The sequence below is a fragment of the Ascaphus truei genome, chromosome 19 (genome assembly GCF_040206685.1).
Source record: "Ascaphus truei isolate aAscTru1 chromosome 19, aAscTru1.hap1, whole genome shotgun sequence".
Taxonomy (NCBI): Eukaryota; Metazoa; Chordata; class Amphibia; order Anura; family Ascaphidae; genus Ascaphus; species Ascaphus truei.
This window is the reverse complement of record NC_134501.1, coordinates 18,721,843-18,866,021: the sequence shown is the minus strand read 5'-3', so window position 1 is coordinate 18,866,021 and position 144,179 is coordinate 18,721,843.

The following is a 144,179-nucleotide window of genomic DNA, read 5'->3' as shown; positions in this document are numbered from 1 at the left end:
TTCAGCAATACCCATTACTGACAAGGCGACCGCTTAATGTGTCTCCAAAATTCTGCATATTCAAAGTGCCAGTGCCAGGGTAGAGGGACTTAGCTATAAAACCTATTGGCAACAGGAAATTCAATCCTATTCCTAACACAGAAAAAGAACAAACTATTTTCTATTTTTTATTATAACACGTACAGCTGAAAACAGAATGTACTGTGGAACTTACAATGTGCATTATTCATTGCTGAACAGATCTCAGAATCATTAATGATGTAGAGCTGAATGAGATCACCATCTCAAATAAGGGTATAATACAAGACATGACACCATTATACAGCATAGGAAACTAAATTCAGTGCTTATCCAATAGGCTGCTTCCCTGTGCTGGAGAAGATTTAAGCCCCATTCATTTGAATAGAACTGATCTTTTCTCTAGCACTGGGAAGCGACTTTGCAGAATATGAAACAGCGGCTTTAGCTGCCTTATTTTATATCAGCTGCATCGGACAAAATGACCCAGTGGCATCAATGGGAAATGTTGACTTAAAACAGCGCAGTCTAGAATAAACCCCTTAGTGCAGCTATTCTCATTTCCAGTACTCAAGACCCCCCAACAGGTCAAGTTTTCAGGATATCCCTGCTTCAACACAGGTGGCTCAATCAGACCCTGCTTCAGCACAGGTGGCTCAATCAGTCCCTGCTTCCGCACAGGAAACTCAGTCAGTGGCTCAGTCTTTGACAGAGCCACTGATTGAGCCACCTATGCTGAGGTTGGGATATCCTTAAAACCTAACCTGTTGGGAGGGCTCGAGGACTAGAGCTGAGAACCCTTGCCTTAGTTTGTACACAGATAATGAGACATAACGAGACTGTTCTAGTACAGGGAAATTTTAAGCGGTGAGTTGTGAAGCAATGAATGTCCGGTTTCTTCGCCGACCTATTATTCTCGAACTGTTTGCAATGCGTCTGTAGCACACAAGCCCAGAAGCACGGTGTGCGTGCGGCCTGATTCTGCGCGTATAAACCAGCGAGATGACAAAGATGACCCTGGTAACATTGCTATTAGCTGGGTTTCTGATGTGTGTTTAAAATCTTTAGTTTCCTGAATTAAAATCACTGAGCAGATGCTTGGTTCTGATGGAGGTTAATAAAAAAGAGAAAACACAGCCTGAAACAGATGTTTGGATTTGGAAGCACAAATATAGCTGCCTTGGAAGAGATAATCTTAGATTTCACCAAGTCCCAGAAACAGAAGCCCTGCATTCTTTCCGTAATCTGATTACTTTTTCCTTGGTATTTATATGAGGTAAAGCCTTCATCATTTATTACTTTATCTTTGGAATGATTAATCAGTAGCTTTTTTTCAAAAATATATTTTCCACCTAAAAAAATGGTAGCATCTGCTTATGTATTAAAGAGATTAGATGCATTAATAGACGTTAAGGTATGGATACTGATTAAATAAATATTGCTGCGTTTTGTTCCTAATGCACAAGAGATAATGGGAACTATATATCAACATGGCATTTTTGTCAGTAAAGAAGTAACTTATGACATGCGTCTCACCGTCAATGCATCACGGGCTGGTTTGGCATCATTTATCTAGGAGAGCGAGCTGAGAAATAGATACAGTGTGTTATGTAATAGTTAGACAATGGAATAACAACACATTTTACATTTTAGAGTTGGGTGTGGGATATATCAGTTTCTTAATTTCTTGATGTAATTGATGCAGTAATCTAGTTTAAGGGTGCTGCAGCTATAGCCCCCACCACCACCCACCCCCTCAAACCCAACTCTCTGCTTTTCCAATTGGTCTTCTGACCTGCAGTGGATTCCATAGCTGCTATTCTCCACCAAGGTCCCCTATACGTGCCACGTGTGAACCGCCTCTGATGGTTCCTTAGAAAGGCTGCCAAGAGATCTCCATCTTTCCATGATAAACTGACTGGTACTGTGAGTGTGTAACTATGTCCTGTTCTCGCTTGATATAACTGGGAGCGTATGGAACTGTTGGTGTGTTCTCTTGAATCTTACGATATTAATCAATTGGCAGCACATGGATTTTGTCATTGAGCCATCCTAAAAAAAAGTTGTGCCAATGTTTCACTTAAGTTCAATAATCAGGGAAAAACATTTTTTTTCCCTTGCAAAAATAATTTGTTGAGCATTTTCTCCACATTTCTTAAAATACTGGCAAAAGAGGCAACATTCTGGGGAAATTTGGTAAATTAGCAACAGTCTGGCAACATTTTAAAGAAAACCGCAAAAATATTTGACAACGTTCAAGAAATTTTCACAATTCTAAAACTGAAAAGAAACAATTAAAAAAAAAAAACATTGCTGACGTCATACACAGGACCGTGAGACCACGCCGCCCGCCGCCTGATTCGTGCAGATGTCCAGTGAGGTCTGCAGCCAGGAGCTCGTACGCCGTATGTGAGGATTGAGGCAACTACTCCCCTGAGTCCATCGGGCGCACTGACGTCACGTACGGGACATTGAGACTGTGGCAGAGACATCAATGGTCTGGTATTGTGTCTTACTTCATCTGATCTGAGTGTGCGGAAGGGGGAGCGAGATCCCGTCGGTTCCTGGTTGCGGCTGTTGGTAACTGCCACGGTGTGGCTTTCTATGCCTGATTAAATCAATCTTGATGTACGCTTAACCTTAAAATACCTTATTTATAAACACAGTTTATTACATTTTTCACGATGAGTGTTGCGCGCTTTGTTTGTTTTGTTGTATGTTACTGATTACCTGCTGGTTCACAGGATGCTGAGCTTTCCACCATTGTCATTGGGGAAGACAGGACAGGCTTCTGGTGTAGATTACTGATCTTTATCTCACATGGTACACACCTCCATCTGCTGCAGGCTCCAGGGATGTGGATACAATCCCTGCAGGAGAACTTACTTCCACTCCCCCAGATAGATTACACACCAGGCAGGAGTATAGTTAAATAAAACACTTTATTGTCCCTCTGCATACAAAGCTACACAACTGGTATCTGCTTCAACACAGTCCAATAGGTCTCCAACCTCAGGATGGTCCCTGGACACCCACCCCAGGTCAAGGGCACCAGGGGCAGTCCTTGCTCTTCCCTGACTAGTAATAGAGTCAGAGGCATAGGTATCACTCCTTGCTCCCCCAAGGGGAGGGGGCAACAGGTGCCAGTGCTCGGTACATCTCTGTGTGACTACTAGTCTCTCTCAGGGGGAGAGACACACTCTACATTTAGGTGTGCAGCTCCTTAAGTACCCAGGAAGAAGGTCCAAGGTCTGAGCCCAGGATTAGGCAGAACACAGGCCTTAGCCCGCCTCCTCCCCTGTCACTCAAGGCAGCTGCTTACTGCGGGGAAAACACAGGCTTATTGGTCCTGACACTGCCTGCCCTATTACCAGGGCTTGCATGTCAGGGAGGCAGACTGGTAGCTAAAACCAGACATGGCTACATAATATTTCAGGAACAAATATGTAATATCAATACAGTAACAAGCTGTTGAGAATATCTTCATGGTGACCTTAACAATACACGAGTAAACACATCAACAAGTTGACATCACAGAAGGCTGTCACAAATACACTAAGAACATATCCGCTCACTTCAAATCGCTCTCTGTGGAATTGTTGCTATGCTAACGATAACATATTGTAGGCATATGGAAGAAAAAAACGGAATACCACTAAAATGTTAATAACAGCTGCATTACCTTCAAAATCCAATATGTGTGTTTTTTTTAAAAATAAATCCGTTTTATAGCATTAGATAAAACTTACTGCATTTTTGTATTTATTTTCCCACACAAATGCCCCTTTTTTATGAGTTTTAATGTATTAAGCTTCGTTGGGTTTCCATAGCAACCATTTAGAAAGGCACCGCACTTCCTCTTTTGAAATAGGCGGCCATATTGTGAACCCAGAGAAGCAGGCTCTTCATAGATCGATCACGGGAGAACAGATTGGATTGTCAGCTTAGATAATTACATTGCCTTAAAAGCAAGAAACTACTGCATTTATTAAAACTTTTTCAATAATAACATTGGCAAGGGGCAAAGCATTTTAAGGCCAATCATAAGAGCCGTTGGCATTTGCACAGCGGAAAATTCCTATTAAAACGTTTGAAACCTTTAATAGTAAATGTGTTATATTTGTTAAAATGTCCATGTAGATTATTTTTTATGTCGGACAAATATCCAGATCAGTAAGACAAAAGATTTTTTTAACATAAATTCCAAAAATTGGAATTTTAATCCAGGGACTGATAAAAAGAAACACCTGTGGGCAAACACTGTTACTTAAGTAACCCCCTGTGTATGGCAGGAAAACCATGCACACTGCCCCCTAGCAGGTTTCTCTCCTATAGACATGTGACTATGATGAGCCAGAAGGGAGGCTGGTGAAGAAGGAGGCGCTTGGAAGGAGAGGTTGTTAAAAGGGAGGTAGCCATGACAATTAGAGGCAGATCTGCGCAGGGCTGGAGGAGTCAGGCTTGATAGAGAGTAACCTGTGTGACGGGACCTGCACGCACCTCCCTTGGTGAGATTGCAGTTGCTGAGAGGACGGAGAGCATCCAAAAGAGCCGGATAGCCCAACAGCTGAGATCAGGAGCCATACGGAGGAGAGACAGCTGACGGAGGTGATCCCCCAATAGTCATAGGAAACAGTCTGTAAGAGCTATGTAGAGGAGTCCCAGAGAGAAGCGGTCTCTCTCCGTAACTCCCGAGCAGCTCTTAAAGGAGAAATTCATGTGCTTGTTATTATTATTTTCAACATAGGATTGAAGCAAGTGGACTCCGCAGCTGAACCACATTAATTTCACCTCTGGGGAACCCCTTCTTACAGAGATTCAGGCCTGTAAGAGGTGGTGGTAGCTACTCCGTAATAGTCCAATAGGAAGTTGTGACGTCATCTGGTGCGGCATCCTATTGGCCAACATGACGTGGGAGCTTTAAACTTACCGGAGATACCGGCGTCCCCTATGGAGGTAAGTATCTCTGAAAGCAGGGGGTTCCCGCAGCTGAAATTAATGGGGTTCAGATTCCAAGACTCCCTGCTTCAAACCTATGTTAAGATAATAATAACCAGCACATGAGTTGCTCCTTTAAGGGCTGCTCAGGAAGACAGGGAGAGAGACCGCTTCTCTCTGGGTCTCCTCTGTGCAGCTCTTAAAGACTGGCTGGCCCGTATGATTAATGCTGCAGTGGTCCCCCGGGGAGTTAATCGAGCAACGCAAACAATAAGTCTTGCTACATCTGTATTAGTATTTATTAAAACAATTATTAAAATATGGCTGTTTGTTGTTATTCTGATATTATTTAATGACATTATCCTCGGGTGAATAGATGCCAATTAACCGATTAGTCGTGGGCGCGGTTTAGGGTTTATACTTTTGTTTGCACACTCGCTTCGGGCACACCTGAAGAAGGCAGGGAGGCCCCTGAAACCTTGTGTCCTTTGCTCTCCACATTGTTTACCAGTAATCTGTGAATAGAAATAGCGGACAGCGCATAAAATGGCTGCCTCCTGTTGTGCGGTGTTTCCCATTCACACAGTAATTACTGCACGGGGAGTCATGGATTGTGAACACTTTGCCCCATAATAATACAATAAAACGTGCTGGAAATGTCCAATTAACAAAAAGATTAATATATTTAATTTCATATCTAGACAGCTTTTGCAAATGAGCTACACAAATTGAGAAATAAGCACACATAATTATACAAAAGACTGAAGATTGCAATGACTTCTATACTGTATAAGTACAAATAGCTGTTAAATTATGAATTACATTAAATAACTCACATGAGGGTTTTAACTCTCAATGCAGTTATAATATAAGCATTGGTAATAAAGACGACTCTCTGCATAATAGAACAAAGCAGGCACCAGATTTCACAGAGCACGGTGTTGGCACAGAGTTTGGTGAACTTTTTTTGTTAAAGACCTGCAGCTACATTTTGAAGTTTGTTAATTAATGATGCCATTAAAAAAAAAAAACTTTTCTGGAATTTTGTTTGCTTCAGCATCCACCCCATTATTTGCTAAGAGTGGAACCTTGCCGTGATAGTCAACCAATTTGGTGAATTCTAGCGGTTTCTAGTGGAAAAATCAAGCTGACAACTCTTGGCGAACTTGGACACATTTCTACTTTTTCACCAGCCGCAAATACAGTATCCCAAGTTTGCCAGAAACAAGAAGTTGAGTGAAGCTTCCGCCCATCTCTATCAGCGACTTTTATACGGTTCATCAAAACATGGATAAGGCAGAAAGGCCCGATGTACAGGAGGGATCCGATCCCCGACAAAATCCCCACATTCACCACAAACACACAAACTGTCAACTGCATAACACATCTCACTACAAACTGCTTTGTAGTCTGTTGTGTCCTCATCTGCAGTCCCTAATTATCCTTGATAAACAAACTCTTCAAGTTTTGAAAGCAAAGTAACTGTCAGTTGCAAAATGCCACTGAGTGGAGGATAACGTTTCTTAGGCTGCGAACCCGCTGCGGCCGGCGGGGCGCGCAGCCGCGAACCAACAGACCCTTGCCCGAGTGGTCCCTGCCCCCGCTGCCTCCTTCCGACAGGGCTGACTACGTACTGTGACGCATCAGCCGGCCGATGCTGCAAGAATCTTGTGAATTTCGGCGTTGACGCGTCACGTGGTACGCGAGTCAGCCAATGGGGAGATGGGGAGGGACGGAGCTAGGTGGGAGGCGCCTTGGGCGGGGAGCAGGGAAGGAGCTGCGTGTTATTAAAGTGTGTGTGTGTATGTGTGTATGTGTTTATGTGTGTGTGTGTGTATATGTGTGTGTGTGTGTGGGGGGGGGGTGGACGGCACCACGATCAGAGCCCGCCCCCCCCTCCCTCCCACAAACTTTATTGGACAAATTACAGCAGGTAACTGACAGGAATATTGAGAGGAACCTCTAACGCATTTCGCGCATACGTGCGTTTTGGCAAAGAGAATGTATCACCTTACGCCCATGTGACAGGTGAGGTGGGTAACTGAAAATAGAATATTTTACAATCTCTATGTATATAACTATTGTGAATTCATTGTCATAATGAAATATTTAGACGGGTCAGTCACCCCAGTCTGGGATTTCATTCACCTTTGGTTACTTGCTTTCTTGTGTTTATCAGAATGTGTGCGCGTTCCATGGCAACATATATTTTCTGTCCCTTTTAATTTGAGATAATAAACATAGGAAACCCGCTAAACTATGTTGTGTCCGTTCATCACGAATTTCATCTCACAAGTCTCACAACATTGGCTACAGCAGGGGTGCCCAACTCCAATCCTCAAGGGCCACTAACAGGTCAGGTTTTCAGGCTATCCCGGATTCAGCACTGGTGGATCAATCAGTGGCGCAGTCAACGACGTAGATTGTAAGCTCTCCGGGGCAGGGATTTCCTTTTCTATTGTACGACTTTGCTGCGCTTATTGTATTATTATAATTCCCTGTACTGTATTGTCTTTGTGAAGCGCTGAGTACACTGTCTGTGCTATATAAATAAAGATATACATATAATATACATACATATTAATATACATAGAGCCCCCTGTGCTGCAGCAAGGATATCCTGAAAACCTGACCTGTTGGTGGCGTTTGAAGACTGGAGTTAGCTGCCCCTGCATTGGAAAGGTTGGGAGCTTGATACATGGTATCCACTTAAACTGGGACAGACATTTATAAATATTTGCTTCATTCACTCCCAATGGAAAAAAAAACCAGCTCTAGATTTTTCCAACCAATTAATCATTTACCACCAGTGGGACATTTATACCCCCGTAAATCTGATGCAATTTTTTTCCCTGTTACAAAGCAGCAAAACAAATTGATAAATGGTTCCCAATGAAACCTAATTACTGGTATGATACTGATATAACAAGTGCACACTGTGCTATACTGATAGGCCTTCACCTGAGGTGCACTGCACATCTGGGAATGTTAAAAATGTTACAAAAAAATTGCTTTTGACATCGCTCCTTGCATTTTTCTATATTGCATTTTTACACCAGCTCTGAAGTAGGCTATTTATATTATACGTATGGGCATCAACTAATATTAGACAAACTTAACAAAGTTTACTGATCTTACAAATACATTTTTGCATAGAAATAAGAAACCTTAAAAATGTATCTGTTCTGCTCAATTACACATAGGTTCTCTGATTCCCTGAGGGTAATTTATAATCCAGAGCAAGAAGTACAACATGCATTGCATTTTACTTAATCTTATCTCATTCTTGCTGATTTTCTGTGACAATCTATTTATCATAATTATTATGAGTTGTCGAGGTTAATACAATCACAAAAACTGCCCTAGAATTCCTGTATTATTTTTTTGCCGTGGTTTGCAGTGCCATCTGTCTCCTGCTGATATGCGGAGCCTCATTTTAAACTATATATATATATTTTTTTTTATGCAGCAACAAATTACTAGCAAATTAATGGGAGCAAAGAAATCACATTTCTGGTGGAGATTGTTCAGCGTTTTCTTTTAAGACAGCTGGAAGTGTTGTTTGCCTTTTTGTGTTTTCTGAATTCAAATGTTGAAAATGAGCCGTTTTCGGGTTTTCATTGCTACTAGAGCAGGGCTAACCAACATCAGTCCTCAAAGGCAATCAAAAGATCATTTTTTTAAGGATATCCCTGCTTCAGCACAGGCGGCTCAATCAGTGGCTCAGTCGTTGACTGAGCCACTGATTGAGCCACCTGTGCCGAAGCAGGGATATCTTTAAACCTTTACCTGTGGGTTGCTCTCGAGGACTGGAGTTAGCCACTCCAACGGCTTTGGATTTTATAGTGGATATCTACGTTGGTTCTAATGATCAATTATTTTTGCAGCTCCCCAAAGAGAAGGCAGTTTTTTTTTTTTGCAAATGCTAATAAATCATTATTAACGGTCTCACGAGTTTAGCAAGTGGGAGGTCATCACCTGTGATCGAATAAAAAGAAGACACAGCGCACAACGCTCATAGTGCATTAAAATATATATAATGTGATACAAATAAAGGTGAGTATTAGGCGTACATTTAAGTAAGAAAAACAGGCATTGGAGGGTTATTGTTACCCATACACCACTCGGGACGACAGTGGAGAAGTCTTCAGTGTGCAGACACACCACTCCTGGCGTCACGGTCACTTGCACCCAGACTGGGTCTTGACTGGTAACCAGCTCCTGTTGTAGATAGCAGTTCAGCAGGGCTCACAATACACGCAATGTCCTCAGATAGGGCAATCTTTGCAGCAACACAAACCACGCTGTCCTTCACTCCGTCCGGTACTTCCGTATTGGTGACGTCACTCGGGAGCGTCAGCGCGTCGTAGCCCTTCCGGACAGCGTTATGGCCCGCAGGAGGATGTTATATAGTCCAAGAGTCCAAAAAGTTCTCAGAGCAGCTAGAGTTCTATTATCCAACGCGTTTCGAGACAGCTAGGTCTCTTCATCAGCTGCAGACGCTCTCTCCAATTTTACAAAGGTCACAATATTTACTCTAGTATATCACTTTATCACGTATATATTGTTTGTTGTTGCGCACTTTATATTCACTTCTGTTCACATCACCTGTGATCGTCTTCACGAGGATCTTGGAGGGGTGTTCATTTTCTTACTAATGAATGGACATTCCTTTATTTTTGGCCCTTACGTTTTGGAATTAATAAATGTGCCTTTAGTTGTGTCTCATCAAAATGAAAACATACAATGAGGGTGATGTACCTTGGGCCACTCTGTCACAACTTTGTGGTTTGCGAGAATATTTTTCAGCTTTAGCGGCTGCGCCAGATTTAAAGTTGCAGACCAAGCAATATCCTACATGTGTTTTTTTTTTTTTTTTTTTAATAATGTACTGTACTATGAAAAAATACTTGTAGTATTAAAAAAAAAACAACAACTCTGAAATGACATTTTAATGTATTACAATGTAATTAAGAATGTTTTGTTTCTATAGCAACCATTTACAAAGTCACATCCCCTTCCTCTTCTGAAACGGGCTCTGGCACACCCCTTTTTGAGCCCTGCCCTCTCTCAGTGCATCAATTATATCTAGTGACTGCCTGGTCACATGATCTTCCCCACAGCACTTTGCAATGACAGCCATTTAGTGAACCCCCGAGCCGAACCTTCGCCGATCGAACACAGGAGAACTGATCGATCAACAACTTAGCTAATTACTTATCATTGTGTGGATTATATTGATGCGCATATTAAAGGGGAAAATAAATCAAGTGTAAAAAAAAAACTGCCGGTTGGACTGCTGCTTTAAGAACCTTACATTTCATACAGAACTCTTAATCATACGAAGGCTTTTGCCAGCTCGGAACGGATTTTTGTCAAATGTGCATCAAGTAACTTCTTACAAATTCCTTTATTTGCTCTGAAGCATCGTTACCATAATTGCTCAGTGGTGCAGGCAGTATATACTTTCATACAGTATATGCATGTTAAGTTATGCATATTGCCAACGATTGTTCCAATGTCAATATAACCCATTCACTGTCAGAAAGCTGAAGGATGAATGTCAATCAGTTATTTCTGCAGCTAGGCAGAGGTTTTTCCTTCTTCTTCTTCTTCTTCTTCTTCTTCTTCTTCTTCTTCTTCTTCTTCTTCTTCTTCTTCTTCTTCTTCTTCTTCTTCTTCTTCTCCTTCTCCTTCTCCTTCTTCTTCTTCTTCTCCTTCTCCTTCTCCATCTTCTTTTTCTTTTTCTTCTTCTTCTTCTTCTTCTTCATTAAACTGCGATAAGTTCCAATCGGGGGACTAACGCACATAAAATCCCACGGAAGTCAGTGGGATTTTACATGTGAAATGGCATCATCGCAGTACAATGAATAAACCCCAGAGATCCCAAAGTGGTCCTTGAGAGGAAAGTGCCATTATTATTATTAATATTATTATTTATTTGTAAAGCGCCAACATATTCCGTAGCGCGGTACAATGGGATACAGAGTTATGTATATTGGAAAAACAGTTACATACAAGTGAGGACCAACACGCACAAGCAGATACAGAGAGATAATGAGGGCCCTGATCCTGGGAGCTTACAGTCTAGAGGGAATTAAAATGTTGAAACAAGAAGGTAAGGGGGCTGCTAATTGTAGGGTAAGGTGCGGCTCAGGTCAGAGTATGGCCCAGTCTGAGAGCTGAAGCCATTAGGGTTGAGCGAGGAGGGGGGGGGGGGTGTTATGTAGGGTGAAGATTGGTCCAGCTACACAGCTGGTCCCAATGGGGTTGGATGGAGGAGGTTGGATGTTAGAGACAGGGCGAGTAGGTTTCCTTGAAAATGTGAGTTTTCAGAGAGTTTTTAAATATCTGAAAGCTGGGAGAGAGTCTGGTGGGGCAAGAGAGCATGAAAGCAGAGAGAAGAATGCACTAGAAATATGTGTAGCTTCAAATGAGTTTCTAACATAGCAGAAACAATGAACTGAGGCCATGAAGCCCATACAAGGGTGCTCATATCCAGACACTCGTGGAATCCACCAGGGGATAGATTGCCAAACCCATAGATCCAGAAGGATTGGAATAATAATATTATGCCTGTGCTCAAGCAATTTCGTATGCATGTCATTTCCCAGAATCCCTTGCGGCACTGGAAGCACTGTGTGGTAGATGATAATGGTTGAAAGGCAGATTTGCAGACCTGTCTAAGACATGTGCTCAGAAGAGATATTCTTTATTATATATATATATATATATATATATATATATATATTAAAGAGATAAGGTCCCCCTCTCTCCCCCTCTCTCCCCCTCTCTCCCCCTCTCTCCCCCTCTCTCACCCTCTCTCACCCTCTCTCCCCCCCCCCCTCTCCCCCCCCCCTCTCTCTCTCTCTCTCTCTCTCTCTCTCTCTCTCTCTCTCTCTCTCTCTCTCTCTCTCTCTCTCTCTCTCTCTCTCTCTCTCTCATATAAACACACTATATTTTACTTTGTATTGCCTTTTTCAATTGGGGTCAGGTTTTGTTTCTTCCCTTGTTTTAGTGCCAAATGTAAAAAAAATATATAAAAAAACGTATTAGTCCCTTGATGAGTACGTTTCAGGACTATATTGGGCTAAATAAATTAGACCTCCTAATTCAGAAGAATACTCCCTTCAATTGACACCTTAGTATAAGACCACTATATAGAATATGTATGAACATGCACCTATGTATGAATACAACAAAACACAAGTGCTGTTTTAGGTATACACTATGTTTTAGGTTTTTATTTCCAAACACTAATGTAGCTTTAGCATAACAAATGTTCTCTTTTACCAGTTATCTTCGTGCTTATGTGCCAAAGCTTTATGGTCTGTGAAAATTGAAATCTCAATTGCATTCTCTCCAATACACTATAATCTTTACTGTGGTATATTTCAGTAAAGAAAAATAATATTCTTTTCTCTGCATTATATGAAACGTACTAGTTTAACTTGTTAAGATAATTGTCTTGCAATGATTGATTTAGACATGTCAAAGATAATAAGGTTTTTAGATCCACGAGACGCCTGTAATGTAATTTTGGGAGGAATTGTGCTCGGCTTTACGACTTAATCTCAACACTTTTATTTGAATTCTTACTGTAAAATTCAATAAACTTTTACATGACAGTTGAAGAATAAGAAGTCGTTCACTATAACTTTTCTGTGGTAATACTGTAATTTATATTGTTACAGCTATTCTGAATAAATTCGATTTCACCAAGCGGACTCTTGCTCTGTGTAACTGGTGTAGAGTTTATAGCTGAAAATAAAAATCTACTGTATGATCGAGCGCTCAAAAATATAGAAACAGTAATGCAAAAAAATCACTTAATCCTATACCCAGCGCCTCCAGCCAAATTTTTATGCCCCGAAGCAACAAACATGTAAAGTATGAGATTAATGATGAAGGCTGGGCACAGAAGAAAAATGAACTTACTTTATTCCAAAAAAGCAGGAGGCTGACGTTTCGATCCATCATCAGAGTTTAACCTCTGATACCAAATACCCCATTATATACTCTTACCAATCACACAAATGAACGTCTCCGACAAACGTATGCATCTCCATGCATGCCGAACAAGCGAGGCCTCAAATGTTGCGTCACTACCGGCGCGAGTATGCAGCCGAGCCTGGCGGTAACCATGGCATGCTAGGATAGCACAGGGCTGGCCTTGCTCTCTCACGACAGCAGGCCGCATTACCTAGCAAACACAAACAGTAACTAACAGGCTATGAAAATCCACAGAAGGCAGAGAAAAGTCACAAAATATACATGTAAGTCAAGAAATAATATCAACAAATAATATCAACATGAAATATATCAAAAGTAACACCTAAAGGTGTTATACAGTATATAAAAAGGGACATCGATCTACGCATGCTCAAGACCTGAAAAATACAGAACATGTAATATTTATAAATGTATGCACATGTAAAGCAACAATCAAAAGGATATTCATTATCTAATTGTACATTAACTATAATTAAACTAGAGAGCAATTGACATATCGAAGAAAAAGGACACGCCAAATAAAAACATAACTAAAGAGACACATTATTACTCATAATGACAATACAAAATAAGAGAAACAAGTTATCATCGAGCCCACGAGGAATCACTGTAGATAGAGCAGGTGTGAGCAAACTGGGGGGGCACGGCGTGTGAGGTTTTCCAGGGGGGGGGCGCAGCAGTTACAGAGGTCCCATGCTCTCCCCCAAGGCATTTAATTTAACTGCTGGGGTACCGCGCAAGGCCTCTGTAACTTCTCCTACCGGGTCACCGGCGACACGTCACCACGGTAACTCGGCGTCTCCCCACTATTGTAAATTCTTGATTTATGCTCCGAGAAGCGTTCTGTGGACCCATCTCTATTTTCGGAGAGCCAAAACGTTATCTTTTACAGCTCATTTGTGATGGTACTTCAACCTACAGTAATTTGCTTTATGTCAAGCAGCTTACAATTCAGGGAGTATGTGTAGGAGGACATAGGGCAGAAGTCAGCGCTATACATTTTAACAAAAGTGTTTCTGTCCATCAAGTTTTTTCCCCCTTCACCTTCCACAGCTCCAACCCCAGGGGTCAAGTTCCGGAAACTTCTCCTGTTAATGATGTACACCCAATGTAAGAATAATGGCTAATGAGTTTCTTACTGTACATGTCATGCAAACACAGAACAGAAGGTTGAGAAGATATCTAGAGCGAGGCATCGATTTCTCTGCCTTGGTAAAAACACACTTCACTTTTATTCAAGTTTCTTAAACTTTTGGCTTCCCCTAACATCAATTTGTCATAGGTTCTGACGTTCATTAACGGGGCCAAGAAAAGTTCTTCATACAGTTGATAACATAAATAGTTTATTTGTACTGCCAATATACTTCTAATAATCAAAATGTACTATTGATGATTTCCTCTGTGTGCATGCCATTCCATTCATTCTTGCACATGGTATGTGTTGTGTCAGGACATTACAAGTCTTTTGAACAGTTACAAGGGGCTTTCAATGTCATATTAAATCTATTTATGGGTTTGAGAATAAGATTACAAACCATAACCTCTGTGCCTGGAGTAGACAAAAGCACACTTTGAAAATAGCTGCCTTGTAGGAGCACTAAATTCTGTGCTAAACTTCTCAACCTTCCAATTTACTAGATGTTACATTCTAGGGGATTTTAAATCAAGAATCTGCATTACCATATGGCTGGATTTAAGATAAGATGCTGTAAAAGAGAAATGTAGGCTCTTCTTATTTTTGTTAAAGTGCATTAAGTCCAGAATTCCAAACCCATATGACAAAAATAAAAAGAAGATTATTTGAAAGAAAAGGATGACCGGCTATTCTGTAGCAATCTTTGCAGCTCGAAATGTTGCCATTCCTTCCTTCCACCCCATCAAATTCTTGTGATACACTACATTATATATTATAATATTTAAATTACAGGAGCGCCGGGCTGTAAAAACCCATAGAGAGTAATACATGAAGATTTGATTAATAAATAACACTTGGACACACTAACATCATTTTATCCCCAAGTTACAATTGAGGTTTCTGGGTTTGCATTTTTCTCTTCACATAAAGTGACACGGTGTGCTCATTTGCATGTCATTTCCCAGAATCCCTAGCTGCAGTGGACACCTCGTATGATAAGGGTGAAAAGCAAGGTGGCAGACCTGTCTGAGATGTGTGAATGTGCTCACAAGTGATATTTGCATTTGCTTTTTTACGTATTCTAAAAAGGGCATTATTATTCCTATCTATTGTTATTAATTTGATCACATACAGTATTTCTGATATTCACATACGGTAATTGTTGCCTTCATAGTCAGACGTAACTGTTTATTTCATATCCTGAATTCTCTGGGTTTCCTTATTTTTTTTGTGCTATACGGTGGGTCAGGATTCTTTCTCTCTAAGATGATTACAGATGCCCATCGAATTTCCATGCTTATGTATGTATATTTTGCAGCTGCATTACACACACATGAATCTTCTTCTCTCTCCCCGCAACCAAATTGCTCACTAATGCAAACAAAGCAGATCAGTTTATTGCATTGCTGCTAAGATTACATTTTGTGTGCATTGATGTTTGATACCTGCATGTTCTGATTGATATGTCATAAACAGGGCTATTTACAAGACTGCAATATGTTTCAGAAAGGAATAATATATCGTGTCAGCAATCTCTGATCTATAATTGACGAGGAAATTGGAAGCTGCTTTCACTGCATTTAGATGTTGATTATTGGAAAGTTGCTCTCGGATCTCCACACTAATGTTCTTTTATTATAATTTTCCTCTTCAGCGATGCTAAAATATACATTAAGAAAATAATGTTGCTGTTCTTGAGTTGTTTTTTTTTTTAGATGAAGCGTAAGCCCTAATAACCAAGGGTGATTAGGCAATTAAAGAATGAGATACGTGATTGCTGCCCGCCAGTGCCATTAAAGATCGGAGATATACCAAGTATTATTATTGGGATTCAGTGTCGCATTGGATACATTAGGACCATATTTACAAAGAGGTGCTATGCTATAAGGCAGGGGTGCGCAAACTTTTTAGTCTGCGCCCCCCCCCTGGCTGCTATCCCCCCCCTGCTCGCGCCCCCTGCCTGCTCCTCTCTGGCCTTTTTTACGGCATCATCTGATGTCATACGACGTCACGTGCTATGGCGTTACCATGGTGATGCGTTTGCCAGAAGCCACCGGAAGACAAGGTAAGTGAGGCATACAGAGGCTTCGCGCTCTCCCCCAGCATTTAATTTAAATGCTTTGGGGATGAGCGTGCAGCCTCTGTAAGTGCCGCGCCCTCCCACCCCCAGAAAATGTTGAGCACCAACATTTTGCAGCCCCCGGTTTACGCACCCCTGCCTCCGGCGGTGGAAAAATATGTTATGGCACAGCATCGCTTAGAACAGTTCCAAAGCGCGGGAAAGGGTTTCAGGCGAGCAGCGTCCCGCTCGTGCGGCCAACACAACATAGAGAAACAAACTCCTCAAAGTGCAGGTCTCCTCTAAGACAGAGGAACAAAGTAGAGCTCTACTCACACGTTCATAATGCAATTCTCCCTTTAATGTGACAGCCAAGAACAGCGGAAAGACAACGTTTCAGCTCCCACATGGACCTTTCATCAGCATCGCTTAATGTAAACTACAATACATATAAATATGCATCAAATTGGTACAATATTAATATCAAAATGCAACAATGCTCCCCACAAAATGGTAATACCAGTCTTCTAACTAAAACTGATGTATTTATTTGTATTAAACTGTGCATGTATTTCCCGCATTATAATGTAGTATTGGAGCTAATTTAGCAATAGTAATGAATGGTTTGGGGATTGCATAAAACCATTATTACTGATAATCTTATTACTTTTCAGATTTACCTTCGAAAGTAGCATATAACTCAAATCTAAAAATATTCGTTATTATATTTCACAAGGTACCGACACTTCTTCCTTTTTTTTGCCTTTGATTTGTGAGCTCTGAAATCATTTCTATTGAAAAAGTAACAAATGTGCAACATTATTGTTCTGTTCTCTAGTTATTCATAAAGTTCTTAAATAATGAATATGCATTGGAATCTCAGAATTGAAGGCTAAGAATTCCATGTAAAGCATCAATTTGGTTAGGGCAGGGATTCTTAATTCCAGTCCTCAAGACCCCTGTCCCCCAACAGGTTTAAAGGCTATCCCTGCTTCAGCACAGGTGGCTATATCAGTGGCTCATTCAAAGACTGAGCCACCCATGCTGAAGCCGGAAACTGATTGAGCTACTTGTGCCAAAGCAGGAATATCTTGAAAGTCTGGCCTGCTGGGGGGTGTTGAGCACTGGAGTTGAGAACCCCTGGGTTAAGGGTTAAGGTTGGGTTTGTGGGTTTGAAGTTATGGCTAAGAATACTAGGATTAGGGGTTAGTGATGAGGATTTTTGGGTTAAGGTTAGGATTTGGGTTTAGGGGTTAAAGATAGGGTTAGGGGTGAAGGTCTAAGGGTATTGGCATTACCCAAAATGGCCGTGTGTGTGTGTGTGTGAGAGAGAGAGAAGGAGGGAAGAGGGGGTGAGAAATAGGGAGAGGGGGAGGTGAACGTGAGGGGAGAATGGGAGATGAGGAGGTGGGGGAGAGGAATAGTGAGTGAGGGGAAAGTGTGAGGAAGAGAAGGGGAAAGGTGATTTTTTAATGTACTGATCATCCTTTTGTTGCTACAGCAACCGTTTAGAAAGTCACATCCACTTCCTCTTTTGAAACAGGCTCTGACACACACCGGAGTGAGTGCGGGCTCATTGAATTATAGCGGAGGGGTGGAATGAGGAGAGGGGGCAGGTGGGGGAGTGATAGAGGTACAGGAGGGGGTGAGGAAGAGTCAGGAGGGAGAGTGAGTGAGGAAGAGAGGGGAGAAATACATGCAAAGAGGGGAATAGAGGGGGGATGAGAGCAAGTTGGTGTGAAAAAGGTGGGATGCTTGCAAAGTCGCCAACAAAGGGGGTGGGGGTGGACAGGAGAGGAATATGTACTCTACACGCTCTAGAATTTATTGGTGCACACTTTAAGGTTAGATATTATTATATTACCGCAGGGGGACTATGGTTCTCAAGACCCCCGAACAGGTTGGGTTTTAAAGATATCCCTGCTTCAGTACAGGTGGCTCAATGAGTGGCTCAGTCATTGTCAGTCATTGACTGAGCCACTCATTGAGCCACCTGTGCTGCAGCAGGGATATACAGAAGACCTGACCTGTTGGGGGGGGTGGGGGTCTTGAGGACCGGAGTTGAGAACCCCTGTATTACAGTATATTCTTTTGACCTGCGCCCCTCTCGCACAAATCTTTTCTTGTGCAGTGACATTAGGGAAGATTTAGCATTCTTCAGTTAACTTAGTTTATTACAAATCCAGTATATAGGTCTCTAAGGCTTCGTTCACATTGAGCATGAGATGTATTCGATTGCTCAGAGCATCCCATCTGCACCTCAACACACTCTAGAGCTTTATTCAGTCTGAACCTGCTACTCCCATCACCCACTATAACCACATTACACAGCCATGAGTCCCCTCATCAAGCAGGGGGTACATCGCCTTAAGAACAGGTACTTTGCTGTCATGCTGCCACTGTAACGTTTGTAATAGGTTCCTAATATGTCTAATGGATACTTAAACAGCTTGAGCTTTCATCCCTCCAGTGTAAAAGATGAAGATCTTGTGCGAGTCTCGCTCCCAAAGAAATGTAAATGCAGTTCTCTCAGTACTGACATTTCAAAAGAGCACAGTCCCACCAGCAGACACCCTTTTATCAGGTTTCCTGCCACTCATGTTGATTAAGGCTGATAAACACTGCAAGTCTCCTGGGGTGAAGAAAAAGGAAACAAAACAACCAACATAAAAGAAAGGAGCATTTCTTCAGAAGATTTAAAACTTCATACTTACTGTATTTTTGAAAACAGAAACATTAGTGTATTGGAAATATTTGAGTGTGAACCTTCACTCCAGCTTCTGATGTGTTAGGACACTCCGGACTCGTCCTACTTTAAGCGAAGTATATAGACGCTGGTTTAGAATTTCTAGTGCAGAATATAGAATGCATACCAACTAGATACAGGCGTTTATACAGGGCTGTTTTAAGGTATTGCAGGAGGATACTATATGAATCATTGCTTTTCATGGAATATGGCAGGGGTGCGCAAACAGGGGGGAGTGGGATTTTTCAGGGGGGGCGCTGCGGTTGCAGAGGCATTAAAATTAAATGCTGGGGGATCGCGTGAGGCCTCTGCAACTCTACTTGCCGTGATTCAGATGGCTGGTGTGACACGTCACTATGGCAACGCGGTGTCAAATGACAACGCGGGTCTTGTGACGTGACATGCCCCCTCGGCGTCATTTGACGACGGCCAAAGGGGTAAGGGGGCGCGAGCAGTGCAGGGAGCAGGCAGGGGGGCGCAGATGCAAAAGTTTTAACACTCCTGGAATATGGAATAAAGCACATGGAAAATAAGATAAGCACCAGGTCACCTGCAAGCTCGGCATCACAAATATGGACACTTTGTATGAAGGTAAACTGGATTATAAAAAAAAAAAAAAGGGTGATGGGGAGATACATTGAGGTGCCTGGTTTGCAGAGTGTAAGAGTATGACACGGATAAGCAGGAGAACAGTAACCCTGTGTGTTTGCGAAGAAAAAGTAAAGAATTGTATTTCACTAGCATTACGCTCACTAATCACCTTGTATGCACAGCGTGCACCGAAAATAAGTAATTACCTTACAGTGTATACACATTGCCCAATAAGATGTGTCACTTTGTGATAAGCATTGGCAGTCACTAAGTAATTCCTCTTAATGCTTCTACTCTGCAGAATTCTTCAGTTCATTGTCTGACTATACACACTACTAGGGAAGGGAATACTCACCAACAAGAATAATGAAGACATTTCACTATGCCTGACATTCCTTCAAGCCTGTTAGACTATACGTTCATGTATTCCTCTAGTAGGAGAGATTACATTTTTGCTATTGTTGCTATTGCATACTGCAGTTTCCCCTCTTGATCAAGATGAATAAAAAACTGATATCCAGTGATATCGCCAATGTAACATGTCCTTTGCGACCCTTTCATAATTCCTCCAGTATACAGTAACAGTACTCAGCATTCTGGTTTTGGCACATAAAAAGAAACGTTTATTTTTAAGATAAATACTCACATACAAAAATAGTACAAAAAGGCAGTGACGTCAAATAAGTCATGATATCTTCAAAAAGGGTTGCATATTATTCTGTTCCCGAGTAGAATCCATCTGTTGGATCATGGTATCATGATGTTAATCCTGGTTCCTTCTTACTCCTGGTGTTAACCCTTCTCTCCTTTCTCGGTGTAAGCCCTCTCTCAACTAGCTAGCTAGATCAGTATTTATCCAGATAATATCCCTTAGTCAGCCCTTGCTGTTACTAATTATTACCAGATAAGGTCCTACAGCTTAAAACTGATGTCATATCTGGAAGGAACCCCATCCTCCATACCAGTTTATTATCAAATATGGCATGTCTTCTGGAAAGATCTTTCAACCCCTTATTTGTTTCGATTACCTCAGCATATCATCAATTGTCAATGGTCACTCAAATGTCAACCGCAGGGCCGCCCTCGCCCAGACAACCAACACAGCTGCAATCCCATTATAACTTCAAATCCTTCCCTAATGTAACTGAATCAATCAGAAGATACAAAATTCACCACCACTACATATTATATTATATAATATATGCGATATAATATGAATAAAAGAAAGAATAGTTGCAAAGCAGAACAATATCACACTGTGTGTGTGGCATCTCGGTTGTATATACCAGATTCAAACCTAACTACAATATAATAATGTAACAAAACTGGAATTCTTACATTATATAGTTTTTCCACTTGGTCAGTTTCTAGATCGATGTCAATCTTAATTCTCACTTTCCCCCCGCTCCCCAACTTAATTTTAGTTGCAGTTTTCGGCATCTAGAGATAGGCAGAGAAGAGGGGTATCCCCCGTATTTGCTGAGTGGGTCAGGTCTACAATATGACATGCTTGTCGGGAGGGAACTAAACCCACCTGGCATGGTGCACTAAATGTGGCATATACTCATTTAACTGGTAGGCCAATATTTTGGCAAATAACTTCAATATGAGACAATAGTTAACTTAAAGTTAACACTAGAACCCCAATATCTGCACTCAAAGTATGATGTAAATAGCCGTAGTAGTTGGGGTATACAATAACCCACTATATGAGTAAATGAATCTCCTCAACTCGACACATCAGGGTGAGTATTGTTCTCACTAATACACTAAAATAACAACATTTTATTTCAATCATTCACAACAACAACGTTTAAAAATATATAAATATAAATGGTTAAAAATCCCCAGGCAGGCGGTTAGTAATAGGTATAGCGATGCTGGATAAATAGTCCAGTCTATGCTATAACGCTAACTCAAATTATTACTTAACACAGTATCCCTCTGTTCTAATACTTCAATAGTGAGAAGAACCACTTAGGTCTAGATGTGATATGGAGTAATATACATATCTTGAGTAGCACACTATCAGATCAATGCTGCTGTTAATGGCAGCACGGTTCATTAATTCAGCTTGTAATACCTAAAAGCACACCAAGATATTAATAATGCTTGCTCTAAATAGCAACCTCATAGTTCAAGCCACATAAAGTGAATGGAACTACTTAAGTGTAACAGGACACAGTATTAGTTGTATAAAGCCGTATAGAGGTTAGGGAAACAGTATAAGGCATACAATTCGACAGATGTGAACACCCTTTTACCACATGCCTCAATGTAGCAAAGCATGAAACAACATAGATATAGTGTGTCCTATAGCTAGTGCCTTGTGTGGTAATAGAGGATTAGCATAACATATTAGAGTGTAGGTGACAAGGCAACAAGGTAACCATTATATCTTCTTATGCAATCGTAAACTTGCACTGTTATAGCACATATATTAGCCAGTATTAGATGTGTTCCCGTGTGGCCGTGTCATGATTGGCATCACGTGACCCAGTAGTGGTCCAAGTATATCAACTTGAGATGTAATGTGCGATCACCACATGAATTTTGCTTAACATAGACATGTACAAGTCATTGTAGCAGTTAAAGTACAAATCTAAGCTGGGTGGTGCTAGATGTAGGAATGAAAAAACGCCATGATACAACCGTATGGTAGTAGTGCTGGTTACAGGATACTTCGAAAGAGCTGAACACAGCTGATTCTGACCACCTTCTACATTGACGCCACCATTGTGACGCCGTGGGCACTACTACCATACGGTTGTATCATGGCGTTTTTTCATTCCTACATCTAGCACCACCCAGCTTAGATTTGTAGTTTAACTGCTACAATTACTTGTACATGTCTATGTTAAGCGAAATTCATCGCTTTTAGGTATTACAAGCTGAATTAATGAAAGTGGTCCTTCTCACTATTGAAGTATTAGAACAGAGTGATAGTGTGTTAAGTAATAATATGAGTTAGCGTTATAGCATAGACTGGACTATTTATCCAGCATCGCTATACCTATCACTAACCGCCTGCCTGGGGATTTTTAACCATTTATATGTATATATTTTTAAACGTTGTTGTTGTGAATGATTGAAATAACATGTTGTTATTTTAGTGTATTAGTGAGAACAATACTCACCTTGATGTGTCGATTTGAGGAGATTCATTTACTCCTATAGTGGGTTATTGTATACCCCAACCACTACGGTTGAAATCCCCTGCTATAGAATCTCTAGATTCTATCAGAAGGGAGTGATTTCTTCTTTTCTTCTGAATATCATGAAGGACTGTCCCCTAAACCACATACAGTGGGCAACTGCAGTAAGAGCCAAGAAGACAGACCGTTACGTGTAATGGGCAAGTTCAATGTACTGTACTCCAAAGGGGCCCATCGAAAAACTGTAATTCAAATCAATCATAGTGTTCAGAGAATATTAACTGAACCCTGCCCTAAAGGGGACCTAGCTCTGAAAAGAAAAGCTAAAAGTAAATGAAGTTACATTTACTGAATTAATAACTCCCTCAAATGTGCGCCTCTGATACCGAAAATAATTTACAGGCAACTTTTTGTCTCTTAAAGTTGTCACTATTCACACGTCAGTTCAACGTGACTGAGCGGTGTCCTTCACAATGAATTTCATTTGAACAAGTTTTAACAAGTTTAGCAAGTTCAAAATAACAACTTTGTAATTTCGGGGTCTGCAAATGATTCATTCAACTTGTGAAGGTTAAAAATGTCACTTTGCCAAAGTACAGGCAGATTTTATTTGAAAGAAATCTGTATGAGAGTGAAAAAGGCTGGTTAATACTTTTTCCAACTCACAAATTTTTTTTACTGTTTTAAAGCAGCAGTTAAAGCTGCCGTTTAAAAAAAAAAAGTTTTATTTTTTTTCCCATTCAATATGTTCATCAATACAACTAACACACTGACAAGTGATTAGCTAAGTTGCAGATCGATCCATTCTCCATTGATCGATCGGCGAAGATTTGTCTCGGGGTGTCACGGGAGACCAGCACTTTTAACACTTTTTACCTTCTGGGATCATTCATTAGGCTAAACAATGTAGTGAAATAAAGAGGTTTATTCAGGTGAAACCCGCGGACACACAATGAACACACAAAATACAGAAGACAAACACACTTACTGGGGGTTCTGGGGTTGAAAACTAGACTCAAATAGGTGTAGGGCGCATGCTTAGGAAGGCTTACCCTGACCGGGACCTCATCCTGAGCGTCCTGGTATTCTTTTCAGGTAGAATACCCAACCGCGACTGCTACATTCTATTCTGAGAACTTGGTCCTCGCGTCTGACTTCGCCTCAGCTAGGCAGACTTTCCAAGCTCCAAAAATGAAGCCGGTTGCTCTGCTATTCGCAACCGAGCAACTTTGAAAAGCTCGTCTTTGTATCACCGACTCATTCCACTAGATGATCTGGTTCTCTGATCGGGCAGTCTCCTTACATACCTATCTCTAGCATGGAAGTCAGGCTGGCGACCAATCAAGCGTAGGAATTTCTCACACCAGCCAATCAGAATGAGGACTCGTCTGGCTGCTGACTGCAGAGAAGGGGCGTGCCAAGCTGGCTAAAATAGCCGGGTGGGCGGGAAATATGAATCGGCCAATGGGAAACGCGCCTAATGGCAGCATCTTCTCTCAGCCAACCCATTGCCACCTGCTGGGCAGGCTCCACCAGGTCTGCCAGTCAAAAAGGTGCCCCAGCGGGGTGCCCTTTGTTCTCCGGACCTGGTACTTCACCCTTCCCCGCTCACCAAATGGTCTTCTCACCTCTTGACACCCCTTCTCTCCTTTGAACTCCAATGTCAATGCAGACATCCTGGCGCCTAATGATACCGGGCTGACTGTGTAGACATTAAAACATACAGTATAAAACATTAAAAATCTGTTTTAGTAAACTTATACTTCTTGGGGAACCTTATATATGTGTGGGAAATGGGTCTGGGATACTTGGGCTCGGAAACCAGGATTCTGGGGGACACTGTGTAGCCCCGGTGTAATTCACATTGCGCACCTGCAAAGCATGCCTGTACGTCGGGGAGAATTACGGGACTACCGGTAACTTTGTCCCCCGAACTCCTGCAAACAAGATAAACACATTTTGACCAAAATATCCCACCTAAAACTCCCACTCCCAAAGGCTCATGTTTATTGGGAAAGGGGAACATGTAAAACACCAAACAGGTCATGTTTTTGATATGCATTACATTGTACACAGCTGCCACGGTTCTCAGGGGTAACCAATAGGGCTTCACCTTTATTATGAAGACTGGCTATCCCCACCGGCACACGGGGGTTCACTAAATTGCTGTTAATGCAGCAGCAGATTACCCACGATGCAAAGTTCTGTGTGGAAGATCATGTGACCAGGCAGTCAGAAGATACAATTGGTTCACTACTAAAAAGAGGGCAGGGCTCAAAAAGAGGCGAGCCAGAGCCTGTTTCAGAAGAGGAAGGAGATGTGACTTTGAAAATGGTTGCTATAGGAACAAAAAATGCTCATTACATTATAATACAGTACATAAAAATTTTTTTTTTTTTAAATGCTACAAGTATTTTCTCATAGTACAGAACTGATTTATTTAAAAAAAAAATACACATGTAGGATATTGCTTGAACTGCAGCTTTAAAATATTTTTTCGAATGTATGAAAGGTCACTGTGTTGATGATTTCACTAGTAATATTAAGAGCATCCAAAAAGCTCATGGGAAAATTGCTATATTTGGTGATCATATATTTGTGTTGACTTTCTGGGAACGTTGTCATGTTTGTGAGTTTTGTGCAAGTGGTCAACGTTCATCATATTTCATGAACCACTTGGGTAAAGATTTTAACCATTTGTACTTTTGAGTATGGCATTAGTGTAACTTCAGTAATTAGTCGCACCCAAAACTGCTCTTATGACCTCAGTGACCGTTTGCTGTTTTTATATGATCCAGAACCAAGAGTGAAAGTAATAGCAATAATTACCGCAACAGGTGAACTCGTGTCATTCTGTGCAAAACTTATCACCACTTATTTGTCAGGTCATGAGGGTGATGATGAGGGCAGGTTAGGAATAAAATTATTCCTGCATCATTAACAACAAACAGCCATGACCAGCTGGAAGAGATCTAAGCAACATTGACCAGCTGAAACAGATCTAAGCAGCACTGACCAGCCGGAACAGATCTAAGCAGCGCTGACCAGCTGAAAGAGATCTAAGTAGCACTGACCAGTCAGAACAGATCTAAGTAGCACTGACCAGCCTTAACAGATCTAAGCAGCACTGACCAGCTGAAAGAGATCTAAGTAGCACTGACCAGTCAGAACAGATCTAAGTAGCACTGACCAGCCGGAACAGATCTAAGCAGCACTGTCCAGCCTGATCAGATCTAAGCTGCTCTGACCAGCCTGAACAGATCAAAGAAGCACTGACCAACCTCAACAGATCTACTGTAAGCAGAACTGATTTCTGGAGGCCTCTGGGCTGGTAGATGGAAAGTTTTCCAGATCTTGCCAGGACAACCAACATGTGTATAACACTATACTGTATGTCCAAAATAGAAAGCTACTGGAGGATTTTTTTACTGAAGTGGATGACCACCAATAAAGGTAATCTATGGAAGGAAGGAAGGAAAGAAAGAAAGAAAGAAAATTCCACACACATTATATTAGTATTTTTGAGAGAGATAGGGGGCAGGGGGGGGGGGCGTTGTACAGAAAAAAAAAGAAGGGGTAGAGGATTTTGGCAGTAGTATAGCAGTGTAGCAACAAAGTACAGTGGTAACAGATCATCAACAAAAAGCAATGACAGTGTTATGTTCAGAGCCGCCCTCAGTCCTTTACAGAAGTCCCTCTGAGGGTTCCTATCTGTGTGAACCAAATTCATTAGTTCGATAAAAGAATGTTTTAATGTCCAAGTGCAACTGCACCTTTAAATATTTCCCAAAGATGAAATATTGCAAGTTTGCTGTGACTGTTTTGTATATTACAGCTCCCAAGATTACTTTGTGTTTGCCTGGAGCAGGATTTAGAGTTTTTTAATATAATTTTGTTGTATTTAAAATCTCCATCTAGGCAGTCCTAGTTTTACTGATTTATTATGTGAATTTGCTGGTGAATTTTTATGTGACACTTGATCTCCCCTGGGGTGCTTCTTTATTTCTGATTGGCTAATGCAAATTTCCAATGGAGATTAAGCATAAATGAGCTTGAAATTGATTTATTATAATGAGTGAAATTGAGGTCTAAGGTCTTTCTTTTCTTTTTATTTTTAACCAAATCTGTCAAATGACTGCAATATTTTGCAGCTACTGTAGGAGCAAGGTAAGTAATGTAAATTGTCTTGTATTTGAAAAGCAAAAAGCTAATTTCACAGATCTGTCTGAAAGGAAAGGGAACAACTAAATGTACGATTTGGGAACATTTGGGAAACAGTGATCATAACATCATAACATGGTCCAATATGAAATAAGTTATCAAAAAAACATATTACAGGGGTTCAACAAATACTTAATATTTTAGAAAGACAGATTTGAATAAACTAAGGATTAATCTACAACGAATAAATTGGGGTGGTGTTTTTGCTGGGAAAGATGTGGAATAGATATGTGCAGTCCTTTAAACATTGTTAGACATTCACACTTATCAGTGTATACCCTTGGGTAATAAATATAAAAGAAATAAGTCTAAACCAATGTGGCTAAATAAACGGGTAGGGGAGGAAATGGAAAAGAAGAGGCAGGCGTTTAGATTCTTAACGTCAGTAGGGACAGAGGCATCATATCAGAATTATAAGGAATGTAACAAAAGTTGCAAAAGGGCAATCAAATTAGCAAAAATTGAAAATGAAAAAAGGATTGCAAGAGAAAGTAAGATCAACCCTAAAAGTTCTTTATCTATCTTAATAACAACAACAAAACAGAAAATAATATATAGGACCCTTTCAGTGTGAGATGGGCAGGCAGATTATTGGAAATAAAGAAAAAGCAGAGGTATTAAGCAAATTATTTGCCTATGTGTTTACCACAGAAGAATCAATTGCAATAATAGTGCAGCAGAATCAAGTACAACCTCTATATTAACGAACAATTGGTTAACTGAGGAAGAAGTTCATAGACGGCTTGATAAAATTAAAGTAAATAAGGCACCTGGCCCCGATGACATACACCTAAGAGTTATTAAGGAGTTAAGTTCAGTAATAGCCAAACCATTTCATTTAATATTCAAGGACTCCATTTCCACAGGCTCCGTACCACAAGATTGGCGTAAAGCAGGCGTGGTGCCTATATTTTAAAAAGGGAGCTAGATCATAACAGGGAATTACAGACCTGTAAGCCTGACTTCAATAGTGGGGAAGCTACTTGAAGGTTTAGTATGGGATAATATTCAGGAATACTGAATGGGAAACAGAATTGATTGTATGCATGGATATATGAAGAATAGATCATGCCAAACTAACCTTCTTAGTGTCTTTGAGTAGGTAAGTAGAAATTTATATCAGGGTATTGCGGTTCCACACAAGAGTTTAGTCTACAAAATATAGCAAATTGGACTTGGTAAAAATATTTGCACCTGGATTGAAAACTAGTTGAAGTACAGACAACAGTCTCCTTTGTATCTGCTTGTGCAGGGGTCCCCCCTGCTGCCGCGTCCGGTCACAGGGCCTGCAACTGAGCTTCTCCTCGGGAAATACGGTGGCCTTCAGTGGACAAAAACAGAGCAGCTATGCCGGCACAGGGCTACGCGTTTCGAGAGTATCTCTCGCTTCATCAGGTCCTGATGATACAAGCAGATACAAAGGAGACGGACTCCGGAAGTGTTTTACTTACATGTAAGTTCTGCATACTTACCTGTTGTTTAATAAACTTACTTCTATTCATTTGAACGTGTTTTCACTCATATTTGGAGCCATACTAGAGGGAGGGAACTTTTCACAACAAACCACCTCTGGGTACTAGCCTTTGAAGTTGATCTTTCAAGAGAATTACAAAGAAACCCTGATAAGATTGGCTCACACTTGTCCGTGTATATCTCACCACCTATTCCCTGCGTATTTATATGCTGTAGTTAGTATTTTTATTTACATATTGTTTATTTCCTTTTCTTTTTTTTCCTATGCACTCACCATCACTACAAGAATTTTGGGACTAGAACAAGTTCAGAGAAGAGCCACCACATGAATAAAGGGGATGGATAATCTGATTTATGAGGAGAGGCTAGCTAAATTAGATTTTTTACATTAGAAAAGAGGCGTCTAAGAGGGGATATGATAACTATATACAAATATATTCAGGATATTTCAAAAGAACTATTCACCTCAAGGGCAGTACAGATGACAAAGGGTTATCCCATAAGGTTGGAGGAAAGGAGATTTCACCAGCAACAAAGGGAAGGGTTCTTTAAAGTAAGGGAAGTTACAATGTGGAATTCATTACCCATGGAGACTGTGATGGCAGATACAATAGATATCTTCAAAAAAAGGTTTGACATCTTTTTAGAAAGGAAAGGTAAACAGAGGTATACAGGGAAATACCAAATAAGTAAACATGGGAAGGATGTTGATCCAGGGAGTAATCTGATTGCCAATATTTGGAGTCTGGAAGGAATGTATTTTCCCCCTTAGGAGATATCATTAGATGATATTTCCCTGGGGTTTTTTTGTTTGCCTTCCCCTGGATCAATATGCTGTAAGTAGAAATATAGGATAAAGTATCTGTCGTCTAAATTTAGCATAGGTTGAACTTGATGGATGGATGTCTTTTTTCAATGTCATCTACTGTGTAACTATGTAACTATGAAACTATGTAACTATGTTACGATGAAACGATAAAACTATGTAACTTTGTAACTATGATCATGTATTTTTTAGCCTTTCTGACTAAATACATTCTTTTTATTTCACTCTGAGGTCACTTGACTTGTAATTGCTGAACGACAGCTAATCTTCTAATTACCTTATCCCTATGGAGAGGGATGATGGGTGACCAGTGGTCAAATACACATCAACAAACAGGCTGCTAGGTGGTAACATTTCAAAATGGTCAATTTTCTATCCTGGATGCTATTCCATAAAGGCAAGTTCATTCTTAAAGTGGAAATACAGTTTGTGTTTGTTTTGTATTAACAGATGCTGCAGTTGCTTAGCTTAAAGGAAATGTTACATAGTTACATAGTTACATAGTTACATAGTAGATGAGGTTGAAAAAAGACATAGGTCCATCAAGTTCAACCTATAAACCTATGTTATTATCTAAGCTGTATAAACCTATGTATTATCTAAGCTCTATAATCGATCCGTTCTCCCTTGATTGATCGGCATAGATCCTGCTTCCCCGGGTTCACAATATGGCCGCCTATTTCAAAAGAGGAAGTGCAGTGCTTTTCTAAATGGTTGCTATAGCAACTCAAGGAAGCTTGGTTCATAAAAACGCATTAAAAAAGGATATAATAAGTAGGGGTGGGGGGTTAAAAAATTGCAGTAAGTGTTGTACAATACTACACCACTGATTTATTGAGCAATATTACATCACAAAAACATATAGGTTCTGAGGAGTTAGGTTGGTTAAATACCTCTCAGGGACAGAATTAGTGATTGGGCAACTTTCATGGTTCTATCCCTTGACTTAATTCTTTAAACCTACTGCTAAAAATCACTGTACACAATGAGTCAAAAAGCATCAGAGGTATATTGAAGTGCTAAAGAGGTTACACATATAGCAGGGTCCTCCTGGTGCCCCATGTCCCCTTGGCTCTCGGTTCGGTCGGGCCTGACAGCGGAGGCAGGGGCAGGTGCGGGCGGCACTGCGGGGGAGTATGGAGCGGCGATCGGCTCACCAGAGGCTCCCTCTGCAGGGCGCCGCCATGTTGGTGCATGTTTGTGTGTGCAGGTACATCTCGCGCATGCACAGGGATGTTCTTAGTTGCGGCGGCCATCACAGAGGTTTTGCGTATGCGTAGAGAGTGCTGCAGGGTGGCCAATATATGCGGAGCTGCTGCAAGGGAACTATAGTTCCCAGAAGGCTTTGGGAGTACTAGTCACTTGATTCACAGCAACCAATAGGGTGCGCAGAATCTCCTGCAGGGAGATTGATACAATTTGCGCGCTGGAGATCACGCTAGTCGGAGCTGGGACAAGGAGGGGGTAAGTCAGGCACACAGTGAGACGCCACACGGTGACTGCGGCCTTCTGTCCATAACCAGGCAATCAGAGACTATCATCAGTGTGGGACCCTCCAGCGGGATACCACCCACCGTGGAGGTGGACTCATCGCTGACATCGCTGGATCAGTGGATCCTATCTTCTACAGCGCGCCCGGGTGTGGCATCACCCGGCAGGTACCCAACTCCTCATGTGCACCAACAAACAGTTCAAGTGGGCAGCGCTGACCTACACTCTTTTGGGTGGGGCTACTTACTCAGGGACACTAGGGTGGTTAGGTGCCTGAGGGCCCTTATGTGTGGCACAATATAACTGACGGTGGTATATATATGGTCAAGCTTGACCTGGTGATGTATATATATACACAGTATATATATTCATAGACGTTCATGCAGTAAAACTGCTATCTTTTCACTAAGTGTGTGTTTTATTTTATGTGGGTGCTGTAACAGGGTTATTCTACATGATAGAATCCCGTACAGGTGGAGGCGCTACTTACCCCAGGTTCCAGCAGCGAAGACTCAGGCCTCCTGTGAGCCACAGGTATTGCACCGCAACACTCACACCGTAGCTACACATATCCCAGGGGGTGGGGAAAGTGAGCTACACACTAAATAGATAATATTGAGTGGTAAGAATGACTACACTTTAGTAAAGAACCTTTTGTATGTATGTGTATTAATGTACACAACTAAAAAAATGTGCACTTAAAGAGACAATCCAAGATGGGTTTTTTTCTTTCATAGTTTTCTGTCATTTTATTACATGTAGAAATTAAGCAGGGGGTCTCCGGAGCTGAACCCCATTAATTTCAGCTCCAGGGACCCCCTGTTTCCAGAGATACTTACCTCCAAAGGGGGTGTCGGTATCTCTGCAGTTTCCTGCAGTTTACAGCTTCCTCGCCACATCGGCCAATAGGAAACCGCATCTGATGACGTCACGGCTTCCTATTGGCCCGCAGATCCCGGGAGCTTTGAAAAGCCGCCATATAGTGAACCCTATGTCTACCGGAGTGTCTACCGGTACCCACTATGGAGGTTCAAAGCAGGGGGTCCTCGGAGCTAAAATTAATGGGGTTCAGCTCCGGAGACCCCCTGCTTGAATCCCATATTAAACAATGAAAAACGGCTTGGATTGCCTCTTTAATTTACACAACTAAAAGACCGCACAGCATAACAAATATTTAAGTAGAGGCGGTCTTCTGTATCCGACGTCTGCTTTCCGTCGGATGCCTTATCCGACGCCGCATAATGCAGTCTGCTGGATGCATTATCCGACGGTCACCGCTGCCGAATACTATGGTCCCTCAATCTGACTGTCCGTTATCCGACAGCGGTTTGCAGGACGCATTCCATCAGGTAAGCGAGCACCGGCTGTATATTGTGTCAGTGTATGCTTCCTTATCATATTTTAACTAAGTATAAAGAATCATGTTACAAACGGTTGTTATGCAATTAAGTTGAGGCGAAGAATATCAACTTTACTGAAGCTTTGATCGGAATGAGTGGCGATTACATTAATAGGGTATGTGGGGAGATCTTTGGGATGAAACCTCGTCGTTTTAATGAGTATTTGTCTTTTTTCATTTATTATATTCACCAGATACAATACGACAATAACATCTGGGGTCAAATGCAAAAACATTTCTGACATTTAATGCTGCCTCAAAACACAGATGTTGAGAAAATTATCGCCCCGTGCTTGGGTAAAAATCCCCTACAATTATTAACAACATGCTCTCATTGTGTTGTAAATGTATGTATGTTTTTTATTGACAGTAATCAAGAAGCATGTTATTATGTTATTACTTAGAAACTCAACAGCATAAAATGTTTTAGGTTGGACGCCTGCTTATAATTTGGATTCACTTTATACTAATCCCACAGGATGTACTGATGCATATCTACACATTCATTCAAAATGCCAAGTTGAGATGATTTGGCACAAATGACTTTGGAGGAGAACATACATAAAACTGCACAGTGTGGCAGAGATTACATTTTACTACCAATAAACATTTTACCGGCTTTAATTTTTATTTCTTTTTCTGGTTGCGTAGAACAGATTATGGGAAAGGAAGACACAGAACTGGAATGCCCGTGTTTGATTTCTATGGAAATAAGACATGTAATGGATTCAAAAACACACAGTTGGTGTAAATCATTCACAAGCAAATCTACAAAAGAGTCAGTAAGGCTGAAATCCATAAACATCACATTCATGCCAATGTGGTGACCGCCCTCCCAAGGGGACCTACCCCATCACCCACCCACACATCTCCCCATCCCAACAAACATAGCTCCTTCCCATCTGTAACAATGGTTAACCGGCCAAACTGTGTATAATAGGGCTCTAGGCCATGCTAAGAAGTATTACTAATAGTAAAAAAGTTAATGCAAATACATACAAATAATTAACATTACAATATATATGTAAGAGGGGCATCATAACCTCTTGAGTGTCAGTGAGGCTACTGAGACCTTCTTAAGGAGGGCCTAGATAGTAGAGATGAAGGAAAGGGTTGTTTCAACCTAAGGAGTTAATGTTCCCATCCATGTAGGGGAATACCACCGTCTTCAGGGTTTTGGACCATCCAAGAACTAATCCAGACAGGCCCAAAGACCAACGATAGCAAATACCCCCCCACCACCCCCAAAAAAAACCAATGTTTAAATAAATATATATATATATATATATATATAGTAATGTTAATTAAATGTATGTCATATTTTATACTATTAGTAGTATTTATTTTGACCAATAGGACTGTTAATCATACTTACTGATGGATTAGGGATTTTGGGATGGGGAGGATAGTCCGGTGCCTCCTGCCATTTGGGTTTAAAAGGCATTGCCAAGCAGTGCCTTACTCACCTCTTTGTGTAGTTAGTGTAGTGAGGTTTATATTCACCCATTTGTAGCTCTCTGTTATCAGCTAGTCATGAGTTACCCACGGCTAGCTGGCCTCTTGGGCTACCTAGGTGTTAATCCATTACAATATGCATTAAAGTTAATGACATGAACTTTCATCGTGTAGCGATAGGCGTAATGTTATGTTATTTTAAGATAACATAGCGTTGTAATGAAAAGCCCCATGCTTCTCTAAAGCCACCAAATGTAATAACGTCGTTATTTTTACATATTATTAGCTCTGTGGATGCCACTGTAAGTTAGGGGAAATAGCGTCCATTCCTAGTTTAGGTCACGTCACCTTATGCTCCCTGATTTCATGGAGTTTAGTGGTCCCCAGCCGAAGAAAGCTCTTTTCTCAGTACTGAGAGAATTAATTTACACTCGGATTCAGGGACAGCTTTTCAGAACACAATTAACCTCTTCACAACCGCAGTCCGCCAGCTGCATTGGCATTAAAAGGCTTCTGTCAAACGAGCAAATGGCATATATGTGATGATTGAAAGGAGAGAGCAAAGATATACCTCGCGAGCATTCTCCAGAGGCTAGAACCAATTTCTCTTTCAGTGGATGAGGATTGTTAAGCGATATGCTCTTCCCATGGCAGCAGGCCTGAATATTGACATTAAGAATCTTTTAACACCTTTTCAGAATTTCTTCTTCGGACAACGTTTTTCTTCAAGGGATCAACCCTTATGGATAGGAGGGGGAGGGGGAGTCTCTTAACTGTTAATGCTGCAGAAGTCTATTTACAGGGGTGGCCAAATCCAGTCCTCGATGGCTACCAACAGGTTAGGTTTTCAGGATACCCTGCTTAAGCACAGGTGGCTCAATCAGTGCTGTGCTCAATCACCTGTGCTGAAGCAGGGGTATCCTTAAAACCTGAACTGTTGGTGGCCCTTGTTGACTGGAGTTGCCCATCCCTGGTCTAGTAACCTAAATGTAAATGTCTCTAGTAGAGGAATTTAATGATTTCATTTCTCTCTTCCCTATCTCTTATAACACCGACCAGAATACACAGCTACAGAGGAATATAGTGATGGGAACTTATCTTTTCAGCACTCGTAAAGATTACGGATAGGACGATCCACCCCTTAGAAATAAAAGTGCAGACTGGTGATGCTTGAATCTCTATAGTGCAGAAAATGCAATTTGATTACAGTCTGTTTTATGACGGCAGGTCCTTATATTGGTTTTTACATGGATTATGGTAGATGACCAACATAAAAGATGCAATTTTCTGACTCAGGGAAAAGCCACGCTTCATCCTATATACAGTGCAATTCCTTGGGTATTTGCCCTAATTTTTGTGGTGAAATATAATTTATAATATCTCATAACACAGCAGATCTACACCTCAGAGTTTGCATACACTGTAGTTGATCCTTTTCTGGAGGAGACTTGACAAGTTATGTGTATACACGATGATAATCAATATTGCAAAAAAGGATGTTTTTAGGGTCCCGGCTTCGTTAGGATTCTGCGATTCCTGTCTGCCCATAATTCGAAGAGGTCCCTTGTCCTTCTACAAACAGCCAGCAGGGGCACTCTTTATCCTGGATGCTGCAAGTTACCTTAAAGCAGGGGTTCTCAACCCAAGTCCTTAAGATCCGCCCCATCAAGGTTGTGAGCCTGTCTGAGACATGTTAATGTGCGCACAAGGGTTTTTTTTATTTGCTACATTCATAAAGAAATAGAAGTGTATTTTCCACCCGATCTACCTTCCATGTTATATGTACTTCAGTGTATTGCTAAACATTGCTTTCCACTTTCCACTTTAATACTGCCAAACTCAGGGGTATGACATAAAATAGGCTATTTCGTCTGAGATGGTTTAAGCTTGCCTGAGGAGTGACAAGAGAATATAGCAAGCAGTCAGTGCTAATGACAGCATACCTTTTTTATAGACTAAAGGTCGAGCAATGAATTTCAATTATAGTGTGTCAGGATGCCCAAGTGTAGGTACCTGATAACAAGCCTGGAGCTTCAAGCTTCTGCAGATTTGGTCTTTAGAATTTCAATAAAGCTGTTGGCCTGTGGCACAGATCTTTATATAAACCAATGGCAAAAGTGGCAATACTTTACAGATCTCTCTCTCTCTATCCCTCTCCCCCTCCCCCTCTCCCTTCTCTCACCCTCTTCCCTTCTCTCTCTCCCTCTCCCCTTCTCCCTCTCCTTCTCCCACTCTCTACTTTATGATATGGTGGCTTAATTTCCTCTGCTCCTTCAATCTTTCAGGAATCACGGCGACCCATTGAATCCAATTGCATAAATATCAGGAAACATAGACAAATAAGTTTACCATTGTAAATGGATGCTATGAAGAGCTTGTGCCCGCTGCCTTAACTGCATTCCTCCACGAACACGGACTTCTCCTGCTGCCGCCACAGCACACTTAATTTCTCCTGCTGCCGCCACAGCACACGTCATTCCTCCTCTGACGGGCCTCTCCTGCTACCGCCAACTTATTTCCTCTGCTGACAGACCTGTCCTGCTGCCGCCTGTAAACTTGGTAAGTGAGATGGAGGGGGTCAAATAACAATTTTCTTTTTTTTTTTAACACATCGATTCTAAGACGCACCCCGATTTCAGTCATGTGAAATCGGAAAAAAGGTGCATCTTAAAATCGAGGAAATACGGTATTATAATTTATAATGCACCAACATATTCAGCAGCGCAGTACAAAGGGGTTGGAAGACAATAACTAAAACCTATCAACATTAACATACAGTACTACAGTAGATAATGAGGGTTCTGAACCCAGGAGCTGGGAAAGTGGAATCTTAAGGTACAAGGGGAGAAGGTGGTTGGCGTGTTTCTGAGGAGCTGGGGTAAGAAATACATAGTACAACCTCTCACTGCCACCCCTACACCCACACTCTCCCTCACTGTCACTGTTACACCCAAACTCTCCCTCACTGTTACCCCTACACTCAAACTCTCCCTCACTGCCACCCCTACACTCAAACTCTCCCTCACAGTCACCACTACACCCAAACTCTCCCTCACTGTCAATTAAACCACAATCTCATCAACACCCCAAGCCCATTGCCTAGGGGTCATCTTTGACTCCACCCTCTCCTTCTTTCCTCATATTCATTCCCTCGCTAAGTTCTGCCATCCCCACCTCCAATATATCGCTAAGAAACGCCCTCTTCTCACTGATGAAGCAACTAAAATCATAATTCACTCACTCATCTTGTCCTGCCTAGACTACTGCAACCTTCTCCTAGTTGGTATTCCCCTTGTCCATCTGTCCCAACTCCAATCCATCCAAAATGCTGCTGCCAGACTCGTATATCTCACTCACTGCTCCATTATGCATAGCCCTACACTGGCTTCCCACATCCTCTAGAATTAAATGTAAAACCCTAGTAAATGTAAAGCTCACAACAACGCACCCCCCCAGATCTCAGTCCTCATCCGTAAATGCTCCATACATTCTACTCATGACATCCACCTCTCCTCCTTGCCTTGTTACCTCCTCTCACTCCCACCTAAAAGATGTCTCCCATGCTGTCCCCTCTCTCTGGAATTCCCTACCACGCACCATCAGAGTCTCCCCCAGCTTTCAGACTTTTAAAAACTTCCTGAAATGTCACCTTTTCCTGGAAGCCTATATGGCATACCCGTAATAGCCACTAACCAACCTTATTGGGACCAGCTGTGCGGCTGGACCAAACTCCACCCTAACACCCCCTAACAGCCTCACCCCCAAACCTTAATGGGATCAGCTGTGAAGCTGGACCATACTAAACCCTGAGTCATAATCTGTTCCACAATGAGCAGCCACTTCACATTTTCTTCCAAAATTGCACCTTATTCCTTCTAGATTGCAAGCTCCCACGAGCGGGGCCATCATTACTATTTGTATCTGTTTGCACTTTTTTGTCCTTATTCTGTATGTGAGTCTGTTTATGTAATATACATAACTCTTTACCCCCATTGTACTGCGCTGCAGAATTATTACTTTACAGATAAACGATAATAATATTTAGATAGAGCAGTGAAAGCCCTTTATACTTTCCAGCAACTCAGGATACAGAACATCAATTTTCTATTCCAGAAAAGTAGGAGAGAAAATCACATGGTATAGTAATGTAAGAAATAGAAATATAGAATAAAAGCTTATTTATTGCGCTCATAATACCCACAAAATCACTCAGGCCTCGTGACATCACTCCCAGTCCCACGCGTTTCACTTGACTTCCGCTGACTTCCAATGCGTTCCCGGGACCTGAGTGAGAGCGCCTGTCATCTTTGCTGCAACGCTGGTGTCCTGAGTCTGAGGTGAAGTAAAAATAATGTAGCTGATAAGCAGACACCCAGAGCGGGGAGGAGATAGGAATTCTCTGGTCTTTAATGCTGTATCTGTCTTTTTCTGATGTTAACCCTTTCCACGCTGGCTTGGTGGACAGAAGCTGTGTGAAACATGATGGGGGAGGCACACTTAGGCCGCGGTCCCAGTGTGCACTGTAGAGTTTGTGATGGGGGGGAGTGGCTGGGATTTTTCAGGGGCATGGCCATGACCTCACACAGCTTGTTTGCCCTCATTGGCTGAACCGCCGGGGGAGGGGGGGCGTGGCCACGCCTCAGTTGCAAGTTGCAAATACAATTTCTTTGTATTTGCAAAAACTTGCAGTACAGCGTGGCTGCACCTTCCGCGCGAAGGTGCTTACTGGGCCTGGTCCGATTGGGGGGTGGTGCTTGTACGCACAGGCGTGCGCTGTAGAAGGCACTGGGGCCACGGCCTTAGGGTGCCATCTTTGCTGCAACGCTGGTGTTCTTTTTAAGAAAGTGTCCGGTGAAATTAAGATGGCTGCCATTCTCCCCACAGAAGTCGATGGGGTGAAGTTTGAATGATAATTGCCTGTTTTAATGATTGAAAAAAAGTGGATGTTGTTTAGCTTCAATGTTACGTGTTGATTGGACCTGCTACATTGGACTAACACTTTACTAAGTAGGGTTAAGAAAAGTTGTAGAAATTTTTCACCTTCATTTTGCCCTACATGCATTAGTAAGCAAAAAAAGAAAAGATTGTGTATGTGGAACAAGAGGAGGCACCAGCAAGGTATTATTTGATACAGATTTTGACATAGTAAACTTTCTTCTTTCTGTGCCTCAGGCACCAAAAACATAGATTGTAAGCTCCACGGGGCAGGGCCCCGTAAAACTAGCAGCGCTATACAAGAACATGCTATTATTATCATTATTATTATTATTATGTGCAACAATGAAATAATCAGGCCTTGGTTGACTCTTAGCACTTCTGTCTCAGAAATATTTAAAATATTTCAAACTTCATAAAGAAGCACATTGCATTGGATATTGTTACGAAAGGCGCGACACGGCGATGACAGAACCTGCTTGATACAAAGTGTGTTCTAGTTTGTTATTAAGTATCAAGGTAACATTTGTTTAGCAGAAATTCCGCAGCCTTTACATAACAATGCAACACAGTGAGAAATCCATGTTATTACATGAATAAATAATACTGTGAGGGCAGAAAAGGGGGAATTTGAATAACAAACAGGAGATGCATGGGCATTTCAATGATTTATTTATAATGGCAACATTCTAAATTAGATACTTGAATATTCATAATTATGGCAGGAAACCTGGCACAGTACTTATGGTTCTGTCTCTTAAAACTGTACATTTTAAATGTAACATCATTTGTTTTGTGAAAGTTGAAAACCCTACCAGCTCAAATAAACAGATTTTAAAAGACTGTAATCTAGAGACATTAGAAGAGCAGCAATCATGCCCTGCTGTTTGCCGAGCTCACAATCTCCAGCATGTTAAAACACTCAGCAATTCACCAGCTACCAAACAGCTCTAAAATAATACTCAAATGCTTCCTTTCTTCCATTTATTAAGCTCACTTGGATATTAAATTCAAAAGAATACATTGTTTTAATTTGCATGTTCTGCTTCCATCAAAGATTAAAATTAAAATTGCTGCGAGACTGGTAGAATGAGCCTCTTTAGTGGATGGCAGGAAGTCCATTTATAGCTGATAAGGATTTAAACTCTTTCTTGCCTAAGGAGCCAAATGATTGAAATGCATAAAAAGTAGCTGTACTGTCGAAATGCTGGGGAATAAACAATACTGTTCCACACAATGTCAAAGTTATCGTGCTAAAGAGAACAGTTGGAGAGATTATTCCCAAATGATTCATTTTATTCTCTAAATAACACAAACGCCAACATTTGCATAAAATGCTATATTCCCCTTTTCAGTTTGTGCTTAAATGAATCCCCCTGCCCCCCCCCCCCCCCCCACACACATAATCACTTTATATTCTTTTACTCTAACCAAGCCTTTAACAATGTGACAACCACAGGTTTTTAAAGGTATCTTTCCTTAAACACGTTTTATTATGTATGGTAAAACAAAAATGGGGACTTTTTAAAGGGGCAGTCCCTCCTACGACCAAAGTAAACTCATTCTAGTGACATATTTAAGGTGTCCCATCTGGGTAATTGATACCTCTTTTACCCAAATCTGACACCTATAAGTATTTATTATTTATTTTTTAAAGTGAGACTTGGGAAGGGTTTGATTTCCTCTGGCTGCTCCCTTGTGTGTGATGTCACTGTGATGCAACTGTGTGATGTCACTGTGAGATCAGCGAGTGCTTGTACAGCCAGAGTCCCCCCTCCCCTTATCTGTATTGCTTCTCTGATAAGGACAGGGTGAAATAAGGGGAAAGAAAACACTTGGACTGACAAACACTTCCCCGTTCAGAGACTTGTAAGAAATTCAACTGTCTGACTTTGTGAGATTGCACCTTTACTGGTTCACAGAGACTTTGGAGAAGTGTGTCAGGATTCAGTACACAATTGCACAAATTCTCATCCAGCCGTAGGAAAGCATAGAACACTTGGCATTGGTGTACATTCAAAGCTACATCCTCCATCTGCAGACGAGGAGGACCAGTTTGCTGTTGGATTGCATTCTCTGAACTGAATGGGTCGAAGAAAATAATAACTACAGTATCTTGTATTCTCCCAACACTTTGGTTTTTTTTTTCTTTGTATGTTGCCAGCTCAGTGTTGAAGCAAGTCACTGGCAGAGACCTGAAAACTGTTACCTTGCGAGTTTACAGACAACGGGCCTAATATATGCTGGTGGAAGTGGAAGTTTATTATTGACTTCAAACTGCAGCATGGTGAGGATTGGAATGAGTGCTAATGGGACTTTAACTTGTTAGAGCACCATTCACAAAGTAGGCACTCAACGAAAAGTATGTAATCAATATACCTAAAGTGAAAAGGTACAGTGTACATTAGGAACCAGGGATGATGAATGCTTTGCTGTGGTCAGCCACACAGATTGCATACACTGATGCATGCTAAGAAGCGTTTTACTAAAGTGTGTTTTCTGATTCCATCAGGGTACGTGAGGACCACATACTGTAAGCTGGAAAAATAAATCTCTCACTATTAGAATATTGTGCTCTCATTATCATCACTCTACACATGTACCATTTTAAATCCTTCGCTGCTAAAAGGGCAGACCCGGAGATACTTACCAGTAAAAGGGAGCGTGGGCACTTCCTGGAGTTTTTTAATCTCCCGTGTCACGTTGGATGATAGGAATTGACTTGCGTCATGCTGGAGGTCAAAACTGCTATTATGTTTCCCCTGGAGGGGATGGTAACTGTGTTACCTTTAGCAGGATCGTTACTGGGAACCAATTGGGTCACCGGAGTTGAAATTAAAGTGGTTCAGGTCAGGAGGAACTGTTGTTACATCATGGGGAATGCTTTGCGCATTCATTTCCTAGGGGAGATCGCATCCTGTGGCAGGCACGTCTGTAGTTCAGGACCTCCTCCTCTTAAGGGGTGCAGCGATCAAGTGATCGCTCTGAAAAACGGTCAATTGATCGCAGTTTGCTGGAGGGTTTAAATTTCGCGTTATCACCATTGTTCAGAATGTCACCAATTTCATCAATATTTTACTAGTGTTTCACCTGAATTTTGGCAATTTCATTGATACTGCCAGACTATCGCAAAAAACGGTAGAATATAACGGGTGACCCCTCACGTAGATTTGTAATGCTTGGCATAAAAAAAAAGTTAATTGTGGAAAATCACTAGAAATTCACCAGGTATGAGAAATATGTGATGGATATATTTGGTTATATCTGTGTGTTTGATAAAAAAAAGTTGACAGATATTTGTGAAATATTTCACAAATAAAGAAAAATGTCACCTGGTGACCCCTCACATTCAAAACATATCTAAAGCCTGTCGCTTTTCCCTCCGCAATATAACAAATATACGCCCTTTCCTCTGTTGCTCGACTGCTAAAACTCTGACTCAGGCCCTAATTCTCTACCGTCTTGATTACTGTAACCTCCTGCTGTCCGGCCTTCCTGCCTCTCACCTGTCTCCCCTACAATCTATCCTAAATGCTGCTGCCAGAATCACTCTACTCTTTCCTAGATCTGTCTCAGCATCTCCCCTCATGAAAAACCTCTCCTGGCTTCCGATCAAATCCCGCATCTGACACTCCATTCTTCTACTCACTTTTAAAGCTTTACACTCTTCTGCCCCTTCTTACATCTCAGCCCTAATTTCACGTTAGGAACCATCCAGACTCTTGCGTTCTTCTCAAGGATGTCTTCTTTCTACCTCCTTTATATCTAAAGCCCTCTCCCGCCTTGAACCTTTTTCACTGACTGCCCCACACCTCTGGAATGCCCTTCCCCTCAGTACCCGACTAGCACCCTCTCTATCCACCTTTAAGACCCACCTTAAGACACACTTGCTTAAAGAAGCGTATGAATAGCACTGGGGATAATACTGAACACATGTTACATAAAGCTTGGCCCCCTGCAGACGCACTTACCAGAACTCCCTCCTACTGTCTCTGTACGTTCTCCTACCTACCAATTAGACTGTAAGCTCCTCGGAGCAGGGACTCTTCTTCCTTAATGTTACTTTTATGCCTGTAGCACTTATTCCCATGACCTGTTATTTATACTATCTGTTATTTATTTGATTACCACATGTATTACCACTGTGAAGCGCTATGTACATTAATGGCGCTATATAAATAAAGACATACAATATACAATACAATACTTGGTTCATGAATGTTTATGCTTATTTAAATATAATACAAATTTTAACCTATGTCATTGATATGAATTATTCATTGTCTTAGGGGGAAAAGCACTATGGTAGTGATAACATCATCATATGGTGGCTGGTGAACAAAATCTGGCTTGTGCTCTTTTGATTTAGAGTTAAAATAGCAGTGACCAGTGCTATCAGTACAAATAACACAAAGTGATCCTCATAAAAAACCTTCTTAGACACTTACTGCTGGATTGCTTTGTTCCTCCAAACAGATTTCAAACTACAAAACATCACACAGCCTTTCTACTTCTGCGCTTCATAGAACCTGAAATGAAGCTCGTGTAATGAGTTCAACTTGTACATTGCAACTGGGCTTTTCTTTCACTGTCTTTTAACCTTGTCTAGCTACAGTACTTCACACTCTTTTTGTGAAAATTGCAGAAAATCCAAATACTAGTACTGTATTAAAGAATCTTTTTTTTTTTTTTATATACACCATATTGCCCCGGTCACTAGGCAGCACAACGACATCTGAGAATAACCCCAAAATAGTGATTTTTCTACATACATTCCACAAAAACTTTGAAGATGCAGACAAACGTCTTCAAAGTAGTAATCGCCAAACAATATCCATGAAACTATCAGTTCTCTGATACCAATTTCATTTTTTTTTTAAAGTGGGAAATCACTAGAAATTTACCAGGTATGAGAATTATGTCATGGATATATTTGGTTATATCTGAGCTTCTGATTTCGAACAAATACGTGGTAATGGGAAGAGATTCTTCACAATACAAAATATTGATGACATATTGTAACAGATTCTCAGAGCTCTCTAATGTTTTGTGATGCTTTTAAAGGGGTTTGGAAATACTTTATGCTAACAAGTGTTATACAAATTAGTCGAGGAAATGAAGAGTTAAACCAACAATGTATCCAATCATAGATGCAGAGTTCAAAATTCAGACAAAAATGTTTAGGAAAGAGAACTCTAGGAATTCCTTGCTTAGGGCCAATAGTGCACATCCACAATCTCTGATTAGAGGTTTCCCGAAGGGACAATTTTCCAGACTCCGTAGACTTTGCTCAACAGATGAGACATTTAGGTTACAAGCAGCTGAATTATCAGAGAGGTTCAAACACAGGGGCTACAAAGAGGAAGATATAACAAATGCATATACACTTGCACTTAATGAGGATAGAACAACACTTCTCAAACAGAATAAATCAAATAGACGAAATAAAACATTTTGAGACTCTAGAACCACTGAAGATGTACCTTTATTCATCACCACCTTCTCCAGGCAGGCACAACATATTAGAGCAATCCTGACAAAACACTGGGATGTATTAAAAATAGACAAAGACCTAGAAAAATACATACAAGACCGACCAAAGATGGTCTTTAGAAAAGCCCAAACCATTGGCAACAGAGTTTCCCCCAGTTTTTTTGATCCTGAAAGAAGAAAAATAAATCCAAGATGAAAGGCGTCTTCAAATGTGGCTATTGCAAAATATGCAAATATGCTTCCCCTGTGAAACACGTCAAAAATATACACACAAAGAAAAAATACAATTTATCATCTTTCATGACGTGCAACACCAAGTTTGTAGTGTACACACTTAGATGCATATGTGGCAGCTCCTATGTGGGTAGGACGATTCGCCCACTTAAAGAGAGAATCACAGAACATGTGAGAACCATTCTGAAAAAAGATGACAAATATCCTGTAGCACGTCACTTTCTAACATGTCAATCTGGTTCCATAGATAATTTTAGTTTCAGTGCAATTGAACATATATACCCAAATGCTAGAGGAGGAGATAGGGAATATCTCTTGAATCAACGAGAAATGTTCTGGATTTATGCCCTTGGGGCTATGGCACCCAGGGGCATGAATCTAGACTGGGAACTCAAACATTTCCTGCGATAATGCACATAGATTTCCCTACTATAGATTTCCCTACATAATTAACATGGATTTTCCTAGTATACCCATCTATCTCTTTACATATGAATATAACAATATAATAAAACATAATTGTCTTAGACATGTGCCCATTTTATCATTCATTATTAGAATGATATACGGATTGAATTTTATTTTATAGCCATGATTGCACATTTCATTTTATTTTATAGCTATGATTGTACATTTCATTAGTTGTTTGATAAATATTTCCAAATGGATGTATTATTGTTATTTTTCAACCTCTATATGGGAATCCATGTATTTTCTTTACTAAGTTCTCATGGAATATCTATTTAAGCAGGATATGCTCTATCTTCATGCAGTAGGTCTTTATGGAAGGATGGTTTAGTCAGTTAATACAATTAATTCTATGTTACTTTGTCTGTTTATCTATTTGCACATTGCACTATGTTTTTATGTCCCTACTGTGCTGCTCTGTCCGTTTATCCCTTTGCATATTACACTATGTTCTCCATGTCCATTATCTGCCATTTCCTTGTTATAACAGACAGTTCCACCATTTCCATTTTGGTTTTATATTCGTGCTTTTAATTTTGAAGATGAATGATCTAGAATATACTTGTTTTTTAACTTATCACATTGTGTTTTGTAATATCACTGCTTGTTATCGTTTCGTGGGCATCTCTCGCTCCCACGGCTCACAGAGAGTGAGTCTGTGGTAGGGCATCTCATTGGTAGCCATGTCAGCCAATGGACGGCTCTCCCAGACTGAGTCTCGCGAGTTTTCGAGCTCGGGGACGTCATCGCCGGGGGGCGGAGATTGCACTATGTAATGGAGTAGCAGGCAGACTTGAATTTACTTTTTGATAAAGGGACGCTATGTCCTGAAACGCGTCAAAGTTACCATGTACTTCGCTCTGACCACTTAATAAATTACTGTTTTTACTTCAACTGGCTGCAGCCCCCATTGTTTGTTTGGCAGTGCACCGCTATTGGACCCCTGGGACCACCTTTCTTCGATATCCAATCATAATGTAGCCTTCTAATGACACTATTCATAGTTCATACTTCAACCAATTCCTTAAAGAAGCACTTCACGCAGAACTTAAAAAAAAAAATATATATATATATATATATATGCAACCCTTAATTACCTTTTTTGAAAACTAATTACCTAAGCTGCCAATCGATTTTGTTATCCCGTGATTGATCAGCAAAGATCCTGCTTCCCTGGGTTCATGTAATGGCCACCTGCCTCTTTCAATCAATTCTTCAGTCAGTGTAACTCAGCAGCTACAATGCATCCTTATACATTGGTAACATTATCTATTGCTACAGTTTACTGCAAATACTGCTGGGAACATTGGCAACAATTTAACACAAACAGGAAAGTGTTGCACAGGTCTGGCACTGATGGGGAGGTGTGCTAAAATCTGAAATTAGAGGGCGCTTTAAAACTAATTAAAAATGGCATTAAGAATTTATTTTTTTCAAGCAGTAAATATTATCTAATACCACAAAACTTATTTATGAGGAAAAAACACACATATAGGATAATGAATGTGTCGCTCCTCTCTTGAGTATATTATGTAGCAAGTGCTTTTACAATTATTCCTGAAGAACTGAAACATCTATTTACTGTATGGGTGGTTCCAATTCTTAGAGCAGTGTTTTTTATCCTTTTTTTTTTAACCCTAAAATTAGATTAGGAAATTCTGGGAAGCCCTAACCCTCTCTCCCCTCTTCTCCCCCTCTCCCCTACCCGTCCTTCTCTCCCCATCCCTCTCTCCCCCTCCCTGTCCCTCTCTCCTCCTCCCTGTCTCTCTCTAGCCCCATCCCTCTCCCACCTCCCCATCCCTCTTTCCCCCCTGTCCCCCTCTCCCCAATCCCTCTCTCTGTTCCCCCTCTCACTCCCCCCTCTCTCTCTCTCTGTTCCCCCTTACACTCCCTTCCTCCTCTCTTATGCTCTCCCCCCTTACGATCTCCCCACCTCTTCCTCCTTTCAGTCTCTCCCTCTCTTCTCCCCCACACTCCCCCTCTCTCGTCTCCCCTTTCTTACAATCTCCCCCCTTGTCCCGCCTCATACTCTCCCCCTCTCTCCCTCCTCACACTTTCCCCCCGTAAGAGATGTGTGCAGATGTACATATAATGGAGACCGATTTGGTTGAAATTATATCTTGGCTTTATTGAGCCTGTTCCTTTATCCAGGTAAAACATACAAAAACAACAAAATAACAAACCCCTATCCCTTTGTAAGGGCTAACTGACTTCCCCAGACCCAATCTGCAGGACTGGAGGGATATTCCCATATCACTCCAAAGTCTCAGGAAGTACCTTAACCAGGTGGCCCTCCATGTCAGTCTCTGGCAGGTTCCTGAGTCCTCTGTGTCCAGGAAATATAGGTTTCTGGATGTCTTGATCTCAGCACAACTTTGTGCTCAAGACAGTGTCTGTGTGCAGGCTTCTCTGCTTTCCTGTGTCAGCCCAATTGTGAGCTAAGGAATCCCTCTCCTGTGTCTCACATGCGGCTTTTTACAGAGCTCTCATTAGTCTTGGTGGAGACTAGTTAATTGAGTGGCTGCAATCAACTATCTCTCTGCTGGATTCTCAGAGCTTTGATGCTTCTTTATTTAAACAGTGATAAGTCCCTGTTACACCCCCCTTGTACTCTCCCCCTCTCTCTTCTCCCATTCTGATCTCCTACTCCTCCCTAAGCTCTCTCCCCCCTCAATTACACTTTATTCCTCTCTTCCCCCTCACACTCTCCTCCTCTCTTCTCCCCTTACTCTCCCCTCTTTCTTCTCCCCCTTCACACTCTCCCACTTTCTTTCCCCCTTACACTCCCCCCTTTTTCTTCCCCCTCACACTCTCACCCTCTCTCTTCCCCCCTCTGTCTTACACAAACACTGGGTCCCACCTTTCTCTTACACACTTACACACACACACACTCTCTCTCCTCCTCTCTCTTACAGGTACACTCGCACAAACACACTCCTCTCTCTTACACATACCCACTCTTTCCCCTCTTTTACACACACACACACACACTCTCTCTCCCCCTCTCTCTTGCCCACACACTCTCTCCCCCCCCCCCCACCTGGGACCTGCGGTGCTGCGCCAGTCTGCGCAGCTTCTTCCTCCTATCAGCAGGAAGTTGAATGCGACTTACGGTGCAGACAGGAAGAAGAATTGCAGTGACTGGGTGACTGCTGCTGCTGAGCTCCGGGGCCACCGGGTCACTGCTACATGAGGTGTCGCTGCTGCTCCGCTGGTCCTGGGAAAGCTGATAGAGTTGTTCCAGCTCTCCCCCCTTGGTGGCTCCGGAATCCCTGAGGGGTGCTCGCGGAACCCCTGAAAGTGACTGTCCTAGAGCCTAAAAACCCAATTTGCAGCTCCACAGGATCATTTGTAAACATTATCCCTGATAAAAATCACACTGCTCATAATTACACCAATTTACCTAGAATTTTTTAAGTCCCTTTGGCATTTTACATTTATAGTATTAAGATTTTCTTTATTTTGGTCATATGCAAAATCTCACCTAGACATTAAACATATTAATGTGACAATGTAGCACTTATTTACACCTTGCTTGTGTACCTGAAGGTCATTATCACCAAAGGGAAATTTGGTATGTTAATTTACACCACGCTAAAAATAAACCTCCAGGCGTATTATAAGAAAGTCTGTGAGTCCTCTGCCTGCTATTATACCTAGATCAGGAAGAGGCATTTTCCAATACAGTACATAGAGAATTGTAGGCAAGTGTAAATTAGATGTTGCCAATAACACGGAGAGGTTTGGAGGACCTCATTATAACTAAGCTATAATATGAAATCATACAATATGACATGATTACCTAAAGTCTGCATGATACTGTCCAATGGCAAGAGACCTGTGATGTTTAAAAAAGCTCTCTACGTATTACTGTATCTAACATTAATAGGTATTACTGTTGACACAAATCTATTCCTTTAATAACTTCGGCACACCTGTCTACTATAGCTACACAGTGTTATAGTGATCCATTGCGTATTCCCATTTGCTAGTCTATTTGCAAATTTGTTACAATAGAGTGCCATCTGAAGAGAGATTGACCTGGATCTTTATCTCACTGTTGACCTTGAGTAACGTGGCAGATATGTTAGAGGTCATGCAACTTCTCTCCATACCAAATTAGCAAGAAAACATCAACAGCAACGCAAATGACACCGAAACTATTGGAAACATTTCCTCGAATCTGAGCCAAAATCTTCCCAATCTTTTTAATATATGCTTTCTTCATGTCTCCGACTACATTGTGAAATACTGTATGAACAACATTACTTAGATTATAAGATTTGGGGGAAATGAAGAGAAATGACCAATAATCTTGATTTTGATTTTTGCTTTTTTCCCCCCATAGTATGCTATTATTAGTCAAATGTGGGGTCATTTAGAATGGTTCACTCTCTTTCACTTGCAATTCCTATATACTGTAGACATCCCGACCCTGAAATGTCAGCTCACTTAGCTATAACGGTTGATTTTAAAGAAGGACTCAATTACAATGTGTCAGAATGATCCTTAATGTTTCAACTCCCTCCTACGGTGAATAAGACTCAGAACAATACATTACATAATGGGAACTTCCTTTTATCCACTCTTTTTGCTGCTTGCATTATAATGTTTAAATAATGAATTACAGTTTAATTTCAAAGTTGAAGGACTAAAATTATTTGGGTGCTTTTAATTTCATTAATTGAAGCAAAGCACCGGGAAAACAGCAACACTAATAAAGTCTTAATTTAACATTTCAATTTAGTGTTTTAAAAAGATTGAATTCCTTGAATTATTTAGCAGGCTACATTGATTAATAATGCAAGGAAGTAATTCATGAGTACCAAGTAAATATAGTATGTCTATGGCTAAATTGTTTTCACGTAGAAATACCTTATTAACTATAACTGTTCGTGAGTTTTTAAGAGTTATGAGTGTTTATTTAAGTTTGATAAGAAATGCTGTGGTTTCAGAGCACAAAAATCCCAACTCCTAAATGGGGCACTTTACAATGCACAGAGAAAATGGCAGTTTCAAATCATAAGAAATAGCAATCCCCTTTCATTTCTCACCATGGGGCACAGGCCTCAGGTACTGGTACTGGTACTGTTATGAGTTGTAACACCTGTTCCAGCACTAACTCCATTCAAGTGAAAGAGAGTTAACATCAGAATGGGTGCGATAACCCGTACCGGCACTCGATGCATGAGCCTTTATATATTATACATGTAGCCCAGTGCCCCTGGCTATGTGTTTCCTGTCCCTAGCATTGTAAATCCTGGTAAGGCACAGGCAGTGTTAAGGTTAAATCCCTCTCACATGGGCCAGCATGTGAGTTCCCCTATCAAGGTGTTCATTTGTATCGGTTTCCAGGTGCATTTTGGAAACCGTTGGAGCATGTGCCAGGGGGTGGGGTCACTGGAGGAGTGCTGCCCATTTTACCGGAGCTTAGGTGTGGGACCCTCCCCTGGTATAACAGATGGCTCCCTATAAAATTCAGAGTGTTCCAGTTCAGCCTGCTCTTTAGGGAGTGGGTAATATTTCTACCTTGCCCCATCAGGGGGTAAGGGGGTTGAGACTAGCCCAAGGGGCTCAAGGTCCTGGGACCTAATCAAGATCATGACTGCAAGCTGTGAGGGAAATAGTCTATGCTGTGTGATAACTAACTCTCTTGCACGAGAAGGAAGGATCAGGACTGGCCTGCCAATAAATGGTTGAACTGTTTCCTTGCCTGGGTGTGAGTTATGGAAAGGTTCCTGTAGGGAAGACTCCCTGCCTTTGGCAGAGAAAAATAGAAAACCAAATGTATGCTCAAGGAGGGCAACAAAACATGGAATATGCCAATAAAAATAAATACTTTAGTAATATGTCGGAGTATAAACGGGTTGGGGAGGTAGTACTTAAAGGAAATGGAGGATCAAAATAGGAAGAGACACAGCACAAGGGCATATTAAATGAGGTAATATTACCTGCGTGGGCTGTGAAGCCTCACCAAAGTGTTTACCTCTATTAGTAGCCCTGTGTCTCTAGTATGCCAGGTGTGGAGTGACCATACACTCACGATAGTGCACCGCCCTGTTCCTCCGGCTTACTTGTATGCATGCGTCAGCTGTTAGAGGCGATTTTTTAATGGCTGAAGATAGCGTCCTGCTCAACTGGCTGAGATATCTCTCTGTGGGAATCAGCTGTTGAGTAAATCCTCCATAGCGCCCGAGGCGTCTGATCGATCGTAGGAGTAGATAGAAAAGGTGTGTGGATCGTGAAGACTGCCACTCCAATGGAAACAAGGGAAAAACTCACCAGCAAAGAGAATCAAAACCAATTTATTGGTCTACATAAAAAAACATGGACAAAACAGAAAGACTTTCCTCCCACGCGTTTCACGCCCCGTGTCCTTGAGAAAGCGCCACAGGGGCGTGAAACGCGTGGGAGGAGAGTCTTTCTGTTTTGTCCATGTTTTTTATGTAGACCAATAAGCTGGTTTTAATTCTCTTTGCTGGTGAGTTTTTTTCTTTTTTTCATTGGAGTGGCGGTCTTAACGATCCACGTACCTTTTCTGTCTCTGGCAGAACCCTGCAGGATGGAGGCACTGCACCAATGAACCCAAAAGCCTGTCCTGTTGCTACTCCCTCTGCCATCTGCAGAGACTCAGACCTCCTGGAAACCTACAGGTGAGCTACACAGCACCACAGAACACCTTGTAACTACCAATCTCCCTGGGGGGGGGGGGAGGGAATAAGGGTATTACCTACACCCCCGAGTATGGTAGATGTTGAGAAATATAAGGTTTTGACCAATTCCTTTGCATGCCTTTTTTGTCTGTTGAAAGTGGAGTTTCCGTGATGATACTATTATAAGAAACGCAAGTGTGCAAAACTTTGCTGGAACGAATAATAATTAAATATATGTAGTAGCATCACACCATTTGAAAATTCATACTTGAAACCGCCCCATGTGCTAGGGCGGGGGTCTCGTGACAAACGGCCTGGCCTATGGGTATTGGTATCCTGGGTGCAGGATGAGGAAGTTGATTTAAGTGAGGATGTGAGTGGGAGGGGCCTCTTACCCCATGGCCCCTCTGGAGATAAAACATGCCCACCCCCCAGTTCGGTTTTTGGGTTATTGTAATTTTCTGTCTTCTCTGTGTGTTTGTGTTGTGTCCACGGGGGTACCATCCACGCAGGATCCAACCAACATAGAGGCAGAGGCTCCGCATGTATCATCATCGGATCAAAGGGCTCTGTACAGTATCAGCGTTACCGGGTGTGGGACCACCTGGCAGGTACTGCATCATACCAACAAGTGCACCAGCTTACACACTTTAGTGGGCAGGGCTGTACCCCACTATGGGGAGGGATTATTTACTCATGGACACCAGGGTGGTTGGGTGCCTGAGGGCCCCTCAGGTGGTGGGGACTGTATCACCAATGTATGGACACCGGGTGGGTGGTTACTGGATGGTACGGTCGTGCGTGACCATGGTGGTTGTGTATATGATATATATATTCTGTGTAGTAAAACTGTTTTACTTACCCAAGTGTGTTTTGTTGCATGGGCTTCCTGTAACGGGGTCATTCCACATAGTAGAATCCCGTACAGGTGGAGGTGCAACCGATCATCGGCTCAGGTACACCCCAGGCTCCCAACAGCGGCGGCTCAGGCCTTCTGTGAGCCACAGGTATCACACTGCACACACACACCGTAGCCATACATCTCTCCAGGGGTGGGGGAAAGTGCGCTACATGACTAAGCAACCGATTGAGCCAGCTGCACTGAAGCAGGTATACCCTGAAAACCTGACCTGCTGGTGGCCCTTTAGGACTGGAGTTGGCTGCCCCTGTTGTAGGGGTTACTGTCTATTCAGTTTAAACCGGAGCAAGGTACGTCCCAATAGAATAGATGCTAAAGCATTTGATTCCTTTTATATAAAAGTAAACACTTGACATTATGTACAGTATTATTCTCTAGTGAATGAAATAACAAATTACAACTTTAAAAAGCCATAGAATATTATAAGCAATTCAGTTTGGATGTGAGTGCCAACCATTAAGAAAAGTCATGCCAGATCTGCCCTTTAGTGTAACACTTATTATAAGTTATGCTGCTTTTATTATTGCTGCTTTTGCCAAGGGAATCTGTAAATTAACAGTAAGTCACTTTTATTATTTTAAATTTTTTCTTACATTGTTTAACCTATGGATTTTTTACTAAATGTATAAAGCAAAGGTGACATGCTATCCATCCAGGACTTCAGTGGCGGAAATGGTTTGGATCAGGGGTAGCCAACTACAGTCCTCAACAGGTCAGGTATTCAGGATGTCCCTGCTTCAGCACAGTCTCAGTCTTCGTCTTTGACTGTCTTCAGGCAGATGGTATCAAACACATTAAAGGCAAACAGCTTTGCCCCCCTCCTTCCTTGTATGATTTTGAATCTTTGTTCTGCTGTCCTATACACTGTACCCTGCTATTGGAGTTGATTTCTTACAAATATCTTTTCTGATCTGACTCTTCACACATGAATGTTCTGTAGTGTATAAAAAAAGTAAAAGGTTCTACAACAGTAAAAGGACCCCCATATGTGTTATTGTACATGAGATTTCTAGTAAATAGTTTAGAGTAGATATAAGGATATAGAATGTGTGGTTAATGCCACTGTAATAGATTATGCATGCTCACTGGTATATCGTGTATACTGTATTTTGCTTATGTGTATATCTTTGCTAGGAGGATATTTAAAATGTAATGAAATAGAAACGTCAAATATTTTGGATGTGCGCTATAATTTGCTGGCCTCTTAAAAATAATGAACCAGTCCTATCACCAGCAATCTAACACAGGATACATAGACAAGGAACCAAAGTTCACTTAAAACAGTTTAATCAATTACATCCCAGACTTTGCAAATCTGATAATAATGATAGGGTGTCAGTAAATCATGCACAGGAGGCTATTTTTGCTGTCATTATATAATCTACACTCTGATATTCTTTCAGTAAATTGCAGCAATGTAAGTAATTTTAATCAAAGAAGACTGCCAATGAGTCCTAGGTTGGAGTGAAGATCATGAGTTTCAAATTGCCTCATCAAACTTACTCAAGGTTTATTGAAGATAAGCATCTTGAAGGAAATCATGTGTGCACACATTAAATAGAGCCTATGCTTGTTTAAAACAACAGTAAGAAGCCCATTTTCTCAAGATTGCACATAATACCACTGCATGTTTTGGGACCCATTCATTTGCATGGCAGCCCTGTTACATGGCAATTTTTTTGATGGGGCAAAAAATCAACCCGTCTTATCTCTACACAAACGCCGATTTCCAGTTATTCAAAACACAAATAGATACAGTCATATGTATGAAGAGTTACGGCTACACTACTAAGCAGTAGAGATGGGGGGATTTGTTTTGGCGAATTTGGATCCGCAGCGGATCGGCCGGTTCCTTTGGTCCACGGATTTCAGCGGATCAATCTCAAAAAGGGCGATTTGCGTTTTACGGACTTTTTTATTATTACCAATACATTCCACTGATTCTGCGACCCGTGGACGGATTTTTAGAATCCAATCCACGGATTCAGTGCTCCGTTGGCAGACTCTTCGGAATCCGCTAACGGATTGCTGACTCCGGGAATTGGATTCCACAAATACGTCCATGGGTTGGTGCCAATGGTGGTGTAACAGGGGACTTATCCCTGTTCAAGTAATGTGCCTCTAATCCAGCAGTGTGGTGGTTAACTGCTGGTAGTCAATTAACAAACACCACCTGCCTGATTAGATAGCTTAGAAAAGCCTGTCTTTTGAGACAGGAAGAGAGACTCTTTAGCTCATACCTGAGCTAAACTTGGAGACAGAGCAGAGATTGTCTTTGACTCTCACAACTTGTCTTGAGCCCTGCCAGAAGACACAGCAGAGCTGCTTTCAAGACACAGAGAAAACTTCTAAACCTGAATGCTGACAAAACCTGAGGAAAGGTAGCAACGCAGGAACAGAGAAGATTTTCCCTCCAAACCACAGGGGAAACTTCTAACCTGGAGCCTGATATTTTCTGTGCACACAAGGGTGCGGTTCCAAGAGAGCAGAGAAGCTTCCCCTACAGCAGCCCAGCAAACAGATAAGATTTTCATTTACAAGACTTTATACAGTATATCTGCTTATTTTCATGCTATATGTTTGGGGCTGGGAGACATGCTTATCTAAAGGGAGTGTGGACTGCATACAGTAGTATTTCACTAGAAACACTCACAAGTGAATAGAAGCTTTGTTTACCCATTGTTTGGATGGTTTCCTGACGTTAAGGAAACAGGCGCAATAAAAAGCCTTATTTAATTTCACAATAACGAGTCTCCCTTGCATAGCTCTGTGAGCATCCGCCCACAGGTGGTTTTATAGAATCCGCGCAATTTGAAACCGGCCAAATCCATGTGCGGATTTTACACCTCAAAATGGATTTTGGGGGTAATGTCAGCGAAAATCCGAGAAATGGATTTGGGCAGATTTGGGCAGATTCGCCCATCTCTACTAAGCAGTAAGACACGTTCTCACGATAGATGACACCTTACGGCCAAGTCAAGAGAATGGGTCATAATGTCTTCCAGTGCTGGAACGTGTCTTTTGGAATGGCAATGCTTAGTAAATTTGGTCCTATATTCCTTTCATCGCTTTGGTCCCATTAGGAAAGCAGTATAAATGTATCAGATCTGAGGTGAAGAAAACCTAATTTTTAAGGAATTATAGGAAACTGTTCACACACTTCTTACATTTGATGCAGCAACTAGCATCATATTAAAAGTAAATTCTTATGCTCCTAAACTCACTCCTCCCTCTGGAAATACAGACTAGTTTTGAGCAACCTCTTCCTTTTCACGTGTATTGGTCGCTAGTGTGGAATGTAGCTTCAAGTCGATTGTTTTTATTTAATGAAGCTAAAACAAATAAAATAAAGTACAACCAGCTTCTTGCAATAATAGGTATAATTCAAAACAGACACTTCCTCATTGAACTCAATATCAGATAAACTGATCCAAGGAATATACCTTTTTGAGAGAGGATTAGCTACTTCTATCACAGACCCTGTATTGAAGATTAATTCATTTAACAGGTAGACCTGTGTAATCATCAAACAAAGAAATTGTGTGGGTAACACAGGGCCAGCTACTTTATTCTCTGAAACCATAATATACCAGATGTTTCTAATCCTGAACAGGGGACTTTATTGTTTTACAAACGGTCCTTTACTATAACACAATTGGAAGCTCATAAAAACTTGGCGTTTGGTTTTCTGGCAATGGGATGGAAAAATGCAAACAGTTTAGCATAGTTTCTACTAAATAATGTTAGTGGATTACAATTTAGTAAAAAATAAGATATTTTACCTTCAGTGATAAGGGTAACACTTTTTCACTTAGTTTGTTGTATTTGTACTATGTTGCTAAGTGCTATGTATTATTACTGTATAGCAGGGGAGGGTGCATTTCAGTCCTCAAGGGCCACCAACAGGTTGGGCTTTCAGGATATCCCTGCTGTAGATTTGCTGCGGTATTTGACGTGGGTAACCGGCAGCATGATTCATTTGTTTCATCCAGCAGTTACGTAGCGGCAAACATATTGTGTTGACGTCACATTCCCAGGGTTTTTAGTAGTATAGCTGTCTCTATCTTGTAGCCATTTGATCATGAATTGATCACTACAACATCCTTCAAATACAATCAAGGCATATACACATTATCTTGCACCATTCAAATGAATTAGGGATGTAGGATGAATGCATTTACACAAGAATGTAATTGTATGCATGTCACCATTAAGTCTCTGCCTCAGCAAATAGCAAAAAGCATGGATTCATTTCTAAATAAAAGCAAATCTTATTATGTAATGGTTTAAGGTAATACTTAAACAGTAAATTTACATGTGTGTATTTAACACAGAATATGTTTTATTTACTGTTCTATCAATAAGATCTTATTCCCACAAAAAAACTTCCATTCTACCCAAGGAACTCAAACCAAGGGAGAGAAAATCCCTTTGACAGTAGGCCACAGACAATGAAAGGTTCAGGATTTCAACCCATGGAGCTGTGTATGAGATGTATGGGCTACTAGGGTGCAGTTAATAATGTAAGCATTGACTGGGATAGCTTTCCGATAATGATCAGTCATGTCCTTCAACAGACAAAGGGTACATTTAATTGGAGCTCTATGTGGCCATTTAGCCATTTCAAAAGCCCCAGATACCGTACACCAGTCCTACCAATTCTGTAAAGGATGTTTCGGTCTGAGGTGTCAAACAATGAGTGAAACACCTTTTGTAATCAAATTGCATGTCATTTACTACTCTCGATCTTTTACTCATAGCTGGCCATAGTTATTCATTTGTTCTTTCAATTCTCTGTAATCTTCAACTTCAGAACTGTGTACTATATGCGTTGCAGGCTTTTAGTGACTAATGTCAACTGAAAACTCAATATTGACAAGGTGAGAAATGTTTGTTTTGTGCGGATATATATATTTTTTTAATGATCATCATAAAAGTGCAATATTCTTATGTGTTTCGATCCCTAATGGCACTGACATTTTAAAATGTATTTTTCCAGAACTGTAGGGGGACGGATCTTGGTGTATGTAGAACCATAGAAAACCCCAAAGAATCGGGATTACAGCTGTAATTTTTTGTATCAACTTTTATCAAGAGTCCTGTAGGAATGCCATGTAAAGTAATCATCATGGAGACTGTGATGGCAGGTACATTAGATATGGTTAAAAAAAAGGTTGGACATCTGTTTAGAAAGGAAAAGTACACAGGGATATACCAAATAAGTAAACATGGGAAGGATGTTGATCCAGAGAGTAATCTCCAATTCTTGGAGTCAGGAAGGAATTTATTTTTCCCCTTATGAGATATCATAGGATGATATTTCAATGGGGTTTTTTGTTTGCCTTCCTCTGTATCAATATACTGTAAGTACAGATATAGGATAGAGTATCTGTCGTCTAAATTTGGTATAGGTTGAACTTGATAGACGTATGTCTTTTGTTCAACCTCATCTAATATGTACTGTAACTAAGCAACTAGCAACTAGTATTCTGACATTATATATTTATTTTGAGCAGGTGCGGCACATTACATCTAGTTCAGCTTTGTGAATACACTTCCTGTATGGAATGTCACTGTTTACGATAGTTACGACTTAGGATGTGTATTTGTTACAATAATCTCTGCCAATATTAATTGGCCAATATTAAAAGTCTGGCCACTGGCTAGTAGTGCTTTTGAGCTTTTCCCTGGAGCACTCGGGCATCACCTCCTCTTGGCTGCCAGTATCGCAGACCCTCTCCAAAAGTTCCTGCTCTATGATACCAGTTACCAGTCTCCCTCCTTCCTCAGCACTTGCTCTGAAAGCATACATCCAAACTTCTAGTTCTGCTTCGCTGAAAGCCTGTCCTGTTTTCATCTCAGCAGCGCCTCCAAATGTAACCCTGTTTCCCCCACCCAATCTCACATAGGGTCTATCTTGGGGAAAGCTGCTTTGGTTACTCATGGTAGTATGGTGCAGACCTGCTGGTAATAGGGGTCCCTGGGTCTCCCATCTGGTGTTATGGGGAAGGTCAGGAAAGGCTTCTGGGGTCTTGCCCGAATCATACTCACGTTGACAGCGCCTCCATCTCTTGCAGCCCCCAGAAATGTGGGGAGAAATCTCTGCAGGAGAACTTATCTCTTCCCTTCCTGATAGATTTCAGTCTCAGGCAAGGTCTTGTGAAACAGATACTCTTTATGCTGGTCTCCCTCTCAATCACAGCAGTGTACAGCTCACACCGATTCCATTCTTTATCAATCAGGTCTTCACCTTTAGGATGTCCCTTGACCTACACTCCCGGCCACCAGCCACCAGGAGCAGTCCTTGCTCTTCCCTTACCCTCTGGTAGGGTAAGGGGAATAGTCTCCCTTCCTCTCCCCTCAGGGAGGGCCCACAGTAAGCAGAGCCCTGCAAACTGTGTGGGGTAGACTACGCCTCTATAATGGTAGAGGCACAACTGACTAAATTGAGGCAGTGCAGCACCTAAAATCAGTTCCAGTAAGAACAAGCCCCCTGTCCCTGATTGGACAGCAGGCCTGATTGCACTACCTTCTCTGACTCACTGAGCTGCAAGGTGTGGGGAAAACCCATGATTACTCCTGGCAAACCTACCCTTACTAGGGATTACTGCCAGGAGGAGGGGCAGACCTATAGCCCAAAACCAGCCAGGGCTACACCTCTATATATTCTATAATACAGGAGTGGTCAACTCCTGTCCTCAAGATCCACCAACAGGTCAGGTTTTCAGGATATCCCTGCATCAGCACAGGTAGCTCAATCAGAGCTAGCCACCCCAGCTATAATATATCTAACTACCCTCTCAGCTGCTGTCCTCTTTTGCACTGATGCTCTAATATACTGTAGGGTATGCAAAGTTTTTGACCTGCACCCCCCCCCCCCGCCTCGCAGCCCCAGTGTTCGCACCCCCCACCCTCTCCTATGACCCAGAGTCAAAGATGCAGCTGGTCATGTGGCGTCACATCACGTGACCCAGCCGCGTCATTTGACACGCGTTGCCATGGCGACGCGTCGCCGAAGACCCGGCTGGCAGCAGGTAACGTATGTTTCAGAGGCCTAACGCCTCCCCTGGCATTTAATTTAAATGCCTTGGGGAAGGGCGCGGAGCCTCTGTAACCACCGCGCCCGCCCCACCCTAGAAAATCCTGCGCCCCCAGTTTGCGGACCCCTGCTCTAATATAAAAGAAAGTAATCAAGGGAAGCAAATGTCTAGAAACAAAAGGGAAATATATATATTTGTGGTAAGGAACAGGATTACGCTGTTGATCATTATAATCAGAACCTGAAAAAAAGGTGTTTGTATCTAATCAGTATTTTTAGTGCTTAATCAGTGCAGTTTGCGATTCATAATCACTTATAGGAAATTCGTTACATGCAAAATGTTCTCATCATCATTCTTGCTAGATCAATAACGAGAATCAAAGGGAGAAGATTTATGAATGAAAAAATGCAGAATTGAATCAATATTTATCATTTGGAAAATAATGTATGTATATTTAATTCTTCTACATCCACGTGCTGCGTAATCTCATAGTGTTGTTTTTTGTACTAAGCCAATATACTGATGACTGAGGTGTCCTTTAGCCAGGGATTCTCAACTCAGTTTTCAAGCCCCCACAAACAGTTTAGATTTTCAGGATATCCCTGCTTCAGCACAGGTGGCTCAAAGCCACCTGTGCTGAAGCAGGGATATCCTGAAAATCTGACCTGTTTGGGTGGGCTTGTGGACTGGAATTGCACACCCTCTCTTACCTTCTCTCCGGCATCGGCAGTGTCATTTGACGTCACAACGTCATGGCCACGCAATGACATTTGACCCTGCGGTATAATTTGACGCCACGTTGTCGTGGTGATGCATCGCCAGAGCAGGTAAGAGGCAGTTAGAGGCCTCACTCACTCCCCTGGCATTTAATTTAAATGTATGGGGAAGAGCTCGGGGCCTCTGTAAGCGCAGCGACCGCCCCGGAAAATTCCACGGATTTCTAAATTTTGGTTTTATCCATCAACTTAGTGTCTTCAGTGGATTTTTTTAAAGTGCCGGAATATATAGATACATAGATCCCAATGTTTCCCATATGTTATAGGAACATAATGAGTCTCCTTCCAATATCAAATCATTTTGGAAATGCACAGTTACTGGTCTCTGACTTACTATTCCGCTCCTCCTCAGAACTTCTGAAACTCTAAACCTTGCTTAGTTAACAATGAAAGTTCAACATATGAGGATAATGGGTGACTCCTTGATAAAGCACTGTGTTGTGTGAAACGCGTAGGAGGGTCCACACCTCCTTGTTTGTCATGTGTGATAGACAATACATATTTTTCTATTTTTATACACCTGTCTCCCTGGGCACTGCGCTGCTTTGTGCATTTATTTGCATATTTTGTTCCTGTGTAGTTAACAATGATATTACCTTTAACAAATGAGTTGTTGATTTGCTTTAGAGGACTGCATTTTCTGCTACTTAGCATGATGCTCATGTTATAATAACAGCAAACAGAATACTGTTCATGAGGGAGCATCGTTCTTCAAGCGCTAAAATACAGCACGCTTAAATCATTTCAGCTTTGGGAGGATTTTCCGAGCAGTATACCAATCTCTAAACTGTGCCAACATTCCTGGCTCTTCACACTAAATGATTTCTGTTTGTAAAGTTAACTAAAATGGAATTGCTGCCCAAAGCGTGCCACATTAATATTGCAGTTTTATTGTAATATCTTTTTCGGAACACAAAAAAAGAACCCAACAAGAACATCAACCTCAATTACTTAAATGGAGTTGTATCACACTGACTGCTTGATTTGCTGAATCTTTAAGAAAACCCATTTCTTTAGCATATGGCTCATAAAAATATACAACAAATCTTTTCTATGTATTCTAGCTTGATGGGGGGAGAAGAAGTTAGAGTGTTTGTGTAGATAGTCAAACAAAATACCAAATGAAACTGAATGTTGATAAATAGCTTTTTCTTTGATTGGTTATGAAGTGATAAAAAGTAAAGTGAATATTATTTTCCTGTTTTAGTGTGTCAACAAAAAAAATGTGCTGCATGCATAAAACTACTTTTCTCTGCAAGCTACACATTCTTGCGGTTTTAAAACTGATTGCCCATCTGTTTGAGAACATAATAACGTTCAACTTTCAAAACTTGTGAAGTATTCCTGTATAATTCTGGCTATGTTGGATATTATGATAGGTGGATAAGCAAAAGCAAATTGCAGAACAATTACATGGAAGAAATATTGTAGCTATCACTATACAATCCAGCACCAGTAATTGTAAACAATAAGAAGTAAGTGATATGTAGTTAGTGGTACCCATTTCCTCACTGAGTTTATGTGTGTATCACTTTTTAATAATTTCTTGCTGACAGATGCAGTGAACTGAGACAAGGTTCAACCACAAACTCTGCAGTCCTCGTTAATGTGTAAGGTGCTGGTGAGAAGACATCCAAGCTCGAGCAGTGATTTGTAACCTTATTGTGGTTATGGAGCCCTAAAATTATATTGTGAAATTCTGGGCCACCCCAACAGTCTCTAATAGCGCATCTGAGACCAGATGCATTGTAAGGAACACCGACCCTCTCTAATAACACAACTGAGATCAGATGCATTGTAAGGAACACCGACCCTCTCTAATAACACAACTGAGATCAGATGCATTGTAAGGAACACCGACTCTCTCTAATAACACAACTGAGATCAGATGCATTGTAAGGAACCCCAACCCTCTCTAATAGAGTGTCTGAGCTCAGATGCATTGTAAGGAACCCCAACCCTCTTTTATACCGCATCTGAGATCAGATACTTTGTAAGGAACCCCAACCCTCTCTAATAGCGTGTCTGAGACAAGATGCATTGCAAGGAACCCCAACACTTTCTAATAGTGTGTCTGAGATCAGATACATTGTAAGGAACCCCAACCCTCTCTAATAACGCATCTGAGATCAGATGCATTGTAAGGAACCCCAACCCTCTCTAATAGCGTGTCTAAGATCAGATGCATTGTAAGGAACCCCAACTTTGCTCTGGAGATATCAGCTCTAACCACTTACATGGAGATTAAGGGGGAATTTCTAGTAGCTGTGAGAAGTGCATATCAGTGTAGACAAAATCCTTTTCGCTTGGATGGGCAGGTTCCGTATTCTGAAATCTCTTCTCACATGTCCAAACCGGGCGAGAAAGGATTTTTTAAAAGCGGTTTCATGCCGGTTCTGCAAATCTGAGTGGTGTGACAAAAACGTCTCAATATGGCACGTTGTTACAACGCGCTGGAGTTCCAGTATCTCCGTTAACTCCAAAAGGCAAAACCACTTCAAATAATTTGCAGACTATTTTCTCACCACCTAAAGGAGGCAGGATGGGTGGGGGATGGCGTTAGCGCCTTCCAAACCGTGAAACATGGATGGAGAGAGAGAGAAATCCCTTCCAAATAGCACGGAGAACACCTTTGCTGAAAAAGTAACACGCTTTAGATACATTGAGGTATTTCCGCTTCTAAACAAAGTGCAATCCATGCAGTCTGGCCGCTTAACTGCACGGTTTGTCACTTCTTATAGATGCGATTTGTAATACAGAATATGGCTAGCGATCAATTTCTACCCTTGACATATGACCATGTCAAACTGTGCGGTTTTAATGGACAAATGCGCAGCTACTAGAACAGGGGTGGGCGACTCCAGTCCTCAAGGGCCACCAACAGGTCAGGTTTTAAGGATAGGTGGTGCACAGCACAGGTGGTGCATGCTTCGACTAAGCCACTGATTGAGCTCAATCAGTGCTGTGCTCAATCACCTGTGCTGAAGCAGTGATATCCTGAAAACCTGACCTGTTGTTGGTGGCCCTTGAGGACCGGAGTTGCCCACCTCTGCACTAAAATATTCCCCTGAGTCTTCTAAAAACAAAGGGTAGACGGCTCCATGGCACATTGAGTGAGTTCCCATTAAAGCCGCAGACCAAGCAATACCCTACATGTTTTTTTTGTTTTTTTTTTTAAATAAATCAGTTCTGTACTATGAGAAAATACTTGTAGCATTTTTTTTGTTTAAATTACATTTTTAAGGTATTATAATGTAACAAGCATTTTTTGATTGTATAGCAACCATTTACAAAGTCACATCCCCTCCCTCTTCTGAAACAGGCTCTGGCACACCCCTTTTTGAGCCCTGTATTCTCTTTAGCAATGCACCAATTGTATCTACTGCCTGCCTGGTCACATGATCTTCCCCACAGAACTTTGCATCTTTGGCCCTCTTCTGCTGCACTGACAGCCATTTAGTGAACCCCCAAGCCTAATCTTCGCCGATCGATCACAGGAGAATGAATCGATCGGCAACTTAGCTAATTACTTATCATTGTATGGATTGTATTCATGCACATATTAAAGGGGAAAGCTTGGACTGCTGCTTTAAATTCATGTTAACACATTCTGAACATGCTCCAATGTGTCAACGTACTGTACTTTGATTCCTTTGGAACATTGTGTGTCAGCTCTTAGAGGCTGATTTTCCAAATATGAATGGCTAAGCTGTGTCTTTTTTAGATTTTAGTATCCAAACTCCAGAGCCATATTCCATAACATCTATTACGTATGACTGTAGACACTGCGACAGCCCTGAATTAGTCGTGAAAGATTATACAGAGAGAAAGACACAATCTATCTGGAAACCTGTTGTATGCTGAGGATCTTATCTTACTGCACAAAAGGTATTATTGCAGATAACAAGGGCCTGGATATTTGATTTATATATGCTACAGTGTCTATTGCACAGTCAAATAAACAAGATTATATTAGGAATATTTGTTGCAAAAATAAGGAAGCAGGAGACGTTTTCTCAGCACTTCAGTTGATAGCAGATGCAATAAATAAAAGTCCCCATTAATCATATCATATATTATCTTTTTGCCTTTGTGATGACAGATATATCACATATATTATTTTGTAATTAAAAATGCACTGTTTGTGACAGATGGCAAAGCTTCAGCTGAAAGTTATGCATTTATCACAAATAAGATAAAATGAACTTATCCACAAGTGAGTGCTAGCGAGACGCTCTGAAGAAAGAGTAAAAGCCCGAATTTGACTGTTGAATGAAAGGCTTCTTAATGAGCAGTGAGGCTAATGAAACAGTGTAACAATTACTCCTTTCGCTTTGTTACTGGGATTTATAAATATAGAGCGCTTTATTGGTTTATTTAAATGAAAGAGCCTGCAGAGGATTCTCTGAGATGATGCCCAGCAGGCGATTCTGGTACTGGAGACATTAATGGTAGTGTTGATATCTTTACTTGACGATGGAATGTTCTTGTACACCACTTTCAGTAGCAGATTGTCATGTAGCTGTCACTTTCCATCCTTCACCGTTCATTACTCGGAATCACAGGGGCTCGTACAGTGAAGGTCAAATGTCTTTGTTTAAAGTTCATCTTTAAAATCAGTAAAGTTTATTTTTATTTTTTTGCTGCTTTCAATCTTCTAGCTTTTGCTGAGCCTCCGTAACTTCCATTTACTGCATATTACAAACCTGTAACTTGTTGTTCACGAGTAAAGTTTGGGAGTTTTACAGCCAGAGGAGTAAAATGCAGCTTATTGGAAGAAAACAGTGATGAAGAAGACAAGGCTAATATTTTTTTTATTTTTCGAGCTCATTTAATGAATTCCTTCCATGTCAGAAATGCGTGTAATGCATCCACTGGCAAGACATATTATCAATCTGTTATAAGTCACCCTAGTGACGACAGAATTGCAAGTACACACAACTAGCTTTATTATAGTTCTGTCTGATAGTCAATCATTTTTTGTTATTTTTAATTTGACGTATATTTTAATAATTGTATTAATAATAAAATACATGTTCTTATTCACATCCTGGCATATATACAGCCCTAAACGTTGGGCTATATGTTTGCTCGTTGGACTGAATGAAGTCTTTATTATTTATATTTCTGTGCCGTGCTGGTATTTTGGATCACAGCTGTGATCCTTATAGACTTAGCTACCCTCTTTTTACCTTGCACTACACCTGCCTGCACAGGCCCTTTCCCTGAAATCCTGGCTGCAGACCCCACAGTACTCTCTGCATACAGATGCTGGGTGTTAATCTGACAGTTCCATGTGCCGTGCACCTGAGACATCCATCATATGTGCACCCACTTGAACATACTTATTAAGCACATTTGTGTGTGTTTTAAGTCCATTAAATTAATAAAGAGATGTAAATCAGAAACATAATTACAGAGAAAATGTGATTCAGAAATAGGACAGCTCAGAAATGATGCAAATAGCTTCAGTTTAGCATCACTTCACTTTGACAAATGCCCCCAATGTGTTTTCTCTAAGACTGTAAAAAATATCACCTTAGTACTTTAATATGACACATTAACATAATATAACCATATTATACATTACAAAGGCAAGATTGGAAATGTTCCTATGTATTTGTTGTCTTTTTTGGCAGCCGTACGATTTAAAACAGAATTCCGAGTGAATTAAAGCAATAACAGAACTACACAGGGCAGCTGTTTCAGCTCTTTCCACAAAGCAATGCTCTTTAGAAAAAGCTAATGAATCTAATGGAAGCTAACAGGCACTGCCAAAGCAGCAATATGTGATTTAAAATGTATGGGAAGGTCTCCCATAAACAGCTTCACCAAGCACTAAATGAAGTAATGCTAAGCTCTAGGGTCTCTGAACTAAGAGCAGATAGATCTGTGTTCACTTGTTCCTATCTGCTTCACTGCAAAAGTCAACCAAACTGCGCTAATTACCTACAGTACAGATGTAGCAAGGCTTGCTGTTGTTGGTGCCACGGAGCAACGTTCTGAAATCCGGAGCCCGTCCGCGGCTCCAAAAACAATAAAGTTTGTGACCCGGGAAGATTAATTAATTTAAATGCCCTGCCCAACCCCTTTGATGATGTAGATGACCGAATATGGTCCTACAGTATTCCTCCTTGTGACGTAGATATCCATGAAGGGTATCATGAAGGGGGACGGACGGGACATTTAAATGGAGAGACTGCTTCTGTCCCTCTGCGCAGCTCTTCCAGACTGGCCCGGCTGGATTAACACGTCGGGGGTCCAATTGAGAAACATGTACCACCACAAATTAATACTCCCGGGCCGCTTACTGTTTTTGGGGCCGTGATAGTGGTACTGAGAACAGTATCTCAAAAAAGGAAGGGAGAGCGGGAGACTGCAACGAAGGAGAGGAAGAAAAAGGACTACATAAAGTTGTATTGTAGCTGTATTGTAATACCCGAACAGGGCAGTAACCTCCGATTGTTACAGTACACTCCATTGTGAGTATAACAATTGGAGGTTACTGCTCTGCTCGGATATTACACTACAGCTACAAAACTGCTCTATAGTTCTTTTTTTTCCCTCTCCTTTGGTGCGGTCCCCTGTCCCCCTTCCTTTTTCGAGTTTCTGTTTTGAAGAGACGACAGGAACAAGGCTCATCCAAGGGTTGAGTGGAGGAGAACACCATCTATTTTCACCCCTCATATTGTATTATACACATTATTGTTCAGCACCCCTCTTTGTGTATTTATGTTTGCACTATTTCTGGGGCTGCCATTTACTCTGCTCCAATCTATTCACATTTTATTTATTCCTTAGTATTTACGCTGGTGGCGTAGAGTGCTATATTGGGCTTTTCTAGGTTTATACAGAGAACAGTAAGTCTGGCCAGTGGCGTAGCGGGATATGCGCAGGCCCCCTGGCAAAATGTTGCCGGCTACCCCTGTGCAAGCAGTCGGCACTTGCCAATTGCTCATGCGCAGTCGGAGAGCAGATCGCCAGTTTTGCACATGTGCAGTCATGGACAACTATGCGAGAGAGCCCCCCAAGACCACAAGCCCCCAGGCTATAGCTACACCACTGAGTCTGGCTACATCTGCATGTCTGTTCTAGTGCCCTGTGTTGCACCTTTTCTGGTTCCTGATCAAAATGGGATATAAACCCATCACTTTTCAACCCCATTTTATGGGAAGACGAAGAGAAGGGGATTCTTTTGGCTTGAGGCAAAGTTCTAGTAGCTATTGTGGTCATGAAGAGATGCAGATTCATCATGACACATCCTGTATTTTACCTTTTAATGGACCAACAAACGTGTTTCTGCATACTGTACATGTAATGATGTATACAGAACTTTTGAGACCTGACACATCCAGAACCTCCAACATTTGCATCATGAGAATAGGTGCAACGTCTATAATTGAGGATCTTCCAAGCAAGTGACCCCCCCTCCCAATGACACATTGTAACACCAGCAATTTACTATGTGCAGAGATCATGTCTTCAATAACTTTGTGTATCATTTATTCGTATATACATACATGTGGAAGAACGCTACCCGCCTCTCCCTGTTGGCAGCCGTAGCTGTTACCGCTCCAGGGACAGTACATCAGCTACATCTGTATATCCTAAAATTCTAAGGCCATTATTTGGTATTTTTTAGGATGACATGGTTAAAAAAAAAAAGGATTTAAATTAAAAGTGAAGAAATGCCTGATTTGGCGTTACCTTGGCGGGGAATGGGCGGCCTTATCATACTGTGGGGTTGTGTATTTATTTTCTCAATTAGAAGCCAAACGTTTCATTTTTTACAATAATATCCGTTTTCTTGTCAGCCTTCCTAGAATCTCTGCTTTTACTGTTTTATGATACTAATGTCTTTCACTTCAGTAACATTATAACACTTAGCACATGCTATAAAGATTTTTCATTAGCAGTTGGTGTGTTTCACACTTCATCACACCTTTTTGAAAGTGGTGAATTTGTGCTCTTTTTCCTACGCACAAAAATCAGTATTCATTTTTAGGAGCAGTGTCGTATTTTCCCGATTATGGGGCGACCCTGAATGTAAAGTGTCCCCCTAATTTCAGTAGTAGCTGGGGAAAAAAAAGTTTACACACACACACACACACACACACACACACACACACACACACACACACACACACACACACACACGTCTGTGGCCGGCACTCAGAATAACAGGGTGAAGTACTGGTGCTTGTCCTATATAAATAGTATAAACGATATTACCGTTCTTGCGAGGGTAAGAAAAGACAGCACTCAAGTCCAATAGTCCAAACAAGTTGTATTCAGCATATAGCAAAAATGACGCCCAATCCGACGTTTCGGTCCCGGAGCGGGATCTTGAGAAAGGTCCTGCTCTGGGACCGAAACGTTGGATTGGACGTCATTTTTGCTATATGCTGAATACAACTTGTTTGGACTATTGGACTGGAGTGCTGTCTTTTCTTACCCTCGCAAGAACGGTAATAGTGTATATATAAATATAAATAAATATATATATATATATATATATATATATATATATATATATATAAAAAGTACACACACACAAACACACACACACACACTGTGTCTCTCTCTGTATATGCTCTCTGTCTCTCTCTCTCTCTCTCTCTCTCTCTCTGTCTGTCTCTCTCGGTTTGAGCTTCCTGCCACAAGCAACATGGCTGCTTCAGGCCCCCAAGGTGGAGCTACCTCTGTTTTATCCTCCTACCTCACACATCGACTGCTGATTGGTTCGCAAAGTGGGTGGGGTCAGATAATATGGCGAGTATCTACTTTTCAATGTAAAACCTCACCTTATAATCGGGCAAAACCAGTATTTTGTTTTTAAATGTTTTCTGGATCCTTCAGTTATTCACCACTATAATACTAACATTATACTGTAGCTTTGTTTCAGATTTTCTTCCAGAATTGGAAATAAAGATCTAGGAAACAAAGCAGCTTAATATTTGATATGTACAACATGTGATAATGGTATAATATGAATTATTTCAAAAGAAAGAAGGTAAGCGCTGTTATTACTATGTGTGTTGTGTATTATTACATCGTTATATGCATTATTATTATTACAATCAACAAAGATTATATACATTTCCAATCACATTTATAAAGGATTTTACTTGCACTTATAAATGAATCAATATTCTGCAGCATTAAGTCATGTAGATCATTTTGCTGAGAGATTAGAAATTGACATTTCACCATATTACATTAGCTGACAGTAAAAATAATACAATGTTCCTTAGAGGGGTGGCCATCTCCAGTCCCCAAGACCCCCAACCAGCAGCGGATTTGAAGATCCGCCCCCCCCTCGGCGCTTACACGCGGTGACCGCCTCCTTGCTGCCGCCCACCTTCTCCTTTCCGAATCACAGCGTCAAATGACGCCGCGGACGTCACCAACGTGACGTCGCAAGGTGTCGCGCTTCCATGGTAACGAGACGTTATGACGTCATTTGACACAGCGACATCACGTTACAATGGCAGCGAGATGCAGTGTGAGGTCACGTTGGTGACGTTACTAGAAAACAAAATACCCGGGCGCTACCTGTGTGTATAGTAAGTGCGGGATAAGGTAGAATAACAACATTGGTAGTAGGCAAGGTGGCCCTCCGCTTCTTTTCCTCCTGTGACTCAAACAACCCCAAAAAAGGATCTACCCAGAATCCTTAAAAGTAGAGGAGACAAGAGAAAGGGCTGGGGAGCACAGGTGGAAGGGTGAAATGGAATACAGGAAAGCAGTGGATGCAGATAGAGCACAGCTCCAGACACCCTGCAATGTCAAGCAGGAAAAACAAACCAGGCCACTCCGCAGTAGTATAAAATCAGTTCTGTATTGATGCCAGCTTAACACATACAGGGAACAAAAAATAGGACAAATAGAACGCACCTACGCGTTTCGTACAGGGTACTTTATCAAGGTGACACAAGAATGAATTGACTGCCTATTTATACCCACCTGTAGTGTCTCACATCCAATGGGTGGCGGCCCCATTAGCCGACAGCTGTAACCAGTCGTGGCCATATGACGCACACTCCCTTAGAATGGAACACATCAGGGGTGTATAGGGACTGCCACGAGATGTCCGTCGCGTCATGGAGCTGACGTCATCAGCGCGCGGCTTGTAGGCCGGTCGCGCTGACGCAACGTCAATTCCCATTGGCTAGGACTCATCATGTGCTTTAAAATTTCTTTTTCAACATACAACTTTATTAACACTAAACATAATACAGTAATAAAAACTCCAAAAAACTTGGCAAATGACATTTACTTAACATATAACTATCTGGATAATTAAATCGCAGACTCCCAGTCCTGGTATATTACATATAAGAGTGAAATTTCATGATCATAACTTATACATGAAATAGTTTATAACAAATAGTATACCATAATGATTTTGCCTCATATAAACATATCATGATAATATAATAACCGTTCATGGGACAGAAATAATACCTTGTTAGTTCATAGAAAACTCGAAAAGTAGATGTATATAGTAATAGATAGCATCAGATGGTAATGAATTAATAATAGGATACTATAACTATAACAATTAATTGTGATACATCAGAAAGATACCGAAAAGAGAAATTTGATACATAAATTATTATACCTTATTAGGGCATGAACACTGATGGGGATTATAAAGTTAAACCACTATATGCATTAATAAAAATATATATAGTGGATTATGTCAATTATAATAATCAAAAATTCATATAAAAGATCAATTCAGTGAGTTATTATATAATTAATTCAAAATTGATAATACTTAAATTATTAATATTTAAACAATAATTGATCATAGAAAATGACTTAAATCCCATTCAGTGTTCATCCCTAGGGGTATTCTCGTTCTAAGGGTGAAAATCCAGTAGGATTCTCGTCTATCTAGGTATTTGGTCCTATCCCCACCTCTTGGTGGGATGGGTACTTGTTCAATTCCTTGAAATGAAAAAGAATTGATGTTACCTTGCGGGCAATTAAAAAAATGCTTTGATACTGGGTGGTTCTGATCACCTATACGTATAAGACGCAAATGTTCTAGAATTCTAGTTTTTAAACATCTAGTCGTTCTCCCGACGTATTGTCTACCACATCCGCATTGCAGTAAGTATATGACGAATGTGGAGTTACAGTTCAAAAAAGATTTAATTTTGTAGGTCCGTCCTGAATTGAATGAACTAAAGCTTTTGCTTTTTTTCATTTTTGGGCATACTTTGCAATGTGTGCACGAATATGTGCCATGTGGTGGATTAAATGTATCTTTTTTCTCATTATATTCAAACAAACTCGGGGACAGACTGTTAGATAAGGTTTTAGCCCGCTTGTAGACCACGTTTGGACCTGAGACAATGTAGGGTTTCAGTATTGGATCTAAGGTCAGCACATTCCAATGTTTTTTTAAGATATTTTTGATTATTGGTGCTTGTTTACTATACGGGGTAATGAATGAGGGGCTGATATTATCCCTATTTGATTTTGGTTTATTCCTAAGCAATGATCTTCTATTTAAGGTTGATACCTCCCTCAGAGATTTGTCCAACTCATCCTTTTTATAACCCCTCTGTAAAAACCGTGAATAAAGGTCTTTCACTTGGATGTTATAATCATGCTCACTCGAGCAATTTCTGCGTGCTCTAATGAACTGGCTTTTTGGTATTCCCCTGAACATGTTTGGTGGGTGACAGCTGCTGGGCCTCAGAAAAGTATTTCTGGAATTTGATTTGCGATATAGTGTTGTCTGAATACATAAAGTAGTGTCAACATATAAACATAAATCTAAATAATTTATGTGTTGTATATGATATGAGTGAGTGAAAGTGAGATTAAATTTGTTATTATTAAGTGAAGAAATAAATTTGTGCAAAGTGGTGACATCACCCTCCCAGACAAACAACAAATCGTCGATATACCTTTTATAGAATAAAATGTGCTCCCTATAATTGTTCAATTCTCCAAACACGTGGAACAGCTCCCACCAACCCATGAATAGGTTGGCGTAGGAGGGGGCAAAGCTTGTCCCCATAGCTGTTCCACGTGTCTGGAGATAGTGAACCCCGTTGAATAGAAAAAAATTATGTGTGAGTACGAAGTGAATAGCATCCAAAATAAAAGTGCATTGTGCTGGTGATAAATCAGACTTATTTAGAAAATATTCAACAGCTGTCAACCCATGTTCATGGGATATCACGGTGTATAAAGACGTAACGTCTAATGTCAACCAGAGTAAATTGCTTTTCCATTTCAAACCATCTAGTGTATTTATAAGATGAGTACTGTCTCTTATATAAGACGGGAGTTGTTGTACCATCGGTTGGAGAAAGTAGTCCACATAGCGTGAAACACCATCTCCCAAAGAGTCAATACTGGAGACAATTGGCCTCCCAGGCGGGGAGACCAATGTCTTGTGAATCTTTGGGAGATGGTGAAACACGGGTGTGACAGGGAAAGGCTTATATAGAAAATCTATATCATTATCATTCAAGACTCCCAACATCGAGCCCAGATCCAACAATTGTTTAAGTTCTCTTTGATATTTAAGAGTTGGGTCAGATGGCAGTACAGCATAGGAAGACACATCTTGAGCACCACACACCACGTTTCCCTGAAATGGAATACAGTCTGGTTCAGGTGTGTTAGACTCTGAAGCAGTAAAGGTGGCATTTTTAGGTGTATAATAATTCTTAACACTCACACGGCCTTGTGCAAATGCTGTCGCATCAAGGTATCTTTAGGTCCTCTCCTCTCTGTCTTGTAAATTCGTTCACCGCGTTGCGTCTGCGCTCTTCTTCTCCTTCTTTGGTGTGGTCTCACCCTCGGGATAAATGAATAAACATATGAACAGAATGCATTCACAATTTTATCATGTTTCAAGGGATAAAAAACAGGGTTAGAATATATCATAAACACTCACACTCAACCAGTGAGCTGCGCTATAGATAAAGTAAAAAGTCTTTGGGGAATATAGTGCAGGACTCGTGGTATTGCAGCAAACTCTCTCCGCGTCCGTAATTCTTACTACGGAGACTGAGGAAGCCCAAAAGGGCGAAACGCGTAGCTCGAAATCCCCCAGATGTTTTGACCCTTTGCAGCCACCGTCGGGAGTGGGACACGGGAAGTGCAGCGCTACATCCGGACGCGGAGAGAGTTTGCTGCAATACCAAGAGTCCTGCACTATATTCCCTAAAGACTGTCTTTTTACTTTATCTACAGCGCAGCTCACTGGTTGAGTTAGCGGTGCTGTTTTTTGTCCTTTTTATTTATTTGTAATAAAGACCTTGGCCGTGACTTTCTGGGCTTAGAACCTTCTTTATCACTTTGGAGTGTGAAATCACCATCCCACCCCGCTTTGATTTCCTATCCGGGGACTACAGGAGGAGCAACAAAAGATACCTTTCCAAGTGTGCACTCACACTTGGCCGTGTGAGTAGCAATACCTCGTTATTTATTTTCCATCCCCTGACACTGATTTATGTTTTGACCGTAGACTCTTAAAATCTCTATTGGGGAAGCGGGACTGTCCCCTGGAGTCCAAAGAAACCACCCCAAAGAGTGCACGCACACATGTCCGTGTGAGTGTTTATGGTATATTCTAACCCTGTTTTTTATCCCTTGAAACATCATAAAATTGTGAATACATTCTGTTCATATGTCTATTCATTTATTCCGAGGGTGAGGCCACACTAAAGAAGAAGGAGAAGAAGAGCGCAGACGCAAAGCGGTGAAAGAATCTACAAGACAGAGAAGAGAAGACCTAAAGATACCTTGATGCGACAGCATTTGCACAAGGCCGTGTGAGTGTTAAGAATTATTATACACCTAAAAACTCCACCTTTACTGCTTCAGAGTCTAACACACCTGAACCAGACTGTATTCCATTTCACCCTTCCACCTGTGCTCCCCCATCCCTTTCTCTTGTCACGTTGGTGACGTCAGCAGCGTCATTTGATACTGTGATTCGGAAGAAGGAGGGCAGCAGCAAGGAGGCGTCCACCACATGTAAGTGCCTTTCCATTAGGCCCGAGAGGCCAGAAAGCGCTGCATCTGTGTATGGGGGTGGATATTTTTGCCGTCCCAAAATTTGGCTACCCTAGGCCCGGGCCTAATGGGCCCCAATAGGTCAGGGCTTTAGGATATCCCTGCTTCAGCACAGGTGGCTCAATCAGTCCCTGGTTCAGCACAGGTGGCAGAGCCACTGATTGAGCCACCTGTGATTATGCTGGGATTTCCTTAAAATCTGATCTTTGGGGGGTCTTGACGACTGGATCTGGCCACCCCTGCCTTAGAGCATGAAATCCAGGCACATACAGTACTTAAATGGGCTATTTTCACTTGATGTTCTGTGTATCTCCGGGTAGTCTCACCAAGCTGTTTACATACAATACAATGTATATCAATCCTCTCCCTGAGGTCATTTCAGGTCTTTTTTTAAGAGTCTTTAGCTATACAAACAATAACTGCATATAAGATACCCCCTTTTTTTTTTTAAATGACATACAGTATACTGTGGGGCTTATGCAGAGAGGTACGGTAAGGTATAATTAGGCAGGTTTGCGCCAAAACTGTCCGCTTTCAAACAGATAGTGGCGAGAACTTGGCGGGACAATTTAAATTCGGCAAACGTGTTGCGAGAAGAGTGATCTCGCCAATGCGAAAACACGCACGATTCCAGTAGCTCCGATGCGCATGAACGCGCCAATCGGAGCTACTAAATGGCGCGTTTAGTGGAAATTTTGCCCGCCAACTAAAGTTGGCTGTATTGTGGGCTAATACCGCGCGGCTCAGAATGCCGTGAAACTCGCCTAATTAGCCATTTCCTGCACACCGCGCTACCGGAGTTCCCTGCATACCACAACAATAAATTCCAATCCTGTGGCGAATTTAAGCAGTACCTCTCTGCATAAGCCCCTGTATGTGTAATTATATAGGTAGGTCTGCATATAAGGCACGGGGTCACCACAGCAAATTCAGGGGAGCTATACATGTGACCACTTTCCCAAATCTGCTTCGCCTGTTTCGCTCGAACCTTCCAAAAAGTTATACAAAGTTGTCAAAAGAAATTTACTTAACTCCTTGAAAACCTTCAAAATGTTAGAGTTCGAAAAAAGTGCACCTTACACAAAGTTCTCCAATTTAAGTGAAAAGATTGCACATCTCTAATGAAGGCTATATACCAACGTCTCACAGGCTGCAAAAGGAGGGCAACAATTCCTAGCAATGGACAGCCATCCTCCTCTTTTCCCCCCTTTGATACATTTTGTACATTAGTTTTGCTCGAGTTTTGCCACAATTTTGCAGTCGGGAAACGTTCATTAATCGTTTCTGGTAAATTTGTGCACATCGCCTTAATGAATGCATCTAATATAGGCAATTTTCAAAGCAGCAGTCCAAGTTGCCGTCTTTTATTTTATTTTTTTTCCCTTTAATATGTACATCAATACAATCCACACAATGATAAGTAATTCGCTAAATTGCCAATCGGTCCGTTCTCCTGTGATTGATCAGCAAAGATTCGGCTCGGGGGTTCACTAAATGGCTGTCAGTGCAGCAGAAGAGGACCAAAGATGCAAAGTTCTGTGGGGAAGATCATGTGACCAAGGCAGTCACTAGATACTATTGTTGCACTGCTAGAGAGGGCAGGGCTCAAAAAGGGGTGTGACTTTGTAAATGGTTGCTATAGAAATAAAACACGATTGTTACATTATAATACATTAAAAGTGTCATTTAGAGTTGATTTTAAAAAAATGCTACAAGTATTTTCTCATAGTACAGAACTGGGAGGGGGCAGAATGGACATATTCACAATGTAAGCACACCCGCAAAGTATTTATGTTAAACTAATCCAGGTTCACTAGCAAACAATTACATTTGAAATCACCTATAACATTACAAACTGTAACACATTCTTTGCATTTTAGAACGTGCCTTGGGATTGGTTTTGGACAATGTACTAATATATACCTTTATTTTATTCAGCCTCAATGCAGTAAAAATAACTCCCAGCCATAAATCACATGTTTATAAATATAAATCAATATTCATTTTAGGCTGTTGGAATAGATATTGAACCACATCTCAATGGATGACCTTCCATGCTGGCCTACTGTTTCATATTGAATTCTGTATAAAACGACGGAGCTCTATTCACTCATCAAATGATCTGAGCATGGACACATCACTGATTTTAAACTTTAATGGCTAAATAATTGGGGGTGGGAGGAAGAATCTTCTCACAAATGTTTCTACAATTGATTTTTCTGTATTGCGGCAAATAAGTCTGACATTCGCTTTAACCAAATTAATTGCCAAAATTACATCAGATTCTAGTTTTTGTTCCAAAGTTAAATGTGTGAAAAATGTGAGGAAACATTCACCCCCAACTCCAGTCCTAAGAACCGCCAAGAGGTCAGTTTTAAAGGATATCTCTGCTTAAGCACAGGGGGTTCAGTGAACATTGCTCAGCCACTGACTGAGCCACCTGTACGGAAGCAGGAATATCCTTAATACCTGGCCAGATGGGGGGTTCTTAGGACTGGAGTTGGGAAGCACTGTTCTAGTGGAATCATTTTAGACATAATTACTACTAAATCTTACATTTAAGTGCTGGATGCCGGATTATATATATATATATATATATATATATATATATATATATATATATATATATATATATATATATATATATATATATATGTAGAGGTATCAGTACCGTGTTAGCCGAGCTTCAATAATCAAAAAATAAATAGATGATACCGTTCTGTGGCTAACGAAATTATTTCTCTCATCTATTTATTTTTTGATTATATATATATATATATATATATATATGTATATATATATATATATATATATATATATGTATATATATATATATATATATATATATATATATATATATATATATATATATATACGGAAATAGCCGTGTTAGTCCAGTTGCGATAGTGCAGTATAAATGAGTTCTTCCGTATTAGGTGATACCTTTTTTATTTGGACTAACAATTTATGTCATAGGACATGTCATAGGACTCTCGAAAGCTTGTCCTATGAAAAAACTTGTCCAAATAAAAAAGGTATCACCTAATACTGAAGTACTCATTTATTCTGCACTATATATATATATATATTTGGACATTTGTTTCTTGGGGATATATATGTGTGTGTGATGGGCCATTAGCCTCTGCAGAAATGTCACTGAAATGTGTCAGCATGTACCCAGCATGTACCTGGCTAGTTTAAGGCAAGTTTTAGAATACACATTGTCTCGTCTGTATGTGTATATTGGTATTATCTCTCTGGACATGTATGCGTCCAGTATTACCTCTCTGGACACTGTGAGATAATCAGCTTGGGGTGCTGCAGGATTTCCTGAGCAGGGAGAGAGCAGGGCTGGGCTAGGGGGCTGGGCAGCTTCCTCCATCCTGATTGGCTACTGCTGGGTAATGCAGCCAACTAAGAGGAGGTGTTAAGAGCCTTGGGGTCAAGGAGAGGAGGAAACCGCATGGATTGGAGGTGTGCGTGCGTTTCTCAAGCATGTCACACCTTTCACCATTGTGACCAGTATTTTTGGAGAATCCACCTGGCAACCCTACTTACATAAAGTACACCTTCCTGGAAATTGTTCCCTAATAATTATAAACTAAAATAATAATTATAGACCCCATATAAATTCAGTGGAAGATGCAATGTGTACTGTGTGAAAATACAATTTGCGCTGGATATGTGTGTCCCAATCCTTAATTAAACATCTAAATTGCCTTGGATAGTGTTTAGGTCTCTAGATCAGTCTAATGCTAAGTGCCAACAATTCTTTGAATGTTAAAAACAGTCAAGTGAGACTTCCAGAAACTGGAAACAGAAAGCCTAAAGCATCTAAAAAGAGGCAATCATGTTTGCGTTTATCTAATTCAATTTTTTTCTAGCGCGCTGCTCATCAAGAAACTGAGTGTGTATAATAATAATAATAATAATAATAATATGTTCTTGTATAGCGCTACTTGTTTTATGCAGCGCTTTACAGAGACATTTTGCAGGCACAGGTCCCTGCCCCATGGAGCTTACAATCTATGTTTTTGGTGCCTGAGGCACAGGGAGATAAAGTGACTTGCCCAAGGTCACAAGGAGCCGACACCGGAAATTGAACTAGGTTCCCCTCAGTGCCAGTGAGTGTCTTTACTCACTGAGCCACTCCAGGAACTTAGGGAGGACACGCATCCCAGTCCTACAACTGGGACCTACAGAAAATATATAGGAGAATGACGAGGAAGACCAACGAAGGGTGGGAAACACAAATGGGAGAAGAAAAGCTGGCTGCCAGGGTATTAGGGTCTATTTGCCATATTTTGTTTAAAAATGAACGTTTTAATACCTTTCTGAATGGAAGTAACAGTGCTTGATTTCTTAAAGCAGCAGGGAGCTTATTCCAGTCTTGGGGCGCTTCTTGAAATCGCCCTCCCACCAGCTTTGTTGACCTTAAACAGAGGCTCGATCAGTTGAGGGGCGATGGCAGATATGAGAGCTCGATTATGGGGGTTACTGATTAGGCAGTTCTAGAGGTGAGGGGGTGGGGGGCTAGTCCATGGATCATCTTAAAGGAAGGGGGTTAAGATCTTAAAATTCACCCCTTTCTCCACTTGGACCCTGTGCAGATCTTGTAATAAAGACGAGGTGTGGTCTCTCCTTGCCTTGCCAGCTTGCCACCAACTGCAGGGCTTTAATATTATATTTTTGGAGACCCTTCAACAGAGAATTAGCCAGATCCAGACTGGAGAGCACCAAAGCCGGTGTTACTATCTGTAGAGTGATTTTCGAGAGAAATGCTTTCATTTGTCTCAGTCGATGGATTTATGTTTTTACCTTCATGAAGTATATAAAGATTAAGGGTGCCTTTAACTAAAGAAGTCCAACCATTTTTTTTCTTTGTAATTGTTTTTCATATTTGTCCTTGGTATTAAAGTCTTCCTGCTGCAAAATCGTTCCAAATATACTTCACCAGGTTCATAAAACAAGAAAATCCCATCAATGGGAATGCTAAAAAGTGATGGGAAAACCTTGAGTAAATCACTCGTGGCTACACCAGGAAATATCAAGCAATTTGCTGGACAGAGTAACTTTGTCATCTTCTTATCTAAGAAAGTGCTAATTCCTTTGTTATTTTATTACCCTTAGGTATCTGTAAAAATCTATAAAACCTTGTGAAGAAAATAAATTGTGCAGGCTTAAAAGGCTTATCTCAAAGAACAGCATGGGCTTCTTAAGATGGTGAAAATGTGATCATTATTCAAATCCATCCAATGATATAATGTGTGAACTATTAACAGCTATACAAGAGAAAATATACACATAACCACCTAGAGTATAGATGATTATAATGCCAAATAGAAAATATGAATTAATCATTTGTTCAAACTAATGATGAACATTATAGTGTCAACCTAACAAATGTGTGGTGGTTTTAGAGGAACCTTTTCAACTCTCTTAACTGAACCGCTTATTCCTAGAGATAAGCAACTCTGTCCAAATCCGTTTCCCGGATTTTCTCGCAGTTTCCCCCCCAAAAAATCAGTTTCACGGTGTCAAATCCGCAAACGTATTTGGTCGGTTTTAATCTGCGCAGATTCTTCAAAGCCTTGGATACAACCCGCGGACGGATTTGCAGAATCCAATCTGTGGATACGGCAATCCGCCAGCAGATTGCTGAATCCGTAGATTGGACTCTAAAATCCGTCCACGGGTTGCGGAATCCACAGGGACTATGCACTAAGCAGTGATAAGTCGTTTTAAGAGCGCAAAGTGCTCTTAGAACGTGTAGTTCCGCCGAGCGCTATTCACTAACAGTTACTTTGCACTCTAAAACTGACTTTTTCCTGGAAATTTTTCTAAGTCCAACTTTGCTCGTACGATGAGCTGTTTGCGCTGAATCCTGCCCTTCTGCGGGATTCACTAAGCAATGCAAACTTATCGAACGTGAAAGTTGCGTTGAATAAAGCTCACTAGCTAAAGGCAGGTGATAAAAAAAGCAGGACTTAGAAAAAATTCTTTGTTTACCTTTTTACATGCGCAACACCCATACAACTGGCCGGCGGGTGTCCCCGGCTGACTCCGCAGGGGCCCCGAGGGATTCCGGGGGTAGCGCGGGTGTCCCCGGCTGACCCCGCGGCCGTCCCGGGGTCCCCGCGGGAGTCCCGGGGTACCCGCGGGCCTGCGGTACCAATGTTGTGCCTACAAAAATACTAAACATTATTTCTAACTAAATACACACCCCTAACACATACAGTACAATAATGTGCAAAATAACTATTATCCAGATATGGATAATAGATTATTTGCCCATTATTAAAAACTGCATTAGCATACCTGGATAAAGTAAATTAAAACAGTAGCCAGCTAATCCAATGAATACAAACAGTAACAACAAATTAATTAAATCATTAACCAATGAAACCAATTAATTCCTAAACCAACTCAAAATGAATAGTAACACTAACCAATCAAACCAATGAATTACTACAACATTAATGAATGTAAACATTAAAAGACAAAGAAGTAAATTCAAACAATATCTGAAATAACCATAAAACGCATTAGCTAATATAATACAACATTAACTACAAACGAACAACAATCGCAAACATTTTATTACCATTAAGCAGGAAAAAAACAAACAATCACATCCACATAAGAAACTGACATTAAAAAAACCAACAGCAATACCAAGCCACAAATGCCCCCCAAATATTGTCATAATAATGTATTAATCTGTACCCTAAAGTGGTACAGATTAATATATTATCAGTCAATGTGCCTTCCCCAAAAAATCAAAATACACATCCAATGAAAAAACCTGTAAAAAGAGACATTGAAAAACATTCAATATATTACTTACCATTAGAAGCGGTGCCCTCCGACTCCCTGGGTAACAAGAAGCTCACATACCTTAAAGGCCTCCAACAGCATCCGATGCCATCCGCCAAGAAGATCCGGATCAGGTACCCAAATCTTTTTTTTTCTTTCTTTAATCACCTTCTTCTATCTTCATCTGTCACCATTTCTTGATCTTCTTTATCTTCTATCTTCATCTGTCAATCCAAAAAAACCCATAGTAAATCCCAACCGATGCTGCTAAGGCAATGAAGGGGTTAACCCACCGTGCCTGCTTTATTGTGGGTAGCGGGGGTGGGTGAGGGGGGTATTTGGCCCTTGGTGTGAGTTTAGGACTTGCGGGGGGTTGCGGGTGCACTTAACCCCTTCACGACCGTAGCAGTTAATACCGCTACGGTCATGAAGGGGTTAACCACTCCCGCTACCCCCCGCAAGCCCTAAACAGCCACCGTTGGGGCTAATACCCCTTTTCACCCACCCCCGCTACCCACAATACGTAGCACATAGCCGCTAAGCTAAGGAACGATTCTTTATTTATATATGTTTTTTTATTCACAGTGTAGATGTGCAGAGGGTCTCCTGAGCAGAAACGTTTTGGTTTCAGGTCGGGGGACCCCCTGCTCCTCGAGATACAGGCCCTTTAGGGGGTGCCGGTATCCCTCTGCTTGGTTTACAGGCCGCGGTCACGTGATCGGGACCCTTAAACGCAGAGGGATACCGGCACCTCATAAAGGGGACTGTATCTCGGGGAGCAGGGGGTCCCCGGACCTGAAACCAACGAGGTTCAGCTCCCGAGACCCCCTGCACATCTACACTATGAATAAAAATGTATTTTAAATAATTTTTAATGTGCCGATGTTTGCGCAGAGAGAGCAGTGGATCTCTCTCTGCTGCAAACACATCTCGCCCCCGCCGGCCCATAGTTTCATTTATGTGCATATACAGTACTGTATGTTAGGGGTTATAGGGGTTGTTGTTATACAGTATATATATATATATATATACTGCATTACAATTCATGAATTTATGCCATCTGGCGGACACGCGAAGCATTGCAGCCTATTAAAATCCGAACCATTATCAATAAACACATCAACCGCGCGTCAACCGGGCATGACCCTGGCTGGGAGCCCGGCATGCTCCGGGTGAACAGCGTGGCATTCCAGGAACATGCCAGATACAAGCCGGTGATTACTTCAAATAAAAGCTGCCGGAGCAGTACATACCTATTTGGTAAAACAGAAGGCCTGAGGTCTCCGCTGGTTCTTCTTAGTCAGTGCCTTCATCCTATGAGGGTCCTAAGGATAGCCAGGATGATCCCCATAGGCAACTCTTTCAGGTCCCAATGACACAGCACACCATATATAGTACAAGAGTCTTTATTGCATAATACTGATCCAAAGCATAGGTCCCTGGAGTAGCACCCCCAGAGCTTGAGGCCCTGCAGGCCCCTCCTCAGTTCCCTTACCCCCTTATGAGATAAGGGGTAAGTGCTTCCACTCCACAGGGCAAGGGAACTCCTGTATTTAGGCGAGTGCCAGCTTTGTACCCCAGGGGAGGGGCTTGTAACCCTGCCCCATAACAGGGCAGGTCCGGTACTGAAAAGCATCACACCACTCATGTGACCCAGCCAGTACCTTCCCCAGGGATGACACTCTCTGGTTGTTGTTAGGCCTGCCCCGGAATACAGCGATAGTGTATCCAGTCTGCAACCAACATGCTAGGCTTCCATGAGGGAGTTTAACCCCAACACTGCCTGTTCCTATCAGGACTTACACTGCCGGGGGCCAAAGAAAAGATTATAGCCAGAGTAGGGGGGCTACATCAACATCATAGAACCTGCGAGAATCGTGCTGTTTATTTTATGCTACATGCAAAGGAACAAAATTCTTGATTACAGTATTAGCAAACTGTATCAATTTACAGTGCAGGAAACACCATACAGTACTGTGCAGATGCAGCAGGTCCAACTTACACGAGGCCCTGACTGGAACAGTGTCCGGACTGTTTTAACATAATTTGTGAGGTGGTTTGGTTTTTTTTTAAACACATTTTATTGATGCTGCCTTTTTTGGTATTTCCTATAAATAATATATATATATATATATATATATATATATATATATATATATTTGATTTTGTTGCTGAGGTACTGGTAAGCAAATACTCGTGATATTTTCTCTCATGAAAGTAAAGATTTGTATCATTCGTATGTTTAATGAGACTGGAAATCTATGTGACTTTATCAACAGCACTAAAGAGAAATGTAAAACAGAGCACTGAGTATTTTGAAGGGCGCTTTGATTTGATGTAATTTTCTCTGAAAGTTGTTTGAGGGATTGCATCTTTTACTGACAACATAATATCCTATTTTGATGCAATATAAAAAAAAGAGTTTTAATACAATATGAAGCCTGGCTTCTTTTTATGGAATTTCTCAATAGAAATTCACTGTTAATAAAAACCTTTCAGAGTTGAAGCATACATCACCCAAATGAGACCACTGACACAGTGCCACTGCTAAACCCATTTCACTGGATTATGTGTACTTGTATGTATTGAAAGACTTTCACTTTTCATTATTTATTACTTTTTAGTTTGTCAATCTATTAGTAACAAGTATGGCCTTTAAATCAAGTACGAAGCACAGAAAGTCAGATCATTTAGGTGCTACTTCTGCACAATGATTTATGTTCAGGAAATACCTGGGCTGTGATACCTCTCACCTTGACCTGTCACAACTCCACTGATCAATGTCAGTGCCCAAGGTTTGTTAGCATCTATTGTGCTGGCTTCATTATCAGTGACACCGTTTCAGGAGGAGAATATTCCATGTTGACCTTTAAAATGTAAAAACTGTTCTGCAATCTCAGTATTCACACTAACTTGTCAATTCTAACAGTGATGCTAAAGTTTCTGCCATGAAAATGCCTACTGAATACATTTTGGAAGATGGGAACCTAAACTGTTGCTTTCATGTAAGGTTATGGAAGGCAATGTAACTTGTTTAAAGGACTAAAGCCCGCTGACTATTTCTATTGTCATGTACATATGTGTTTACCATATGAGATCTCATTATCTGTAAAGATCACACAAAAGAAGAGATGGGGAGAGGTGATACTGTTTCAATAAAAAACATTATTGTGACATATTATTATTACCACTGGGGTTTCTTAGGACAGGATTGGGTCTACATTTCCAATAACTGGCTTAAGAGACAAACGTAATGAAAGTGACAGTCAATGCAGAACTGTCAATGGTTTTGAATGGGCATTTTGGACTGCAGAGGCCACCGTACCCATTCCACCGGGAACCAGAGCGGCTGACGCGAGACTGATGCAAGGCAACCCGGGACGCGAGTGAGAGATGCAGAAAGGGGAAGCCGCGCATGCGGGTACGCACACAGCAAGTAACCAAGTCTGGAGCTGAGTCTGGAGTAGGGTTGGAGTGCGCCCAAAGTCACCCTCTGCTTTTGACCAGCGGGGAAAGTGTGAGTTGTCCTTTTCCCCCCTGTGTTGTTTGTCAATGATAGTAAAATGTTAATGCCCCATATCGCATGCATCTGTGCTTTCTTTTCTACCTGAGGTTTTTCAAAGAGGAACCACTTCGGAGGATCATGTTCCATGGAGTTGCAGTATAAGGCTGCGGTCCCAGTGCGTTCTACAGTGCAAGCCTCGGCGCGCTCTGTGTGCACAAGCACCACCCCCCAATCAGTCCGGGCCCAGTACATGCGTTGGCGCGTATTTAGCAGCCGCGCTGTACTTCAAGTTTTCCCACATACAATTTTTTGGTATGTGGAACTTGCGACGGAGGCGTGGTCACGCCCCCGTCGGCGGTTCAGCCAATGAGGGTGAAACAGCCGCGTGAGGTAATGGCCACGCCCGAAAAACCCCCGCCACGCCCCCTCCCATCGCAATCTCTCCATCTCTCCCAGGACCACAATTTGCGGTGAAGCGCTGTGCACGCGCCAACCCCCCCCCTCCCACCAGGCGCGCATGCTACAGAACGCACAGGGACCACAGCCAAGTGATATCAGTGTCTGTTTATATTCACTGGGTTTATTGCCTGGTTATATTGCACCTGTTATATTCACATTCATTTTGCGCCACAAACACCAGTTTGTTTAGTTAATTTTGCGGTCTGGGTTACCGCAGGTGTTTAGGCTGCAGCTGAGTTTGCTCACAAAATATCAATTTTATTTGCTTGCGTCTTATTTTGTTCACTTTAGAAGATTTTGAATGATGTCTTCTTCATTGAGCATTTTGGTTATGTTCCAATAATTGTGTTTTGAGATAAAAAAAATAAAGGGAAGGAGAAGACAGCACCCAGAAAAGAAATGTAGTCTGTAAATATTTCCTTGCAAGGACCAAAATGAAACATTCACATATTTGTGAGCAGTAGCAAACGTATACAGCAGGGCCCCGGGTATACGGTGGGTTCCGTTCCATAGGCCCGCCGTATAGTGAAAATCGGCGGAAAGCGGATCCGGCGTTTTTCACTTCTGCGCATGCGCAAACCGGCATTTTTGCCAGTTTGCGCATGTGCAACCTATGGTATGCTCGCGCAACCTGTGGTCTGCGCATGCGTGATTTACAAACCAACATGGCGGCCCCCTTCTCGGTGCCGCCGTATCAGCGGATCGCCGAGAAACGAAGCGCCGAGAAGCGGGGCCCTGCTGTACAACGTTTCAGGCCATGTGGCCTTTCATCAAGCAGGTGTGGCTCAGATCACATGGGCCTGAAACATTGTACACGTGCTACTGCTCACAGATACATGTCAACTTTGCTTGCACCTTAAAGCAGCAGAACATTTGAAAATGCAAATAGCGTTATGAAGGTTTGGGGAGGTATGGAAGTCATTGGGTACTCTATTACAGCGGTGCACAAACTCCCTGCGCCCCCCTTACCTGCTGCTTCCTCGGTCGTGCCCCCCCCCCCTCGCCTCTAATGATGCGTCAAATGACACTGCGGGGTCATGTGACAACACGTCACGTGACCCGCGGTGTCATTGGACATCACGTCTCCATGGTAACGGGTGTTATTTGATGCCACATTGCCATGGAGACGCGTGGACAAGAAGCCAGTAAGTAAATTTTACAGAGGCCTCGCGCTTTTATTGCGGGGCCTCTGTAACCGCTGCACGGCCCGCGCCCCCCAATAAAGTCTTGGGCGCCACTCAGTTTGTACACCGCTGCTCTACTAAATATGTATCTCTCATCATGGAGGTCAATATACAGGTCTTAAACATAATACTCAACAAGTTTCCTTTTAAATACAGTATATAAATTAACTTCCAATTTCAACTTTTCCATCAAAATTCCTTTGGCAATAATAATGTGTGGTCTCATGGCGGATAATATGTAGTTTATTGGGGAAGTGGATGTGTATTGATGTCATTGTTTGTGGGGGAGGGGTGATGTATATTTAGATCACATATCAATATTACATGTAATATACGCAGAAACACTCATTTAACTTTACACGGTTCCAAACAAAGCTGTTTTCTTAACACTCCTTAGATTCCTTAAAAAATTACAACTACAATAGCCAGAATTCTAGTGAAATTGTGTATGCATTTTTAATGATTTCCCCACTATCCCCTTTAAACTATCCCATTTAATTACCCTGCTACTGCTTCTTCTAAGGTTAGAATCACTTAAAACTTGTTGTAATTTGCAAAAATATCTCAGTAATTTGCTATTGACAGAATGTTATGAGTTAATGTTTGAAATTGTGGGTTGCTGCATATTAAATATTCTAAACTGTGAAAATGGCAATAACAGTCTCAGACAGGGATTTTATTTAATAGGCATTAAAAGGATTTCTTTCCCTAACCTTGGCTCAATAATAGCATATGAATATTGTGTTTGGTTGCTGGGGTGTAAAAGCAACCATTATAATATCCTTTGGAATTAATTACAAGCATTATAAAATAAACAACAAAAATATCAAACCATATATGGTGCTAATTAGAGTTAGATGTTTGTTAGGCAGAAAGCAGACATTTGTAGGACAAAGATACACTTTTAATCAGGCAGAAGTTTAAAAGTATCTGCAAATTCTTTTTTTTTGAGCTTCTTTGGTTAAGAACTTGTATACAATGGTGGTATCACAATTATAATATGCAAGTTGTGCAAGAACAATATAACTTTTGCCAGGGTCATCTTGTTGGTCGATGCTTGCCACTTCTCTCTCATGAAATTCCACGCGTAGGTATCTTTCTAGGATGCAGTGAGCATTTCTGCAATTAGCTAACGCTTTCTTTGTTGGTTGTCAATGAGTCTTGGAAACTTCAGAGCTGGTGTATTAAAGGAAGAAGGAAAAGCAGGAAGGTATATTCCACCCTCCTCAAATCCATGGTTTATGGGGACCATGTGTCTTGATGAGTATAGCCAAGGGACTACTTTTACATAGTTACATAGTTACATAGTAGATGAGGTTGAAAAAGACATGCGTCCATCAAGTCTAATTAGCTATCCTCTCCTCATAAGTTAGATTGTCCATCCCCTTTATTAATTTGGTGGCTCTCCTCTTCACTCTCTCTAGTTCCATAATGTATTTTCTAAGGAGTGGTGCTCAAAATTGTACTCCATCCTCAAGGTGTGGTCTTACTTTTATAAAGGGGCATAATTATGTTAACTTCCCATCCATTCATTGCCCGTTTAATGCAAGATAAGATCTTGTTTGCCTTTGCAGCTACTGCATGACTTTGGGCACTATTGATAAGCCTGCTGTCTACAAGCACACCTAAATCCTTCTCCATCAAGGATTCCCCTTATCTATCCCTATTTAATTTGTTAGTCGCCTGTTTATTCTTGCTTCCCAAATGCATAACAATACATTTATCTGTATTAAACTTCATCTGCCATTAACATGCCCAAGTTTCCAGTCTCCCAAAGTCCTTCTGGAGAGAAATTACATCCTGCTCAGATTCTACTACCTTACACAATTTAGTGTCATCAGCAAAGATGGAGACTTTGCTCTCGATGGCAACCTCATGGTGATTAGTAAAAAAGTTAAAAAGCAGGGGTCCCTGTACCGATCCCTTAGGTACTCCACTCATGACTTTAGCCCAACCTGAAAAAGTTCCATTTATGACAACCCTCTATTGTCTATTCTTCAACAAGTTTTCAATCCAGGTGCATATATTTATACTTAGTCCAATTTGCTTTATTGTGTACACAACCTCTTGTGTGGAACCGTATCAAAAGTCTTTGCAAAATCTAAGTAGACCACATCAACTGCATTACCATGGTCTAAATTCCTACTTACCTCCTCAATGAAACAAATAAGGTTAGTTTGGCATGATCTATCCTTCATAAATCCATGCTGACTATTACTAATAATTTTGTTTTTCATTAGGTATTCCTGAATATTATCCCGTATTAAATCTTCAAGTAGCTTCCTGTTATGCCGTGCTGCCCACAGACCAGAACCGTCCCCTGTGCTGAGGTGGGACGTAGGGATACAAGCACCCGCAGCAAAGGGAGTGCATCCGGAGTGTGGTGTTAGTGTTGCCAGGCCAGGTATAGTAAGGAAGACAATACTTGCCGGTACCGGTAGTAGAGGAGGAGTAGTTATTGCCGTTGCCAAGGTCAGGGATTGGAGAGTTGTGGAAGGTCGAAGGCATAAGCCGTGTATCAGGGATGCCAGAAGTCACGAAGTCCAAGTAGAGCCGAAGTCGAGAGCCAGAGGGGGTAGTCGTCCAATCCGCGTCAATACCTGAGGAGTCACTGAGAGAGTAGTCAAATGCTTCCATACAGAACTATGTCGAGCGATGAGTGATGGGAAGCACAGGCATAATAAGGCTGGGCAGGCCAATGGGAAAAGGGGGCAGGCCTGGAGGACTGCAAGGAGTCCTCCCTGATAGGAGGGAGGTGTTACAGCCCAGCTGAGTGTAATCATTGATTTGCATGGAACTGTGTGATGCTTGGGGGCGACGCCTCACTGCAGGAGCAGTGGTTAAAAGTGCTCTGTTAGGCGTGTGCTCTGTAAGCTGGGAATGCATGCGCATAACCTCTGGGGCTGGCATGTGTGTGTGCGTGGATTCGGTGACTGACGCGCGTATGCGCATGGGGTCAGTGACAGACGCACGTGTGCGCATAGAGCGCGGAGCCGGAGACACGCAGAGGCTGCGGTTCAACAGGCACCTCTTAGGTTGGTGCAATCCTGTGATGGCGAGGAGCCTGAGTGCCAGTGGCAGACAATGGAGGTATGTGGGAATTGCGCTGCAGGTGATTGGACGCCTGAGTACCGACGGGAGGGGAGTAATGGTCGCGCTGATGGCGCTGAGACACCAGATTCCTTACACTTCCCCACTATTGAAATCAGGCTTACTGAATTTCTGGCTGTGAAAAGTAACCGCATTCCCTTCACAATGAATCATAGAAAACTACTTTGTTTTAGTTATTTCTTCTTAACAGACTTTCTAACTTAAAGTGTCTACCATGCTTGAAGACAATACTGTTTAATTGCTTTAAATTATCGGTGATGTCTCATTTCTTTCAACTTGGATTGATTTCAATTAACGTTCTCACTCTTTAGTATAACGTAATAATAGGATTCCTTTTTAATTTTGTACATACATACAGTTAAAGAACCCATACAGAGCCACCCACATACTGTACTGTACCTCATGAAGACTCCTTCAATTTGTTTTATACCTTTATATGATACAAGTGGCACATTATAAGTGGGAGGACTACTGAACAACTCTACTGAACAACTGAAGTTTAAAAGGAAGGACCCCTTACCCTAACAAATATCAACTTCTCTCCTCAGGCCCATATAAACTGTGTCAGAACAGCTAGTCTGCCTGCAGCACAATCCAAGTGGCACATTATAAGTGGGAGGACTACTGAACAACTCTACTGAACAACTGAAATTTAAAAGGAAGTTCAAAAGAAGAGAAGAAGAAGTGAACACCCCAACTGGCCCTGATTCCTGCATTTGAACTACGCTGGAAAGGAGGAAATTATCTATACCAGACTGCATCATTACTGCTGTGATACTGCCTTTACCATTTATATTTGCTGTGACTTCACTTCTCAAATTATGCACTTCTTTTTACCAGCCTCTGTATGTCTCTAACTCTATTCATATATCTCCATCTCTCCTTCCTTCCCCACTTCTCAGTTCACATGAACTCCTTTCTTACTTGCATCCTCTGACACCATACAGCTATATCCCCTGCTCTAAAAAACACCCCTACAAATCATCCTCACATATTCTCTTTCTATCCATGCTTCTCCTTGCTTCTGGGGATATCTCTCCCAATCCTGGCCCCTGCCTTATTCCTACATGTGCTCGTCCTCGCCTGCCAATTGCAACCTCTACTCCTTCTGGTGTCAACCCCTCCAACCTCATACACATCCCCTGCCACCCTCCCTCCTCTCTCCCTTTCTCCTGTGCCCTTTGGAATGCTCGCTCCCTTTCTAACAAGTTCCTCTCTGTACATGACTTTTTTCTCTCTCACTCTCTGCTCCTATTTGCTATAACTGAGACCTGGCTCACTCAGTCTGACACTGCTCTGGAAGCTGCAATCTCCTTTGGTGGCCTTTCCTTCTCCCACACTCCGCGCACTGATGGCAGGGGTGGAGGCGTGGGGCTCCTGCTCTCCTCTCTCTGCCGTTATCGAACCCTTCCTATTCCTCCATCTCTTGCTTTTCCCTCCTTTGAGGCTCACACTGTCCAGATCTTCTCTCCTCTCCCTGTCCATGTGGCGGTCATCTATCGCCCACCTACCTCTACTCATCCCCTTCTGCCTTTCTCTCTCACTTTGAATCCTGGCTCTCTTTCTTTCTCTCCTCAGACTCCCCTGTTCTTCTCCTTGGGGACTTCAACTGCCACATTGATTACCCCTCTCTCCCTTGGGCTTCCCACTTTCTTTCTCTAACCTCTTCTTTTGGCCTTCAACAGTGGACTGCAGCCAGCACCCACAAGGATGGCCACTACTTAGACCTGGTTTTCACTAAAAACTTCTCTCTCTCCAATTTCTCCATTTCCCCTTTTCTTCTCTCTGACCATCATCTCATCTCATTCTCTCTATTTCGCTTCTCCACCTCCATCTACCCCCCGGTTCTGCAGAAACCTGCGCTCTATTCACTTACCTGACTTTGAGTCCACTTTATGCTCCTCCCTCTCCTCTCTCAGCTCTGCGACAGACCCTGACAACCTGGTCAGGAACTACAACTCTGTCTTGTCCTCGTCTCTTGATCTACATGCCCCGCTTTCTCTCTGCCGCACTCGCCCTTCTAACCCTAGACCCTGGCTAAATTCCCACACTCACATGCTGTGTTCCTCCACTCGTTCCTCTGAACGCCTCTGGAGGAAGTCTCACACTCTCGCAGACTTCCTTCACTACAAATTTATGCTATCCTGTTTCAACTCGGCCCTCTCGCAAGCTAAACAAGCCTACTTTTCTTCACTAATCAACATGCACAAGTCTAACCCACGCCGACTGTTCTCTGTCTTTGATACTCTACTCAAACCACCCTCAGCTGCCTCTCCTTCCTCCATCTCCGCTCAGGACTTTGCTGACTATTTTAAGGAAAAGGTGGAATCCATACGGCAGAACATCCCCTCTGTTTCTTCCTCCCATCCTACACCTCTTCCTAACTCTCCTCCTGCCTTCCTTGACTCTTTTTCCACTGTCTCAGAGGAGGATGTGTCACTGTTGATCGCATCTGCTCCCTCTACCACTTGCCCTCTTGACCCTTTTCCCTCCCATTTCCTAAAACCTCTTGCTCCTACTATAATCCCTACGCTCACACACATTTTTAACTCCTTCCTCTGCTCTGGAACCTTTCCATCCTCCTTCAAACATGCAACAGTCATACCATTACTCAAAAACAGCAAGCTTGACCCTACCTGTCTTTCCAACTATCGACCTGTCTCCCTCCTGCCTTTTGCCTCTAAACTCCTTGAACGTCTTGTATTCTCTCGCTTGCTCCATTTTCTCAACACCTATTCTCTCCTAGACCCTCTACAATCTGGCTTCCGCACTGCTCACTCCACGGAAACAGTCCTCACTAAAATAACTGACGACCTCCATGCTGCCAAAGACAGAGGTCATTACACTCTGCTCATATTACTCGACCTCTCTGCAGCATTTGACACAGTGGACCACCCTCTTCTCCTCCACATTCTCCATACTCTTGGTATTCGGAACAAAGCTCTATCCTGGATCTCTTCTTACCTCTCCCATCGTACTTTCAGTGTCTCTTCTGCTAACACCTCCTCCTCCTCTATTGATCTCTCTGTGGGGGTACCCCAGGGCTCTTTCCTGGGACCTCTTCTCTTTTCTCTGTACACACTCTCTCTAGGTGACCTAATAACATCTTTTGGGTTTAATTATCACCTCTATGCCGACGACACACAAATATACTTTTCAACACCCGACCTTACACCTGCTGTACAAACCAAAGTTTCTGAATGTCTATATCATCTTGGATGGCCCTCCGACACCTTAAACTCAACATGGCTAAAACAGAGCTCCTCATACTTCTTCCCAAACCTGGCCCTACTACCTCCTTCCACATTACTGTTAGAACTACAATCATTCACCCAGTAGCCCAAGCACGCTGCCTAGGGGTCACACTCGACTCCTCTCTCACATTCGCCCCTCACATTGAAAACATTTCTAAAACTTGTCGCTTTTTCCTCCGCAATATAACAAATATACGCCTTTTCCTCTGTTGCTCGACTGCTAAAACTCTGACTCAGGCCCTCATTCTCTCCCGTCTTGATTACTGTAACCTCCTGCTGTCCGGCCGTCCTGCCTCTCAACTGTCTCCCCTACAATCTATCCTAAATGCTGCTGCCAGAATCATTTTCCTAGATCTGTCTCAGCATCTCCCCTCATGAAATCCCTCTCCTGGCTTCCGATCAAATCCCGCATCTCACACTCCATTCTTCTCCTCAGTTTTAAAGCTTTACACTCTTCTGCCGCTCCTTACATCTCAGCCCTAATTTCTCGTTATGCACCATCCCGACTCTTGCGTTCTTCTCAAGTATGTCTTCTTTCTACCCCCTTTGTATCTAAAGCCCTCTCCCGCCTTAAACCTTTTTCACTGACTGCTCCACACCTCTGGAATGCCCTTCCCCTCAGTACCCTCTTTGCACCCTCTCTATCCACCTTTAAGACCCACCTTAAGACACACTTGCTTAAAAAAGCATATGAATAGCACTGTGGATATTCTGAACACATGATACATAAAGCTTGGCCCCCTGCAGACGCACTTACCAGAACTCCCTCTTACTGTCTCTGTACGTTCTACCTACCTACCAATTAGACTGTAAGCTCCTCTGGGCAGGGACTCCTCTTCCTTAATGTTATTTTTATGTCTAAAGCACTTATTCCCATGATCTGTTATTTATATTATCTGTTATTTATTTGATTACCACATGTATTACTACTGTTAAGCGCTATGTACATTAATGGCGCTATATAAATAAAGACATAAATACAATACAATACAAGGGCCCAGATTTACTAAATGGTGCACCTGAAGGCTCATTGGAATGTGTTAAAAGTAAATCTGCCCTACAGTATGTGCATATGCTGCCAATTGTCCAACTCAGCACACCAGCATACTAAAATCACATCATTCCCCATTGCCATACTGCATATAGATTAAAGACATGTATCTATTCTCCATACCCACAAATAATTTTAGAGGTAGTTCATTTTCCTTCTGATCTGAACACGAACGGCTGCTTTATACAAGAAAAAAAACATCAAGCATACATTTCCAATCTATTTTGTGGTTATTTAATTAGCATAAAAGAACAAACTACCCTTAACACACAACAGAATACTGGCATACATTTAATTGTAGCTATCACAAACTAGTGGTATGTGCCCTTAATTATCAAGATTGTTTTGTCAGCTAAAAATATTGAATTGCTTGTGGCTTTTTGTAAATCAGATATTCTGTATTAGCATTATTTGTTAATTTGTTTTCCTCTAATGGACTGAAACTTTATTAGCTTCCATATTACAAGTGTACTCTAAATGTTGGCAGTTCCAGGAACTATTCCCACATGATCACTTAAAATGACACTGATTTTTTTCCCCCCGTTAACCAATAGGTTGTTACTGATTATAATAACCGTATTTAATACTGTCAATCCCTACCAATGAACATGTCAAGAATGGCCATTTTAATGGAAATAAATCTAGCACATCTCCCTGCGAAATGACTCCTCAAGGATGAAGACTTCCACCATCACCTGTCTTTTCTGAATACATGCCCATGTCTCCAACAACAGAAGATTTATACAGTTGTTCCTAATGATTGTTAAGTCAGTTGGGATTCAGTTTAACCCATTTGCCCATACAACGGCTCTCTAGAACTTTAGTAGAAATGACACTTACTTGCAATGCCTCTAAACTACACATAAAGTGCAATGGGATAGTCATAGAACTGTCAGACGTGATGTATTCTTGCTTATAATTCACTCGAGTAGCTTCTCGGTTTGGCATTATGTATCACAAGCCACTTCCATTAATAAAATACCGGTCTACATATTTCCTGAAAACTGTTTTCGATGGTACGAGTTAATAGGACAGGGGGCCTTGGAAATGTGTCGAAGGCTCAATATGTGTCATGATTTCATAGTTTGGATCACACCCTTATACACAGACAACAAAATATCTATTGTGTCAATTTGTATATATGTCACTTTTCAGGGATTTTTTCCCCCCTTTGCCTTAATAATAAGCAGAATTCAGATGCAGATATTTGTTGCTCAATGGTTTATAATGTTTCCTTAGATTCATTGATGTATTCTATTGTGAATAATGTTGTGTGAACAAGCAATGAAAGACATGAAAAGAAATGGTCAAAGCTCTCTTTAGTTTGCCAGTGCAGTCCTTACACACAGGACACTAGGAAAGATCAAAGGGACGAAAACAATCCATCATCTGGACCACGTAACTACAACAAAAGATAAAAGGAGCAAACTCCTGAATTTTTATTATATATTTTTAAATAAGGTGAACACGGGGGTATACTGACAATGCTAGGTAGTCGGTACTTAGATTTGATTTCCTCTCATTTTTTTGTGCCTGTTCTGTGATTATTTTCTTGACTAACTGCTTGCTTAAATTCTGAAACGCATTAAATACAGATTCATCAAAGCCTATCAATTATTTTCCAGCCAAATAATTACCTTAATTGGTCCAGGACAAGATTATAATCTATTAATTTTGCAAAAAATATATAATTTGTGTAGTCTAAAGTAACATATTATACGTGTAAGTAAGTACATACAATATTTTATTTTTTTATGATACTGTATGTCTGCTATGGAAAAAAAACGAAATCTCTTTTACTGTATATTTTTCTGCTTTCTGTTTTTTTCTCTAACCCAGTATGTCTCTCTCCCCCCCAGCATGTCTCACTCTCCACTCTCTACTCTCCCCCTGAGCATCTCTCTCCTCTCTTCCCTCAGAATGTCTTTCTCTCCCCATCATGTCTCTCTCCTCTCCCCCCTTGCATGTATTTCTCTACCCTCTACCTCAGCATGTATTTCTCTCTCCTCTCCCCCCAGCATGTCCTTCTGTCCTCTCTTCCCCCAGCATTTATTTTTCTCTCCTGCCCCCCAGCATGCATTTTTCTCTCCTGCCCCCAGCATGTATTTTTCTCTCCTGCCCCCAGCATGTATTTCTCTCTCCTGCCCCCCCAACATGTATTGCTCTCTCCTGTCTCCCCCCCAGCATATCATTCCCCTCATGCCCTCATGTATTTATCTTATTTACCCCCATCTCCTTTTTCTCAAATGTTCATCCTATTTTGAACACCCCCGTCCCTGTTTCTTTATTTAATCCCCCATATTTCTCTCCCCCATGTCTTTTTCTTATATTCCCATGTCTTTCTCCTCTTTAACTGTCATGATTCTCTTCTCTCTGCATTTTCCCTTTTCCTCCCCCCTCTTGTCTTTCTCTCTTTTCTCCCCTCTTGTCTTTCTCTCTTTTCTCCCCTCCCTCTTGTCTTTCTCTCTTTTCTCCCCTCCCTCTTGTCTTTCTCTCTTTTTTCCCCTCCCTCTTTTCTCCCCGGTCCTGTCTGCCTGTCTTTTTCATCTTTATTTTCACTTTTTTTTTTTTTTTCTCTCTCCCTTCCTATATCTTCCTCCCTCATGTCTGTGTTTCTCCCCCTGCTCTGACCCTTCCCTCGCCGCACTGCTGCCAGAGGCCACACCCACAGACTGACCCCTGCTCACACTCCACGCCCTGCAGAGGATGGTATTCCCCCTCTGTGGATCCTGCATCTCAGGGGCCCCCTACAGATAATGGAGGAGCCGGCCCATCCAGGGCCCCTAACCCCATCAGGTTCGGGAAAGCAGTACCAGCTGCCCTGCATCTCCCATCCATCATAGACTCATGTTACTTCTTGGTGTCATGTTACAAGTTGGAGTGAGCTGTGTCAGAGCCTCGAGGCAGAGCCCCAGAACCAAGGGTTTTAATTAGGAGGAGTAACCTGCTAATAAGGCTATACAGGTAGTCTTCACTATCCAACGTTTCACTTTAGAACGAATAGCATAGCCAACGCTTTACAATCCAACCCTGTGGGCCGTTTTTCGACGCCTGAATGCATTATCCAACGCTCACCGCCACTGATTAACATGGGACTCACTTTACAACGGTGTCACTATCCAACACTATTTCCAGAACGGATTCTGTTGGATAACCGAGGACTGTCTGTATAGAGGAGTAGCCAGTTCTGTATTGTGCAGTGTCAGCATAGTCAAATAATCCCATCCCCGGAGTTTACCTATCCTTAGAATTTGCTAGATATTACACGTTGTTGTGTATGTTAGAGCCAAATTAAAGATATTTGAGTTTGATTTTCTGTTTATTGAAGTATATTTGGCGTTTCTTATACCTGTAGCCCCATATGCAGGGCTGCTTCTATGAAGACGCATCCTAAGGAGAGTATGGGGAGGCGGTGGATAGTGATTTTTTTTTAAACATGCTAGCCCCATGCTGAGGAACACCTGGAGTTTTTATATATAAGAGCCAAATGAAATCATTTGTCCGTCTACCCTGAAGCAAAGGAAATCATGAAAACACAAGAAAAATAGTAAATAAACATTATATTAATAAAGCATACACAAAGTCATTTTGTCGTTGAGTCGATGCTATGAAATGCATTTTGCGTGTATGTTTCTTTGTTCTTATCAATCTGCGTACACCTGTTTCCTAAACCGCCTGCAAACAAGTACACTTTCAGTTACTCTGACCCCACAACATGTCAGCCTTCGATGTTTTTAGATTAAATTTTTGTTCAAACTAAAAATATAACATTATAAACAAACAGAAGCAGAATCAAAAGAAATAGGACCCTATGTAAACTGTATACTGCACTGTAATAGGAGCCTATGTAAACTGTATATTGCACTGTAATATGAGCCTATGTAAACTGCACTATAATAGAAGCCTATGTAAACTGTACACTGCACTGTAATAGAAGCCTATGTAAACTGTATATTGTACTGTAATATGAGCCTATGTAAACTGCACTGTAAAAGAAGCCTATGTAAACTTTACACTGCACTGTAATAGGAGCCTATGTAAACTGTATATTGCACTGTAATATGAGCCTATGTAAACTGCACTGTAAAAGAAGCCTATGTAAACTTTACACTGCACTGTAATAGGAGCCTATGTAAACTGCACTGTAAAAGAAGCCTATGTAAACTTTACACTGCACTGTAATAGAAGCACTGTACAGTAAACTGCTGTTAGGTGTAAAATTGCTGCGCGTCAAACTCAATTTCAGTTGCACCAGCTGCATACACATTATTTTAACCTTTGTTTGGCGCATATTACTGGACAGCAATTGAAGTTTGAAGCCGAATTAAGTTGCAATGTATCAACCCAAAAATGTATTTAATACATTGATACTATTATTTTAATACAGTAGCATGGCTATTATAAATAATATTTCACTAATGATATTTACTAAAACTAGCTATAAAAAAAAAAATAGACCTAATTCTGTTTCAGTTTCAAGGAGCAGCTCAGTGAGTGACACTGACACTGACTGGTACTGAGTTTGAGCAGGGGAGCCTGTTCAATTCCCGGTGTCGGCTCCTTGTGACCTTGGGCAAGTCACTTTATCTCCCCGTGCCTCAGGCACCAAAAAAACATAGATTGTAAGCTCCACGGGGCAGGACCTGTGCCTGCAAAATGTCTCTGTAAAGCGCTATGTAAAACTAGCAGCGCTATACAAGAACATGTTATTATTATATTATTTATTATTAATAGTATCAGTCAGGTATTCAAAATGAGGGATGAGCAAAAAGTCCTTTCAAACAACAAATGGTGTATTATGAAAATTGAGTTTTATACATAGGGGATGCAGTGAAACGTTTTTAAATAAAACATTGGCCCAGTACATAGACTTGATCGATGTAATCATGTTAGAATGAATAATTTTGCTAAATTATCACTTTAATAATTTGCTAGAGGGTTTATTTAACATATGATGCTGCCTAAAATATATTTATATTACTAGGTTATTACTGAAAGAATATCTTTAAAAGAAGGATATAATTGGAATGCAGTTTACTGTACTTTATAAGCAGGTACAAATCTCAATGGGAAGTCAAGTACAATACCCACACTTCCTGTGGCTTAGCAATTACTATGTGTTCACAGCTATCAGGTCTGCCAACAGGTGACCTGACAAATGTCTCATTCATACTGAGTCTGTGTCAATAATCATGATTTCTGTCTTGCTCCTACATTTATCATCCAGTTCCAAGAGGATAAATATTTGTGCTTGTGAGTATAAACTTTAATGAAACTTTATGATAAATGGACTATCAGCCATTCATATTTTAACGTCATTAGGGAAATCCATATAAAATATGTTGGTCTTGATAATAGTCAAGATCAAGCTTGAGCACAGTCCTATGTGTACTGTGGTGCTATTCTGTAAAACACCTCAAGTAAATGAGCCATAAGCTGTTTTATGGAATAGAATTAAACGATTAGAGATCGTAGTAATCTATTACAGATAGTATGTCCATGATGGAGGGAGATCCTGGGAAGAAACAAAAAGGGTCTCCTTGGAGGGGTTCAGAGCTACTGTAGTAGCACAAAGACAACGCATCCTGCTTTATGTGCGAGTTACAAGTGAGTTTGGGAAGGCACAACTGTCCTGGAACCTCTCTGTATATTTTCCCTGTTTTGAGGCTGCTATCAATCCTCAGTGTATTGCTGCAACAATGTAACTTCCCCCTTTGGCTTCTCAGTCTGTTGCCTTGGCAGCCCCCCTTTGCTCTTTGTGAGTTGGACTGCCCCTCCTCCCCTTGCCAGTTGGCATGGTCCTTGCCTTATTTCCTGTAGGTCCAGGCAAGCATGTTCTCTCTTTCAACCAGCAACCATCTTGAGCAGTCACCTAACTCATCTCCTCTGGTAAAGTCATTGTAATTTAGCTCTCCCTGATACTAAGAATTATCCCACTTGCCATTCTAGCTCCCTTTCCCCTCCATTGCTCCCATGCCCCAGTGTTTTCCCTCAGTACATTTTCCCCTTTTTATTTCTTGTTGTTGCCAAAATAACCACTTCAGCAAATAAGAAGATTCCCTGGCTTGGTATATAGGATTGAGTTAAGCTGCCTGCCTCTACTCACTTGCCACAGTGAGCTTTGGACAGAACAACGACCAAGTTTCTTATTTATTTATTTATTTATAAAATATTTTACCAGGAAGTAATACATTGAGAGTTACCTCTCGTTTTCAAGTATGTCCTGGGCACAGAGTAAAGCAAATGATACATGGTTACAAGTACAGTTACATAAATGAACAGGGTATATATTATATACAAGACATTGCATGCACAGTTAAAGAAAATATATATTATGAGCGTATGAAACAGTTACAGACCAGGTTAAAATGTGAGACAGCCTTAGATTTGAAAGAACTTAGACGGGTGGTGGATGTGAGAGTCTCTGGTAGGTTGTTCCAGTTTTGGGGTGCACGGTAGGAGAAGGAGGAGCGTCCGGATACTTTGTTGAGCCTTGGGACCATGAACAGTCTTTTGGAGTCTGATCTCAGGTGATAGGTGCTGCATGTGGTAGGGGTGAGGAGCTTGTTCAGGTAGCTGGGTAGCTTGCCCATGAAGAATTTAAAGGCAAGACAGGAATGGTGAACTTTGCGCCTAGACTCTAGTATTGACCAATCTAGTTCTTTGAGCATTTCGCAGTGATGTGTGTTGTAGTTGCATTGGAGAAAAAAACTTGCATTGGAGAAAAAGTTTCTTACATTGCTGAAGCCTTTTAATTCCTCAGTATGCCCGGTACATGCCCGTACAGCAATTCTTTCTTGTTCTCCTCTTCTCCAGTGTTTTGGGAGTGTAATACGTTGAAAGCTGCAGCCCCACATTGAACTAATGGTAGGTGATATGTTTAATACGTTAAGACACGATCATTGATGCCTTTATAAAATCATACTCATATATTGATTCTAATAGAATGATCGCAACGCAATCCCTTCAATCTGAATGGATGTTAAAGCAGGGCCATGGTCCGATAACCAGTATTAGGGGTTAGTGAATCTCCCCTTAAGTGTTTTAAAATGAACTTTTTGAAAGGGCATGCCGAAAATACATGGAGAAAGTATTGTAACAGCCTGGGTGTTATTGTAATGAAATCTACCTTACAGTATTAATATTGTTTATTTGTAAATGCCACGCGGTACAATGGGGGTACAGAGAAACGTAGATTACATAAACAGAGTTACTTACCAAATACGAACAAACAAGCACAAACAGATACAGGGTAATGAGGGCCCTGGTCCTGAGAGCTTACACTCTAGAGCAGGGGTGGCCAACTCCCGTCCTTAAGGGCCATCAACAGATTATCTTTTCAGGATATCCCTGCTTGAGCACAGGCTCAATCAGTGGCTCAGTCTGCGACTGAGCAGGGATATCCTGAAAACCTGACCTGTTGGTGGCCCTTGAGGACGTGAGTTTGCCACCCCTGATCTAAAGGGAATAAGGTACAATGTTGAAACAAGTAGAATAGAGGAAATTGGAGGAGCACTACTATAAGTATCAAAAAGTAGGAAAAAGAAGGTGCGTATCCTATAAAAATTATTTATTGGTCATGGATAAAAAAGGGGGCACAGGAGAACCCCACCAACGTTTCAACGTTGAGAAAGCGCTCTGTGAAGCGTGAAACATTTGTGGGGTTCTCCTGTGCCCCCTTTTTTATCCATGACCAATAAATATTTTTTTTATAGGATATGCACCTTCTTTTTCCTACTTTTTGATACCTATAGTAGTGCTCCTCCAATTTCCTCTATTCTACTTGTCTACTCCGTGGACGGAAGCACACCTGGGGACCCCTTACCTGTGGATCGCATGGACTATGCAGCACTCAAAGTGAGTTATTTGCTTGCTACATGTTTTCCTGTTCAGGACTTTATTTGTTTAGACATTTTGGTACGTTATAGTGTGTCATTATACTCAATTGTCCTGGTATCATTGTATACCATAGCGTCACTCATCAATGAACTCACTATCCAGGATTGCAACCCAGTACCTGGCTTCTATCAAGCTTATGTTTAGGGGTTCCCCCCCCCCCCCACAAGTATCTGGTTATTTATTTATCCATTCACAATACGGGTGTGAAGTCTATAGCACTACGCATATACTGTACCAACAATATTGAAACAAAAGGTAAAGTGTCTGCTGTGTGACTTGTCTGTCTAGTTGATCAGATGATGTTCAGGGGAGTATGATCATCAGATTATTTTAGATTAGCAAACAAGATTTACAATACCCCATGACCCCGAACCCATCTTGTCAATGAAAAGAGAGGGGACACTTTCCAGACTCTCCCATATTGCAGTCACTTGCCATTTTTAACCGATTTATTTTCATGTGAACAGAAATGACAATATTACCTACTGCGTCTATTCAATTCAACCCGTACCCTAAAAATGAATGAAAATTCAGTAGGCCTTTTAGAGCTGATCCAGGCTTCTTGGCCTTTTCGGCACTTTTCAACATCTACAGTAAGCTCCTGAGAATTGTGTGCCTTTTGCTGACAATGAGATGAGGCTTAAGCTTCAATTTCAATCTCAGACCCTATTACGGTCTCAGTAATGATGTGCTCCTCTGAAATGACAGTGGATGGTAGAACCATTCAAGGTGCTCGGGTTCCCAGCTCTGACCTTTATCATCACCTCATTTTGTCAGCGTTCCCTCTACCAGAGCATGTTAATAAACTGCATGTAGTTGTGTTACAATGTGAAGTATTTTCTTGACGAGAAAGCATGGTCTAGTACAGCGGTGCGCAATCTGTGGGGCGCGACCCCCAGGGGGGGCGCGAGACTGCCGACGGGGGGCGCGGGGTTTACAGAGGCCCCGCGCGCTTCCCGAAGGCACTTAAATTAAGTGCCGGGGGAGCTGCAGGGCCTCTGTAAACCATACTTACCCGTGGCTCCGGCGGCTTCCTCCCGGCGTCGCCATGGCAACGCGGCGTCAAAATGACGCTGCGAGGTCATGTGACGTCACGTTGCTATGGCAACGTGACGTCATTACGCCGGTACGAGGGTAAGTTGGGGTTGGGGGGGGCGCGGGAGTGAGGGGACAGCCGGCAGGGGGGCGCATGGAAAAAAGTCTCGCCCCCCTGGTCTAGTACAGCGTCTCTGCTACCGGACGCGTCTTCAACGGGAACCCGGAAGCACGATGGAGCTATAGAGGAAAAAAAGCTCCCTGTGCTGAAGCAGGGAGAGATTGAGCCACCTGTGCTGAAGCAGGGACTGATTGAGCCACCTGTGCTGAAGCAGGGATATCCTGAAAACCTGTCCTGTTGGGCGAGCTTGAGGACTGGAGTTGAGCACCCCTGTCTTAGACAACAATGTATGGTGACAGAATAGACAGGTCTGTAACGCTATGGCCAGTATACACCAAGCCGCAATGCGGTTACTGCTGAATCGGGGTGCAGTACTCCACATCCCGCCAAAGTGCTCTTCTATTTAACCTAAGGGCAGTAATTTGCTGCTTTCACATACAGATGTAGCAGACATTATTGCACCGGTTAACGCGAGGCATTGCATTAACGTGATATTTAACGCCCTGTTAAACGGGGTTACCATTCAAAACCATAGTAACGCATCCATTAGCCTCTCTAAGCAGAATGAATGTCCGGAGCTGAATCCCGCTTATTTCATCACCAAGATGCATACTGGAGGAGCCCATGCCGGTAACATCCAGGTTGTGAAATGGCCAATAGGAAGTCACGGCGGATGACATCTTGGTTTCCTGTTTGCTATGTTGCAACGGGAGATTTGATTGCCCTAGTGCGTGTCCAGCCAAGGCTACGACCGTATGATCAATCGAGGAAAGGATCTCGGGAAGTAGGGGGTCCTCTGAGCTGATATTAATGTGGTCCAGCTCCGAAGACCCCCTGCTTCACACCTAGCACACGCTAGGAGGAAACACCTTTAATGCACGCATGGTTCCATGATTTTTTTGCCCATTATTCCACAATAACATCTTCTACATCTGTAGCTAGGGTATCTTGGAGATTATATTAATGCAAAACATCTTTATGTCTATGACTGCTCAAACAAACTTGAGTCATTAGTCACCATTAAGGTTGACACTTTATCACATTGAGGTGCCTTAGGCATTTTTGACAAGGGTCAGGAGAGGTACACTCTAAATCATAGTTGTTTTCTGTCTGCTGAAATATATTCAATTACTCCTATTGGCCACAAACGGCGCAAAGCAAAGCATACTTGGGTATCCGGATTAGCTTTAGGCAGATCTGATTAATGAGGCAGAGTTGAAATTACCATTAACTCTTGCCAAATAGAATTTTTAAATATTGTGAAATTGACTTTCATTATGCAGCTAATTATGATTTGCAGCCCAGGATGAAAATAGACATTTAATGTCCTTTCAAAATGGCAGCCTTTAGACAACCTTATTAAGATAATAACTGCATTTACAAAAAAAATGTAATTGTGAAAATGTAGCATTTATTTCCTCGTGCAAATGAAAGGCTGCATTGCATACAACATAGTATGTGATAAGCTAATTATATGCAGAATACAGTATGGAGTTTCGGATGAAGATTTCTGGCTAAGAGTGTAACACCATTTCCATTTCGGTAACTGAAAAACAGTCATGTGAGATTTAGGGTATTCTATGATTGTTTAAAACCAGAGACAGAACATAAAACACAGACAGAGTTCAGTGCACATCCAGTGAAACTTATACACGGTACAGTGCCTAAATATATATGTATAGATATCTATTAAATAAAATGGTCTTTTAGTGTAACATTTTGGCCAAATTGTTGTATGCCCCTGAGCCACTACACGGCAGACCACATGTCAAGGGTCCCTAACACTAATATAAATTCTTAATAACCTGTGCATTACCAGGAAGAATGATTTATAAAAAATCTGTCAAAATTAGTTCTAAGTCTGATTGAAGCTTTTATTAACCTGTACATTACCAGGAAAAGCACTCTGTATTAGATTTGTCACAATAATACTGCAAGCAAGCAAGTTCCCCTGAGAGTGGGAGATGCTATGGAGTGAGCTTTTAACCATTTAAATGTGGGAGGGGGAACTTGCTTGCAGTATGATTGCTTGCAGTATGAATCTAATACAGAGTGCTTTTCCTGGTAATGTACAGGTTAATAAAAGCTTCAATCAGACTTAGAACTATGCAACTAATTTTGACAGATTTATTATAAATCATTCTTCCTGGTAATGCATAGGTTATTAAGAATTTATATTAGTGTTAGGGACCCTTTACATGTGGTCTGCCGTGTAGTGGCTCAGGGGCTTACAACAATTTGGCCAAAATGTTAAACTAAAAGACCATTTTATTTAATAGATATCTATACATATATATTTAGGCACTGTACCGTGTATAAGTTTCACTGGATGTGCACTGAGCTCTGTCTGTGTTTTATGTTCTGTCTCTGGTTTTAAATATATATTGCCATGGTCAGTAGCACTCCTCTGTGACACTTATATGCTTATATATATTGTGGTTATTTTGGGGGTTCAATATGAGCTTGTAGGTATTCTATGATTGGCCTGTGCAAATGAACATGAATTCTGCATTATAAAGCTTTATTAATTAAAATTGCATTAAAACGTTGAATACAAAGTGTTACATTTGACAGCTTTGACATTGTATTGGTTTGTTCATTTCTTAGAATAAGCTGTTTCTTGTTGTCTGTGCGTGTTTTCTTTGTGGTACAGGCTCCTGAGTACAGACAACGGCTATCCAGAATGAATTTCTTTGTAAAAGGAATTGGTCATCGGTATGAAACTTCAGTCATTTAAAAAGTTAAGTTGCTATTAAAGCCCACGATTTATGGGTAAATTCTATATAGTCTGGAGCAGCTGTTTAGGTCTTTTCTCAACCGAAAATCCCCATAGAATTCAATCCCAAAAAACGTCCCCAACAGAACAGCTGCTCCGGACATTATAGAATATGCCACTTGGTATTTTATTAACACCAGTGTATCCATCCTTTTACTTCCATTTTTTTTAAATACAGTTTTATTTTAATTTATTAAATGATTATTAATTTCGTATATACCAACTGCTCATAGCGCTGAGTATTCTGTGGGAAATTAAAATTGGAATGTAATATATTACACCCAGAAATACATTGTACCCAAAAATTTATTTATTTCTATTGAGGTATCGAGAAAGGAAGAACACAATGTATTTCTGAATGTTTAAACATGTTCCAAATAACACGATGTTGAATGTAAGTACATTAGTACATGATTATTTGACATTATTATTTGCATTTCCAGCTCTCTATAACATATTCTATTTCCTTAGGATAACACATCAAATGTACAGGTTGTCTTTTTGTGTGGCTGTGGTTAAATAAATCAACATAGTGTCAGCATTGTAACAGTTGCTTTTGTGATATGTTAAACTTGGGACTTTTTATTACAATTCTATTGAAATTTCTTGATGTACCTATAAAAGTGTAAATGTTAGAGGAACAATAATGATATGTCATCTAGTTCCTTTGTGTGCGAATGTATTTATTGGCAGTAAAAAACAGTATTGCATTGCACCATCTGTGCAGAAGAGAATTGTATTCATCTCAGGGTCAGTACAAATGGTAGTTAACGTGACAATCTGTTGCACAGGTAAGATACTGTACCTTGTAAATCCATTCCTGCTTCATCAATTTTCAAGGTCTGACATTAAACCTTCATCTAAATCTTCAGCATATAAGGTTTCAATCAAAACATTATAATATCATAGTTTGATTGGTACTTAGTACAATCTAGGGTTGAAAAGAAAATCTATTTCAATTATGAACGTTAACATACTGATGGAACATTGTATTGCTATAAATGTATTTCTGCTGAATGACAGCATTTAAAGTTTTTTACGCATTAATACTGAATATTTTAAATGGAAATTCACCTTTTCAGCCTGTTACAAATATATTTGCACGTCGACCTTTTGCGGGAGGGTTCAACAGACAGGTGTAGACTTCCCTTTAATATGAAATGAAAAAAAAACCAGACTGAGTTTCTTCTCCCAACACAAAATGTACAGGACCAAAAATAAAAATGCAGTTACAGGCCACGTGGCATAATCAGCTGAACCCCATAGCTAGTCTACACAGTACGACCCAGAACCTAACTGTCTGCTAATGCATGAATCTGTTTGGTATACTTTCCACTAAGCACACCTCTAAACTCTCATATATCCTGTGTGCATAAACAAAAATATTTTATTTTATTTATAAAAAGTTTTACCAGGAAGTAATACATTGTGAGTTACCTCTCGTTTTCAAGTATGTCCTGGGTGCAGAGTTATGATGGCAAAATACATGGTTACATTAAATGAACAGAGGTTATACATTACATTTACAGACATTTCATGGACAGTTAGAGATAATATATAATTATGGGTGAATGTAACAGTTACAGACAAAGTTAAAAATGTATTTTAAGACATAGGATAGGTCTGCAGTGTGCTGTGCTAGGAGAGGTAGGATAGGCCTGCAATGTGCTATGTTAGAAGAGGTATGATAGGCCTGCAATGTGCTGTGTTAGAAGAGGTATGATAGGCCTGCAATGTGCTGTGTTAGGAGAGGTAGGATAGGCCTGTAATGTGCTATGTTAGAAGAGGTAGGATAGGCCTGCAATGTGCTGTGTTAGGAGAGGTAGGATAGGCCTGTAATGTGCTATGTTAGAAGAGGTAGGATAGGCCTGCAATGTGCTGTGTTAGGAGAGGTAAGATAGGCCTGCAATGTGCTGTGTTAGGAGAGGTAGGATAGGCCTGCAGTGTTATGTGTTAGGAGAGGTAGGATAGGCCTGCAGTGTGCTGTGTTAGGAGAGGTAGGATATGCCTGCAAAGTGCTGTGTTAGGAGAGGTAGGACAGGCCTACAATGTGCTGTGTTAGGAGAGGTAGGATAGCTAGGGTGACCAGATTTGCCCCGGCAAAAACCAGGACAAATGTCACGCATGCGTAGTCAGCATGCGCAAAGAGCATTTGCAGACCGTGCATGCACGATCAGGGTTTGTCGGTTGCTCATGCGCAATCAGAGCTTACCAGTTGCACATGCGCGGTCATCAAGTGCCGTTTGGGCATGTGCAGTCAGCAAGTGTCGATTGCGCATGCATGGCCAACGGGCTAGAAAACCGGGACAGCACCCCAAAAAGTCGGGACAGAGCCCTAAAACCCGGGACTGTCCCAGCTAAACTGGGACATCTGGTCACATTAAGGATAGGGCTACAATGTGCTGTGTTAGGAGAGGTAGGATAGGCCTGCAATGTGCTGTGTTAGGAGCAGGGTTGCCACCTTTAACTGATGGCCAACCTGGAGGAAAAAAAAAATGCCCTTAACTGCGTGCTGCGGCGGCATCTCCCGACATCCTGCTGCAACTCCCCCTCCAACTGCAGTGAATATGGCTGCGTGGTGTCATATGTCGCCATGTTGCCATGACAACAGAATGCTACGTGACATCATGACGCTGCGTTGCCACGGCAACGCGATGCCGCGTAACGTCGTGACTTCACGGTGCATCCCGTTGCCATGGCAATGCGGCATCATGACGCCGCGCAGCCATGTTCAGTGCAATTGGAGGGAGAATTGCAGAAGAATACCGGAGATGGGGCCGCTGCCGCAGCACGCCGCCACCCGCCCCCAAAGCAGCACACCGCCACCACCCTCCGTCACCCGGAGATTGACGGGCTAAACCCATAGCCCGGAGGAAAGTCAAACCCAGAGAGGTGGCAACCCTGGTTAGAGGTAGGATATGCCGGCAATGTGCTGTGTTAGGCTAAGGCCCCGCTCCCAGAGTCAGCGCGCCCGCACTTCAGACAGGCGGGGCGCTGACATACACAGACCGCGATATGCGGTCTGTAGGGAGCGGGAGCCGGAGCGGGAGGTGGGCGGGAGTGGGAAGTTTGACAGGGGGGGGGGTGTGGCTTGAGCGGAGGGACCCGCTACTCTCCCCCCCCTCCCTCCACGGACTCGGGCTGGAGCTGCTGATGGTAAGCAACACACACACACAGGCACTCATATACACACACACACACAGGCATACACATACACACACACACACACACAGACAGAGGCAGGCACTCACGCACTCATACACACTCATAAACACACACACACACACACACACACACAGACAGTGGCAGGCACTCACGCACTCAGGCACACACATACACACACACAGACAGGCACGCACGCACACAGGCACACACACACACAGACAGAGGCAGGCCCTCACACACTCATACACACACACACACAGACAGAGGCAGGCACTCACGCACTCAGGCACACACATACACACACACAGACAGGCACGCACGCACTCAGACACACACACAGACAGGCACTCACGCTGCTTTCACTCCACACTCCTCCCCGCTCCCCGAAGCCTCTCCTCCTCCCGAAGCCTCCCCTCCCCATTGGCTTACAGCCACACCACGTGACGCGTCAACGCTAGGGATCACCATTTTCTTGTGTCCCATAGCGGCTGACGCGCCACAGCGTGTAATGCGCTGTGCCGCCAGTGGGGACCGGGACCGGCTCGGGAGGATTCCCCTTAGGAGAGGTAGGATAGGCCTGCAGTGTGCTGTGTAAGGAGAGGTAGGATAGGCCTGCAATGTGCTGTGTTAGGAGAGGTAGGATAGGCCTGCAATGGGCTGTGTTAGGAGAGGTAGGATAGGCCTGCAGTGTGCTGTGTTAGGAGAGGTAGGATAGGCCTGTAATGTGCTGTGTTAGGAGTGGTAGGATAGGAATGCAATGTGCTGTGCTAGAAGAGGTGGATAGGCCTGTAATGTGCTGTGTTAGGAGCGGTAGGATAGGCCTGTAATGTGCTGTGTTAGGAGAGGTAGGGTAGGAATGCAATGTGCTGTGTTAGGAGTGGTAGGATAGGAATGCAATGTGCTGTGTTAGGATAGGCTGTCCCAGCACTCGCGTCCCCCCCCCCCTTTCACTGGAACCGAGGTCAAATGACGCAGCGGATCATGTGAAGTCACGTGGCCCTGCAGTGTAATTTGGTGCTCGTTGCCATGGCGACATGTCACGTCACATGACCCCGCAACATTATTTGATGCCGCATTGCCATGGCGATGCGTTGCCGAAGACAAGGTAAGTGAAGTAGGAAACGTTGCAGAGGACTCACATGTTTCCCTGGTATTACATTTAAATGCCTTGGGGAAGAGCGCTGGTGTCTCTGCAACCGCAGCGCCCCCCCCCCCCTAGAAAGTCTTGTGCCCCCCCAGTTTGCGCTCCCCTGATATAGAAAATCACACAGGAGGGAAACAAACTGCTGGAGCTAAGGGAAATGTTTAACCACACAGCATTTATTCTATTAGCGAAGAGAATACAAGGTTTCGAAAAAGCAAATCTGTCAATAGTTATATACCAGGCGACGCCCAATACTCTGCTTAGCGCACACATGTTTACATCAGCTTGCAATCTGTCTCTATCAGACACACCAAAAGATAGAAAAAGAGAAATATTGTAACCACGTTAAGCTTCCTACACATCTCCCAATGGCCAGATGTATCCTAGCAGCCTTTGGGGAAAAAAAACAGATGCGCCATCCTTGGCTTACCCCAATGCATTCGAGATCTGATGCTAAAGGAGAAACTTACCCATTCAATAAAAGACTCCACCAACAAGTTGCTCTTAATTGGTGCCCCATGGATAGCTTTTCACAGGGATGTGTAATCTCCCTCACCAAGAAATAATGACAATGCTGTCTCTTTTGATTGATCCCACTTTAATCCATTTGGACTTCTGTATCTGAATGTTTCTCTTTGTATTTGTTTTCTTCTATTTACCTTTCTTTTTAAAGATATCTTTGGAACTGATAATATACCAAGTATTCTACCTACCTTTCACAATGAATATATTTTTATAAATATATTTGGACTTGGTATTGCAATACATTACCTTGTTTTCTGCTCATATTTATAAATTCACTGAAAATTAAAAAAAAAAAAAACATTTTGGGGGAAAAAAAGAATGGAAAATAATTTGGTCACTTAACCCTTTGAGTGCCGGAGGAGCCATGGCCCCAGAGTGCCACAGTCTCTCCGTCAGATTGCCATAACTTGACTGCTCCTTGGATGATGGGAACGGAAGTGGAGGCGAAGAATGCAAAACACGATTTCCAGCAGGAAGTCCATGATGTAGCCACTGTCGTGGGACTCCAGGAGTTCCAGACCTCGTGTCTAGAACCACGGGGCAATCAAATGGTTAACCTGCCACACTTTGCCCGATTGACAGCCTGTTCATATGGAGGTAGTGTCAGACACAAATGGTGTGTATAGTACCCAACTGTGGGATATTTTATCTTAGGCATTACCCTCTGTTCTATCCATTGATTTTGTTTGTATTAGGGAACACCGGTTTGTGACAGGGGTAAGGGAAGTACCTAGATCGGGTTGAGCTTAGGAAACGGGCCAGAAGAAGGGGCTAGGTGCCCCGAAATGTTCGTTGGCCCCCTTATCCCCCCTGTTGTTTCCCTCTCCCCTTTCCTTTTCCCTTGTCCATCCCCACTGTGTTCCCCTACCCACTTTTTACAATTTTTTGTTCTGGGTGCTTATGTATTATTTAACTTAGTTATATATATTTCTGATTTGATATCAATTCTAGAATATTATGGACAGTGGTTGACAAATCACCAAAAAATCTACTCGCCACACAAAAAATTCTACTCGCCACCTAGTACCAAACGTGTGCTGCTTGGGCCAATAGGAGCTCGCCACGATGTTAAATCCACTCGCCCGGGGCGAGCAAATGTATAGGTTTGTCGAACACTGATTATGGATATGTGTTGATGTTTGCCTTTAGGATATCTTTAAATACAACTAAAAAAATATATATTTTAAGATATACTGTATTTCAATCATTTTTTTCTGAGTTCTGGGTACATAATCCTTTATTCTACATAGGATTTAAATAGTGAAACAACGCTGGACAGGTTTTTAGATGTGTATGTTTTCACCTGTAACCAACCATGGTGACGGCTTTGATGACACAATCGGTGACATGTGTATTGTTTTTTCATTGGTCGTGACAATCTCTGGCTTTGGATGTCTCTTGTACAAAACAATGCTCTAAATTTATACTTTTGTAATAATCGCCTTGGTACAAAGTTTTCTTTTGGCCTAATTCAGCCATTACAACTTGATGTAAATACATCTGGTCAGTTATAGTTATAAATTCTGAACAAGGGGGGATTTGGGGTACATATCAAAATCTGAAGGTGGTGTTGGTGTTCCAGAAGACATTCTACATTGTTTGAGTAAATGATCACAAAGTTCCGATGTCTAAATTCCATTACATGATTACTTTAGCAATGTAACCATCCCAAGTAATAAACATAATAATCCCCAACTGACCATTAAGAAGAGTAAAATCATCATAAATCTCAAATACTCAGACAAAGACTCTGGTCAGTTGCAGGAAAATAGAACATATGAACCATTAAAACTGGGTCAGAACAAACAGTACATTAAGACCCAGTACTAGAGATGCATCTGCAAACTTTGCGGATGTCTGCCTTTTTGGTTAGGAGAAAAAAAGTTTGCTTTGATCCAAAAGTTTGCTTAACTCTAAAAGTCAATAGGCATTGCATGTATGGTTGAGTTTGATTGAATTTTCAAAGCAAAAGTAATCAAAATGTAACAAATTATATATATTAAATGTTGCAAAGCTGCTATTTTGGAACTTTCAAAAATAGCAAATTTCTGAATAAAATTTGTTCCGTTTTACTAGAGCTTTTGGTGCCAAATGTTTGACCAAAAGTTTTGCAGGTTTTTAAAAAACTTTTTGGAAAGTTCGATTGAAACAGCTACAAAGCGAAACTCGCTCAGGTCAGTATCCTGTCTTCAACAGTGCAAGTACTTATCAGGTCTGAAGGGGAAAATCTATGGTGAGAGTCAGATGTGCAGAATAATCTGGAGAAGTAGCAGATAGCTGAGAAGGAATCCAGATCCGAGGAGCGATGGTCTGTAGAGTCCAAAGGGAAGCAAGAGAAGGGGTAGCGCTGAGCATTCTGAAGTCAGGACAGGCGGGACGACAGTAGGACGGACCGGAGAATTGGGCATGTCCATAGACAGGACAGGAAAAGCAGCAAGGTGGATCCGTAGAGAAGACAGGAACAGCAGCATGGTGGATCCATGGACAGGAACAGCAGCAAGGTGAATCTGTAGACAGGACAGGAACACCAGCATGGTGGATCCATAGACAGGACAGGAACCAGATCTAGAGGACAGGAACCAGGTCTAGAGGACAGGAAGCAGGGTTAAAGGACAGGAACCAGGGCTGGATGGCAGGAACCAGGACTAGAGGACAGGAACTGGGGCAAGAGGACAGGAACCGGGGCTAGAGGACAGGAAGCAGGGTTAAAGGACAGGAACCAGGGCTGGATGGCAGGAACCAGGACTAGAGGACAGGAACTGGGGCTAGAAGACAGGAACCAGGGCTAGAGGACAGGAACCAAGGCTAGAGGAAAGGAACCGAGGCTAGAGGAAAGGAACCGGGGCTTGAGGACAGGGTCCAGTTAGCAAGGTGGTTGAGAAACCTCGAGATGAGTAACAGGTGGCTATTTATAGGCTGAGGGAAACAGGTGTTGCATCAAACACAGCTGTCTGCTAAGGGATGCAGACCTTAGTGGCTGAGTCCTGATAGTCCTGGAAGCTTCTGGGTAAGGGGAGCACTGACTTTCCCTCCAGATCTGTTCAAACTGACCGGTGTTTTCTAATGAGTTGAACTAATTTATTTTCATGCACATTATTGTGTATACATTCTTATGGCTTGGGTTTAGGACTACAACTGTTTCTAACTCACAAGTCTTTGTGACTTGCTTGATCATATTTAGCTCCTTCTTTGGTTCTTTTTTTAACAACATGTCCATAGATATCTGTCTGGTGACTGCTTTGTGCTTCCTCTTAATAACAATATTGTTTTATCACCATCACAAGAGTGCTGTGCTGTCGGTCGCAGTATATTGTAGCCAGGTAAATTCTGGACATTCTCATTGATGATTTGCTGTGCCTGCAGGCTGCAATCCAACGGGTGCGTTGGTAAAAAAAATAACAAGGAAGAATATCAAGTTCTAGTTTGTAACACAATTTCTCTATTTGCTCAGCCTAACTGCCTGCCAAATCATAACTCCTCATATAACCTGATTAGGTGACTAAGGTCAACTGGAAATCAAAGGCTCATGATTCATGCAAATTGAGACATCAGCATGCAACTCTTTTGCTGAAGTCCTAGCCTTGTGCTGTAACATTGTAACCTGTGAGTGGGGAGACTGCACAGCTTGATGAAGAGGCTGATAACATTTCCATGGAACAGCGTTGAGAGGCGAACAATGCTAAATTGCATTCCATATAATTTGATTTCTGAGAGGGGTATTTAAACTTCCACCACATTCTATGTGCTTTTTTTGTCTTGATTGGTAATTATGTTTCTTTCCCTACTTCAGAACACACTTCTGCACCACTATTAACCTATGTCCTTTCTTTAAAGATTATACCAGAGGAATTCATTTATTTTCATGCAGCCTTTTCCTGGGTTGCACAAGTGATTAGCACTTGATAAATGACTCCTTATGTCATTTAGACCTGTTCCCTCCTGGCAAAGCTACAACATCAAACACATTTCTCTCAATCAAAAAATATGTTTCACTTGGGCGCGTGATTTTTGGATTTCTGTAATTGATTACGTTTCCATGTTGGCTGTGTTTGTTGATCACTCACGTTTTTGAAGTAGTCATGTAATTTTGGGAAATGGGTACTATTGTCACATGATATAAACCAGGGTTGGGCAACTCCAGTCCTCAAGGGCTACCAACAGGTCAGGTTTTCAGGATACAATGTAATTAAGGATTAGCAAGCAATCATTTTCAATCATCGTTTATATCAGCAGTGGGGAACTCCAGTCCTCAAGGGCCACCAACAGGATATCCCTGCTTCAGCACAGGTGATGCAGTCTTTGATTGAGCCACTGATTGATCCACCTGTGCTGAAGCAGGGATATCCTGTTGGTGGCTTTTGAGGACTGGAGTTTCCCACAAATGATATACACGATGATTGAACATGAGTGCTTGCTAATCCTAAATTATATTGTAACCCCACGTTGGGATTACCATTTTCACTTAAAAGGGTTAACAGGGAGTTAGATGGTTAATCCTAGTAAGGTGCCTAGATAAATGTTGCAAGTTAGCCAGGATATAAATGTTGCAAAGTGATCAGGCAGGTGCTTGGCCACTCCTTGCTTCCAGAATATGCTGAGTCACCTGTTCTAGTATGACTCATCATAGGCTAATCCCCACCCTTATTCTGCCCAGTTACAGGGTTAGGGATGGTGACATCACAGAAGGGTTATATATAGACCTACAGAAGCTTCTAGGCTCTTGGGTTCCTGGAGGATAAGAGGAGTGGAGCCTCATGAATATAGTTTCTGGCTTTAATATGTAACTGTATGTAGTGAGCATGGTCACCTTTATTGTTTTCAGATTAGTGGAAAGTGTCCCTTATCTAAGAAGGGCCACTAATGATGGAGGGATGGGAGCATCCTACCTTCATTAAAGAGGATATGAGTGGCACTCATGCCAGGGGATTCCTTGATCAGGGAGCCAGAGTGCCTTATCTGCAGTTTACCTCCAACCAACTCAAATAGCACACCAGCCATCCCAGGACTAGCAGGGGTGTGCACAGTGTGATAGGAAGATGGGTTCCTTGATAGAGGGTGCATCCATGCACAGTCCTGTAGGTGGCTGGGAAACCTCAGATCACTTGCAAGGAATTGCCAATTGCCCATCCAAAAGGTACGGAAAGGTGACAAGCCATGTGCCTCTCTGGGATGCTGCCTGAGCGCCTAGGGAAGAGGAATGTGTGACTAGGAAAATAAAGAGAACCTGTTTATCTATATAAAGTCCCTGGTACCCTTGTATTCCACCAACTGCTTACAACACCAGCCAGCCCAGATGCCAGCACCCTGAGAAGGTATGAGAGATCCTGAGTACCACCACTGTACATAAGACCCTTGATGTGACACTCGTTTTTGAGCCGGGTAAAGATGGGTTACACCATGGTCAAGTTCAATTATGACAGTGCTGATATCAACAAGTCCTGGAGAAGTCTATATTCATTGCTGGTTTTAAAACGTTATAATGGGCTAATCATATTATCTTTTCATAGAGCTGGAGACATCAGAAGTTTCACAGGAATCAAAGAACAGACATCAGGAAAGTTTTTGGTCTCTACTCTTACCTCTACTACAAAGTAAGTACATCCTTCAACAAACCTACCAATACATGTATTTAAATCTATGGCATATGCACTCGTTTACTTTGTATATGAAAATTAGTATTTTTTTTTTAATATTGCACTAATTGAGCACCAATAAGTTCTACTTTCATGAACAAATGTTTATAATGTCAGTGAAAATACTGTAAGAAAATAGTTTTTACATGTGTTGGAGCTACAAGTGCTGTCACTGTTTCTTTTTAGTAAGCCCTTTATCAGCAAACACCCCCAGGCACCTGTCTCTCTCCTTTTTTGTAATGGGCAATCCCAAGACTTACAATTAACAGCCTTGAAACTGGAGAGAGAAAAGAATAGCCTAGTCTGTGATTTGTCTGTTATTTTATATGTCCTTCGCCATCTTCACCATAGGCGGTGCCGCTGTGGGAACGCATGTCCGCAAAGTACAGGATAAGAAACACTGACTGGTCATTATGGTTATAAAAGAGAGAAGCACATGATTTCATGTCTGCATATTTTATACAGAACAAGCAGGAAGAGTGAAAGGTTTGTGATAGATAAATAGATTAGATCTATAATCCGCAAAAAAAAATCCTGAAGCCTATTTAAGTGTAGCGCACTTTCCCCCACCCCCTGGGAGGTAAGGCGCATACGGTGCGTGTAAGTGTTACCTGTGGCTCGCAGGAGACCTGAACCTCCGCTGCGGCGAGCCTGGGGTGCACCTGATTCGATATGTGACAGCGCCTCCACCTGCGCGAGATCCCAACTATGTGGGATAACCCCGTGCAGGACCATATATGTACAGCACACACTGATGCAATAAAACAATAGCACTTTACTGTTGGGCATATACTGTATGCATTGACAAACAATGATAATAATACTACTAGTTACAGCTAACCATACAGCCTCGCATGGCCTTTTCCCACCACCGTGTTACCCCACACCGTGTCCACAGTACCTGACGGAGCCCTCGGGCACCCAACCACCCTGGTGTCCACAAGAGACTAACCCCCACCCCTATATGTCAGCGCTGCTACTATGGTGTGTGTTATTTGGTTGGTGCACTTAGTGATGTAGGTACCTGCCGGGTGCTCCAGCACCCGGGGGGCGCGCTGACTGGGAGACCAATGTGATCTGCTGATCCAGCGATGTCATCCGCGATGTATCCGCCTCCGCGTGGGTGGTATCCAGCTGGAGTGTCCCATGTAGGGATTATCTTTATCCCTTGCAGAGTGATCTGGTCCTAAATCACAATCCTCAGGGTTGCGCAGCATTGCAGCTGTGTCCCTGAACTCAAACAGCTAATGGGGCAGTGTCCCTATCTAAGGGCCTGTCCCTGTAGCTATCACAAACTTGCAGGGGAGTCAGGACCTAGCTGGGGCCTATCAGGGGGGTCTCTGGCCTAGTGCAGGGGCCACAGACTCCCTGCACCTACACACTCACCTCTCTGTGTCCCAGCTCCGACTGGCGTGGTCTCTGCGAACCAAATGTATCAATCCCCTGAGCAGGGGAACCAGGCTGCACAATTGGCCGTCTCACAGCATGTGAACGGAACTGTAGTTCCCCGTAAAGCCTACTACTACCTTTTCGCCTGTACTGCGCATGCGTGAACTCTGCCATGGCCACCACACTTTAGCACTCACCGCTCATGCGCGACTATGCGCAAGATGGCGGCGCCCTGCAAGGGAAGCCGCCAGAACCTCCGGCGATCCACTCACCGCTCCACCCTGCCCCCCTCGCAGTACCTCCTGCATCACGCCGGGGTGCGCGCACGCAACCGTAGGTAAGGTGGGTCCAGGGTATTTTGCCTGGGTGAGCTCCATTTTTGCTTTGGTGAAAGCTGCTCCTCTACACAGGACCAGCGTGCTAAGGGTTAACATGTGCTTGTACTTTGTGGAACGTCAACCCCACCCACTGGAATGTTAATGAGCCAAGAGGACACAAAGAACTTTTTGTTCAAAGCTGCAACAGATTCAATCTCAACCACCCCAGTGTACATCTGCGTTGTCCCAAAGGTGGACAGCCAAAGGGTGTGAGCCGTTTGCTGATGTTTGGTGATGTTAAAGTGATGTTACAGCTGCTCTATTTGAAACAGAAACTCACAAGCCCTTTATCCCTTGTACCCAATTTTCCAACTCTATCTGTCCATGAAATGTCTGTGAATTCACTGTATAACCCTGCTCTTTTAATGTAACCATGTATTTTTTATAACTCTGTGCCCAGGACGTACTTGAAAACTCAATGTATTACTTCCTGGTAAAACATTTTTAAAAATAAATGAATTAAAAAAAACAACGCAAAGCCTAAACACCCACCAAGGGCCAAATACCCCCTTCACCCACCCCTGCTACCCACAATCAACATGGCACTGGTAGTTAACTCTATAGCTATCACAAACTTGCAGGGGAGTCAGGACCTAGCTGGGGCCTATCAGGGGGGTCTCTGGCCTAGTGCAGGGGCCACAGACTCCCTGCACCTACACACTCACCTCTCTGTGTCCCAGCTCCGACTGGCGTGGTCTCTGCGAACCAAATGTATCAATCCCCTGAGCAGGGGAACCAGGCTGCACAATTGTCCGTCTCACAGCATGTGAACGGAACTGTAGTTCCCCGTAAAGCCTACTACTACCTTTTCGCCTGTACTGCGCATGCGTGAACTCTGCCATGGCCACCACACTTTAGCACTCACCGCTCATGCGCGACTATGCGCAAGATGGCGGCGCCCTGCAAGGGAAGCCGCCAGAACCTCTGGCGATCCACTCACCGCTCCACCCTGCCCCCCTCGCAGTACCTCCTGCATCACGCCGGGGTGCGCGCACGCAACCGTAGGTAAGGTGGGTCCAGGGTATTTTGCCTGGGTGAGCTCCATTTTTGCTTTGGTGAAAGCTGCTCCTCTACACAGGACCAGCGTGCTAAGGGTTAACATGTGCTTGTACTTTGTGGAACGTCAACCCCACCCACTGGAATGTTAATGAGCCAAGAGGACACAAAGAACTTTTTGTTCAAAGCTGCAACAGATTCAATCTCAACCACCCCAGTGTACATCTGCGTTGTCCCAAAGGTGGACAGCCAAAGGGTGTGAGCCGTTTGCTGATGTTTGGTGATGTTAAAGTGATGTTAAAGCTGCTCTATTTGAAACAGAAACTCACAAGCCCTTTATCCCTTGTACCCAATTTTCCAACTCTATCTGTCCATGAAATGTCTGTGAATTCACTGTATAACCCTGCTCTTTTAATGTAACCATGTATTTTTTATAACTCTGTGCCCAGGACGTACTTGAAAACTCAATGTATTACTTCCTGGTAAAACATTTTTAAAAATAAATGAATTAAAAAAAACAACGCAAAGCCTAAACACCCACCAAGGGCCAAATACCCCCTTCACCCACCCCTGCTACCCACAATCAACATGGCACTGGTAGTTAACTCTATAGCTATCACAAACTTGCAGGGGAGTCAGGACCTAGCTGGGGCCTATCAGGGGGGTCTCTGGCCTAGTGCAGGGGCCACAGACTCCCTGCACCTACACACTCACCTCTCTGTGTCCCAGCTCCGACTGGCGTGGTCTCTGCGAACCAAATGTATCAATCCCCTGAGCAGGGGAACCAGGCTGCACAATTGGCCGTCTCACAGCATGTGAACGGAACTGTAGTTCCCCGTAAAGCCTACTACTACCTTTTCGCCTGTACTGCGCATGCGTGAACTCTGCCATGGCCACCACACTTTAGCACTCACCGCTCATGCGCGACTATGCGCAAGATGGCGGCGCCCTGCAAGGGAAGCCGCCAGAACCTCCGGCGATCCACTCACCGCTCCACCCTGCCCCCCTCGCAGTACCTCCTGCATCACGCCGGGGTGCGCGCACGCAACCGTAGGTAAGGTGGGTCCAGGGTATTTTGCCTGGGTGAGCTCCATTTTTGCTTTGGTGAAAGCTGCTCCTCTACACAGGACCAGCGTGCTAAGGGTTAACATGTGCTTGTACTTTGTGGAACGTCAACCCCACCCACTGGAATGTTAATGAGCCAAGAGGACACAAAGAACTTTTTGTTCAAAGCTGCAACAGATTCAATCTCAACCACCCCAGTGTACATCTGCGTTGTCCCAAAGGTGGACAGCCAAAGGGTGTGAGCCGTTTGCTGATGTTTGGTGATGTTAAAGTGATGTTAAAGCTGCTCTATTTGAAACAGAAACTCACAAGCCCTTTATCCCTTGTACCCAATTTTCCAACTCTATCTGTCCATGAAATGTCTGTGAATTCACTGTATAACCCTGCTCTTTTAATGTAACCATGTATTTTTTATAACTCTGTGCCCAGGACGTACTTGAAAACTCAATGTATTACTTCCTGGTAAAACATTTTTAAAAATAAATGAATTAAAAAAAACAACGCAAAGCCTAAACATCCACCAAGGGCCAAATACCCCCTTCACCCACCCCTGCTACCCACAATCAACATGGCACTGGTAGTTAACTCCTTCATTGCTTTAGCGGTTAGCCACTAAGGTAATGAAGTTGCCTGTAAATGCATTTTTCATGCATCTGATTCATGCCGAGGGCCTCCGTTTCTGGTATTAATGTGTATCAACTTGTCTATGAAACCCCCGTCATCAATCCGATGCAGAAAAAATGCATTTATTTTTCTAAGTCCTTTCTCGCCGCTCTCTCTCCAGCTTCTCCCCAGTCTCACGCCACTTTTCCTGGCGTGAGGATTTTTTGAGAAACTCGCTATTCTAGAGCCGCGATTAGCCTCGATAAACTAATTGAGGCTACTAGAATTTAACGAGTTTCAAAACCTGCCGATAAGTGCCTTATCGCCACTCACCCGGCGATCTGTTTTTGACAGCTGAAATTTGGGGCGATTTATTCCTTTATCGCACACTTATCGAGGTTTACTGAATAGCAGTAGGCATTTTGGCCGAAAAGTACTCGATAAGTGGGTTATGAAGGCTTATAGAATAGGCCCCTTAATGTTCTAAATGCTTACTGTACAGTATATCCCCTGAACACAGCATTGTAACGTGCAAGAAGAGACTAAACCAAACAAATAAAATGCAAAAAAGCCTATGGAGATCAGAGTGGACGGCTGTTCTATGGTTAAATATTGAACATGGCTTTTCAGGTTGTTTACAGGGGCCTTCACATCATTCACATTCAACATCCAATTCCTGGGAATAAGTTGCACATCAAAAGTACATTTCTGTATACGAGCATGCACACAGTGGATTGCAATAAGTCACGGAATGTCAGACAATCATAATGTTAGCAGATATAAATAACTATTGTGAGATAAAAATGTCAGTTATAACATCAAGTTCAGAACCAGTTTTCCGGTTTGATAGCTGCGCGCTATTCGATATTGCATTTTCTTGCTATTTTTCCTTCCGTGTTGTGGGTCTCCATTACTGCCTGCCTGTCATCTTCTGCTATCTATCTTTATTACTTCGTTTGGCTAAGACTTTGGTGTCAGGTTCCACTGTATGAATTTCCCAATGATTAATCTAAGTCTAGAATACTTATGTATTGCAGGGTCAGTGGAGAATAGAAGAGCACGCTTGTTCTCTAGACACTTGGCAAAGAATAAGATGCTTGTAGTATACTGTCTGTATTCATAACATCTGGTGAGTGGATGGAGCAAAATATCTATGCCTGTCTTTTTAATCTCTCGATCAGTTGCCACTGGAGTATAGAATCTTGCTCAAGTAGGAAATGTTCAAACATTATTAAAGCCATTGGAAATATGTTTGTAAATTGATTTTGTAATATTGGTTTTTGCTGCCTACGTTCTGGAGATCAACATCACAAGGCACAAACTTCAGTCACAGTTACTGGCACAGCTGGAACTTTTCAAAACAAACCACACTTAGAATGAACAAAGGAAGCCACAAAGATTCGAAACTGCTCATATCGGAGAAATAGGGGGATGGGTAGAACTATCCGAATATACAATCACCTGATTTTAAGGCAGGGGTCTCAAACTCAGTCCTCGAGAGCCACCAACAGGCCAGCGTTTATGGATATCCCTGCGACTGAGCCACTGATTGGGCCACCTGTGCTGAAGCAGGGATATCCATAAATGCTGGCCTGTTAGTGGCCCTTGAGGACTGAGCTTGAGACTCCTGTTTTAGGTCAACGATCCCTAAATAAGATTAACTCATAATGTTAATATCTTGCCACCATTTTAAGGGAAAATATTTTTCTAGTGTAAAAAAAAAAATGAATCTCTTGTTTGTGCAGGTACCATGGTAACCTATAGACTGCTCTGGGCTTTAGGCCGAGCTGCATTTAAACATCCCAGTCACCTAATATTTCAAACACTTCTCTCCTGAATCAAGCATCAAATTAAAAATAACAGCAGCTTTGGAGAAGGAAATAGCTTTTAAAGTAAGTAAAGCATGCACACAAAAATGTACACGTGCAGTATATGGAAACAGTTCTTGTGGTATTTTTATTTCTTTTTCATGTTTTTTTTTTCCTTCTAGTTCTAATATTACTAAACAAACCTAACAGCAGGCTACTTTACGTTTACAAAAAACCCAGATTGCTTTTTTTTTTATGATCAGAGGCATGGTTCATAGAGTTTGTCCAAATTCGGTTATACATCACAAGATACCTTGTTAGATGAAACGAACAGCTCCAACTTTACCCCGCAGAATAAACCTGGAAGAAAACATTGAACGGTGCGCATTGTTCACACTATAAATAACAAAATATAAACCAACACCTTCAAATACAAATAATACACCATCTGTGGCATTACTGTATGAATATGTTCGGTGGGTTTGCATGGCTTAATGAAAAAAAAGGCATTCGCTGTCGTGTTATCTCAACAAGCTTTATCGAACTATAGGGTTAGGTATTGGGATTTATTACAAACCGTATGGCAGAAAATGAAGCATCGCGTTTGATGACTGCCGTTATCAGTGCATCGCTGGAAACACCTTCAGGCACCAAAGGGATTCACGCAGAATAAAAACCTAAACAAATAAATAACCCGACTGAAAACATAGACATTCATAATTACCCCTTAGTAGCCCAAGTGGCTAGATAGTCATGGACAACCCGTGGCTAGAATGCCATTAAAGTCTACTAAGGGCTTAATACAGGGGTGACCAACTGCCGTCCTCAAGGGCTTCCAACAGGTAAGGTTTAAAGGATATACCTGCTTCAGCACAGGTGGCTCAGTCAAAGACTGGGCCACTGATTGAGCAACCTGCGGTGAAGCTGGGATATCCTGAAAACCTGACCTGTTGGTTGTCCTTGAGGACTGGAGTTGGCCAGCCCTGCATTAAGGTAATCCTTGCCCCAACCATAAGGGGGGAAAAAAAACCCCCAAAAAACCGCACCAAACATTTAAAAAAACGAATCCAATAGCCCAGCTATAATATGTTTAAAGTTAAAAAAAGGAATCCTTGGCCTTGATCTAAATCCATACAAAAAAAGACCAAAAAGAAAAACCCACCACAACAAAGTACAAAATAAATGACCTAGATCTAGTCCGATTACATCCTGTAATAATAAAGATCTATCATGTCTAATGTTGCCTGAAGCCATGGACCCTCAGTTCTCGTCTTGTTATCTTCTTGCACAAAATCTTCTTCTTTTGCCTGCCGTGCATTGTGCGTTTCCGCCGCTACAATGTGCCAATGGGAGCAATAACGGCGGCTACATCTGTATAATGTTCTGTGAGGCACTACCCTTGTATAGAGCCTGTAGTCCTCACATAACACGTAACAAGTAGAGATGGGCAAACTAGTCCAAATCTGTTTGCCTGAAATCCAAAGATTGTTTAGCCAAATCCGTCTGCCCCTGCACCCCCCAAAAACATCTGTCTGACGATTGGGTACTAAAAAAGCCAAGGGGATTAATTAAAATCCGCCATTGAATACATGATGGATATGCACAAAGGTGGCTATGGTATAACAGAACAGGGACAAAAATATGCACGGTGAGTGCCAGATGCTGAAATACTTTATTTTCAAATAAATAAAACTCTGCAAACTGCAGGAAGTTGCTGCGCTGGCTTCTCGTAGCACACAAAGTGTTATTGGGCTGACAAGTCTAAGGCACTTTAGGGATGGGGTATGGTGTCAGACCCAACAGGATCAGAAGCTGAATCCACACAACCTCTGTTATTCATAAGAACAGCTCTAGCAGTGTGAGCTAAACCAGCTGATGGCTGACACCACTCTCACAGTATGCTTAGTTGAGCTGTAATTTTCATTGAGCGTTCATACCTGTACAAAGTACTTTACACTCTTCTGGAATAGAGAAATTCTGGGAAATTACATGCAAATGAGCACACAATGCCACCTTTTGCTTCAAAACCATTTAACATGGTCCCCTATAAGCTTAAGCTTGCTGCATTTCACAGCTTTGAGCATATATATATATATATATATATATATATATATATATATATATATCAACCCCGTGTTTTATTTGGTGATGGTTTTTTTTTTCCTTCACCATTTCTTGCTATAGTGGTAAATCATGCCCATATTATATGAGCAGGATGTACCTACTGTACCAATGAATGGGTGAAGGGTGGGTATAGGGGTTCCGGGGTGGGTGGTTAGGCCTCCTGGGTGGGTAGCAGTTGGCAGGGTGGGTTAACCCCTTAATTACTATAACAGATATTAACCGCTAAGGTGATTAAGGGGATAGGGGAAATTAGATTGTATTTCTTATGTATTCTTGCTGACATTGGAGGACATGGCCTTGCACTATGCTGACGAGGATGTCATTCACATTGGCAGGGGTGAGTAGAACGGTTTTTATTTACTTTATTTATGCTGCCTGGCTAATATTGTGTTTAATAATGGGAAAATAATCTATTAGCCATATCTAGTTAATAGCTATTTTGCCCATTACTGTACTGTGTGTTTGGGGGGGGGGGGGGGGTGTATTTATTGAAATGTAGGCCATGTTTAGTTTTTTTAAATACAGGATTGGTACCGCAGGCCAGCGGGAACCCACAGACACCTGCGGGGAGGACCCGGGTGCCCCAGAGCTGTGGCGGGCCCGGGAACCCACGGGGACCACTTAAGGGCCCACAGCCACCCATGGGAACCACCCGAGGGCCCTCAAACACCCGTGGGGATGACCCGGGACCCCCAGACACCAACAGGGACCACCCATGGACCCCGTTAGGGCCCACAGGGACCCGTGGGACCACCTGGAGGCCCACAGAGCCTAGCGGGGACCAAACGAGGGCCCCCAGACAACCATGGGAACCCCACGGGGTACACTGTGGGGCCAGCGGACACCCGTGGGAACCACCCGGAGACCCCTGCTGGCCTGGGGTATTAATCCTGTGTGTAAAAATATAAATCATGGTTTTATGTGGAGGCACAGGGGTGGGTGGGTTGTATATTGTTGTTTATCAGATATTGTAATGGTTTATTGGGGGCCTAGAAGGTGGGTAGTGGGGCTGTTGTGTGTGTTTGTGTTCATTGTGGGTAGAGGGGGTGGGTGAAGGGGGTAGTAGCCTCAAGAATGGGTGTTTAGGCCTCCCAGCTGGGTTGCAGGAGGGGTTAACCCCTTCATTACCTTAGCGGTTAATACCGCTAAGGTAATGAAGGGGTTAAGTCCACTCGCAATCCCCCCCCCAAGGCCTAAACACCCACCAAGGGCCAAATGCCACCTTCACCCACCCCTGCTACCCACAATTAGCCTGGCACTAGTGGTTAACCCCTTCATTGCCTTAGCGGTTAGCCGCTAAGGTAATGAATTTGCCTGTAAATGTATTTTTCATGCATCTGATCCATGCCGGGGGTCTCCGGTGCTGATATTATGGACTTCAGCTCCATAGTCTCCCGGCACCAATCCGATGCAGGAAAAATGCATTTTATTTTCTAAGTGCCGTCTCGCTGCTTCTACCCTTCTTACCAACTTTTTGTGGCGAGGCGATTTGGAGAGGAAATCTCATTTCTAGATTGGTGAATAGCTCCGAGAAGCTTTTCAGGGCTAGTAGAATAGCACGAGTTTGAAAACATGGCGAAAAGTGGCTTTTTGCCTCACATTTGACAAATTTTTTTTAATCGCTAAAAAAAAACCCAGTGAAAATCTCTCTTATCGTCGGCTTGTGGGAGTTTAATGAATAGCAGTAGGCTTTTTTGGCGAGAAGTGACTTATCAAAGCTTCCTGCATAGGCCCCTGTGTCTGTAAAATTCCCCTGTGCTGCATACCGCGCACTATACTGTGTAATTGTGAAGTGCTATATGAAATAAAGTGTATTGTCTCCCCCCCCCCACCCCACCTCTGAAATGTTGTATGCACAGGTTTCTGTATCAAAGATGTAAATAAACACATCCCATGTGTACTGTGTATAAAATAATAAGATCAGCTGGCTAGTATGCATATGTATGAAGAATTTCCTATTTAACATTACATGAAGAGGAGATAGATAATGCCATTTATTTCGGTGGGGTATGTTTCTCTTCTCCGTTACTAAAATGTATCCAATTAAGTGGTAGCAGGTAATTGGTACTGATTCTAATTAGTGTAATTGTTTTAGTGCCATCATGAAAAACGCTTAACAGTTTCACTATTTTTTCTCCTTTTAGAGGGCTTCAGAATGTCATTGAAACATTTAAAAAAAATAATACATTTCATGGAGGGTTTAATTAGAGGACAGGAAAAAATTAGTTTGCGCTTAATTGTTGACTTTTTATAGTAATGGATACAGTGCATTCCCTGCTGTCTGGAATGATACATTTGCAAACATTGATGTTAATTGATTTTGATTAGGAAAATAAACACTTTCCTGTTTTGCTACGTGTCAAATATTTTCAAAGATTATTTGTAAAAATGTGTTGGCCACGTTACTTTATATTGATATAATTCATACCACAACTCCTCCGTCCTTTAGATACTTTCCCCAAATAAGCGTCAATTGGGTACACCATGTTCTGTTCCTACCACTCCATGCAGAGAGAACAGCAGAGTATTTAAGTCATTGTCATACGTTCCGCGTAGACGGAATATTACTCTGTATTTTTGGTAACATAAACAGAAGTGTTAATACATTTCCTTCTGTATGCGGTATTTGGTTGGTTGGTATTGTTGCTTTCTCAATGTTTTTCAAGTGTTTTTAGAACAAACGTAACCAATAGACAGATGCAAATAGGTTAAATGAACTATAAAATCAAAATTATTGTTTCAATAAAGCACCTTTTTAGTTCTCAGATAACAATAAAATATTGTTGTAGTACAGTTTTACTCTCGTGCGCACTCATGCACACTCATGCACTCACATGCACGTTCATGCCGTCTCTCACACACGTACTCTCATACACTCACACACTTTCATGCACTCTCTCATACACATGCACTCTCATACACTCTCTCATGCACTCGCATGCACACACACTCATGCACTCCCACACACATACGCACTCTCATCCACTAACATGCACTCTCTTGTACTCGTGCACTCTCTCGTACACATGTACTCTCTCTCTCACACACACACACACACGTACGCGTTTCAGTTGCAGATTATTATTATTCCGTAACATATGGAGCTGCGTGGTATTTAGTTCATGCCAACGTGATCCCCGCTGTGCCCTGATGTCTGTCATATCTGCACTGTCAATCAAACTTATAACATTTTAATTTGCAGAGTGCATTCAGACTGCTGTTTTATTATTCTACCATTTCTAATATAAAAATTCCATCTGGGAAAATCAGTAGGTGGTTAAACCTTAACGGATGTTATTGCGAAATCCTGCTGCTCATTTAAAGACCCAGCGTGGGAGAAAGCACAGTGTTATTTACTAGCTATAAATGTGTATCCCAATCATGACCTACAGTACCTTCATCATTTACTTTACATTCCTATTGAACCAATTCATGAAAGCATTTAAAAAGTAATCCACATATGCCCCAAATTCTGCAAATATTCATGTGCCGGGCCTTTAACACACATCTCCATATACATTGTCACCTTTTGAACCTCCAGCATAAATCTACATTTGAACTGTAAAAATGCGAACAATGGAGAAATACATATTCAAACGGAGCATTTTAATGTGTGCTGTATTTAATTGCTGAAAGGAATTAGCATTTACTGTCAAATATCTTTGAAGTAGTCGTAAAAACTGTAACCTGTTTAATGTTTCATTGTTACCAGTTCAATATCTCATGTTCATATATGTGCAATCAGGGACATACAGTATCTGGCTGCAATGTACCTTCTTATTTTAACAATACATGTTTTAATGTAGTCCTGTAGTTTTTTTTCTGTTCATATAGCACAAGTTGCTATCATACAAGATACTACACATCTCATACAGTATGCACCTTGCAGTTGCGCCTACCAGAAAACCCTCCTACTGTCTCTCTACGTTCTCCCTACTTACCACTTAGATTGTAAGCTCTTTGGGACAGGGACTCCCTTTCCGAATGTTACTTTCATGTCTGAAGCGCTTATTCCCACTGTTATAATATTATGCCATGTGTATTACTGCTGTGAAGCGCTAGGTACATGGATGATGCTACAGTATATAAATAAATATATAAATACATATCATGAATTCTGTAAGCTGGGACATATCGACATGGTGACCTGCGCTATTGTTTATGTTGGTGCAGAATGTTGTGTTATATATTCTGTGTAAATCTGTGGCATGTTGTGATATTATCACACAGAGTGGCACAGGTCACATCTGTTCTTACATGCCTTGGGACACGTTTCTTCCTCGCATTTCTTTTCATCTAACAAGCTTGGTGTTTGTGTTGAAGTTACTCTAGACACAAGGTTGGACACTAAACGTTACCCAAAGTCAGAGGGGACTTGTGGGCATAAATATTTTCACAACGGCTCATCTGCTCATTTATGCATAAATGTTTATAAATAGAGAATGAGGGAAGTAGACAGAACTAAATGTGTATTTTATATTATTTAATCAATGTCGTGTTTCTTTTTAACATGGTGCAGTCTTTTTAGTTGATTATAAGTATGATATGTAGCCCTGCTTCCTATCACTAGCAAGCTGCTACTCTGTGCTGTATTACCTGCTGGCTCACAGGGCCTGAGTCTCTGCCACGGAGAGCCTGGGGTGCGCGCAATATCTGTATCGGGTGCAGCGCCTCAACCTGCGACAGCTCCCGCCAAAGAGGGAGTGGGTCTTCGCAGGACGTATATGCAAGAATTACACTTACACAGCCAAGTCATAAAACCAATCTCTTTTACTTGCAGACTAAACTCACAGTACATTACAAGCCATAACATACATACATACATATAACATATACGTTATATAACACGCCACGGCGGACGTCAACATTACCTAGCGCCACGGCGGACGCTCCACACCTTGCGCCACGGCGGAAGCCAACAAGAATCCCCACACCCACCACCGGGTGAGCCCACCCCGTGTCCGATCCTTACAGATTAGTCCTCCCGCTCACAGCAGGCCCTAGGTGTGTGTATGGGTGACTGCGCAGCCACTATGTCTCGGGTGAATGAATGGTACAGTTGGTGCACTTGATGAAATACCTGCCGAGCACTCCGGTGCTCGGGACTGCCACGATCTTCAAAAAGGGTCGCTGCACGTCGACCCCGATCTATCTCTCTCTCTCTCTCTCTGGTCCGGTGCGTTCCCACCTTGACTCCGGCAACACCAACGGGGGGGGAGGGTCTGAGCCCAGACCTCCTTCTCGACCGTATAGTCCCGGTCAAGACTTACAGTTGCTAGGGGAACAGGAACCTCACTAAGGCGATCCTTAGCTCAGCTTGTCTCTAGGGTGACTCAAGGCTAACTGGGCCTGGGGCATCTGGCCTGCGCCGGGGCGGTTCAACCTCCCCTCACAGACTCTCCGTCTCCTCTCCTCTCCAATCAGCTCTAGCTCCACGCGCACGCAACCACTGCCTATATCTCTGGCACCTCCTCTGCCTATTGGCTAGACTCTCTCACCTGACCCACAGGGCTGCTGGGTCAAGGGACTGCTTTCTCCCGGCAAATGCACAGTTCTCCTTCGCGGGCTTTTGCAACTACCATTTGCAAGCGCAACCTCCCGCTCTTTGGGGTGAATCAGAGGTCACGGCTACAGATACATATCATCCTTTTCTTATCTATGAGCTTTAATGATGATGGTTCAGAGGCTACAATTGGTTATTGACGAGTTCATCATGGCATGCAGTGTTTTGAAGCAGTGCCACCTGTTTCTCCTTCCGGGTCTGCTCAAGCTCTGATGCGGGATATCATACTCTGTCTGATCTGGTGGCAACTGCCATTGACTTGAGTGGCAGTTAATGATTGGGGTATAATACCTGGCATCAGAATTTGGTGAATATCCTCTAAGGTCCCATTTGAAAGTTTGGCTAAGTCCATTCAGAGAAAAGATTCCCACTTGACGTTTCATATCCCTTTAATTGGGTCTCTTGGGGGCGCCAATTCAGTCTTTTTAACAACCTGGTTACCAAATCTCATCTCTCTCTTTTATGCCACCTTGTGAGTGACTGCTTGATCTCCTCTATTCTTCAAGATATTGGTACTGTAGCGGTTGGCAGCAAGTACTGGGAACCCTTATAATGGTGAATATATTGTCAATAAACCATACCAGTTTTAAAGGCACCAATTTAAAAAAAAAAAAAAAAGTATCTTTTTTTAACCAAGGGTTTTGAGCATTGAGTTAACATAAAAGCGACATTGGATACAAATAGAGCTAGAATAGAGCAGGAATGAACAACCCTGAATATCAGCATCTTCAGGCAGTTGGATTCTGGAGAATGGCATTTGTTTGCCAACAAGTAACCATAGAGAACATGATCTTACTTTTAGCTGTAAAGGTACAGACAGTAAATGTGCTGAAACATAAAGTCACTTTTATTTTCACGTCAGTGAAGTACTACACCGTCTAGACAAAAATAATATAATCTGTAATGTGGGCAGCATCTTCAAGCAATAAAGGATTTTATTATGCTTCAAATCAATTTGATATCATTACATTATTGAAATACGGTACACTAATTTCTCAGACATGAAAGTACGCAATATATTGATCGGTGTTTTGTGTGTTGGATATAGAAAGCATTAAGAATACAGAATGCATTGCGAGTCACAAATATGCAGTGTGTGTGTGTGTGTGTGTGTGTGTGTGTGTGTGTGTGTGTGTGTGTGTGTGTGTATATATTTATATATTTATTTATAAAATGTTTTACCAGGAAGTAATACATTGAGAGTTACCTCTCGTTTTCAAGTATGTCCTGGGCATAGAGTTATGATGATAAATACATGGTTACAAATACATAATTACATTCATTGAACAGGGTTATACATTATATACAATACATTGCATGCACAGTAAGAGAGATAATATGTTGTAGGCATATGTAACAGTTACAGACCAGATTAAAATGTGACACAGATGTAGTTTTGAAAGAACTTAGACTGGTGGCGGCTGTGAGAGTCTCCGGTAGATTGTTCCAATTGTGGGATGAAGGGTAAGAGAAGGAGGAGCAGCCACATACTTTGTTGAACCTTGGGGCCATGAATATTCTTTTGGGTCAGATCTCAGATGAGAAATGCTGCATGTGGTAGGGGTGAGGAGCTTGTGCAGATAGGCGGGTAGCTTGCCCAGAAAGAATTTGAAAGCAAGACAGGAAAGATGAACTTTGCACCTAGACTCAAGTGAGGACCATTCTAGTTCTTTGAGCATTTCACAGTGATGTGTGTTGTAGTTGCATTGGAGGACATATATATGGATGTACCAGGGTAGTCTGCCACACCTCTAGGGGGAACTGATGCAGCTGTTCGGACTTACAGCGGAGGTGTGGCGGCCATATTGGTGCTTCTAAGGGCAAGGGGGAGAGGATATTCCCTCTAGGGACAGAATATCCTCTGGTACAGGGGATGGCATGGCAGATCTTTTGGAGACCTCGTGGAGAAGGTTATGTCCGGGTAGCCAGTAAGGCTGGCTGGGACTAGACCAGGAACCCCCGTAGGCACGAGCTAGGCCCTGAGCCACCCTAGATTGTGTGTGGTAGGGACGTCCCTATATCAGGACTAACCTTGTAGTTCAGCGGAACAGACGATCTGCAGAGGAGAATTCCCCAGGACTGGAGATACTACTCTGCGGCTGCCGGAAGCAAGGCAATGAGAGATTTGTTTGGAAACCCTGCTATGTGGGATCACGTATGCGGCTTCTGTTGTGCTTATTCGGATCCCCTGGTTATTCTGCTATAACCAGGAAGGTACCAACATGCACCATCCTACACAAGGGAGGGTAGCGCAGCCCTCACATATACATTTGGGAAGGGAACTCTTGCGGGACACTTCGGTATGCCAGTGCCCAAGGGATCGGATACTGTTGGGTAACTCAGGGAAAGGGAGATTTTTGTTACTGTTATTGTGTATTGCTGTATCTGCATCAGGATTGGACCTGCCGGTAAAGAATACTGTTTATTACTGCTATGTGGTTGTGTTATTACTGTTCATGGTCCTGTGAGGAGACATCCCGCCAATGCTGGGATCCTCACGGGTGGAGGCGCTGCACCGTGCACCCCAAGCTCCCCAAAGCAGAGGCCCAGGTTTATTGTGAGCTGATAGGTTAGCACCTGAGCACCTGTAACACAACAAATCTCCCTGGGGGTGGGGGGGGGGGAGAAAGAGTGTTACATATATACACGCGTGCGCGCACACAAATTCCAGAACAATGGAGTAGCACTACAGTTTATTATCATCCACATAAAAGGAGACACAGAAAACCTCAAGAACTACAAACTAATCAGTCTACTTCCAATCACTTACAAGATTTTTACGAAGATACTCACTTATTGGCTGCAACAGCCCCTGGACTTTGCTCAGCTTAAAGAACAAATAGGATTGTGCAGTGCATACAACACAATGCACCACATCCAAGTCGTACAAGAAGTGATTTCCCGAAGTAAGGAATTACCACTCTCTGGTCATAGATGCATTTAGAAGACAACATGTTGAAGGAGCATGTGGGCATGTTTTGAACGTATGTCTGCCACCGAACCTTTTCACTGCAGCACTTGAACAATTGTTCAAGACATTAGATTCAGAAGAAACAGGAATCAAAATCAACGCTAAATATTAGTCACCTATGATTTGCAGTTGACATTGGTATTTTTCCCACAAGTCCAGAAGCCCTCCAGCAACAAATTGGAGAACTCTTGGAAGCAAGTAATGTGGGCCTATAAATGTATCTCAGCACGACCAAAGATCGAAATAAATGGAATAGAACTAGAAGAAGTTGAAGACTGTCTACCTTGGCCGACAAATAACAATGGATGGGAACCTTTGAATTCAATCAATAGGAGAATGAAGACAGCATGGAGCGAATTTGTAAGAAAAAAATACACTATTTCAAGGGAATCTTCCACTGTGACTCAAGAGGAATGTTCTTGACCAGTGTATTCTGCCCATGCTCACGTATGGATATGAAATGTGGACCATAAATGCAAAGATAATTCGGTAGGTTCCCACAATGCAAAGAAGTATGGAGAGATGTTTTCAGGGTATTACTGAAGAGATGGGAAAAAGATTGACTGGGTTTGAAACCAAACAAAAATCTGTGGCATCACAAGGGTGAAGAAATGAAAATGGTGGTGGGCCAAACATATCACAAGAAGAAATGACCATTGTTGGACAAAGATAGTACTTGACTGAATTCCAAGGGTGATTAAAAGACCAAGACGACAACCCAAAGTAAGATGTGAGGATAACATGTGAAAATTTGTTCGAGCAACATGGAGAAGAGGCTGTAACCACAATACCTTGAAGATCCTTGGGGAGGCCTTCATCCAGCAGAGGATCTGCTGCTGAGCTGATGATGAGAGATATATATATCCGTCGTCATCGTCGTCTTCATCATCATCATCTGTGTGTTATTTAAAAGAAACTTTAAATGGTTCTTTAAAATAAGTACAAGACATATCTAAGAAATAAGATTTTTTTTTTTGTCTCAAGATGTGTTAATCTTCAAGTTTGAACTTTTATAAAATGAATAGACTTCATTAAACGTGATTAAAAAAAGGAAAAAATGGTTTCTTATTATGACCTCAATCTTGTCTACATAATAGAGTTCTTATTATAATAATTATATCCCATTAAAATGTCAGAACAGTCTTATAAGATATTCAAGACATCCCTCTTCTGCAAACTTGCTGGCAGAAATAAGATCATGATCTGCTTTGCATCATCATGGAACAGAAATCGACAGTATAACTGCAAAATACATTTTAATTTTGTAATAAGTTTTTGTTAATAGATGGGGGTTTGTCAATATAATGCTTACAATAGACTAGTTACATTATTCATTTAACATATACAGTACCCTTTAACAGAAAAAAAGTTGACCATATCGAGCATTATTATTAGGTTACAGAAATATGTTGGATTGGAGATTGGAAGGTCCTTGGCAGAGAGACCTCATTACCTACTGGACCAGTGTTTAATAAAGTTTGCCATTGTTGTATTGTTTTTGTCTTCCCATCCCATTCCCACTACTGAATAGGTTGGTGCATTCTAAACAGTGGCTCTACACATAATATTTTCTAACTAGTACTAGCCTTTGACATGACCTTCGCACAGCAACGGAGCGCGAGGGTAATCTGATAAGTCATTGATGTGATGAAATCAACATGACACGGTTCACTTTCAAACTGCAATATTATAAACAGAAATAATGCTGGAAAGCTGTTTCCATGTATACTAAAGAAAAGGCTGTGTTCCAGGCCATAGATTATATTATACGCCAAAAAACTTGAGTAGTTCACTGGAATTGAAATGATAAAATCCCCCCAAAAATGAAGGATGCAGTATCCCAAAGCAGGGCCTCCTTAAAATAGAACTCAACTCACTAGGGGCAAAATAATAATAAAGGAAAAACTCGGCAAGAAACAGAGTCTGCACTCTGCAACATATAGGGGCCTATGCAGAGAGCAGCGCTATTTCGAAATTCGCCATTTTTTGGAGAAAATCGCGCAGAAAGCAGCAGAAAATGGCGAGTTCCGAAAAACGCGCCAATTTTTCTTTTCTATTTGTAAAACTCGCCTCGCGGCTGGCGAGAACCTCAATCTCGCCAGTTTTAAAAATATCCGTATGCAGAGAGGCGCGAACGGCATCTAGCGGCTGTCTCCTTTTTGCCTCGCCAGAAAAAACTGGCAAGAAGCTGCCGCTCGCGGCCATTGCAAAGGGAAAAAAAAGGCGCGAATTTGTTTTTACACGTTTCTGAAGCGCGCATCTCGCCAATTTAAACTCGCCACACGCATCCATGTTAAACATAGCAGAATTCGCACTTTTCTGCATATGGAGAATAAAACTCTCCAAAAAAGCTACTTTTTATGAAATTCGCCAATTTTAAAATTCGCTGCTCTCTGCATAGGCCCCATAGTTCCAAAAATGGTAACTCCGTTTTCACCTTATTATTTTGCCCATAGATATTATGCATGTGGATGCATGTCTGTACACTTCTGAAACCCAGGTTTTCCTAAGTCAAAGGAAATCATGGAACTTCATTAAAACCGCCGACATCATAGACACATTTTGTAATGAGGACTGTGCCCTTGGTAAATGATCATATGAGTCTAACTACTGTAGTTGATTTACTGTAAAGCTCAAACCTTTTGTAATAGATTCCCATGAAGATAACATATTTAATGCTGCTATAATTCCAGCACTATATTTTTTGACAATGTTTCATGCCTCATTTTTCACCAAAGTAATGAGATTTTAGTCAACATTCAAAGGCTGAGTTCACATTTCTCATTTAAGAAGAGCAAACTTCGTGTTGTTTTTGTACACGATTGCCTAGAACGGTCAAACAGCTAAATCTATCACGACTTAAGGCGTCGAAAATGTAAAACATTAACTTCACTGAAAACAGGAGTCAAGATGGAAAATCATTATTTATAGCCAGAATCCTGCTTCCAAAAAAAATGTAATTGAAATGTAATTATCATAAGACGCAGCCCTTACCTTTCAGTAACGTTCTATATTCATTGTTAAATATTATCTGCTGCATTCTGGTTTAGTGAAAGTTTATTATTGGTTGGTTTAATTTGGATAACTTAAATATCAAAATTGTGTTACGATGCTCTGTTTTGGTCAACTTCAGGGACTTTAAACATATTGATTTGATGTACATTTTTTTAATTCCTAAGAGCTTGACATTTTTTATTATTAATATTGTTTATTTGTGAAGCGCCAGCATATTCCACAGCGATGTACAATGGGGTGCAGAGGTATGTATATTACATACGTAGTTACTGTACATACAAATAAGGACAAACATACACAAACAGATATAAAGAGGTAGTGAGGGCCCTGATCCCGAGAGCTTACACTCTAGAGAGAATGAGGGACAATGTTGAAACAAGAAGGTAAGGTGGCTGCTTATTGTAGGATAAGGTGTGGCGCAGGTTAGAATATGGCCCAGTCTGACAGCTGATTCCATTAAGGTTAGGGGGGGGGGATTGGTCCCGCCACACAGCTCATCTCAATGAGGTTGGAGAAGGCGGGGATTGAATGTTAGGGGTAGGGCGAGCAGGTTTCCTTGAAATGGTGTGTTTTCAGGGACTTTCTAAACATCTGAATGCTGGGAGAGAGTCTCTTAGTGCATGGTAGGGAATTCCAGAGAGAGGGCAGCACAGGAGAAGTCTTGCAGTGGGAGTGAGAGGAGGTAATAAGGTGAGAGGAAAGGCGGATACTGTGGGGGGCATTTAGGTGTGTATTTGTGGATGAGGGCAGAGATGTAAGAGGGGCAGTGTTGTTGAGACCTTTGTAAGTCGTTACTAGGATTTCAAATGTAATTCTAGAAGTTATGGGAAGCCAGTGCAGGGATATGCGTAGTGGAGCAGTAGAAGTGGAGCAGTGAGTGTAGTAGATGAGTCTGGAAGCAGCATTTTTGGTGGATTGGAGTTTGGAGAAGCGGGCAATGGGAATGCCAACCAAGAGAAGGTTGCGGTAATCAAGGTGGGACATGCTGAGTGAGTGGGTTAGGATTTTAGTTGCATCATTAGTGAGAAAAGGGCGTATCTTGTGCTATTTCATAGGTGGAGAGGGCAGGATTTCGTAAGGGACTGATTGTGAGGTATGAAAAAGAGATCAGAGTCAAAGATGACCCCTAAGCAGTGGCTTTGGTGTGTTGAAGAGATTGTGGTGTTATTGACAGTAAGGGAGAGTTTAGGTGTAGGGGTGACAGTGGAAGGGGCAAATAATATTAATTCTGTTTTGGATATGTTGAAGCAGCGGTCCAAACTGCCCTATTTCCCCCCCACCTCCCCCCTCACCCCCATCAATACAATCCACACTATGATAAGTAATTAGATAAGTTGCTGATCGATCGGCGAAGATTCGGCTCGGGGGTTCACTAAATGGCTGTCAGTGCAGCAGAAGGGGGCCGAAGATGCAAAGCTCTGTGGGAAAGATCATGTGACCAGGCAGTCACTAGATACAATTGGTGCACTGGTAGAGAGAGGGTAGGTCTCAAAAAGGGGTGTGCCAGAGCCTGTTTCAGTAACGTTCTATATTCATTGTTAAATATTATCTGCTGCATTCTGGTTTAGTGAAAGTTTATTATTGGTTGGTTTAATTTGGATAACTTAAATATCAAAATTGTGTTACGATGCTCTGTTTTGGTCAACTTCAGGGACTTTAAACATATTGATTTGATGTACATTTTTTTAATTCCTAAGAGCTTGACATTTTTTATTATTAATATTGTTTATTTGTGAAGCGCCAGCATATTCCACAGCGATGTACAATGGGGTGCAGAGGTATGTATATTACATAAGTAGTTACTGTACATACAAATAAGGACAAACATACACAAACAGATATAAAGAGGTAGTGAGGGCCCTGATCCTGAGAGCTTACACTCTAGAGAGAATGAGGGACTCTCTATTACAGAAGAGGAAGGGCATGTGACTTTGTAAATGGTTGCTATAGAAGCAAAAAATGCTTGTTACATTATAATACATTAAAAATGTCATTCGGAGTTGTTAAAAAAATGCTACACATTTTCTCATAGTACATAACTGATTTATTAAAAAAAATAAACACACATGTAGGATATTGCTTGGTCTGCAGCTTTAAGAGTCAGGCAACAGTGAGACATACAGGAGGAGATAGCAGAGAGACAGTGACTTGGGACAAGAGAGATAGGAGAGATAAGGGGAGGAGAGGTAAATATGGGAAACATCGGCATAGAAGTGACACTGAAAGCCAAAATATGTTATTAGTACACCAAGAGAAGAGGTGTAGATTGAGAAGACATATACTTTACATTTACTACACAATGTGGGAGTTTTTTGAGAACTACAATAAAATGTGGTGCTTTTTTGCTGAGGTGCAAGAAAAAGAAAATGATCTCCATCAGAATCCAAGGCTTTATTTACAAATATAGGGCAAAAGGAGGGCAATTGGAAACAAAAATATGTTCTACCTTTGGCAGGGTTGCCACCTTCTACTAAAGGCCAACACGGAGATAAATGTAAAAAAATATTCTCTCTTACCGTCGGCGTGGTGCGGCAGCGTCTCCCGGCATTCTCCTGCATTTCCCTCTGCAACCCCCGTGAACATGCTGCATGGCGTCATGACAACGGGACGCTACGTGATGTCACAATGTTACGCGGTGTCAAGATGTCATGGCATCGAGACGCCACGCAGCGCGGTTATGTAATGTAGTGCCCTGTTACAAAGCAGACATCGTTGTCTGCCACGTAGCTACCACGTAGCTACCACGTAGCGTCCCGTTGTCATGGCAACTCTGTCATTTAACGCCGTACACCCATGTTCATGGGAGTTGCAGGGGGAGATGTAGGAGAATGCCAGAGGATGCTGGGAGACGCCGTCGCACCACGCCACCAAATGGTCAAAACCCGTAGTCTCCGGGTCAAACCCGGAGTGGTGGCAATCCTGACCTTTGGCCCAACACAAATCACTAAACTCATTCCTATCATTTTCTGCAGCCTTGTTACATTCTGGACAACAAAGAAATTATTAAGAGGATGGAAGTTATTTATGGAGTTGTGGAAGTGGGTCAAAAAGACTCAGATTTATAAGGAAAGATCTTTTCCACGGAAACCAACGGGCCTCTTCATATTAGATAAATGTGATGCAGTATGAGTGCGTTGATTTTCACCTGGTTTGGAGCTGACAAATGTGTTTCCTGCAGATTTAGTGATCCTCAACAATTAAGAGAAGTGTATTATATTTAACAAGGGACACGTTTGGTAGTTAAGATGGCAATTTCCTCTGTTTTGTACCGATTTGGATAAGTTGGTCTTGACAGCAGTACAAACTTCAACATTCTTCAATTTATCATTAGGAGCAGTAGAAATAGAGCTGTGTCAAAAACAGGCAAATTTAACCTGGATGGGCTTTTTATTTATATGCTGCCTTTATGCATAGTCCCCACGCCTCCTATTAACCAATACAATTAATTTAATACACAAAATTGAATTTACATTACAACCACAAATTAGTGGTTATAGGCGTTCTTTAAAACTAATGCAATTTTAATGACGAAATTCTACATTTATTGATTTCACCTATAGCATGCTTTTTCTCCATGAGAATGTAAATCTTTGCTGCTTTACATAAATATTTAATTGAGGAAAAACTCATAAAATGTTAGGAAAGCATTAAACCCAAAAAGCAGAAATATGCCCAACAGAGTGAACAGCAGGGTCTGTATTCTGCATTTGTTTTGATTTGTTTTACAGTCTTCTAATACTGACCTAGTAAAAGAACAGTTTAATTTCCAATAGTTCTGTAAGGAAATGTTACATTCCCCTAAGAAAATAAGGCAAAGAATTCTTGTTTACAGGTCTGTTAAGGGCAGCCATTTTGGAAAGGGATAGAATATGAAAATGTTAAAAGGTATCTTTAATCCTCAGCAGCATACATAATTAATTAAGTAGCTCTTAGCTATTTGCATGGCTTTTAAGATATGAGCAATGAACTATAACTTTTGATGTAATATATTGCATTTTGGGCTATAAGATTCTATTGTAATTTAATATTCAAAGGTTAATGGTACCGAAGTGATGAAGGTCAAAAACCAATTATATATTCAATAAAGAAGATTAGTTTCTGTTTGAAGCTCATATCAGTAAAATAGAAATAACACGGTTGCTGAAAATGTTTTGATAAATCAAACTATAATGGAAATGAATAGTTGTCTTGAAGATGCTGAATTTACTGATCATTATACAAACAGAGATAAAACCAGTTAATCAAATTAGTTCGATGTCCCTGTGCACTTTTCCATTTCATATCCTTTGTGACTCTAATCTCACAGTAAATCAAATTGTATCAGTTAAGTAGCAAAATTTGGCACCTAAACAATAGGGATTTAACGAAAGCTATCAACAGACTTTTTCCATTTAACAATGACTGTTTATATTGTTTCTAATACAATGCTTTTTAACTACCGCATGGCAAAATATACTGTATTTGCATTGCTATGTATAAGGCTACGGTCCCAGTGGTCATGGCTGCAAGCGCGCCGGAGTGTCTGGCGGCGCATACACCTGTTTCAGCCGAGACCTGTGCTGTGCGGTTGTGCTTGCAGTGAAGAGCAGGAGATCCGACCGGGGGGTAAGGGAGAGGGTGGCGGGGCCATGACGTCACACGGCTGGTTCACCCTCATTGGCTGAACCGCCGCCGTGACGTAGCCAACGCTCGGCCACCTCGCCAAAAGACAAAAATCTTGTCTCTTGGCCAAGGTGGTCGTGCATCGTGCCTTGTGCGCACGTACACACGTCTACTGGGGCCTGCCCCATAGAGGGCTGTGCATTGTGTGCGACACGTACGCCGTCGCGGGACCTAGCCTAAACTATTTTCTACCACATTTGTTCATGAACATTTCTTGGCGTTTACTGCAAGTAAAAATGTCAGATTTCAGAGAGGTCTGCAACCCTGCCTTTCCGCCATTATCTCTAAGGCCAGGGCCATAGAGGGGGGGAGCCGTGCTGAGGCGAGCGGACGCTGAGGCGAGCCTGCAGAAGCTGGGCGATTTCATGCCCATACAGGCAAGCCAGCGTCCGCGATCGGAGGTGGGGGGAGACTGTAGGGAGGCGGGGCAGTGACATCGCTGGGCCAATCGCCCGCGACGCACTGACGCAGCCCCACTCTCATTGGAGGGTTTCAGCCGACAGCGCGCTGAAAAACAGCTTGGCGCTCGGCTGAAACCTCCAACTCCTCCGCACGCCTGCGGACGCTCGCGTGAGCCCCCTCCCAAGGCATCCTCATTGAGGATGCAGGGGCTCAGCGCGGAGCGTCCGCACGCCTCAGCACGGCCTGTCCATCTATGGACACGGCCTTAGCATAGAATGCTTCAACTGCAGCCATGTGTTTTGGGTAATGACATGCAACTGAGCATACGCTCTCCAGAAGCAGGGGGTGCCCGGAGCTGAAATTAACGCGGTTCAGCTCCGGAGACCCATTCTTCAAGGATATATATACAGTAGGGCCCCGCTCATATGACGGGTGCCGTTCCATGGAGCTGCCGCAAAGCGAAAAGCGCCAAAAAGTGGAATCGACGATTTTCGGCGTCTCCTACCCTTCTGCGCATGCGCAGACTTGCAGTCCCCCAATCTGCATATGCACAGACATGGCGGCCCCCTTCTCGGTACTGCAGTATTGGCAGCTCGCCGAGAAGCGGGGCCCTACTGTATATATATATATATATAAATTCTCAAAAAAATCTGCCCCTCGGATTGCCACTTTAAAATGGTAAAATCACAGCTTTGATTTGACTATTTTTATACTGCCTCAAAGATGCAGTGTTCATCAATGATCTTCCTACAGCTTGTAAGGGAGCTTCAATACACATGTATGCGGATGACACAATCTTATATGCACACAGCCCTAGCCTCTCCGACCTTGGACATGTATTTCAATCTGACATTTTGAGACTTGAAAATTGGATTTCCAAAAACAAACTGTTTCTAAACACTGACAAAACTAACAATAGTATTTGGGACCCAGGCTAAATTTTTGAAGCTTCCAATGACTGAGCTCCAGATCAGAACCAATGCTACTGTAATACCACCCTAGCCCCTGTTACTAGTTTTAAATATTTGGGCATATGGTTTGACTCCCATTTAACATTTGGGTTACACATTGATACCCTGACATCCAAAACATATGCCAAACTAGGTGTACTTTATAGGAACAAATCCTCCTTAAGTCAGCTAGTCAGAAAGCGCATTGCACAGCAGATGCTAATGCCAATTACAGACTTTGGGGACATAGTATACTACTCGGCACCCCAAACCTAACTTAGCAAAATTGATACCCTCTACAATTCAATATGCCGTTTTGGCCTCCAATGCAACTACAACACACATCACTGCGAAATGCTCAAATAACTAGATTGGTCATCACTTGAGTCTAGGTGCACAGTTCATTTTTCCTGTCTTGCCTTCAAATACCTTCTGGAAAAGCTACCCGCGTATCTGAACAAGCTCCTCACCCCTACCACATGCAGCACCTATCTGAGATCTGACTCCAAAAGACTGTTCATGGTCCCAAGGTTCAACAAAGTATCCGGCCGCTCCTCCTTCTCTCACCGTGCACCCCAAAACTGGAACAATCTACCGGAGACTCTCAAAGCCACCACCAGTCTAAATGCTTTCAAAACTTAAGTTGTCTCGCATTTTAATCTGGTCTGTAACTGTTACCTATGCCTGTAACATATATTATCTTTAACTGTGCATGCAATGTCTTCTATATAATGTATAACCCTGTTCACTTAATGTAACTATGTATTTGTCATCATAACTCTGTGCCCAGGACATACAGTACTTGAAAACGAGAGGTAACTCTCAATGTATTACTTCCTGGTAAAGCATTTTTATAAATAAATAAATAAAGTAATAGGCCAATTTGTATCCTAGAATTCATCACATTGAAGCCATTACAGAGTAACTTCTGTTTCAGGAACGATTTGGTTGTTTTGATGATTTTCCTTGAATCAGACAGAATATGAGCACAGGGTGCAACATTCTATTCCCAGAGGTTTGAAGGCCATAGTAGGTTTTACAGCAAAGATGTTTTTAGCAGGGAGATGGTAGAGTTCTCTTCAAATCCACAAAATAACTTGTCTAATTACCTACAACTAGCATTTGATCCATTTTAAAGCTGTTTTTTCCCCTTAATGACTGACATATTTATTCTTGTTTGTACAGGACCTATTTGACCAATTTTACAATAAAATAGCACACAGCTTTTTTTAAACAGGATGCTATTTATAACAACGTTGGAAGAAAAGAGCTATTGCAACTTGTGCAGTGATTTATTATAGACATGACTCATACAGTTTAGTCTAAAATATATTGCATAAAACAAAGGTCAAGTGATTTGAATATAGCATATAAATTGCTAAGTTTGTAGTTGAGCATAAAGTTTTAACTTCAGAATTTTTTTAAACTTACTTTCAGTACTTATATGTGAAGGCTGGTTTGGGAAGTTGCATATTTTAGAAGTTGTTATTTATATCTTGTACTAAAAATAGGGCAGCGTTTATCAAATACATAAAAATATTATACCAACCATGAATCCTTTGCAATGGTAATGAATCAAAACCAAGAAGGAAGAGGCAACACGGACTTTCACGGTCTTCTTTTTAATATTTTTGTGGTGAATTTCTAAGACGAGAAGTTTCCAGTTGGGATGAAAAGCAAAGTATAACTTGCAAATTCTTCTGCTATGCTAATCATCAGCTTAATCAATTAGCAATGCAAATATTTCTTGGAATATTTAATAGCGTAAATAACTATAAATAATTGCAAATTACATCAAGAATCTTGAGCACTGAAGTGAACAGATTCATTTAATTATGCAAAATGTAACTTCTTGGTTAATATCAGGAAATAGGAAGAAACGTGTTGGCTGTTTAGTCTTCTAGCTGCAAAACGAGGGTAAAAGATCAACATTAGATTTATTAACCCTTTAACTTCCCCATGACGTAGCCACCGCATCTTGGAGTCAGGTACTCATAGCCACCACCTCTTGGGGTCAAGCATGCCACCGTCTTGGGTTTTCAGCTCGTTGTTCTATAGGGAGATCACACTCAGGGGAGTTGTACGCCTTCTGGCCAGAGCAGGAACAGAAGAGGAGAGTTCCCACCTCTTCCATTTGCGTCATCACTAATGCCACGGTTACATGACCTCGAACTACCAGAGGGGCTGTGGCACTCTGGTGCTGTGGGCCCCTGTGGTATGCAATGGGTTAAAAGACATGGCTTCCAATTTGCAGCTTGTTTGCACTTTTACTGTCCCAGTTTGCGCACCGCTGACCTAAATGACCCATACTAAGTTTTTTCAAAACGAAGGACGCTTCCATAGTGCAGGATATGGCGTGAGCTACGTAGCTCGTGCCAAAACAAACACTAGGACGCCAATGCATATGTGCATAGTGTGCGCGCCAGCACGTGAACATGCGTTACAGGAAGAGCGGTGCTGCGCAATACAAACAAGTTTGTAGTTCA